Consider the following 144179-nt stretch of genomic DNA (forward strand, 5'->3'; position numbering starts at 1 on the left):
TTAGGAGGAGGGTGTGAGGGAGGGTGTTGATAAGTGAAACATATGTGATTAAGAGTTGAGGCTGGAGGAGGAGAACACGTGCAAGAAAAAGGGGTGAAGAAAGAGGAAAATAGGGTGGTGTAGGAACTGTAAGCAAAGAAGGAGGTGAGGCAGAAGGATGAGAAGTGAGTGAGAGAAAAGAGAAGGGTAAAGTGTGGGAGGAAGTGAAAAAGAGGTGGGCGCCAGGAGTCAGAGTCACTAGGTGTTTCTCAATCGCGAGTACGCTTGCTTGGTAGCACATGTCTGCCGAGCATCTTGCTTCAGAAGCGAGTCAAGAATACTTCCTGACATTTGGAAAACAAAGAGTGGAACAGGGTGTGTGTGTGTGTGTGTGTGTGTGTGTGTGTGTGTGTGTGTGTGTGTGTGTGTGAGATTGAGATTATTTAAAGTGACACGAATATTTTATCTTGATAACATGTTGAATGTCACCTGCAGCCAAACCCTTAAATCATTTAAGTTTAACTTCAGTGAAACTAGGGAAACAAACTTTTTGAGCAAAAATGGCTCATAAACACGGTTTTTAGGAGTGAGTTTAAGGATCTAATCTTCCAATTATCATCCTGTATTTATCATAGCGTGTGATTTCCCCGTTTCAAAGTTATAAGATTGAAGTCCTGCTTGATGTGGCGACAGACATGGTTGCCGTGGTAACAGCAAGTGTGGTTTAGTTCTACAGCAAACACTTTGAGCAGCTGCTTTGTCAGAAATACAACAGAAGAGCAGCTGGTGTATCTGTTTACAGTGCAGCCAAACAAACTCATGTTGTTTTAGTAAAGAAGTCAATAAATATTCCATCGGCCATTTCCATCAAGCAAATGCTATCTTGTTTCATTATGCACAATGTGGGAGGTTTTATCACAACAGCAGGAAAATAGTTGGTAAGCTTGCTAAGGGGTTCAACCTCTATGTGCCATACTTTTCAATCAACCCTTATCACATACAATGTGTTGGAGCGCTAGCCAATAGAAGCTTGTTTGTTACACAGTGATGTCCCTTTGTTCCAAAATAAACAATAGAGTCCAAACAAGGCATTTCAGGCAGGGAGAAGAAACTCACTCTAGTGGGAACTTCGTGATTTTAGCTTTTGCAGACCATTTACATGCACAAAAACCTATATAGAGAGGCGAAGTCCCTCCTCTTTCCGGTGGACCTCCATGGGACCTTATTTCGGAAAAATGATGTATTGAAGTCAGTGGCGAGAGAAAAGTTATCTTTCGATCCCGTTTGAATTGTGCCACGACTTACACATATGATGTTTGTCAATTTAAAAGATAATTTTGCAAGTAAAAAAAAAAATGTTTTGCTGTAAAACTGTGAAGTAAGACTTTTTTGTGTGAAACCGCTCAATGAACTACATCTCTGGTCTCGCACGACAACACACGTCACCAAGATGGCCGTCACTATGTTTTGCCAAAAAAGGGATTGACTACACTCACTATCACCACAATGAAACACGTCCAGAAGAATATCATGCAAAGCTGCCTGCCTTCGATTCTCCCTGAACTGCCTGATATTTTTAATGTTCAATGTTAACTATTTGTGCAGATAGCATGAAGTAGAAAAGATCGCCGATGCTAATGTAGCGTTAGCGTTAGCATTTCTCCCCCGGGGGCATCCAGGCTTAAAGGTGTATTATAGAATGATCACACCGGTGTGACCGTTCTCTTCAAAGGGTTCACGAAATATGACTACTACTCTTACTGTTTACCATTTTGGGTTACTTAATGTTACTTCATGTTAAGGCTAATAAAAATGACAAAGCTAAGGCTGTAATGCTAACTAACGTGCTTGCTACTAGCTAGGTAGCTAACTTGATCCAGCCACTCCTGGTCCTTTCATCAGACGGGAAGCGAAAGAACGAGCAAGACCCATTGCTGGTATGATAACAACCTGGTACTAAGCACACAGGCATCTTGTTAAAGTTATCTTATCTTAGCTATCTCTTATTTAGTGGAGAAAAACAGTTATGACATGACTTACGCGACTCTGGGATTTGTAGTCTTTCTAGTTGCGTATTTTTCATAGTCTTATATTTCAACAGTTTTACGACAAACTGTGATTTTTTGACATGGAAATGATTTTTTTAAGATTGACAAACATCATATGTGTAATTCATGGCACAATTCATTGACTTCAATACATAATTTGTCCGAAATAAGGTCTCATGGGGCGGAAGTAGATGGGCGGGACTTCGCCTCTATATCACACTACAGGAGAGGGAAAACACAAAACCAGCATAATAGGGCCTCCTTAAGAAATCTTTGTCAGCATGTGAAGTAACTCTGATATGGCTGTAGAAAATCAATTGTACCGCTCAAACTTTATGCTATATAATGTCTAATGTATATTTAAAAGACAATATAAAAAGGCTTCAGCTAGTCTTAGCACTGGCAAAGTGATATTTTCCCAAGGCAGACTTTCCTAAACTCGTTTTTAGTGACTCATGTGAGGGTCAGAGGAGAAGCACAGGAGGGGGAATGTCTCTGGCAATACATTGCGGCAAAGCAAATTCATTGTTTTCACCGTATTCTATACCATCTGTTAAACAATAAAAAGTTAAATAAACCAAAAACTCTCTGTTTTTCTCTCTTTAAGCTGATAAAACCATTGGGAATAAGCCAGTATGTGTGACCATATTTCCAAGTGTGTGAGTGTGTGTGTGTGTGTGTGTGTGTGTGTCCGCTGAGGTATTATGAGTGGCTCAGTGGATGCTGCTGTTATATCAGCAGATATGAGCGAGGCAGTCCTGCTTGTTTGTTCAATCTGTGGCTCCTGCGCTTCAAATCAAATCTCATGTAATTAGCTCTGTCATGTGTTCAAGTTCAGGGTGTTGTGTGTGTGTGTGTGTGTGTGTGTGTGTGTGTGTGTGTGTGTGTGTGTGTGTGTGTGTGTGTGTGTGTGTGTGTGTGTGTGTGTGTGTGTGTGTGTGTGTGTGTGTGTGTGTGTGTGTGTGTGTGTGTGTGTGTGTGTGTGTGTGTGTGTGTGTGTGTGTGTGTGTGTGTGTGTGTGTGTGTGTGTGTGTGTGTGTGTGTGTGTGTGTGTGTGTGTGTGTGTGTGTGTGTGTGTGTGTGTGTGTGTGTGTGTGTGTGTGTGTGTGTGTGGTGTACGTACAGTGTGTGTGGTGTACGTACAGTGTGTGTGTGTGTGGTGTACGTACAGAGTGTGTGTGTGGTGTACGTACAGTGTGTGTGGTGTACGTACAGTGTGTGTGTGTGTGGTGTACGTACAGAGTGTGTGTGTGGTGTACGTACAGTGTGTGTGTGTGGTGTACGTACAGAGTGTGTGTGTGTGGTGTACGTACAGTGTGTGTGTGTGTGTGGTGTACGTACAGTGTGTGTGTGTGTGTGTGTGGTGTACGTACAGAGTGTGTGTGGTGTACGTACAGTGTGTGTGTGTGTGTGGTGTACGTACAGTGTGTGTGTGTGTGTGTGTGGTGTACGTACAGAGTGTGTGTGGTGTACGTACAGTGTGTGTGGTGTACGTACAGAGTGTGTGTGTGTGTGGTGTACGTACAGTGTGTGTGGTGCTTATCGCGGTTCAGCTCAGAGTGCAGTGCCTGTCTGAGTGTTATTATGTGGGAATACGGGTGATGCTGATTATGAGTGGCTTCAAGCAGAGATGTACCTGTGCTTATTCTACATCCACGTCACAAAGTACAGAAGTTAACAAGTGCACATTTGCATTAGCTGCACCCACATGCACATTATGCTGATGGAAAGCACCAGGAACCAACAACAATTATGATTACATGGTTAACCTGTCAGGGGAAAGATACGTGTTCAGAGCCATACACTTAAAAATAAGACTCAAATGTTTGCTCCTTTTACTATGTAATAAAATGAACAGGAAAAGTAATCCTGCTGCCACACAGAAGTTTTAACCATGTCTGTTTGTGCTGATAAGACACAAGAGTTTGAAAAGAATCTCAGTTTTTCCTATTTCTTAAAGCAACAGGAGAGTGGATAGTTTTTTTTTTTTACATTTACTTCCACTCAGAGAGTGGAGCATTTTTAGTTCCCATTAGTGAGGATAAAAGGCCACAATGGGGAGAGAAAACTATGCAATTTAAAATTCATCCACATAAGTGCAGACAAGGCTTTAGAGACAGAATGACAAAAAGGAGGAAATCAGACAGTGAAGTACTTAAAACCCTGGAGACTGATAGAGAGAAAAGGAGACCATTTCCACTTGTTCCCTTTAGTCTGACCCTTCCTTCACCCTCTCGTCTCCCTCTCTATCCCCCCCCTCCCCCTCTCTCTCTGTGTCTGTGTTTCTGTACTGCACACACACACACACACACACACACACACACACACACACACACACACACACACACACACACACACACACACACACACACACACACACACACACACACACACACACACACACACACAGTGCTACACACAGCTCTGGCTCGCAGTTCACACATAGCCTACAGCATGCTGGGTAAATACATGATAGACACACAATAGAAACTGAGCATGAAGATGCACACATCCGCTGCCCACACACAGTTTGTGAGAGGAACTGTTTGTGGATGTTTGGATGCAGTTGTTGGGTTGCCAGCTGGTGTTGCTGGTTGCCAGGTTTTTTGCAGCTACCCATGCTTGTTTACAGCTGCGACCCACACCATCGCTACCCCCGTGCCACATTCAGCATCTCCACTGATGGAGCTCCGTCAGAAGGACATGGAGAGCACTTGATACGAAAATGACGAAAATGGTTTGATCAAAAACATCTTGATTTGTATGTATTTTCTATTTATTTGCTTGTGTTTGGTTTAGGCTCAGCCCTCAACCTGAAAATATTGGCCTTAAAGATATACTCAAATATCTCTGCAGAGTCTGGTTTAGGTCGCATAGGCTCCTGCAGAAGTGCAAATAATAAGTATAAAAAAATGTCTAAAATCAGCGTGTCAAACCATGTCTCAGATTTATATTAAGTACATTTAGCCGTGGCAAAATTGCATATAAAATACATTTTCCAAATTTGGACACAAACAAATGCATACTCACATTAGGTATAGCACTAATTCATGCAAAGACACGTCCGTGTACATTTTTTTTAATCTCAAGCGACAGATTATTGCTCATCCTGAAGCTGACACTGTCTGTGCATTTGGCTGCACAAACTGTCAAATAAGGGCGCAATGTTTTTTTAAAATCTTTTATTTTATTCATGTTCCCCAGAGGATAGTTCTGACTGTGTACGGTGACCATCTGACCTCAGGACCAACCCTTTGGTTTGCGGCAAGGCATCCGAAAATGAATGGCTCGATTTCAATAAAACGTACTGGGACTTTTGCACTGACATTTTGATAACTAATCATACCTCCCCTAATTAATTAAAACATGTATTGGTGCCAGCTTTTAATACATGTGCACATTTACTGCTGTTGTTTGTGTTATCATCATTCATTTTTGATTATGTTAAGGTTACGACCGGAAGAACTAGCTATGTAAAAATGTCACTGTTCGTTTTATACAGAAAATGATAAACCGATGAATAAAAACAATATAAAACAGACAATTGAGAGTCAGAATCAAAAAGCTATGTACTGTAACACTGTCAAATTGAAGGAAGTAAACACATTAAAGCGCTAAAGCAGGACTTTAAGTCTTGTTTAATTTGAAATAAAAACATAACCTGATCTCAGTGCTGTTTTCCAGCAGTAATAAACCTGTGCACATTCTCTACAGAGGCTTCTCAGTCAGGGCTGACTCTCTGCTCAAACCACAGTCCTGTAATGTGGTCTGTATGAGCCTCTGAGCCGCTGAGAAGCCGGAGCAGTTTGGGTCCGGTGCTCAGGCTGATCTACTCATTCACTTTCTACTCCCACACTCACCACAACGTTTGGGGGGTTTACACTAGAGCAGTGTATTCTTTCTTCTTTCTTCTTCTTCTTCCTCTCTTCTCTATCCCTCTTTATGCTCCGCCCCCCTCTACCCTCCTTGGTTTGATATCAAATAAAGATGAAGGTGTCGCCCTAATCGACATTGTTGCCAATGAATCATTTAGCAGTGTTAGTCTAACATCCCAGATTCCAGGTCAGTGCGTCTCACTCCTCGTCCCACTGCCAGCAGGGTTGAGCCTGGTTGGGCCTGCCTGCTTCAGACTGGCAGCTCTGTCTCTCTGCTGTTGCCAACCAGCAGACCCTCTTTCTGCCCCGGCCCTCCCTCGGGCACCGAGCCCCGATGTGTGCCGGCACTTCCCTGCTGGAGCAGAGGAATACTGAGGGGGTGGAATATTTAAAGCAAAGCATACATGTACCCTGTAGCTTGGCTTGATGCCCATCTCTGCAAGGACAAAAGATGTCATGTATGTGACATTTTCCTGGCATTTCTCTTGGGCTGATCTTGGTCAATTTAATGGGCAAATCTGAACTGGCAGTAGCATGGTAGGGATAGTGTGACATTTTGCCTGATGCTACTTTTGACATCAAATTAGTAGTGTTTTGTCTTTTTAGCTATCTATCTTCTTCTGTGTGTTGCAATCATTTTATGCTGTACTGTTTTCATTTCATCTTTTTATTTATCTGTATTATTGCATTAAAGAAGTTGTGGATTCATTTGTACATTTCAATGTTGTCTGCCAGAAAGCTTTGGATTAAGAAAGACCCCTAATTTTCAAAGCTTTGAAAGTCTTATACTTGGCTGTTTATTGTACCTGTGTTTCTAACAGGAGTCTAACCTATAGATAGATAGATACCATGCCTTACCACACCTCAGTAGCATTACATTGTCTGTTCTGCAACAGTGGGGGGTAAAAGGTACTGTGCATATATAAACTAAATTATTCATGCATATGCATTTCGTAACTTCATTATCTTGATTTACATGTCTAATTATTGTAAAGTATTTAACACATGCAGGGTTGTTAATAGGCATGCATTCTCAAGATTGCAATTAAAAAAATTGTTCACAACAATTTAAAGCAGCCTGATAATGAAATAATGTTTTTTATTAGAGCTCCCCAGCTGTCACGTATTGCGTCAGTGCGAGTCAAAGTTTTGTGCGTGAGAGAGTAAAGAAAAGTTTGTGTGACTTTAGAATAAAATGAATGCATGAATGAAAAGGCAGAGATGATGATGCTTGTATATGAGGACACTTTAATTGTGAAATATTTTTTACTGTAATGGATATTATTCATTTGTATATTTTAGTCTGTGTGTCCTCGTGCATGGATCTTTTCACTTCCGTGTGTGTGTGTGTGTTGTAAGTGCGCTGCAGTGTAGCAGGGAAAGTAGGTCAGGAGAGAAGGGCTCCCTAGAAGACGTTGTGAACTCGTCACCTTGAATTGCTTTACAGGCTGCTGAAGCAAGAGACGGATAGAGAGGAAGAGGAGGATGGAAGGGGGGGGGGGAGGATAGGGGAGGTCCATAAAGGACATGTAGAGAGAGAGAGGGAGAGACTGAGAGACTGGAGGAGGAGGATAAACAACAAGGAAATTGCATGGGAGGTGGAATAGAAGTAAAAAACCAAAACAAGCACTCCCGAGTCTCCCGTGTGCATGTAGTTTGAACATGGCTTAATGTTTTTCTTGGACATCTGCAGAATGCCCATATTGAACGCTAGAATTTCATATGTTTGTATGTTATTGCTTGATGTTTACCTATACACAACTAATAATAGGGAAACATCATTTGGAGGTGTCGTTTGGAGTTCAAAGCAAACCCCAGCATATTTCAGGCTTATTAAATTCATTTGATGCATCTTATTTCTCATGAAATATTTGCCAACCTGTTTTTATTTAATCCTGCATTGTCTATATCCCTAATAGCTATCCAGCAGACTTTTTCTTCAAATTATTGTAATTATATGCACTTTTTATTGCATTATTTCATGCAAGTGTTAGAGTAGCTATGTGTCTTTTTACATTGCTCTTCTTACCATAACACTGTTAACCTTCTCTCACCCTTTCCTTGAATGTTCACTCACTCCAGAAACATCCCTGGTGAAGGAGTCAAAGTACAACACAAGAGGGAAAAATGATAGCATGTGAGATCATAAGTGACATCTCTAAAACCCTTGATAGACCCTGACAGCACCGGGGACACATGTCTGAGGAGCACGAGGATACAGAGGGAGGGATGAAGAGAGGACGCGTGAGATGACGAAACATCAGCGCACTGAGGGATGTTTGAACTTTTCAGTGAGGGAATGTCTCATGTAAGCGGCGTGTAACAGAAGTCACTCGGTCTCTTGACACAGCCGACTTGTTTTTCTCATTTGGCGATGAACATGGTAAATCAATTAACATTAAGGTCACTGGATAATGGACATGTACAGGAGAGCTCACAAACTGCAGCTGTCCTCAGTGGGCAGAGGGAAGGAGAGAAACACCAACATGTCCAAGACCCTGCAAACAGAGCCATGCTACCATAAGTGTTGTACTGAAGTAAATTATTTCTTTCCAATGCTGGATATGGTATAATGCAGTGAGGCGGTCATTAAGTTTACTTCCTGTCTGTCTTCTTCTGTTGATATCTCTGACATCGAGCAATCTGTCGTTTGACCACATTCCCTCTTTTGTGCTGTTTTTCTTTTCTTCTCTGGGGACAGTTTAGCCATCATGAATCCAAATCTTCGTGCTCTCCACAAACATAACAGTGAATATTCAAACACAACTTCTTCCTACTAATTGATACATTATGACTGCACATAAACCCTTGATCCTCCTTAGCAACGATCATGTTATCCTTAGCAACGATGTGTTATTGAGTCTTAACAACTCCTGAAATGTAAAAAATTAATTGAGTATTCCCCTTAGCAACCTAATATTATGTACTACAGTATATTTAGACAAATTACATATTGAATACCTACAATATTTGACATACCTTATCTAATTGTTTTGCTTGGTGCTGTTCAAAAATGTGGATGACATTATCTTGTAGAAGACATACGGTAAGTAGGAGGCATCTTGAGATTGTGGCCCTTTTAGTAACCAAATAATTACATTTTTGTATTCCTCTATAGGTTTTTCAAATACCTCCAATAATTGGTATTCACTGATAGAGATTTGGGGCAGTGATTGGATGTGTGTGTTTGATTGTGTATGGGAGGCACGTTTGAAAGCACAATGAGTAAAAAGTCAATTTAAAGCTCACACAAATCCATGACACACACAAAAAAGAATCCTCTTTAGTCCAATTAGAGGAAAACAAATGTACTGGGACAGGACACAATTACTGTCTACTGTTTCCATGGTGATAAGTTGGTGTGTAGACTGTGCCGCTCAGATTCACGTAGAGGTCATCACAATGTTTTAAGGCTTCACCGAATTAAACATCTCTACACAGGGAGACTGAGGAGGAGGGGGCTTATAAATCCTGGATTAGTGAGTCTAATGAAGAGAGAGCTGAACCCATTCCACCTGCACAGTGAAAAAATGAAGTGAAATTTAGTGAAGTTACAGCAAAAGAGAGGCAGGAATGTAGAGAAGAACGAGGGGTAGTTATGAAAGAGAGGTGAACAGTGAATTCTTCCTGTGTAGAGAGATGGTTTTATTCAGTGTTTGACTCTGTTCAAACACATCACACACTCCTGTCACAACACATCACAACAACAAGAGTCACAAATCTGACCTGCGTGTCTTTGGATGGTGGGAAAAGATTAGAGCAAGGAAACATGGAGAGATTTCACTTTGAATTTCTGCACGTTGTCGACAACTTGTATCCCAATAAACTAACTAAATAATATAATAATGAGACGTGGTAGAAATGTGTAAAGAGTCCCCATGTTGGGTTCACTTTTCAAATTCCAGGGAATGACAAAAAGAATAGGATTTGTGTCACAAATACATATACAGAGTTGATGGAAACAAATCTAATTTCCATTTGTGACATTTAAAAAATTGGCTTGACATTTATATCATCTGTGGTAATTAAAATCAATTTACTAAATATACCAAAAACAAAAGAGATTTTAGACACTTACGGGCAACAAAGTCCATCTAGCCTCCAACCAATAAAATGCCCTAACATACAATTGTTTCAATGGTCATTTAACCAAAATATTATACCAATGAAAAAGACGTAAACATGTGCAGTATTTAGTTAAAAGGCACATAGAGGTTAGAAGTTAAAGGGGCCCTATTCTGCTTTTTGGGGTTTTCCCTTTCCTGTAGTGTGTCTATATAGGTGTATAAAGTCTGCAAAGGCTAAATCCCCAAGTTCACACCAGAGGAAGTTTGTCTCCCTAACACTCCCCCCCCTTCCTGAAACGCCTCCATCGGACTCCTTTGTTTACTTCCTTAACATAATGACATCACTATGTATCAATCACGCTTCTATTGGCCAACAGACTGGGCTCTGGTTTCAGACAGAGGGTTAAAAGAGGTGCTGCTGCACAGACAGAATGAGAACATTAAAGCATGTAAACATGTCACAGTCAACATAATATGACCCCTTTAAGTTGAGGTAAAAGATGTCACAGCTCCATTGATCTCCAGTTTAGAGCCGTGAGGACTCCTCTGATGTCTACATATTGACACATCTTAACATGTTTCTTTGGATTTCAAGATTAAGGAACACAAATACTGTATATGGATATAATATTACACACATATCCATGCTTGCAGTTTTTAAATCAACATGGATTTCAAATGAAAACAAAGCACAGGCACAACAGTAAAGAAGACTTGCATGTACCCATCAGTGGAAACAAAGAGATGAGCTCTTCGGCTGCTTTGTCTCTCAGCCCTACATGCAATTGTTGTTTTGTGGCGAGCTGGAACAGCAAATAACAGTAATTCAGGCTATGAGAGTGACATGGCAGGATGGGAGACAGAGGCTTAGCTGTTCCTAAAACTCAGGTTGCAAAATCAGGGGGGAAAATTGGAGAGACACAGGAAAGAGAAAAGCAAAGGAAGAAATAATAGATATGTCCAATTCTGCGGATAAGTTGTCAAACAAGATCTGAAATTATTTCTATTTTCCTGACCAGGACGTTTCAGGTCTGGCTGCTCTGAGCAGACATGAAAGATGGTGAAACTGCTGTCAAAGCGCTTTTATCAAATCAGATGACAAGATATTCTCACTGGAAGACAGAGAGACCCAGAAGCAACACGAAGACAACAAGAAGGTAGAAATTCCACCTTAAATCTGGAATAGTTTTAATGAAGCCATATCCTATTAGTTAATATGCAGTCAGGGATGCCACTCACCCATCGCATGTGAAATCAAAACATCAGAAATGTCACATTTAAGGTAGAGAACGTGGAAGAATCTTCTTGTTGATATTCTGCCAGCAAGCATATTTTGTTTTGTTTACTACAACGTTTACATTTAATATATTTTGTATATGAAGCCTATCCTGCTCTGATCTTTAGGGACTAGTTTTGGTTGCCTAAAGGTAACCAGATATTTTTTTTTAAGTCCTCCGATGGAAGGAGGTTTGTCATTTAAACGTAAACAGGTTTTTGGGCGTCTCCATCAATTATAGAGGCGGTGGATCAGAATGTTTATTCTAAGAAGCAACAAGAAATGTAATACTGAAAGTAACAACAAACAACGTTTATTTTATGTTTGGTCATGAAGACGTGCAAAAAGACCTTGAAATAACACATTAATATGCTGTTAACTTGCAGAAAACATCCAGGTTTCAATGTGACTGAGCACAGAATTTCTAGGTGGACACAGTTCAGGCGTTTTGCAGTTATTTTTATCCTCCAGTCCAGGAAGCATTGAGAGTCCTCTGAATCAAGAGGACGGACCTGTTACTCCCCATTAACGGTGCGGTGTATGTGTGAGCACTAATTAGCCTCCATTACCTCGGATAAGAGCTGCAGAGAGAGGAGAGCATCAACATTTAATGAGCCTCTTGTAGCCGCTCTGAATATTTGCTGTGTTTTAAGTGCTGTATCGAACTCTAACGCTCTCAAACAAACAGTATGGTGCATTGAGATAAATAGGCAAGTTAGTTGATACAAGTTATAATACGTAAAGGGAAAACATCATGCCCATTTAGGTAAGAAGGGTTGCCTTTTTTTGGTGAACAGATACCTGCAAGACTAATTTACAACACATGTTGAGCTTGAGGTAACATTCATGCTCTCTGGTTGTCCTTTAAAGAATGTTGTTTGGTTATCTTGGAGGAAGGTAACATATTTTTGTGGTGGTTATCGCTTTCAGACCATAAAGGTATATGATCCAGGATTTTTGATTGGCAACAGCAAAGGATTTTCCTCACTGCTTCATGGGCCTGAACTTATATGGAGGTCTCTGGAGGGAGATGTAGACCATTTACATGCACAAAAACGTATATATCACACTACAGGAAATGGAAAACCCCAAAAAGCATAATAAGAATTAAGAATTTACAGAAAAAAGGGGTATTGGCTTTAAATACAGCTTATTTCCCTTTTAAAATATTTATGATAACCAAACCCTATACATGGTGGCATCAGTTGTCAGGGTTTGAGTAATTTATTTTAACCCAGTTATGACACTTAATGATATTGACCAAAACTCAGGTTACTTCAAGCTGTGTCTTGAAAAAGTTGTGACATTTTCCATATGAGGCCGCTGCTGTGGATGATTCTGCAGTGTTTGATGAGTATCTGATAAACCTTCATATAGACCCGCACACACACTTCAGACAGACAGAGCGTCTGCCTCCTGGGCCACTAATGGACACAGAGAGCAGTAAAGATCAATACAAGCAGACGCACACACACAGCTGCCCGACACACACACAGCTGCCTGACACACACACAGCTGCCTGAGAGAGAGAGAGAGAGAGAGAGAGAGAGGAAGTGATAGTTTTTATTTTAAGTTGTGTCGCTAATTGAAGAGGAAAATTGGTTCTCAATGTGTGTGTCCCTGCATGCTTTTTAACATAGGTTAATTACAACAACCACCATATTTTCAATGTTGTTAGCGCAATGGGCTCCTTTCAACCAATGCAGCTCAACACAGTGTGGAGACAAAGCAGATGGTTTGTGCAAATGCTTTCTGCTGTCCTTGGGAGTTTTGCAGTCATGTAAACTCTACATCACTGCTGAACTTTTAGAGAGCTAAACATTTAATCTCTCAGTGAAAATAAAGAGAGAAACTTCTGGATTAACTTTTTAATAGCTTGCTTACTCGCTAATTTATTTTGTGTGGCGAGGAGACAGGATTTTAAAGGAGGCGATGACACGTACAGTTCAGCAGAAGAGTTTGACCACTACACTATTTTCTGAGGGGGACATTAATTATCTTCTTTTGCCAGCCTCCCCTCTTGCTTGTCTAATCTATTACTATCAGTGAAATGGATTAAAGTCATTATACATTAGTCTGTGTTCGCCTCGTTTACACAGGAGTTCAATTACACGTATAGATCTACTTTCAGCTAATGTTTTCTGAAGACAAACAAACCTCCAACTTAATGAGCAGCTCGCTAGAACAAATTTGGACAAAATTGAATTAGACCTCGTGCTGATGCTGCCTATATGCTGAGTATTCTGCAGACTCGGTCGTTTGTCAGTGCCACAGAAGTGATGATGTTAACGTGACTTAAAAACAAATCTCGCTGTGTAACAAGCTCAGGACCTGGTTATAAAATGCACAATGTAATTACAAGTCATTTTAAGTCTCATAGAAATTATTGTTTGCTATCACCAGCCGCATAAAGCAGCCGTCACTTCACTGATGGACTGGAAACTGCTTCAATTTGTCACTGTCACACACACACAAAGGGAGATACATAGGAATACACACAGATACAAACATGCACAAATACACACACCTAAACTAAAATACTGTGCAAACACACACACACACACACAATATAATTCAGCTGTGTAAGCTTAGTGTTAGATAAGCACAGCTACTAAAACAAGAACAAGAACTCAGTTTGACATTTCTCGCATACTCATGTAACCTAGTTTTACAGCTCTAGCTTTGTTCAGCTTTTCAAATAGGTCGAGCATTGTGGTCAATGTCAATCAACCTCAGTCAGAGCTCTGTAGTTGGGAATATGTGGCACCATCCTTCTTCTAAAAAAGCTAGCTAACTTATTAACTCTGCACATCGAAATTAGCCACATGTAAGATATGGAAACTATTTTAGTTTAAAGCATTAACAAAATACATTATCAACAGAAAATGAAGGCCTCACAATTTGGATTTTATTACTAAGACTTCTGAGTATTGTGTTTCAAAGATATCTTAAGAATTTAGCATGCTAACTGGCTAGCACTGGCTAATCCTGTTACTGAAGCGTCCAGTAATTTTGACCTCAGAGTTTCAGCAGTTTGATCAGACTTTGTGTATACCTGCCCTTACTGTACAGTATGTTGGCAAGTAGTTGTTTATTTTAATTATTATAACTATGATTGTACATTTAGATTGTATGGACCCAGTATTAGATGAGCTGCCTCTTATTTTACCTGACACTTGATTTAAAAAACAGGAACTTCCAGTGTGCGTAGCATTAGTGCAATGGTGTCCACACTTAGATGACCAAATCTATAACAGCCATTCATGTTTGAAAAGGATGCGGTGCCTTGTTGTTTTTTCGTTATGATCTTCATCCACACCGAAACACATGAACGAAACAAAAACTGATAGTTTTCTATTTCTATAACTTATACTGATCACTGAGTTAAGCAGTGGGAAAGTCAAAGAGGTTACTCTCACTTTAACTTCAGCTGGTTTAAGTGTGTCCCTTCCTGCTCTCATACTGTCTTGCTTTCTGTTTGTTTGTCTGTTCGTGAATGCAGCTCATCAATTCTTCTAGTCCAACATTTATCGCTGCAGTACAACATTACCACATCAATCAAATCACAGATATTTATGATTGATTCCTTTGACAGCTTAGACATGCATCACAAGAGTTTGATGTGGTCTTCTCAGGCCTCTGACTGCAGGCTCCATCACTTCACATCTATGCCTCCTGTGTTTCCTCTCAGCTCTGATCTCACTCTCCATAAACAAAATGGTATATTTAGTACAGAACAGGGACATGTAATTTGTTTCCTGGTGATCTCAACATGAGCGTGTCTCTTCTTTTTTATATCATAGAGCAGACAGACAAAGAGAAAGCCTCACAGACATTTTTAACTGCATCCATGGATACTGTCGGCTAGGTAACAGGAAAAAATGCTTTACTGTATTGTACATCACAGACATACAACAGTGAAATCATTAATTGAAGGTTCAGTCTTTTATTTGGTATTCAAGACTATTTTATGTCACATATTTTATTGTTATAATAATTCATAATGGTTGAGGGTTCACTTTCTTATGTTTTAGGTTTTTTTCTTCTGTGCAAGTGCCTTAGAATAAGAAATTAGGTTTTTGTTTTTGTTTTTAAGCAAAAGGAAAGGGTGATGTGGGTGATCTTTCCCTCGCTGTGTAGGCTTTCTCCAGACCTGGTTTGTGTGTGTGTGTGTGTGTGTGTGTGTGTGTGTGTGTGTGTGTGTGTGTGTGTGTGTGTGTGCGTGTGTGTGTCCTTTGACGGGGGGTACATTCACCTTCACCCATTTCCTTGACCCAATTTCAGTGTTGTGTCTCCGCTGTACCTTTTTAAAGCTAAAGGAAAAATAAATCCCATTTAAATCCCCCCCAACATGTCTGACCTTCTCTGCTGCCCCTTCACACACACACACACACACACACACACACACACACACACACACACACACACACACACACACACACACACACACACACACACACGCACGCACACACACACACACACACACACACACACACACACACACACACACACACACACACACACACACACGCACACACTGCATGCTGTCCTCTTTCTGCCTCGCTTCACCACAGAATTTGGGCAGCACAGTTGAATTATTCAGTATTACCCCTTCCGCCAAAAAAATACACTGACACACACACGCACACACACACACACACACACACACACACACACACAGACACACACACACACACACAAACTGTCGCTCCATCTTCAGATCTTGCATAGATTAAAGAAGAGGTGGAAGAAATGACCAATGACATCACCAGTTGACACGTTTACGTTTGTTTGCCTCTTTTGACTGTCCTTTTTCTTATTCATTTATAAATGTTTGACTATAACTATAAAAAAAACACATTTGTTTTAAGCATCTGGACTTTGTTTCAGTTCCATCCTTGTCTGTTAGTACAAAAAGCCACTCAAATGCACTACAAGCTAAAGCTGTGTATTTCATTCAACCATCAGATTTGCCGATGTCCACTTTGCATGTCAGTGGAGAAAATTCATAAATGAGCTCCGATGTTTAATATGCTGAAGAAAACCCCAAAATGTTGGCATAGTAATTACAATCAAAATGGAAATGTGGCTAATGAAGAATAAACTTGAAGATGCTGTATTTCTAGAAGAGATGTTGTGGACATTTTAACCATGATGGAGACGAGACAGAGCCTTGATACAACCAAAACACGACACAGCCTATCCGGTGAGAGTTATCCAGACAGATGGCTTTTAGGTGTGGACGCCCAATATAACAGTTTATAAATAAAACAGTTGGCCTGTTAAATGTTATTTTTCCAAATTATTTTCTCTAGTCAGCCAATGTTGTATCTTTTTCTGCATGACAAAAACGAAATAATCTTAGCACTTCTGGACTGAATACTATTCTTGCACTCTGGTGCTGTCTTGTCATCTTTGTCCCTCGACATGCTTTTTCTTTCTTGACAGTAAAGCTCTCTCCGTCTCTGGGTTGTTATTTTGGTTTGGTTTCTCCCCTAAGGCCAGGCTTATCAGACAGACCCTGAAGTATTGACGCCAAAATCCCAGTCTAGTTTCTATGCTCTTCCCAGCAGGTGGCTGCACACACACACCAACACACTCACACACATACACACTCACACACAGAGATTTCAATGGTGAAGTCCTAAGGGATAACAGTGAAGGAAAAATACAAAAAATAATACCACTCCTGCCTTGGCTCATATGGAATTAAAGAGCTTTCCGTCTTCTGTTTCAGATTCCTCTATCACCTCCAGCCATCCTACCAAGAAAACAGATTTTTAGCCTGTGGTCCATCACAGCAGGCACACAACACACACACACACAGACGCACTGCAGATGTCACCGCTGGGCTGATGAACATTTATGGCTTCTGGGTTTATAGCTCAGATATAATTACATTCACTGTAAACATGCGACAAAATATGTTTTGAATTATTAACACACAGCAGCTTCAATATAGCAAGACAACAGTAAAGTGTAGCAGGATAATGGTGAACATACTTATAAAACATCGGTTAAAGATACCAAGTGCCTCACAACATTAGACACTAAATGTGAATTAAATTCTCAGTCATCAAAGAGTGACAATCTGAAAGTCAAAGGCAGTATTGTATACTGAATACATTTCACAATTAATTCAAGAGGATTAATATTTTCTGACTGGTATAAGTCCTTGTTGTCGTAAATTGTGAAAGAAACATAACAATAAATAAACCATTGCTTTCCCCACTGTACATGCGGTTTACATGTGTTGTAAAATGCATCTGAGGAAGAGCAGCAGATGGTTGTTTCATGTCCTGATAGCATCTTCCTCAGTGTTCAGACCTGAAGACAAAATCCAAGAGACCTATGGGAGATAGTCAGGCAGAGATATAAAAAATACAAACTAACTACCTGTGGCATTTATTCAAATGAATGACAGATGGTGCAGGGCAGATAGAGGGGCAGCTGAGAGTTGAGATAAGGAAAGTCCATGTGGAGTGGGTTTGGTGTCCTGATCCAAACACCTCGGTGTGTTGGTGGACATTCAGAGGACCACTGTCAGCTTAGGGTAAAGTATGACAGACAAAGTTTCAGTGCATAAAATCTAAAATATGTATGGTTTTTCTAACTATATATTTAAGGCATTGGACTTTAATATTTACAGTAAATACAATAACTGATACTGTCTAATTGTATGATCATGGATTGTATTGTCATTTGGTTTACACATGCAGGGCACCGTTAAAAATGAATTATGATAACCCATATGCCTCAAATGTTTGTTTTCCTTTGTACTGAAAAGCACATTTTATCATGTTCATTTATTCAAATAAAAAGTGCACATGGCACATATTATGCCTGCTTTACTGTACATCAGAATGTTTGCATTGTCATTGTTATCATGTTAGCAGGAAGACATATTGTCTGCATGTAAAGCATGAAAACCAATGTATTAATCCGCCATTTTTCTTTACCATCCTCTGGGCCCGGACACACCAAGCCGATGTTGGCCGTCAATGGGCGTCAGGCTGACGATGAGCGTCGACACGCCCTACTCAGATTGGTGTGTCCCGCACCGTCGTGCCTTTTCAGCCGTGCTGACACCTTTTCGGCCGAAAACCCACCGATTCAACATGTCGAATCGGTGGGCAGTCGGCCAAAGGCTGTCGGTCAAATAAATCACTCTGATTGGCTGTTCAGCTAGCGAATCAGTGCATGAGAAGCGAAACGGAAGTGAGGGACCCAAACAAACGATTAAGAAGGCAAATCTGAGATTTCATTTAACTCCAGCTCTCGACACAGGTTCGGGAAAGCCCCATGAGCTTCTCGCTGGAGAGTGAAAATGGAACGCACACGCTATTTGTTGTTTGTTTATATCATGCAGTCTGTTCTTCTTCTCTCGGTTATCACGCAGTCTGTCTTCAGGTTGTTGTCTCTTTTGAATGACGAATACACACTACCGCCGCCTGCTGGTAAGGAGAGTTATTGCCACTCACGCATGCGCAGTTCGTACGTGCAACTTGGCCGTCGGCTGAAGTCTTTGCGGTGTGTTCCAGTGCGACACATGGCCAAGACGCAGAGACGCGAGGCGACACAACAGTCGGGGGTCCGTCTGTGTCAGTTCTTTGGTGTCAGCTTGGTGTGTCCGGGCCTTAACTCTGAACTAAAGCATTTGACTTTATCCCTTCCAATAATCCTTAACAAAATGTAGACACACTAAAAAGGCAACGGGGAGAAAATCAAATGCCAGCTTCAAACAAAGCTATGATAAGAAACTATGAAGAAACAGAACGCATGAGAGATGGGCGGATTGACAGACGGATGGGAAGATGGAGGATAGATGGAGATGGAGATGGAGATGGAGATGGAGTACAGACAGGAGGTGAGGAGGCGGAAAGCAGTTTGAGAACTTCCTTAACGGCGGAGTGTTTCAGAGGGGCAACTGGGCATGTGTGTTCGTGTTGTGTATCTCCATGTGGAAAGCTCATAAATAGTGTAAATGTGTGTATGCGTGTGTGTGTGCGTGTGTGGGTGGTTGGAAACAGTATGAGCGATAAGGTTTCTGGTTCACAGAAATTTGGAGAAAATCACCAGAAGCACAAAGTAAAAAAACTGCAGTCTCTAGGATTTTAAACTAAAATGCTGCTTTTTTTCACAACACACACACTCTGGCTGGTTTCTGCTTCACATGACCTTCATTGTAGAGGGAAGCAAAGTCTTCCAGTAACATGATGTCATCTCTGAATAAAACATGTTGGAGTAGAGCAAGAGTTCTCTGTTGGAGGAATGATCTCATCGTTTTACAGGATGAATCTTCTGAGCTCAAAAAGATTTAAAAGCCATGGTGTCATCGCACCATATCACATCAGATCTGAAAATAAACTGTGCTTTCATTTAAGATGTGCACTTGTATGTGACTCATAACACATCATCAAAGATTATTTAGTGCTGAATAGCTCCAGCAAATACCTAAATGTCCTTTTTCCCCTGTTTGCAATCATTACGGCCACATTAAGCTAATGGACTCCAGCTTCATATTGATCAGAGAAAAATACATACATTTCCTAAATTGTTTCCAAAATATCCCTTTAAAGCACATATTAGCTTGTTTCCCCTCTCCTAAAGCTACATGAACTCTCTTTGAGGTTTGACAATATCAACAGCTGGGAGGAAATAAGGGGATCTTTTTTTTGGTGCGTAATTTCATTAAATTCATTTTGTTCCATGTGAACTGAAATAGCAAGACTTTTCAAAGCATGTTTTTACGTGGTTTTGGCTGTAGGATCTTTGTACCTTGTTTGTTTGTTTGCTTGCCAGTGCCAAACACACACACACACGCACACACGCACACACGCACACACACACACGCACACACACACACACACTCACAGAAATGCAATAATGACCATGGAAGCACAATGTTCAGCCAGCTCACTAATTTCAGGTTGGCACAAGAATAGCAGCATATAATTATCCGTGAGTTACGTAAAATCAAACCCAAGGCTAACGCCACCTCATCAAAACCACCAAAAAAGGTAAAGAAATATAGAAAATATTAAAAGAACCCCGATCAAACCAGGCAATCTAACACTTGAACCTGTTCAATCAATTTCACTGCTGATCATTTTAGTCAAGCAATCAAACTAATGAGAGCAAAGAGGAGAAATTAAACATGCAGTAATTACAGGAGAACATCAGAACCTCCTGCTACGCACCCCGGGCACAGGAAGTGACACGTGAGAGAGCAGCACTCGTTAATTACTATTGACCCTCCACCGCCGTCCCAACAGGCGTCAGCCGCAGTCGCTCACCATGCTAAAATAATTAATGCTGTCGCCGTCATCCCCGGTCCCTGTAGCCATGGCGATGAGAAGATTTCCCCCCCGGGTATCCCCCCCGGTTGTCAAGCAGCAGTTAAACCAATGAGGAGAGTGTGTGTGTGTGTGTGTGTGTGTGTGTGTGTGTGTGTGTGTGTGTGTCTGTGTGTGTGTGTGTGTGTGTGTGTGTGTGTGTGTGTGTGTGTGTGTGTGTGTGTTAGAATATACATTTCAGTAGTGTAGTCTAGTGTAGTCTCATCCTGTGACTTGTATCAAGTCAGATTCAACCTTAATCAACAAAATACAAATAAAGTTTAATAAAGTCAAACCTCGGACAATGGAGAAATCAATGGCTTTGGTTTGTAAGAGCCAAAATCTAAACCAGAGTAAAAAGCTAGTAGACAAAAACAAAATATATTAAATGAAGCGTTAAATGTAGGCAATTTGACAGCTTTCTGTTTTTATATAATCACCATAAAACCTGAAACTGAAGGTGTCTCAACCTTCAGTCATTGAATTTCTTGAACATCAACACATGTGTTTGTGCACAGTAAACACCCTAAGTGCCACTCAGCACCATTAAGCTCAGAGCTGATGTGTTTTTCTTTTATAAGAGGCTGCAGTTACTGTGAAGGTCCTGAAGCAGATATTCAAACCTTTATTTAACCAGATATCACTGTTGAATAACAGGCAGCTGATAAAATCTGAGTTACAGTCGAGATAAAAAATAGATATGACAGATCCCTTTACTTTGCACTGTATGACTACAAGTCATTTTATAATCACGTAAAAAGGAAAAATGTTTCGGAGGATTTAGTATTTAACTATCTTTCATTTTTAATATCCTTCAGTCTTAACCTTAAACAGAGTCAAAACGTAAATTCTGTTTAATCTACAGTATGTGCATTCCTTCAGTATATAAGGGTTCACAATGTGTGTAACCTGGCTAAAAACAAAGATAATACTTCACCAGTTTTCCGGATGTAGTTGGGAGGCTTCTGTGTCAATAATGCACCCTTGTGTTCTTGTAGAATATGCCATTCAGAAACCATAGCTGTAAATTAGCCGTTGTAACATCCTAACATCTTTTGTTTTCAGACTCAGATTTTAAAACTTGCTGCAAAGATTTTCTACCATTTAGTGCTCCAGTTCAACCAAACATGTTGGATGGGTGGAGGTCAGGGCTCTGTGCAGACCAATGTTCTTCCTCAACAAAAATATGTATTTATGGACTTGGCTATGGGCATGCGGACATTGACAATTTGAAAAATGAGAGGGAACTGTGAAGTTGAAAGCACACTGTAATCGAAACTCATTTGTATTGTGTTTAGATACAGTAACTCAACTGGAAGTGCAAACAACAGAAACAGTGTCCTACAAAATGTGCACAGTATGTCCTACAGCCCAACATATTGATTTGGACAGAAAGGTATTGTGACATTTAGAGCTGCTTTACTTTCATGTGCAGCACTTGTTCTGCCTGTGATCATCTTGCTCTGTTTCAGGTCACATTGATTTGTGTTTCTGTTCTCCACAGTAATCTCCTACACTCAGATATCTGTGCCGTCCTTTTCCTCTTCTGTCATATCTGTCAACTGTGTTGGCCTTTCTGGAATCGCAATGAATATAAAAGCAAACAATGTGTGACTTGAAATGCACTTGAAAAGGATTACTGAACACTTGACATTTCTATGTGTGTGTGTGTGGATCAGAGGGTGTCCTGGTGGTCCTCTGTTTCCTGTTGGACCCTCTAATCCTTTTAAATCAGCTTTGTTAATCCCACTTTCTTCTCACAGCTGCTGTGGCTTCATGCAGGCATACAAGAATCCCTGCTACTGTGCACAGAGCTGCATTTTCTGCCCGCTTCAAAGGAACACAGCATTCTTGGTAATTTACTTGTTTGCTAGCTTGCAGGATTAAGAATAGAATATTGATATCTATTTCCTTTGCATCCAGTACAGAGATAGGTTCAGAAATACTAAATCCATTAACATTAGGCGAGAGGTTCACCATGGAGCCAAGAATGGATCATGATCATGTTATTCCGATTTTGGGTGAAATGTGATATGGAAAACACGTTTGTTGCCTAAATGTACCTTGAATGTCTTAGTGTAGAGTAACATTCCTACATGTACCTTGAATGTCTTAGTGTAGAGTAACATTCCTAAATGTACCTTGAATGTCTTAGTGTGTAGAGTAACATTCCTAAATGTACCTTGAATGTCTTAGTGTAGAGTAACATTCCTAAATGTACCTTGAATGTCTTAGTGTGTAGAGTAACATTCCTAAATGTACCTTGAATGTCTTAGTGTGTAGAGTAACATTCCTAAATGTACCTTGAATGTCTTAGTGTAGAGTAACATTCCTAAATGTACCTTGAATGTCTTAGTGTGTAGAGTAACATTCCTAAATGTACCTTGAATGTCTTAGTGTAGAGCAGGGGTCTCCAACCTTTCTTCATCTGAGAGCTACTTTCAAAAAATGAAAGTGGCCAAGAGCTACTTGCATCACATCGCTTACATTTATTCACATAGCCCTCATCAGTTGAATTAAGCTATACTTTTGTACACGTGTGAAATTGCAATACCTAAAGCTTATCAAAAATAAGGTCCAAGAAAACGAAGATTTCTCACATATTATTATGGCCCACATAATAAGTACATCACTGAACATTCACATAAGTGTCCTTAATCACCACCTTACAAGCATTTCACTCTTTTGTTAGTGAGATGAATGGCACTGCATGCAGTCCACCATAGAGGTGTATGCTGGACCCACTTAGGTTCACTTAATAGAGTAATTTAAATGTTCATCAGTCGGTCTTGTTCTGCATTTAGATTTCATTCATGTCAGAAAAAGCTGCTTCACAAAGGTATGTAGAACAGAACCAAATAAAGCAGACATTTTCAGTGCTGCTTGGTGAATGTTCTTATAGTTTTCTGGATCTACAAGGCTCCAGAAATGTTGTGAGTTTTGCTGAGACTTAAGCTGAACATTATTTTGGAGATCTCCACAGGATTGACACTGAACAGTTGTTCAGCCATCTTTTTCTTCTTCTTCTTCGTCTTGACATTAAATTATAAACCATAATAAATCAATTGTATAGGTCTAGCCTCCCTATATCTGTGTGTGAAAATGGTTCCATTCTCAAAAACAAAAAACTAATACTTCTGCAGTCTAGCTGCAGCTTCTAGCTACGGTCTTCTGTTAAAAAAAAGACACTGAATGTCTTGAATGTGGCATCACACGCAGGACTTGAGTCTGAAAACAGCAGGAGTATTTACAATAGCATTATAAAAACAAAAATAGTGCATGTGGGTGCACACTTACATTATCTGTCTTACTGTTACATAAATCCCATGAATGTATGAGATTAAGTTAGCTTCATCATATCTCAATCAGTGATTAAGTGAATAATAAAGTTTCTATCGGGTCATTATCAGCCTGTCACTCATTATTTTCAGGGAGGGGGCGGGGTTTGGAGGAACGGAGAGGAGACGGTGATCGCGGAAGCTTTCCTCCTGCCTTCACAAACTTTACACAAGTATTTATCAACTGAAAATAGCAAGAGGACATTCATACTCTGCAATCCAAGACTTGATTAAATCCAACAAAAACCTGACATGACGATAACGAGTGTTTTTCAAAAAACACAAATCCCTCCCTGTGTGTCTCTGAGGCGCAGCGACAGGGCCTGATTCAGAGCGGGTCATTCTGCTGTTGGTTCTGGACTGGTGTTGGTGGAGAAAGCAGACTGCTCCGTGTGTGATGTCGCTGTGCTGCTGTCACGTCTGTTCCTTGATCTCTGCGTCACCGACCATTTGATATTCATGTGACAGAAAAAATTCTAAAATAAAAAAACGTTATGGTCCAGCCGCGGCCAAAAAATCAATAAGCAACCTTACTACGCTATAATCGATAATCGAGCGGCGAGCTACTGAAAAGCTGCCCGCGAGCTACCGGTAGCTCGCGATCGACGTGTTGGAGAGCCCTGGTGTAGAGTAACATTCCTAAATGTACCTTGAATGTCTTAGTGTAGAGTAACATTCCTAAATGTACCTTGAATGTCTTAGTGTAGAGTAACATTCCTAAATGTACCTTGAATGTCTTAGTGTGTAGAGTAACATTCCTAAATGTACCTTGAATGTCTTAGTGTGTAGAGTAACATTCCTAAATGTACCTTGAATGTCTTAGTGTAGAGTAACATTCCTAAATGTACCTTGAATGTCTTAGTGTGTAGAGTAACATTCCTAAATGTACCTTGAATGTCTTAGTGTAGAGTAACATTCCTAAATGTACCTTGAATGTCTTAGTGTGTAGAGTAACATTCCTAAATGTACCTTGAATGTCTTAGTGTAGAGTAACATTCCTAAATGTACCTTGAATGTCTTAGTGTAGAGTAACATTCCTACATGTACCTTGAATGTCTTAGTGTAGAGTAACATTCCTACATGTACCTTGAATGTCTTAGTGTAGAGTAACATTCCTAAATGTACCTTGAATGTCTTAGTGTAGAGTAACATTCCTACATGTACCTTGAATGTCTTAGTGTGGAGTAACATTCCTACATGTACCTTGAATGTCTTAGTGTAGAGTAACATTCCTACATGTACCTTGAATGTCTTAGTGTAGAGTAACATTCCTAAATCTACCTTGAATGTCTTAGTGTAGAGTAACATTCCTAAATGTACCTTGAATGTCTTAGTGTAGAGTAACATTCCTACATGTACCTTGAATGTCTTAGTGTGTAGAGTAACATTCCTAAATGTACCTTGAATGTCTTAGTGTAGAGTAACATTCCTAAATGTACCTTGAATGTCTTAGTGTAGAGTAACATTCCTACATGTACCTTGAATGTCTTAGTGTGGAGTAACATTCCTACATGTACCTTGAATGTCTTAGTGTAGAGTAACATTCCTACATGTACCTTGAATGTCTTAGTGTAGAGTAACATTCCTAAATGTACCTTGAATGTCTTAGTGTAGAGTAACATTACTAAATGTACCTTGAATGTCTTAGTGTAGAGTAACATTCCTAAATGTACCTTGAATGTCTTAGTGTGTAGAGTAACATTCCTACATGTACCTTGAATGTCTTAGTGTAGAGTAACATTCCTAAATGTACCTTGAATGTCTTAGTGTAGAGTAACATTACTAAATGTACCTTGAATGTCTTAGTGTAGAGTAACATTACTAAATGTACCTTGAATGTCTTAGTGTAGAGTAACATTCCTAAATGTACCTTGAATGTCTTAGTGTAGAGTAACATTCCTAAATGTACCTTGAATGTCTTAGTGTAGAGTAACATTCCTACATGTACCTTGAATGTCTTAGTGTGTAGAGTAACATTCCTAAATGTACCTTGAATGTCTTAGTGTAGAGTAACATTCCTAAATGTACCTTGAATGTCTTAGTGTAGAGTAACATTCCTAAATGTGAAAACAATGATTAGCTAAACCGGGAAAGATGTTACAGAGCTATGATAAGAGGAAGGATAAGAGGATGCGAGATACAAAAGCAGCACCACTACTCCCCTGCATTACCACTGGGATTTCTTTTTTGTTTTGCAACTTTGCCCTTTTTCTCCTTCACCTAATCTCTCTCACATATTCTCTTTAACTCTCCCACAACTCCCCTTCCCAAAGACCCGTTTATAGAGGCAGTCTTTGAACCCCGGCAGTCTTTCTAGTTCAGAGGCTGTGAGGTGGCAGCTGCTAATGTCAATGCTAATGACTCTTCCCAAACCTGGTGAGCGCTCAAAACTCCTCTGCACTGCCAGCTCTCAGAGGCCGAGGTGCCAACAGACCTGGATTTTAGTTTTTAGAGAAGTTACATGGGTTGAAGGTTTTGGGGGGCTCTATAAATGTATTCATAAAAAACAAAGATGACACAATCAGCCCTTAGTCGCTATGCTTTCGAGTTTCTGCAGAAGTGCTGCATTCTTCAGCTAGCATGTCAAAACCAAATTAGCATCTGGAAGCCCCAGGGACACAAACACCGGGAAGCCCCTGTTTCCCCGCTAAAGAAAACCTTAGTAGTGACACAAAGCTGCAGGGAGAAAGAGAGACAGAGCATAATGAGGCCTGCTCATATACAGAGTGTCTGCAGCTGTTTCTTCCTCCAGGCTCCTCCTCTTCCTTCAAAGGATGCCCTCTGTCCTGAAGAGGGCTGAAGGTCAGCTGAACCTGCACGTCCTCCCGAATTCAACAGTACATAAAGAATTCAACAGCATCGTCATTAAGCTTTCTGAAAAGAATCACATGAGGGTGGAGTGATCATGTCAGGGTGGGGCACAAAGGAGAGGTAGGTTTAGAGTAGATGTCACCAATGTGGTCCGAGTAGCAAAGAAAGTAGAAGAAATCAGAGTTGTTCACCGTTCCCCTAATTACATACCATTTATTTGGGTGTTTTTTTCCAATTCTGGGAACTATAAGCATTAGGGCTATCATATGTCACATTGGTTGATATTTGTTTTTGTATTCTGCACAATGAAAGGTCAACTGCATTCAACGTCAAAGTTAAAGATGATTGAACTTTGTATAAAGTTTGAGTGGTGCAAAAGGCCCATGGTATCACTGCCTTAGTGTTCAACGTTGCTACTTTCTGCATTGGAAAGTAAAGACAAAATGCAAGCACATGTCATATCTGATCACGTGTTGAGGGCAGAGACAAAACCCAATACTTGCTGAATGCCTTGATAGCCATCATTGGTTTAAGGATACAGGCCTTACCTGAACTACTGACCTACTGAAGCATCATCTCTGGGGTCATTTCGGGTGGTTGTGCTGGCCCGGCATCCTCCGTTTACTGAGCTCTGCAATGGTTTCAGTTCATGGCTTAACAATCAAATACAAACTTAAAGACTAATCTAAAATGATTCATGGGTGATGGCTCTCATTCACAGACTTCCTTTACCCACCCAGCTCCTATTAGATTAGACCCACCTTCTGGATGTTTGACAAACATCAATGACAAATGAGAACCGTTGAACGATTTCTGATTGCTACTACATAAATATGAAAGTATCCGAAAAGGCGAATTACTTATGTCGGCCTGAGTCCATCTTCCAACTCTCAAATCTACTGCTCTGAACTGAAGGTAATTATTCATGCTAAACAGCTTCAATTTAGCCCAAAGTACTGCTAACATGCTTCTTTGATGGTTAGTGAGGCGTTAGATTGTCTTCCAGTTGAACAAAAACACTGTATTTGTGTAATTGCTTGAGATAATCTTTTTGATATTGCAGCTATACTGTAACCTAATTGCACACTAATGACATTGCGGCATTGTGATTGGATAAAGGAGTCTTATATTAAATGCAGACATTTTTTGTATCACTCTCAACAGTTTCATAATCCATGTGTCTTCACATTAAGCAAACAGGTAAGTGACACATTATCATTTACCATTTACTCATTGTCATTTACTTCTCTGAAGGAAAATAATAATGACTTCTCTGTCCATGGAGTTTTCCATTCAAACTTTTATCATCTGTTTCAAATGCTGTGTTACTGGTGTCTATCGGTTCTTGTTTTGAATTCAACTAAACAACCCTGGCGCATTTCAGACTCAAATGTATCTTCAGTCAATTTATGCCGAGATTTAACCTAGTTTTCTATTCCCCTGTTAACTCTACTGTTCTTCACAATTAGCGTCCAACACTAACTGGCTCTTAGTAAGCAATTAGCGTCCTCTTCCACAATAAAACACTTTTGTAATACCTCCCTCCCATCTGAAAAATACACAACACATCAAAGCGATTCAATTATATGCCCACAAAACACAAAACAGAGATTATAATATTAAAACGAATGAAGATGCAATAAGCAGCTGAGCTCAGATGAGTTCATTACAAACAAGCTGGAGTTACAAGGAATATCTGCAGAATATAAGTGAAAACAGTATCGCTACTTCTCAATGAAACACATTTGATGTATTCTTAAGGTTTAACAAATTAGTTTTAATGCTTATCCTTCCTCATAAAATATTCGTAGAGCTGTATTTTCAATATTTTGAAGTGCTTGCTAGCTACAAGTCATTTTCTTTCTTGCCATTGTGGGTGCATTGCATCACTCCTTTTCACTTGACCATCACCAACTACAAATAATCAGAATTAAGTGAAACTATCAGAAATAATTTGTATTGCATCGCTTTCATGCTTCTGCATGTTAATGGGAGAATGCACGATACAGACGAAACAGATGCCAACGTATATATGCATTGGTCTTAATCTCTATTGGCCAGAAACAAGAATGTACGTGTGTCTCTATTTTGGCTTAATATAGCACAACAGTTGGACCTGAACTCCCGATTATAGTTTCTGAATAAGGATTTTATCATACAGTATATGGCAAGCTTTTATTAGCTCTTATGGAAGGATGGTTCTTTTTTTGCAGTGGTTCTTCCAGGAAAAATAGTCAGAGTGAGACAGCAGCCTCACACAACGTTTTTATATTCAGATGAGAGAGAAAGAAGAGACACTTGTTCACTGCTAATATAGCCCACAGGCCATGTATTTTTCAGACAGCGCGGGCTCGTGCCCCGCTCATTAACAGCTCTCACCCAGCCAGAGAGACATGATATTAACATGGAAAAGAAAAGTTATTGGTTATTACAGTGTTTGAAGGCTGGTTAACTAAGAGTAAAATGTCAACAGATTCTCAGCCTAGGGGCGGACAACCCAGTTCAAAAGCCACCATCTTTTTATCCTCCAGTGCAAAACTCAAACACAGAAACACTTGGCAGTTGCATAGCAATTAGAGCAAGGATGAATCAATACCTCCTAGGATGTGACACAGTGAAAAGGTCTCCTTTCACAAAAGCAATGCAGTATTAAGCTCGGTAAGATGATGGAACTCTGGCTTGGTTATCATGCTTCAGGCAATCTAGACGATCAGTGTCAATGCACTTTTTAGAGGGATGTACTGTATGTTTCATGCAACCGACTGGGGTTTAGGTCCTGCATTAAAACACTGATTTTTTAAAGTATTGAACAATCACAAACTTTAACAATGTCATCTTTGTCTCACCTTAATGAGCTCTTAACTTTAATATTGTTGCAATGTGCATATGATCAATGAAAAGAACCAACATTCAAATCAATAATTGAGCGTTTTTTGGGGCACCCCATACCTTTTCAGTATCGTTCAGTGTTTTGGTTGTGATGTTTACATTTTTGAGGGGTGTTCAAAACATAATCGACTTTTAAATTGGTTTAATGGAGAAAATGAAATGCTTGAAGGTACAATTTCCAAAAAGGCTTTAACTTTGAAAATACTCATACCCTGTTTGTAATTGCCCTTTCTACCTTTTCTTAGTCTGTCCTCCCAACCATTTCCCTAGGTCCTTTCATCTCTATTACACTTTACTGCCATTCTCCACCAGTGCAGTAAATGCACCTGAAGTCACCTCCTCCTGCCCACCTGTGTCTTTCTCTCAGAACCCCAGCTCTTTCTCCCCAGTAAGTTGCTGGATGGTCTCTGTTGCTTTGTGCCTTGCTTTTGAGCCATCTGTACCTGAACCTGTATCTCTTCCTGAACTCTTATCCATGCATGCCTGCCTTTCTGTGAGCATGTGTCTCTTCTTCTTCTTCTTCTTCAATAAATCACCAAAATGTTCATGCACACCTCCAATTTATGCATTTTGGTTTATACCCTATTGCCAATCTTTGACCTGCCTGAGAAACCACATCAAACTGTAAATTGTAACAAAAATGTTGAGTGATTTATTCTTGTTTACCTTTGGTTGATAAGTCTGAGAAACTTTGAAGTTCAAACATCAATGACTAACCAATTGATTTGTATAAAGTTGTCAGTGCAGCTATTCTTTATCTTTCTCTGTATTGTCTACTTTCCTTTTTCCAGCAGTTACTAAAGTGATGCTGAAAGCTCAATGCACCTGAGGTAAACTCTGAGTTTCCATACTGCTTTTATGTCAAAGGTTTGCATAAATGTGTCAATCCGAGTGAAATAGCTGCTTTTATCTTGTTCTCTGTGCCACAGCCTCATTATGTGTTTTCTGCAAAATGTGCGACAGTTTGTCAGTTAATTTGACTGAAAGCATTGACAATAAATTGGGTTTTGCAATGGAATGGCATATATATTTCATATTTTTTCACTGACTTTTTTGAACCACATTTAAAGTCTTATATAAAAACATGTTTCCTTTGTTGATCAAGTGATTCCTCAGCCCTCACAGTACAACATGTGACAGAGGGTGTTTCTCAATCGCGAGTAAAGCTGCTTCAGAGCCACTATTTCAAGCATACTACGTCATCGAGTGCCGCCGAAGTACTGTTCCAATCTCCAGCATACTTGGAAATCTACTGTACCGAGCCCGGCGTACTTCGTAGCGAGAAATTTCGAGGCTGCACATGTGTAGACTCCGCAGTCTTAAAATCCCCACAATGCTTTGCGCACGGACCAATTTCCCCAAATCTGTGGCGGAAAATGTAAGGCGGGGCCTCTCATATGACGCACACCTGCACACTTGCTAGCGTACTCGCGATTGAGAAACACCCAGACACTGTGGTTAATGTGGGAATGGGAAAGCTATACAAGACAACCATTACATTTTTGTTTTCTTTTGTTTTATCTTTTATAAAAACAGGAAATCAAACTTTCCATGACTTTATAACAAAACTGACATAAACAGACAAATGCATACAGACATGGTCACTGAATTGCTCAGTTTGAAGGGTCTACATGTATAGTTAGTGTTGTGATCTGATTGAGAGATTTTACCTACAGTAATGTAAAAGAGTCAAAGTAATGCCTTATTATGGTTAGGGCTTTGCTTGTGGTTGAGTATTTTTGCATTGTGATGTAGCTAATTTTAGTTGGGTGAACACTTGTTTAGCCTCTGCAAACAGCTTTCATACACAGCTGAGAAGAACAGCAAAGGTCTGAAAATAATGATCACCCTCTCAATACAGGCCACATTAGCATCATAATAACCCTTAGGATATGTGTACTGTGTGTGTGTGTGTGTGTGTGTGTGTGTGTGTGTGTGTGTGTGTGTGTGTGTGTGTGTGTGTGTGTGTGAGCCAGGGTTGGAGGTGAAAAGGGTCAAACTCCTTGTCTCCTCCCTTTCTCTCTCTCTCTCTGTCCTTTCCCCATCTACTGTATATCTCTCCGTCTTCTAGACAGATCCAGATCTAGTATCTATCTCCCGGCAAGAATGTAAAATACAAAGACATTTATAAAGCACTCTTTTCCCTTTTGGTTTTTTTCCCCTCTCTTTCTGGTATTTCATAAAGAAATCTCATACATTTAATTCAATCCTGATATACAATATTACTTGATGTGATGGATGCTGATAATTGTAATTGAACAAAAGTTGTTTAAAAGTGTGATTGCATGCTGTCTTATACATACGAGTAGAGGCCCTGGTAAAGATTTTCTCATCCCCTGTGTTGGCATTATTGTGTATATTTTGCAACAATTAAAACATCACAACTGCCCTTTATATCCCCTTCCAGTAACTACCTGGAGTGGACTGAACCACTAGTGTGGGGGTTTACAGTGTATCTACATTTAAGCAGTGACAACGGCTAAACGAATAAGTTCATTTAATCAAATTCTGTTCACAAATAACAAAGCTACTAAACAGCTAAATGTAATCACCAAATTCAGGAAAATACATTTAATCAAAAACAGGCATTAAGTATGATCCCCTCATCCCCTCAAACATGGTGGAACCAGGACGTATAAATACACATGAGAGCCCTGCACAAACATGTGCCTAGTGACCAGAAAACATCTTAATAACAAGGTGAGACAATACACAACCCTGTTAGCAGCCTTGTATTAAATTGAATGTAGCTTGGTTGATACGTTTAGCATGCGATCAAACAGAATATAGTTGAAATGTTTGTGGTGCTTTCCTTATGATTTGTGCTGTGTGTAGAACTGACAATATTCCTGTCTTGCTTTAGGGTAAACATTAAAACAAACATAACATGAAAAACAACAGTTAAGGATAAATAATTGAGTCTGTGGTTTATTTAAAATGTTTTCTTTCCTCCAATTCTCCATCCTCGTATTCCTTCTTGTATTCTAAAACTTATTTACAATTTTAAACCCTAATTCACAATGGGTTACATTTAATTCATTTTAGAACCTGAAATGTTGTGCAAATGTCTTTTGCTGCTTAGATATTTTGTAATTTCCCTCTTTAACATTTCAAAATGTTCTGTTCCAACAGTACAGTTCCTGAGATGTCCTCACACCACGTTGTTGATGATTCAAGTCAAGCAGCATGACAACTTGTATATGCGTTGGATCATTAAAAGTCAGGTAAAGTTTAAGAGACTCCATTTATTTTATTTAATATCACTGATTGATTCCCATCGACTCCAAATAAATGATATTTGCTAAGTTTTAAGTCAGGATACAGCTTGAAAAGGTCCTGCAATGTTTTCTATCTTGCTCTTTTTTGTGGAAAATGGCAGCTATAGAGTTAACAAGAGTTGCAATTTCTATGCATGAATAATAACATCAAAGCTCCCATAAAATGTTTTCCATTGTTTTAGACAACCAATCTTATTTTTAAAAAAACAACTAAAAAAACAATGAGAGTCTGAATATGTCTCTGTTGCTGAACCTTCTCCCCTTTTGGTTGTCCCTGTTGGAAAGAGAGTGATTACACCATCCCTCTCTATCGAATACAGTCTCATACATTCATAGACACAGACACACACTCACTCACACACACACACATAGTCAGCAGGGGATGTCAGTGTCTCTCTAATAGTGTGATGAACTGTCCTTGTGTGTCTGACAGCTTCCTTGCTGTCAGTAAATACAGGATTTATGGAGTACAGTAACTGGCCTGAGGCACTGCAGTATACAGTATATATTTGTGTGTGTGTGTTACTTTCCTCACACTCCGGCTCTCTACATTATGGACAGCTATGGACTGAGTGGATTACATTCAGCTATGGAGGATTGGAAAGGAGAGGCAGAGTCTGACAGTCAGGGAGCTTTTAAAGATGCCCACACATTTGGCAAACATGCTGGTTTTTTCCATACCCAGAGTCAGACGCGAAAACGTATATCAGTTCCATCTGTTTGTTCTGTACTTAGAGCACCAGGATGTGTTAAGCCGCATGTCACAAAAAAAACGTCAGCATATCAGTCCACTATTTATTTGTTTCGCTGCAACTGGAGCTTGTAATTTAATCTGAAATGATTGAATCTAAACTAGTGTTTCTATAAAACATTTTGATCATCCAACAATTTAGTTATTTCAAATATATTCGAGGAAACTCATCCTTGATAGTGTGGATTTGGTCAATCTTTCCAAAATGTTGCATTAATCCTCCTTGAATACTCAACAATTTAATGTTTTTATTAGTTAAATTCTCAATGCGTAAAGATGATTAAACCCGTTTGTAGACATGTAACTTTACCCTTATGTGCATTGTGTTGCCTAGCGATATGTTCTGTAATGTCAATGCAACATGTTCAATATATCCACCTATAACCTTAGTGGTGCATGATGCCTGCACTGACAGGCCTACATACAGCATTTTGTGGTAGCATTTTAAAGGGCTTTTCATGAAAAGTAAGAGGATAAAGAAATGATACCTTTTTATTGTAACTGTGCTGTTACAGTGAAATGTTGTTTGGAGCAAGCCTGCAGATGGCTAATTGAGAATAAACATAGTAAGGAATATAGGATATAAAAATAAAGAGCGTCAAAGTGACCAGAGGCGGAAGAAAGTGGAGCCGGTAGTGCAGCCTGGTGTGAGTTATTGCATACAAAAAGATTAATGCATTTGAGGAGGGAGGGGGTGAGGTAATAAATAAAGAGACAAAGGAAATATGAGAAAAGAAAGGATGCATTGTAGGTGCAGTCATTTCTTGTTCTGTATAAGCTTATGGATTTTACAATGGTAAGTGTATGAGTATCTGAGATCAATCAAGCTCATTCCAATATAAAAACATTTCTACATCTTTACAAAAACAATAACAGCATTCTTTAACACCTAAATCTGACTTCAAGATACATTACATATATCAATGATCTGTATATTTGGTACACAGTCATCTAAAAACGTTGACACATCTGCATTTTCTGAAATATACTGACGATTTATCTTCATGAAATGGTTGATGTCTGTTGTCCATGGTGCATGAGGGATGGGACATTTGATCAGGCCATCGCCTGCAAACTCACATGAAAGCTAACTGCAGTTTACTCCGATTCGCCCAATGTCATTTTTAAGCCTATCCAAGTAGAATTTAAAGTAAGTGTGTTTGTGTGTGTGTGTGTGTGTGTGTCCATCTATCTTCCCTCCTCTCTCCTCCCTCCAGTTTTAAGCCCAGTGCTGAGCCACTAATGGAGGACAAGCCTGTTAGAGCAACACGCCACGCTTTACTAGCAGCACACCAGGGACACACACACAAATATACACACACAGAAAAACTCACACACAAACATACAGACTGAAAGCTCACACATGTATTCTTGCAAAGAGATAACACACAGAAATGCACCAAAATCAGAAGACACGCACACAGATGAAAACAACAAGCATTGAGCTCCATTATAGGCAAATATAACACACACACACACACACACACACACACACACACACACACACACACACACACACACACACACACTCACACACACACCAGACGATAAACACAGCCGCATGCATCCCAGTAGAGTATACCACCATAGCAACAGCCTGCAAACAGCTAATCTATTCAGTGATGCAGCAGTCGTCTCTCAGTGTGAGCACAGCCTCCAATTATACCTTCATTTGTTTGTCAGTGGTTTTGAAGTCAACATGAAAACCAGCAGAACGGCAGCTCCTGTTTTAGAAGTGCATCAGACTTAAGGGCCATTTCTCAGACATCATACAACGTGGCTTGATTTTTTTTTAACAAAAAAGAGGGATTGCATTGTTGAGTCTCAAATGTTGTACCAGGAATACTGAAGGCGGCTGCACTCTGTGTGACAACAGTAATCTTGCAGCAGGTTTATTGCATGTGAGGGTCTGATGAAATCCTGGTCACAGTATGTGTCAGACTGTACCGTTTTTAGGCTGCACATGACACATTGTGCTTTGGATGTATCGTGAGGGGCGCTATGAGAACTGAATTCAAATATCTCCCTTCATACAGCTGCATAGCTTCCATGTTTTGAAATTGCAAAAGAGAAATGACTGCATCAATTTCTCATCATTAGTTTGTATGTTGATTTTAGTAAATGTAAGATGAGAATTTAGTCTGCCAATTTAGACAAAGCTCTGAATTGTCCATCTGAGAACATGTGAAGTGCTTTCGATTGACACACACATTTCACCTCCAGTCATCTGACAATAATAATCTTAAGTGAGGTAGTCCAACATTGCAGATTTCCAAATAAATGCAGTCCAACCATCATTGGATGTAAATTTAAAGCTTGCATGATAACTGCCTTCTGTGGTGTATGATATGGGCTGTTTTTCAGGGGGGAAACAACATAAGTATTTGGTTATATTTATTTTAGATGTTTAAAGAGAACAGAAATAGGACAGAGAACAGAGTAAAGGAGGTAGGAAATGTGAGGAAGGAAGGAAGGAGGGTTTTAGAGACACAGCAGTGTGTTAACGGGAGCCAAGCATGGAGAATTGGACTGGATTTTCCGCCTGTGCGATTTCAATACACAAACGCAGGCGTATATAACCAGGCTTAATAAGTGTCGGGCTAATGCATTGTATAATCTCCTCTAAATTAATATGTTAGACACAATTGCCTGGTAATTAATTCTTGTCACAGCATATCCAAATAAGAAGATTTATTCAGTTCTGTCAATCACAAAAACCCTGGAGCCTGAGGCAGATTATTGCCCAGCACGTCGGCCGGTGTAGGGTTGATGATGTGTGGTATATGTCTGTTTGTATGAAAATCTATTTCCAGGGCTAGTAACGAGGGCTGGTCATCAAAGCGAAGGTCATTTTGAAGACGGGATGAAGGGAGAGGGAGCAGCCTTTTTGTTTTACGATTTCATAAAGAACATATTGCCTCCACGGACTCCTTAACCGTCCACCATCTACCCACCACTCAGTTAAATAGCTTCTCCTTTACCGCAGTTCCCTTTCTCCGTAAATAATTCCTAGGATTCCCTTTAGGTGAAGTTGCAGCTACATTCCTACAATCCACACAAAGATTAAAGCATGAAGATCCACACTAATTTGTTTTATTTCTGAAGTTTGAGTGAATTGTGCCCTCTATTAATGACCAGTGATGGATAGACAGTACAAACAAAGATACTGTGTATGCAGTTTTTGAATATATTTTCCAAAATACCACAGTTAACTTTGCATTTATGGTTTATATATCATCCCGCTACATTCTGCTTACACAGTGGATGCACTATATGATACCTATTGGTTATGCATTCTCATGTATTTAAGGACATGCTGTATGATATGTTTGTATCATATCATACATGTATCATGTGACACAATCTGTGACATACGAGTGAATCTATGTAAACACTTTTCAGATAAAAGAGAGAATCCCCCGCTATAAGCATTGATTCCCATCGCCAAACATGGTTTTGTTTGACAATGGTTTGCAAGACCAAGAGGACATAAGGGATTATTAACAGGAACGAAAGGACCACATAAACATACAGTATATATATATATATATATATATATATATATATATACAGATATATACATACAGATTCACTATTTGCTTATGGTACTGGTTTGAAAATATGCACACTAACACACACAGGCCTGCAGGCTTGTGGTTTTTCTTTATTAAAAACTAGAAAGCGCAATTAGCTGCAGAATATACTTAACCCTATATCGCTCCCTCAGCTCGAGGATATATTGCTTCTTCCTTTCATTATTAAAAACATCACAGGCATGAGAGGAGGAGGAGAGCAGACAGGAGATATCACAGCTACATGTTTAGCAAGTGGAGGTTGGGAACGTGTGTAAGTCAATGGTAGAAAGGCAGATGTTACATTGTGGTTTTTAAAAAATGTGTGAATGGGAGATGAGATGCTTTTTTTCTTTACGCTGTGTGTGAGTATTTTGTGAAGATACGGAGACACATTGTGATAAGTGTTTAGGAGATCGTTTTTCAACCTTATAGGGATTCCATGACAGTGGAAGAAGTATTCAAAACTACACTATAAAAAAATGAACTACAAATAAAAGTCCTTCATTTAAAATGCTACCTATATAGAGTGGCGAAGTCACGCCCATCTACTTCCGCCCCATGGGACCTTATTTCGGAAAAATAATGTATTGAAGTCAATGGAGAGAGAAAACTTATCTTTCGATCCCGTTTGAATTGTGCCATGAATTACACATATGATGTTTGTCAATCTTAAAAAATAATTTCCATGTCAAAAAAGTCACAGTTTGTCGTAAAACTGTTGAAATATAAGACTATGAAAAATACGTAACTAGAAAGACTACAAATCCCAGAGTCGCGTAAGTGATGTCACAATTGTTTTCCTCCACTAAGAGATAGCTAAAATCAGCGCCATATAGATATAATCTATCTATATGGCGCTGGCTAAGATAAGATAACTTTAACAAGATGCCTGTGTGCTTAGTACCAGGTTGTTATTATACCAGCAATGGGTCTTGCTCGTTCTTTCGCTTCCCGTCTGATGAAAGGACCAGCAGTGTCTGGATCAAGCTAGCTAGTAGCTAGCACGTTAGTTAGCATTACAGCCTTGTCATTTGTATTAGCCTTAACATGAAGTAACATTAAGTAACCCAAAATGTTAAACAGTAAGAGTAGTAGTCATATTTCGTGAACCCTTTGAAGAGTACTGTCACCGGTGTGATCATTCTATAATACACAATTTAAGCCCGGGGGAGAAATGCTAACGCTAACGCTAGCATTGACGATCTTCTCTACTTCATGCTATCTGCACAAATGGTTGACATTAAACATTAAAACGACCAGGCAGTTCAGAGAGAATCAAAGGAAGGCAGGCAGCTTTGCATGACATTCTTCAGGACGTGTTTCATTGTGGCGATAGTGAGGGCAGGGTTGCCAACTTTGGGTACCTGGCTGGAGTGAGACTTTGATATCATGGGTTTAATTCGGTTTAATTACACATATGCGCACGAAATGACTGCTATCGTGTCAGCAGCGGGACCTTAGCATATAGGATATATATACAATATATACAAATACACAATAATGGACACAGACTATAAAGGGCACACAGTTTCATTCACTAATGCTAGTGGATCGCCGGAGCTGTATTAGATGCTTATTGTAGTTGTAAGTGCACTGCCTTGCCTTGCGGCCTGTAGCACCATATGTGTGGGCTGGACCTGTATTTTACAGGAAAGGAGTGAGCAGAGGGTAGAATTGTTTATTCTTGTTCTGTTTGCTGTGACTATCTTCCTCACCCTCTCAGACTTTCAGTTGCGCACGCTACGCTACCATGGAAACCAAACAATGGTGTAGCTGTATTAAAGTCCGAGTGGAAACAGTCCTGAGTAAATCTGATTTTGTCAGAAATCGGGAGAAATGCGGGAGAAATATGACCCCGGGAGGAAACCGGGAGAGGGCAATGAAATCGGGAGTCTCCCGCGAAAATCGGGAGGGTTGGCAAGTATGCACGCTCCCCCCGACAGTGAAACGCCACGCGTGAGGTTTAGATGATTTCCCTGTCTCTCTCAATCCAAATTGAACTGTATGAAATAAAAAGGCACATTTGTCTTGTAGTAAATAAAAAGGGCGACCTGGAGCCAATCCTGCAATTTCCCCTTAAGTGAAAGAGTTGACATGCTGAAAACCCAACCCCTGCAGGGGGGTCTGGGGGATTCTCCCCCAGGAGATTTTTTTAAATACTAACATAAAATACACATTCTGGTACTCTCTTGAGAAGAAAAATAAATCAATCTATTACTATACGTCACGACATATTTAAAAAAATGAATGGCATTTTAGTTTTGTGTGACTTTGTTCTGAAAGCTGAACCTGCTGCTCCTCACAGAGAGAAGAGGGAAGAGGCTGTGTGAATTACTTTACATTGTGGATAAGGGTGGATAGCCCCCATTGTTCTGTGTGTCAAAATGAAAGACAGCCCACACACCTATCAATCATCAAACCGTGGGGTCTTATTTCATTACGTGTTGATTTCAATCAACACGTAATGTTGTATCGATGTATAGAGATGTACTACCGCAAAAGTATTCTCCGTCGGGACTTCCTGCAACAACACCACGCCGTTATCGTGATTCTGATTGGTCAGAAGACATTATCAAAGATGTTCTATTGAGAAGAAGATCACTACGTGACAAAAGTTTTCAAAACCGTTTCTAGTCTTCGGTATTCTTGTTTTTGGCGTGAGAATAGTTTGGGCAGCGTGAGAGCGTGAGATTGAGAGTGAAAGCGTGTGTCACACGCCAGATGCGTGAGAGTTGGCAACCCTGAGTGAGGGTAGTCAATCGTTTTGTTGACAAGACAGTAGTGACGGCCATCTTGGTGACGTGTGTTGTTGACCAGAGATGTAGTTCATTGAGCGTTTCACACAAACAAATATGTTACTTCACAGTTTTACGACACATTTTATTTTTTTTGACTTGCAAAATTATCTTTTAAATTGACAAACATCATATGTGTAATTCGTGGCACAATTCAAACGGGATCGAAAGATAATCTTTCTCTCTCCATTGACTTCAATACATAATTTTTCCGAAATAAGGTCCCATGGAGGTCCACCGGAAGGGGAGGGACTTCGCCACTCTATAAAAAGTACAGAAGCATTGGCAATCAAATCTACTTTACTCTAAAAAGTACTCCAAATGCAGTGTGGCCCATTTTAAGTATTTTATTGTATTACTAAATCATAATGAGCTATAAATATGAAAGTGGGGCTTGAAAATCATAACTTATTTGGTCAGTGCTACTTACTTTTAACTACTTTTTATACTGTTGGGTAGTTTAAATACAATAAATAGTAATCAAAAAAGTACAGCATTTATAATTGATTTCCTAAATGTGTAAATATAAAGCAGTGTAATTAGAAACTTTAGTACAAGCACCTCAAAAGTTTACAATGCTTAATGACATTTACTCACCTACTTTGAAACACTAATTTATTTCAACTGTTATAGTATATTTAATATAATATTTTGTAGATTTGTTAATATATAATTATTCCCCATGTTTTACCATTAATTGTGGAGTTTCTCCACGCACCCTGCGAGAGTCAAAGGACAGAGGGTATTGTATGATCGATACACTGTAAAGCCCCCTGAGACTAATATGTTATTTGTGATATTGCAATATAAACATATTTGATTTGATCATCAATCATTTCATGGTTGATTTGCTGTGTTAGTAAGCATTTCAATTAACTGACAAATAGGCCAAAGACAGAGTTGTGTTATTTCATTATTTTATCCAAGTCAGTGGAAACAAGTTTTCATGACCTACGCACTGAACCAGAATGTGAAGGTGAAAACAAACTTGTGACCTTATGAGTGCACATGGAGAAGGCACAGGATGTAACATACTAATAAATGACCCAAATAAACACAATATTTCTGTTGTTTTCCATTGCTACAGCTACTGTGCTGTTAGCCCAGTTTCCGGTGTTATTTTGAGCTCTTTGGTCCACCATGTTGCTCATGGTTCACAGCTTGTGGTTTCACCTCCGGTTCTCTTGAAGCAGACAGAAATGTTCTGCTGCTTCCTGAAGTCCAGCTCAGTGATCCCGCTGTGACTCTCGCAGCAGAACATGGTTTCTGTGTCCTCTCCTCCTGTCGGGCCAGAGAGAGGGAGGAAGTTTGTGTATTGTTTGGTGTGTTGTCCGCCTGGACTCAGGGTTTCGTGCACTCCACGTGTGTGATGTAGTTGTCTGGAGGCAGGAGACAGCTCCAGCCTCGGGGCCCGCTTCAGGGTCCCTCTCAGCTCAGTAGCTCCAGTTTTCTGTCCTAAAAACTTTTTTAGACCAGCTCTGACTTGAACTATGACCTGCATTTTTATTGGTATGCCATGCCAAGCCCCAAGGAACAACGCTGGGTTGTAAAAACATTGACCATAGGATATGTTTAAAAAATGTAAGGAAAGAAAGTAGCTAAACTTGATGTTTTTCTGAATATATCGATTTTTTTTGGAATGTGAGGCAGGGATACACATTTTGAATGTTGTAGGATTTAATAATTAAAACATTCTCACTCATTCTTGCCCAGTTGTTGTTGATAGTCTGCAGATAACATTATACAGTCTGCTTGGGTAAAGGAGTCTGCCTACTAAATAGACGGCCTTCTTATTCAGATGCTGACTGTTAGGGCTGTGCAATTAATCGTATTTTAATCGCAATTACGATTTTGGCCTGCCACAATTACGAAAACAACATAATCGAAAAAAACAATTATTTTGCTTTGCTAGGTTGTGACAGTGCACTGCAACATATTTGATCTAATTTATTTTGGTCTAATTTATTTTTTATTTATCACATTTATATATGTTTAGTAGCTTGTGGAAGTGTGCTCCAAAATATTTGTTGATCTTGTTTATTGGTATTTATTATTTTTACATTATTTATTTAAATGTAAATATTTCATTTATTTTTGTATTGGTTTTTCAGTTGAATTACACATTCAGGGTAATCAACAGTTAAAAAGATACTGTTCAAATTATTATTTTTATTTGTTTTAAAGTTCAATAAATGGAAGTCAATGAATAATCGTATTAATAATCGTGATATCAATTATTGAACAAAATAATCGTGATTATGATTTTTGCCATAATCGCACAGCCCTACTGACTGTCTTTCTAATTAATATATATATATATAATGCATGGAAGATTTATAACTAGAATAGAAATGTGTTTTGTCCTCAGTCATTCAATACGTGCTTCTTTTGGAGTGTAAAGACTGAAAAAGGTGCCAGTGGTTGGGGATAATTGTTGCCTGTTGGGTGATTGAGTTTCAGATAAACTTAAGATCTGTTGGATCTGCAGCAGTATCCTCATAAAACAGCATGAGGAAGTCATGCTTTCACGAATATCTGCCACCATTCTGACTACAAAACCCTCTGAACACCTCAGAAGTCTTCAGTCAGTTTCCCGTATATTGTATCTAAACACTCTTTCCTCCCACTGTTGGTTTACTCAAGATGGAAATAATTGACGAATGTGAAAAACTGAAACTTTCACAAAGCCTGAGGCTCTGCACCAGCCAGTGGAGCTGAAGAAGGCTCCAGGGGGTGCAGTTCTACGTGTGGAAGATTAAAAAACTGATCTAGTTGCATCTGCACAGAAACTGCAGCAGACAGTGACCAGAAACCTAGATAAGATGTTTACAGGCTTTGGTTTGTTTCTGAGGAACAGGGACAGCATTTTTTTTTAAAACAGGATGAGGGCTTGAGTTTCTGGAGATAGGACATAAAAAGTATTATATCAATATATCGTTTCCTCTTTGTCTACAATATTCTTGAACAGTAAAAAACGACATAGTCATCCTTATTTCAAGTTTAACAATCCTAGAGTTTCAGCCCTGATTAGATGGTGAAATGATTTGCGTCTTTGTTACCCTTACTTTCCTTTCTCTCTCCACCCTAACCTTCTCTGTGCCAAAACAACACAACAGAATTATAAGATTACAACACTCAGTGTCTGTGGAGCTGGGCTGAGATGCCCAGATTTTAAAAGGTTGTGTGCTATAGACACGCACGCACACACACACACACACACACACACACACACACACACACACACACACACACACACACACACACACACACACACACACACACACACACACACACACACACACACACACAGCTTTTATATGTTCTGCTCTTATGGTGATCAGTGGTTTGAGCCAGAAACTGAAAACATGACATTCCTCTGGAGATCCATTAAGTGTAAAGTTCTTCCATCCTCCTAATCCTCTGTGTTGTTCACAACCTTTATTTGTTACAACAGAGACAAAGAAAGGTGGAAAAAGGCAGAGTTTAGGTTAAAATTTAAAAAAATTGATGTCGAAGTGGTTATGGCAGTTGTTGTATAAGTGTAATATAAGTTGTTGTTGTAGTGCTGGTAGGGATTTACCCTAAATTATAGGAATAAAGCATAATAATTATTGTTTTGTACTTAAATGTGAATCTCACAAAGATGTTGCATGTGAGTGTGTTAAGAGCCTCTTACAGGCACTCAGTAGTTGTATTGATCCATACTCCTCCAACCATCCACCCCCACAACACACACACACACACACACACACACACACACACACACACACACACACACACACACACACACACACACACACACACACACACACACACGGTCACACACACGGACACATTTTCGCTATCTCCTCCTTCCTCTCTTCCTTCCTCTGTTCCTCCAGTGGCAGACAGAGCTGTAAAAATCAATGCGGAAAATGTCCTGAAACAGCCGATCTAGAAGCCATCTGGCACTTGTTGTCCTCAGAGACCAGCAGTACGTCCCCTGAGGGCACGAGACACACGAAGAAGAAGAAGAAGCTGACAGGGGGAGAGGAAGAAGCCCAGGCATACAACAACACAAAGAAAGTGTTAACTCAATAACAGGCAAATTGTCAGTGTGGGCTACACATCACATGCAGTTACATAAGAGTTAAATTACATGCAGCTTATATATAGTAAGACTAGTTAAACATATTTAGCATGTAGCCAGATTCGGATTCAAATAAGCAATAGGCATGGGCAAGAAAAAAAACCTAACAAACTAAATAATTAACTATCCAAAAACAAGTTATTGTGTTCTTCCCCAGACATATAAGGTGACGCAGCTTTACTTTTGAATAACATCCCCTCCTTCAGTTGAAGCTTTTTGTTCCTTGACAAAACAAAGTGCCATCATGCTTCACTCTCTTGTCAAAATGTGAACAGAAGCCTATTGTTTCTTCCAGTTTCAAGTTTTTGACCTTTAATCATTGCTTCCTCATTAATCCAATTAATGTAATTTGTAAGAGTATAGCTAGATGTGTTCTACGGTTCATGTCAGGCTTATTAATAGTGTCAGAGGTGGAGGTAGGTTTCAAGAGAGAACAGTGGGACTGAAAAGTGGACTCTACGAACAAAAGAAGCAAGCAAGCATGAAACAAATGGAAAGAAAAGATAATACATGAAAGAATGACAGCAAGTGTAAAGAAAGAAGAAGTGAAAGTAGAGTACAGGATGACATAATCAATGAGTAAAAAGAAAGAGGGAAAAATATGGGATGCAAGACAAGGAAAGACCGATGTCAAGATATAAAGAAGACCAGTAATTGGGAGCAGACAATAAGAAAGTGTGAGGGTGAGCAACAAAGAAGCTTCAGGCCCATCTTCTATGAATTTAGGAATGCTGCTTTAATACAACTCAGCAGCACTTCAAAAGTTTAGAGAGCCGGTTGGAAATAATGTCTGCCATCTGATCCTATAAAAGGTTTTATGATCCTCTATAACAAACCAAACAGAGGAAACATCCTGTCTGACTGTCCTCTGAGTTCAGGTTCAGGCACTCATGTTGGTATTGGAGAACAACTCAGTGAACCTAAAAATCCCTGACACCAAACCAAATGTTCCAAAAACAACAAAAAACTGAGTGAGGTTATTTCAAACTGTTTCTTTTACTTCATTTAAGGCAGTGCTGACATTTTTGAAGCTAGGTTTTGTGTGTATCTTCAAAAAACAGCAACAGTCAGTGAGTTGTTCATGTACTTAGGAAACAAATAAGCTGCAGTCTCTCAACTCTGATGGATGAATCTCAGGGCAAAAGAGCTTGACTGAGTAAATATGTAAACGTTATGTTAACTATGTGTGAAAAACTTGGAATAGATTGTTATTATCTTAGCAGGTTAGAAGCGTTTCTTATATTAAAGATGGAACATGACTGACATCAATATTTGTTTTTCTTATTTACCAAAGGTGATATGATTATAGCTGTATTAGCCATTTTTGAATGACCTCATTTCAAACTGGCAGTAGTGTTCACAAGTCACAGTTTCCACAGTTTCACATCTTGTGTCATTTCCTGTAATACGGTCATCATTAGCAGAGCTCGAAAGTAACTTATTACATGTAATAGAGTAAAAAGTGCTTTCATTAACAATATTGTATAATGACTACATTATTTTGACTCTTCTGTCTTCTCACAGATCAGCAGTAGCCTATGGTGCATATTAGTTTATTCAGAGACATTTGGCAACAGTGAATTCAATTGCAGAGAATACATGCACTCATGGAATGTAACTACAGTATAGGTACATTTACGCAAGTACTTAAGTACAAACTTAAAGGTGGGGTAGGTAATTTTGGAGAAACCAGCTCGAGTGCGCTAGAATTTGAAAATACACAGCCGGAAAAAATCTGCCACTTTCTTACAGAGCCCCTCCTCCAACACACACGAACGCGCACATGACCAATGAGGGCACGAGATAAGTTTGTGCACAGATGGAAGGCTGACAGGCAGGTAGGCTATCCAGTTATTTTAGCCGGGCCGGCTAAAATGATTGGTCGTGCTTTTTACAGTATTACGGCTTCCACAGATGAATTTTTTTAGGGATTTTTTTGTCAAAGCACTTAAGATATTCATTGCTATCGGGATGTTAAGAGCATTCCATGGAATATAACAAAAAGTGTATCTCGAGCCGGTTTCTCAAACTTACCTACCCCACCTTTATGTATTTCTTATTCTATGCACTTTTATACTCATACATTTCAGAGGCGAATATAGTATTTTTTACTTTGATAACATTAGTAAGGTGCAAATTCTTAATACAAAATATAAAGTGCCAAATACAGTATGCTGTGTTACAAAGTAGTTTATGATTATATAATAAGCTACAATTATTCCATCCTTACTTTTAGCAACATTAAAGTGGTAATGATTATATTCAAGTCGCTGAAATACGCAATTCTGTATAAGGAGTAGGTTTACTTTTGGTATTTAAAGTATATTTTCAAGTTTGATATATTTATAGTTTTACTTCAGTAATATTTTAATGCATGACTTTTACTTGTGACATTATGTTTACACTGTAGTATTACTACTTTTACTTAAGTAAAATACCTCTTCTACTGCTGAATGAATACATATTTATTATGGGGCTTTCAAAATGCTAATGAAAGCGGATTTACGTGTACTCCCCAAGAGAACAAAAGGAGGATAAACTGTTGTAAAGTGAACAGGTGGGAGGATCGTGTTGAGCTCTTCCCTCCACTGCATCCCTGTTCTCCGCACAGACACCACATGGAAACCACATGGAGGAGTAGCTGTGGTGAAGCTGTCACACCTCAGAAAAACAACACAGCATCTTTTCTCCGACATCAATGCTGCTGCTTCTGACGCTCAGCTGCTAATTTCAACACATTATTAGGCTTTTTAACATATTTTTGTCGCGGTTTCCTCGAAGCAGCCGCGCTCGCGGTTTCCTCTCCGCTCGTGCAGCCTGTAGTGACTGAGAGCGGAATGCTGTCGGTTTTATATAGGCCTCTAAAAATAACTCACCCCTCTTTGCCATGTTCGGCCGGACTGACAGCGTCCTGCAGCCAATAGTGTCCCTGAATCCCTGGAAACCCCGCCCATTCCCTCAGTCTCAGCGCCTCCTTAATTGGACGCTAGTGACATCATCAACCCTATTTACCTTATTAGGTCACGCATGAAATTGACTGACAGGTGGCTCCTCCCCTGCCTCCCTCCCCTCTCGCGCTGTTCGCCTGGATTGCAGCGCGGTCCAGTCTGCTGCTGGAGGAGCAAACCTGGCAACCTGGCAGCTTGTACGGAGACCGATTGGCAATCTGGCAATGCGGAAATAGATCTGGCACCCCCGAGCTCGGACTGAGGAGAGAGGCGTGACAGAGCGAGTAAAGAGGAGCGGGGTTTGCATTTACAAAGATAAAATATCCAACTATTTCTTTCCGGTTAGCTTTTTTTGTTTCTTAATTAAAGTGCTCAGGTGCGCTCTTCTGCACCAGCTGGGATTTTTCCAGCGTTTGTTTTTCAACCTGACAAGTCTGAGAAGAAGGAAAGAAGAAGTGCGCGTTTCATCGTTTGGATTCCGGACTTCTTTACTGACTTTTCCTTTTCTGCGTCAAGCATGGATGTTTTGGCGAATTACAGTATTTTCCAGGAACTCCAACTCGTTCATGACACTGGTTATTTCTCTGCGATGCCTTCCCTGGAGGAGAACTGGCAGCAGGTCAGATATGATGCGTTTTCTCTTTCTTTTCCGGGAAATTGAAGGGGGTTTAACTGGGATGAAATACTATGTGTGAGCTTGTTGGTGTTTTCAGTGTTTCGCATCACTAGAGCGCTCCGGAGCGCCAGCAGCAGCCCCGTGTAGTTGCGTTAGTTTTTTTTTTCGCTCACATGGCGCACGGCAAGGTCCGCTGACAGGAGAAAACACACACACACACACACACACACACACACACACACACACACACACACACACACACACACACACACACACACACACACACACACACACACACACACACACACACACACACACACACACACACACACACACACACACACACACATGGTGAGGAGGAGAGATAGGACACAGACAGAGCTTTATACAATAATGGTACTAAATAATGGACAAACAGTATTTTAAAATGCTTAAAAACGACCCATACGAGCGAATTATCCCTTAGATGTACCTTAAACCTACTTAGGGCTTAATTAAACCTCTTAATCATTCATGTAAAAGCATGAGCATGACGTTGTGAAATCCCCCATGATGATATTCAGATTGAAAAAAAAAAAAGGTTTTAAATGCTGCAGGAAAAACTGAAAAAAGCTAAAAAAAAATTGCTTTTTCTTAAATATTGACATTTTGGAGATAAGAGGTTTAGGGCTTCACTTGGGTATGTTAAGGATCAAATGTGTACCTGTTTCTCCACTTACTTATCCCATACATATTTATGGTATTGGTAATATGAATGGCTTTTTGATTAAACTCAGAACATCCAGGTGGTCCATCTGAAAATGATGCTTCCTTTTACCAGGGGAGACAGACATGTAGGGCTCCACGTTGATCTGATAAGAAGCACATTTCAGCTGTTTTACCCCTTTAAGTGTCTTATTTGTTGTTGGATATTTTACCTTAACATTAATATCAGAACTTTAAGGTGGTTGTGGTTGAAATATTTGGCTCTCTTTTAACTTTCCATCAACGTTTTTGTCCTGTTGTATTGAATGGAGAGAGACTTGATGCTGCATTTAATTGACAGTTGAGACTCTGTGCTGATAGAAGGTGAAAGTGGTGGAGTGAATTTGTATTTCAGTCTGAGCTGATCATGGAGGACGCCGTTTTTAGTGTGACTGATCAGATCGATAGACCAGTCTGTCAGCCTGATATGTTTGGACACACACACACACACACACACACACACACACACACACACACACACACACACACACACACACACACACACACACACACACACACACACACACACACACACACACACACACACAATGGCGATTGAAGATGGACACATGCTTAATAGCTAGTGACGTGTTCTTAAATAATATATCCACATCTGCCACTGTTTGTTTGCAGATAATCCCACTGAATTATGCATTATCAGCCACTATAGAGCACATATATAGACTGAGCATGAGCGCCCACAGTCGTCTAACCTTTATCTGACATATCAAATATTTACTGTACTTGTAAAATAGATTAAAGGGAAAATATGTTGATTTTCTTTGTACCCCAGATGACCACGTGGTCTTTTGGTGGTTTGTGTGAATAAAACATACCCTTTCTCTGAGTAGAGTAAAGGTTTCACAACCTGATTGAGGAGTTAATGCAGGATTTATGCTCAAAATACATAATAATTTAATAACAGAGAATCAGGCGATACAAATATTTGCCCTCAAGTTCCTCCCCTTGAACTTGAGAAATCGAAGCTGTTAATTGGAAGCTATATTCAGCCTTGTGTGTGAGTGTGTGTTGCCACCTTTATATGCCATTTCATGTGTTTATAGACCTGATGAAGCCAAGACTGCATATCTGCTCTCTATCTGTCTTACTGACACAAATTCCTACTGCCTCTTCCTATTTTTCGTGCCAACAGCACATAGTTTCATCCCTTGTAACCCATTTTTTCCATCTGTAATCATATTGTTAAATGATTGAGAGGTTCCATAGAGTTTTAGGTTTTGATGTCACGTCTTATTTTCCACAGAATTGCTGGATAAGCTGTTTGAATGGATGCCTATAAGACAGGAATGTAGAGCTGGAGGGGGGGGGGGGGGGGAGTAATTCCACTCATTTGATCCGCAGTTTTATTTACAGAAAAGAGTTGTACATATTTCAGCCTAATACATAGACTGTTGAACTAAAAAGAGAGTATACTGTAAGGTGTCGTTTGAAAGTTGACAGCTATGTGACACCAGATGTGTGCCACTAATGCCAAAAGTGAATGAAAGCACATGTTTTTTGTGAGTGTTGTTTATTTGGATCCCCATCAGTTGTTTACATGACAAATACTAGTGGCAATAAAAGGTATTGGGGAGAAATTGAAAACGGTCTTCTTGATGGGGAATCCTGGCATTTGTATTCTTGAGCTAAACTACATTCATCATGTGGACAGAAGCACGAAGACTGTTTTGTTCCTTGTTTTTTTGGATAGCATTTTTCCTTTGCTTACTATGCTAAGCTAGGCTCACAACATCATGGACCTGTCTTTAAAAAAAAACGTCATTTATATTCCACCTTTCAAATATTTGAAATACTATGTGGGAGATTGGTTTTGTTTTTGTTTTAAAGATGAGCTCAGTTTTTCTGGATGGAAAATGCTGTTATTGTGGATGGAAGGCCAAAGCTGATGAAACGATGTTCTGTCAATTGTATCCGCACTAGTGGGGACAATCTCTGAGAGAGGAGAGATACACACACAGAAACACATGCACAAACACACTCACACACACACACATACTGAGACTAGACACACACACACTTTTTCCACTTGTGTTCCTTCTGTCTCCCTCTATTCCCTCATTCACTCCAATACACACACATCACACACACACACACACACACACACACACACACACACACACACACACACACACACACACACACACACACACACACACACACACACACACACACACACACACACACACACACACACACACACACACACACACACACACACACACTCGGCTGGCATGCACTAATGGAAAGCTATGGTCTGGCAGGACTCATCCCGCCACTTTCGACAGTAATTGGCCGTTTGCTGTCAGACGGACAAAGAAACACACACACACAAACACACACAAACACACACACAAACACACTAACAAAAAAAAAACTGATATGTGTGTCATTTATCTTTCCTGTCAGTCCCTGCATCATGCTCCTGGTCTGTTTCCTTGTGCTGGCTGCTTTTATCAGCTGCTTTGCATCATGACTAAACATGTGGAAAACACACACACACACACACACACACACACACACACACACACACACACACACACACACACACACACACACACACACACACACACACACACACACACACACCACTCTCTCTTTTTCGCCTGTCTATCAGCCTTGTTGCCTCTGACAGTATGAGCCCATATTCTGCATATAATTGCTGTGTCTATGCAGGTCTGGAATGATGTTATGGGCTTTAGGGATTTGTGTGTGTGTTGTGTGTCTGTCCAAGGAAAAAAATGGCAAACCCAGACTTCCCAATTAGATATAATCAATTTATTTCAAAGCAGAGCCATGCCAAAATCGGATGAGCCAGAGGGAATAAGTGACAACTAAGGGTTTTTGGTAAATGAAAGCTGAAGCAGAGGTTTAGGCTTTGTGTGGTTGTTGTGAATACAAATGAGCATTAGCAGACTCCTACAATACAGTAAATAGAGACAACATGCAGGTAACCATCCTCATTGAGATGCCTAACGGTACTTGGATACTAACTGATTCTCTCACAGTGTCTGTCTCATTCTGCCTCATGGTTTATGTACTCTGTGTCTGTAGTTCTTTTCAAGCTGATTGATTTATAACTGTGGTGTCGTTACAGCACTATGCTAGAGCTCCTGTGTTACTGATATACAGTGTCTCCATTAGTCCTGACAAGCCTGCAACCTATAGCCCTGCATCTTCCTCTCTAGAGCACGCCCTTAGTATTCTGCACATTCAACCATTGCATGTGCTTCAACCCTCACATGTAGACATACTCACACATCTCACCAATAAATACTATTTTCAACATTAAATCATCCAATTCAGAACCAGCTAAAAGCCCAGGACACAATTAAGATATGCCCTCGCGAGGGCAGAGCTTATTCTCAGGTTGTGTATCGCCCCTAAAAGGTGCATTATTTAAAACCTTAACTCTTTCTTACACTGTACTTTACCTACACTGCGAGATAACTCAGGCTGAGCGTTTGACCTATGGACCTGCTGGAGTATGCTACACAGGCTGGGAGGAAATACTGCCATATGGCTTAAACCTAGGTCAACAAATCCCATCAGGCTTTTTAATGCAGCAAATTATTTAAATGTCTTGTACTTGTATAATCCACATTCTCCACTTGCAGACTTATAATGACAGGATACACATTACCACAGTGTATTGCAAAGTTATGTATAAAGTTAGCACTGACTCCTCAATGATTCCTGTGGAGATGGTTTCTTTTATGGATTTAGTTTGTATTAAACGTTGGTTACCCGTTAACCTAGTGCAAAGACTGCTGCATACAGTAAACTGGATTCTTTTCTAATGTCTCCCTATCTCTTTCTCTCTCCCTGTGGCTTGAAGCTGGCCCTGGGAAGTTTGACAAGATAATGAATTGCCATGTATGCGGCAGTTTTTCACATTTCACAGCCCAGTAACTCTGTATGTAGGGAAGAGGGGGATAAGTGGAGGAAAGAATGAGGGAGAAATAAAACACCAGTAGACACAATACATGAGGTAAGAAGCATCAATGCAGGTCAAAGTTCGTCAGCAAAGAACATCCTTTTTTTTAACTCCATCTTCCTCTTGTCTCTCTCGCCATCCGTCCTGTGTTACCACAGACACACACTGTTACGTAATTGTCTGTGGTGCACAGCTGCTTCCTCATAGTCATAGCAGATGAGAAAAAGAGGAAGAGATAGAAAAAAAACAAAGGAATGGAGAGGAAATGAGGACAGAGATGACAGTGACACAAGTGAGGTGAAGATAGCTGCTGATTATGAAATGAAAATGTGCTGAAACATTGCACCAATCAGTAAGAAAGTTTCTTAAAGAAAATGAATGGGAGCAACTTTATTATCCTTTCAAATTGAAGAATACTGTTGCAATGAATTGGCTGCTTTTCTTATACCGTGTAATCTTTTTGCCTTTTTAGACTCTATTGCTCACTTAACCTGAATATTGAAGCGTAGGATATCCAACACTTTGGTCTGTAGTGAAATACCTCAATAATAACATGAATTGCAATTAAATTAGATACAGACCCAGGTCTATGGTCCTTTAACGATCAAATCGAATGACTTTGGGGAAACTCTGACTATTTGTCTCGTCTCACCAGTGGGTCAAAGCTTCCACTCGTCCAACACTAATGACTCATTGCTGCACTTTCTGCAGACTACCAAGAATCAACACACCAGATTAGTGGAAATCCAGCAGATGTTTTGTTAATAAGTGAAAACTGGTGCATTGCTCCTTAGCTGAATCAATTGTATAAGTGTCTACATCAATGTTATTTAGATGTACAGTAATAGCCAGCAATAGATGTCTTGTTTTTAAAAGTGGGATACATTGTAACTGTCATAAATGAACCATAACAACAACTTGGAATTACAGCTACAGTAGGAGGCTGACATGGTTTTAACCTCTCAGCTTGCAGTCTCATTGTGAACTGAACTCGCCCGGCTCGTGTTGATCAGCAGAACTTCTGGTCTGCCTGTACTGTATGTCAGTCCTGTGATTGACTGGCACCTCGTCCAGTGTGACCTGCCTCTTGACCGCTGCATGCTGGGACTGACTGCAGCCCACTGTGATCTGAACAACACGAGCTTAACAGAAAATTGATTGACGGTTGTCTAAAAGTTGAGCCCAAAGCACATCATCGAGAGCTATTTTAGTATTTAGTGCTTTTAAGTTTGGAATTATATAATTTGCTGTTTGAATCTAAATAGAGTTATAAGTAGAGTTAAAAATAATACAAACACTCTCTTGTGCTGTACAGTGGTGATTCACCTTGTTGTTGGGAGTGGCAGATGGTTGACAGGTGGGGGTTCTCAAGTGGGCACCTTGCTTCCTCAGTGTCGTTGATTAGCTCACTACGTCTCTGGGGGGCTCAAAGGTGGATTGAGGCCACACAACCTGTCTGAGGTTTCTTATTTTCTTTCAAGTAGAAGAAGCCACAAAACCAATGTTTTCAACTTAAAGATTCTGTATTCCAGCTACACTTTCTTTCTCTAGATATTACAGTCATGTGACAACCACAATTGAAGCAAGACAGAATAAAGTGTTTGTAGCTGTAAAATAAGTCAGATTTGTAGAAAGATAAGCCTTTAGGCACAAACATGTCTTCACTTTTTACAGTGTGGGAGCTGGTGCCAATATTCTCCTCACCATGAGCTGTTCTAATCACTGCATTCATTCCTTTTCTTTCTTATCGTTCCCTCAAACACACAGTTTATTGTCTTCTCCTCATCATTTGAAATCACTCGAGTAAAACACACACACACTCGCCGGAGAACCCCATAATTCAGTAAGTGAATAAGGCACTCAGTCTACGGTGGCAGAGATTAGATAAGAAAGTGAGCAGTCAGACTGCCGCAGCAGAAAAGCAGAACAAATGAACTGCACTCGTGATGGAGAGAGCTTATACTGTGAAAGCCATAGCCCTGATCTTTCAAGATGAGTGTTTTTTTTTTTTATGGAGGGCAGCTCTCCAGAACTATTCACCATGGAGCCCGATTACTACAGTTTATGAGGAGATTTACCCATTAATCTCTCCATGCTTCAAGCACACTGTGGATATCGGCTATTGTGTAGACTTTCTGTATCAATAAGCAATGTATTAGGGAACGTTTAGGAAATATGCTTGTCTGCTGTATTACTTGCTGTCAAATAGGAAAACTGATATCAGTTTTATCTCTGTGGCCTGAGTAGAGGTAGGTGTTTAGCCGAGCTCAGCAAAGACTGTGAGCAGGAAGGACTGCTGTCACAGCTGCAGTGAGGCTGGCATTAGGACTCAGTCCCCGCAGCATTTCAGACCACAATCTGTTCATTGCAATAGAACTGCTGCAAACACTGGACTTGCTTGCACTTGTAAAGTAAATCCCTTTTTTTTTTAATACATTTTAAATAATTAAAATGTAATACCTTTTTGGCTGTTGGTCGAAAGAGCAAGACATTTTGAAAAGTCAACTTAGGCACTAAGATGTTTCAATTTCACTATCTTTTTGTGCTAACCAGCTGGAAAGTCGGAACAAATGGAAGCAGTGCTTGCACTTCAAATGAAGACAGCAACTGATAGTCCAAATAAGTTCCCTTAAATGAATAGTGCTAACTTTTTAGTGACAGAGAGCATGTGTAGTCACCTCATCCCCTTCGTCCTTTAGCATGCAATACGTGTTTGATGTGCAAAATAAGTGTGCTGTTACAACTGCAGCTGATTGCACCAGTTCTACACTCTCCCATTGATTGCAAGACACCGATTGGAGATGAAAAGCTATTTGATGTTATCCTTTAGTTGCTTAGATTCTATAATGGGAAGCTCTGGACTGACCAATAAAGTGTAACAAAAAAAAGCGATTTTTGACTGAATGGATACAGGCTCTATCTAGGCCTATCTTTTATTTATAACTCTTGTATTTACTATTATGGTACCGGATGTGCTGGTCAAACACACTTGTGTGCAGGAAGTTATTTCAAAACAGAACAGCTGACAGTGTTTGATTGTATTCTTTTTTTATCAAGAGAAATCCTCCTGGTGATCACATGCTGAGCTGTGGTGATACACACACACACACACACACACACACACACACACACACACACACACACACACACACACACACACAGGTGTGTTGTGTTGTCTGCGTGTGTGTCTCTACATCCTGCTGAGCCAGTGTTTGCAGACCGATTGGCTCTGGGATTAAGCCTTGTGACCTGGCATCCATCCAGCCCTCTCTTTCCCTCGTCCCTCTCTCTCTGTGTCTATTTATTTTCTTCTCCCTCTCTCCCCCCTCCCTCTCTGCCCCCTGTTCTCCCCCTCACATCCTTCTGTTTATGCGCATTTTGAATAAAAAAACAAAACAACTGACTGGAAGGAAAGGAATTGAACAAAAGCCCAAATATAGCAAAAAGTTTCTGCTGTGGTCTGAGGTGGAAAAACTGATGCATCAGCAAAGAACGAAGAAGAAAAAACACATTTTGCAAATAAACAATGAATTTGTAAGACCAGCTTCCTTTTCACATTCTTCTTCTTCTCTTTTATTACTGCCAGAGGAAGAAGAATATCAATCACGCCGACAAAGTCATGATCTGTTTGACCAGAGGAGACAAAAGAATATCAGCAGCGTCAAAATGCCATGAAGAGCCAGAAAAGTCACTGTGCCTCTTTTCAAACAGTTATATACTCCAAGAAAGAATCCCAGCAGCTGATGTTAATGAGCACACTGATTCCAATTTAAATTTGCAGACTTCTTTTTATGAAATTGTATAAAAACATTGCCACAACTAGTCGAATATACCCTCTTCCTGTCTCTTTAGTTCTTAGCTCATGTGCTGAACCAACAGCTGTGTGTGTGTGTGTGTGTGTGTGTGTGTGTGTGTGTGTGTGTGTGTGTGTGTGTGTGTGTGTGTGTGTGTGTGTGTGTGTGTGTGTGTGTGTGTGTGTGTGTGTGTGTGTGTGTGTGTGTGTGTGTGTGTGTGTGTGTGTGTGTGTGTTTCATAGCATGCAGAGGATGTTGATAGTGGCAGAGGAAGTGAGCGCGTGTGTGTGTAGTAGCTTGGAAAGGCCGACAGTTGGCAGTACACAATCTAGGTTACACACACAAACATTTGTCGCTGTTTTCACAAAGATCTAGTAGACTGCTGCAAAAAATTAATTACACCTTGCATAGTTTTGCTTTAAGTCTAGTATAAGGTAAGTTAGTCATATTTAAATCTTAAGAAGTCCACCAGAATGTCCCTAGGCTCTCATTAAATGATTGATGTAACCTTCTGAAACCTCTCAGAATGAGAGCATGGCTTCATGTTTGGTTTAACTGTGTGTAGCGGGCGATCACAAGGGTAACAAACAATGCAACTGTTTCCCTGATCCCTAAATGTTCCAAGAACATTTCCTTGTAACTGACATTGTAATTGTGCCAAACTTTTTGCCTTTTGAATTTGTTTCCAAAGGCAGTAAACAAAGGCGAGCAGCTTGAACTGCCTTTAGATGGAGCTTATGTTTTTCAGCAGAGGAAGTCAAGACCACAGGATGCTTGCCATTAACCTTTTTCAACAATGGTGAATTATTCTCTGCCTTTTCAGTGTTGCTGCTCTCCAGTGTTCACTGGGTCTGACATCAGGTACAACTTTCAAAAGTGGAAACAACAACTCATGTTATTGTCATGTTGGGTACAACTTTCATGAAATGGTGTGTGTGTGTGTGTGTGTGTGTGTGTGTGTGTGTGTGTGTGTGTGTGTGTGTGTGTGTGTGTGTGTGTGTGTGTGTGTGTGTGTGTGTGGTGTGTGTGTGTGTGTGTGTGTGTGTGTGTGTGTGTGTGTGTGTGTGTGTGTGTGTGTGTGTGTGTGTGTGTGTGTGTGTGTGTGTGTGTGTGTGTGTGTGTGTGGTAAATGGGTCACATGCAGTGGAGAAGGATGACCTTGGGTCCTGTTTTTCTTTATGAGTCTGCTGCCGCTGTTCTTTGTCTCAGAGACAGAAGGAGGTAGAAAAACAATGTCAGTGAACTAAGAGTCGACATTTAAAGCTAGAATTCTTGAGCATTCTTTTTCAGTAATTAAAATGTGTTTCTTCTCAAAACCAGAAAGGTTATACTGTAACATTAGAATTGTCCTTAAGAGTTCCTTGTGGAGTTTTGGACCGTCTAAGTCACACTCACTGATATGTGTTGAAATTACATGACATGATATGCAGGATACATGAGGACTGATTGGAATTTTGAAAGTTTTGCCCTCAAATGATGGCTCCGCACATACTTAGTTTATAAACCAAATGTGTATTCAAATTCACTGCCGCTGTCACGTTATGCTTTCATGTTATGCTTTCATGTGTTTCATCCAGCTCTCATTGGCTTGATCAACCTAATCTGATGACTAAAGCAGGAAAACTAAAGCAGCTGCATGGCCAGAAATGTTAAATGTCTGAGTCACTAATTGAATCCACATTATTTAATTTCCTGTCATTTCCTGCTTTAGCGTTAAGTGATCTGAGTGGTCTTGGAATAGACTGAAATAGGTACTTACTGCCTAACTTTTCTAATCACTAATGTCATTATACCACCCAATATTCATCATTACATATAAACTACTGTTGTATTTAATCTTTGAGTTGGAGTAATCACTTTCCGGGTCACCATTTTGTCGTAGTTGCAAGTTATACAAGTATTTTTAAATAAGGCCAGCTGTGAGCTGCTGTATGGTTGTGGTGTCTGGCCCAGCAGTGCCATGCCATACTGGGAGAAGTGGGTCGTCAGCTATTTTAATCCACAATGTTGCCAGCAATACCTGAGGGAATAGACCAGTGCTATGTGTTTGTAGATAAATGTGCTCCCGTCTATTTGCACATGTACACAGACGTGAGGCTAAGTAGAGAACGGCAGTGTGTGTCTGAGAGTAAAAGAGCGGACTAGAAAGAGAGTCCACAATAATACATGTTAAATTATGTCAAACAGGGTTTTCATTTTGGTTAAATCTTCTTTTTCAGTTTTAGTTGAAAAAACATCCTTGCGCATTGCAGCCCTTATCTGTTATTCTGACAAAAAACAGGCAGAATATATTTGTTTTTCGCATCTTACAACCATTCCTCTGCTTCTGTGTCTCTGATTTGGTGTGGCCGAGTAGCTGACCAAATAGTACACGTGTTGTTATTAACGTACTGTATCTTTTGGACGTTTTTATTGCCAGATGATTACACAAATAAAACGTAGTGATTCGATTGGGGGTCATAAATGCTACCTGTTAACCAAGGCTAGTTTCTTGGCTGCTGCATTGAGGCCCTGGAGCAACTCTTTTTTTTTTTATACGTTGCAGGTGGAGAAGCATAAAAAAAGAAATGGTATCATTGATTGTATATTAAAGATGGCACCTTGATATGTGACCAGCAATTGCAGAGAAAGTAGAGTTTGATTAGACAACTGTGAAAATCAAATCAAAGGCCTTTACTCTTACATTTATTTGAGTAAATAAATCTCTCTACTACTGTTGTGCTACTACTACTACTACTACTACTAGTGCCTATCCCATGCAACTTTGAAAGGTATCTTGATAGTTTGTATAATGCTACTTTGTGGATGATGGCAGGATTTAGTGTATTTACGTATTTTTGACCCATTCGCTCAGTATGGTTCAAGCATATAGTATATCTTTCAACTTCAACTGAAACGACTACTTGGTTAATTCATTGGTCTATTGACAGACATCTACAACTGTTAGATAACAGATTAATCCTTCCAGTCTCTCTTCGTGCAAAAATAAGTGTGTTTTCAGATTCCTTTGATGGGAAGACTATAGCTGATTTTCTGTGTCTTTTTCATTGACAACTTCACATCTCTGAATTATGACCTTTCATTGAGAAAATGAGCAGTCCAAATGTTTGGTCGATATTTGATAACTAAAATGACAAATAATATGTGTAACTCTATTATGATTCAGTTTGCATGGATAGTTGCCCCCGGTTACAGCATGGAACCAGGGTGCCCCCCCCCCTCTGGAGGAGAGCCTGGAGGGAAGAAAATAAGATGTTTTTTCTGATTTGTGCACATTAGCGTGGACAAAGCAAACTTCACTTTGATGCCAATTGTGTGTGTGTGTGTTCGTGTGTGTGTGTGCGTGTTCGTGTGTGCGTTCGTGTGTGCAGGGGGGGATGAAGCGAGGCATTTGAATTATTTAAGGATGAACTGCAGGACACAGCAAAGTGGAGAAAGAGAGGGTGTTTCTCTCTTACCCCCAAGACAATTTCTAATACACACACACACACACACACACACACACACACACACACACACGGGCATGTATGAGTCATGCGTCCACCCGCCACGCTTTCCAGCAAGGCCAATGAGATCAGTGGCTTCCTCAAAACACAAAGACCTCTGGAGATAAAGAAGAACGAGAGAGAAAGAGAGATAGAGACCCTGGTGTAAAAAAAAAAGGTGTTATGACAGTAGAAACCTCCCTGAAGTCACACACACACACACACACACACACACACACACACACACACACACACACACACACACAACCCCACGTATTGTGCATCTACCCTTTTTAAGGCTCTACATTGACTCCATGTTATGCCGTTTGTCTTCTGATCCTTATAAATGTTTTTTATGACGATATCTCAAATCTTTGAAGTCACAACAGTTGATATCGTTCAATGTGATTAAGATGATTTAAAGCGCAATGATGCATTTGTCTCATAAGTCTGTGATTTACTGTTTCTTGAGAAAAGTTTTATCACATGTGGATCCTGCATTGTATTGATTATTGCGTGTTAGCGTACAGAGTATAATAACTCATTTGATTATCATGATTTACATGAGTCTATTCCAAACAGTAACATGAGTGAATTGAATGAGTGGAATATAAAGGGAGAGGGATCAGCTGCTGGCGTGTCTTAATGGATTGACCCTTTCTATATGTGTGTGTGTGTTTGTGTATTTTGTGGGTGGGTGTGTGATGGTGTGGAGGAGGGAGGATGTGAGGGATGAGGTCATTGTATAGTGTGAGCATGCGTGACTGTGTATGTGAAACAAAGGCCTGGGACTGTGTGTGTATAAGTGATGACTTCACTCTTTATGCATTTATTTATGATCAGTGTTTCATATTAAACTCTGTGTGTGTGTGTGTGTGTGTGTGTGTGTGTGTGTGTGTGTGTGTGTGTGTGTGTGTGTGTGTGTGTGTGTGTGTGTGTGTGTGTGTGTGTGTGTGTGTGTGTGTGTGTGTGTGTGTGTGTGTGTGTGTGTGTGTGTGTGTGTGTGTGTGTGTGTGTGTGTGTGTGTGTGTGTGTGTGTGTTTCTCACATTCTAAGTGAAACACTGAAGAGAGAATAGTCAGTATTTAGGAAACACTCACAACTGCGTTTGCCATCAGATCATCACAACTGGGACAGTCAAACACTATTGAAACAATATTTAAAAAAGTAAGACATATGTTTGATATTGTGTTTCCATTACAGTCAACCTTCAAACATTGTCCAGGGGAAATTTGAAATATATTAGTTTTGTAATAATTGCAAAGCTGCCAGTGAAACAAGCAGTACAGCATTGTTCTTATCAACATGCATCTGTGTTAAAAGTAAGTGGAAAGCCTGTTTTTATTTGTTGTTAAGCATCTAGGGTAAAAAGGGGACAATTCAGCCGCTCATGGTGAGTTGTAGTACTTTGTAAAATATGTTCATTCAGATTTCCAGCTGAGCTTGGCTGAAGTGTTGATTTAAATCTTCTCTATCTCTGCTTTTCTTTGGTCTGTAAACAGCATCATCGGCCGGTCAGCGGTGTTGTTGACTCTCTGCCTCTGATCCACATCAGCAGCTCCTCTGAACACTCTCCTTGTTAGCTCTGCTTTTATTAAGGTACAGACAAAAGCTTCAGGAAGCAATCACATTATAAAATACCAGGGTCCTTTTCTTCTTGGATGGGTTAGAGGTTCTACACAAAGCTATAATGACTCAAAGAAGTCTCGCACAAAGGATCTGTGTAGGATCAACTGAGCACAGTACAGGAAACAGACAATTGAATTATATTTTATCTTAAAAAATCAACTGCTCTTTTTTAGAGTTCTGCCCTTTGTGCCATCTCATGTGCTGTAGTGCATGCAGAGATACCGTGATCATTTCTTGTAGTCTTTTGATAATTGCGTAATGGTGACCAACAGTGCCAATAACAACCTTAAAACACTTTCACATGCTCCTTAATTGGTGAAAGTTTGGAAGTCCGCTATAGGATATATGCTAAAGAAACATACAAATCAATGCTGGATATATTGCATGTCATTGTTCCACCACTGGCACTGCCACACTGTTGACTACATGTTCTACAAGTGACAGTCAGGCATCTTTATTTAAACAGCAAACTAACTTCAGTGTTGGAGTGCAACATCCAAAAGGATAGAGCACAGCTGACGGCACAAATCAATGGTTGTGGACAGGACTGCAGAGGAGATGGTGCACTGCAGGTGCATTAGGCATGGAAAATCCCCAAATGAATGCCACACTGACATCAATGTCAATCCTCTTAATTGTCACACAGACATTTACCTGGCCTCGGATTTGTTTTGTTTTTAAACATTTAACTTTATCTGGACCAAATGCCTGAAGTGTTTCTCTTATTGTGATTTGTAGAGTAACCGTCAGGGCTGAGTCAGTTTGAAAACGGTTAGTGTTGACAATATCAGAGATTTATTCTATAACTTCAAGACGTGATGTTACAGTATAATGTTCTATGTTCTATGTTCTGACAGAGAGAGTACACATAACAATCTGAGCATCCTGACACACACGAACACACACACACACACACACACACACACACACACACACACACACACACACACACACACACACACACACACACACACACTGTCACATAGTTGATGATGTGACCTCACACAGAGGAAAGGTGACGATGCTCTACTTCTGCACTGTTATTGCTGGCTGAGTGCACCAGACTCTGTCATTTGTGTGTGTGTGTGCATCCGTGTGTTTGTATGTGTGTGTGTGTCTTCTCTTTTGTTCTGCCCTTTCTCCTCCCATCTATCGTTACGTCTTTGTTTCAGTGTTGTTCATCGTGCCGACTGCTATTCTTTGGCCCTCATCGCTCTGAGCGATGAAGATTAGCCTGACACATGACACACACACACGCACGCACGCACGCACACACACACACACACACACACACCCACACACACACACACACACACACACACACACACACACACACACACACACACACAATCCAGAGTCTTATAACAAGCTGTTAACCCCCGTTTATAAGTGTGGCCTTTGAATCAGCTTGGTGAAAGGGAGTGTAATCCCTGCCGGACGATTTAATGGTAATCTCCATATCCCGATTAGATTACACACACACACACACACACACACACACACACACACACACACACACACACACACACACACACACACACACACACACACACACACACACACACACACACACACACACACACACACACACACTGTAAAGGACTATAATGAACTGAATCAAACCAAATTCTACAGAAATTAACATATGTCCTTTTTTTCTTTCATCTCTGCATTTGATTTATTTCACCTCTCTCTGTGCTTTTAGTTTTTTTCAGAGTTTTGTATCTTTTTTTCCTTCATGATCACACTGTCAGGATGTTCTATGAAGACTAACATTGATGTCTTTGTTGGACTTTTGCCTTTATGTTTTAGTAACTGACAGCACAGCGAGAACTACATCAATGCTTTTATCTGACACAATCTGCTTTATTTTTAGAAATGTATTTTAACAACGTCCATATTCACCCAATCTTTTTGTTTTTTGGGAAAACTGTTTACACTTTCACAACCTTTTAAGAACTAGCAAGCTCAAGCCATATTTTACACATTAACTAGGGTGCCTGCAAAGAGGGTCTGTATGCAGCCCAAAGTTTATGATTATGGTGCTTAACAGGCAGACTGTACGTGCCAGTAAACGTGCAAACACATCAGTATATACAGAGGCCCAGCAAGTATAAACAGAACCGTATCTGTGTCCATCTTTGGACAATATTTGCAGCTTTACCCAGAAGACCTAACAACTCTTCTTATTTAGGCTGCAGACTGACAATAGCTCTGCCCCAAAACATAAAAAATAAAATGCTGTTTCTCACTGTTTAAGCACAGAGGTGGTCTCAACAGAGAGACTGTACCGGTGCTTTAATTTGCATAGATATTTCTTGTTAATTTTTGCAAAGTGTAAAGCTGCCAAATGCAGTATAGTTACTGTATATGGTCAAGCATGAATTGTTCAAATCAGTTGGGTCAACACTGTGGTTAAAGGTTAACAGACGTTTTATTATAACTCTAATGCATTTATTTGCTGTGGTTGTTAAATGTAATCTACTCCCATCTGTTCTCGATATAATATATAATCACCAGAGTCTGTCCATTTTTTGAGCTGTGACCTCCACGCATGGAACTACTGACTCCAGTGAGCAGTGGGGAGGCTGTTGTTTGCACACTAGCCAACTGCTGACACACACACACACACACACACACACACACACACACACACACACACACACACACACACACACACACACACACACACACACACACACACACACACACACACACATATACACATACACATACACATACACATACACATACACACACACAGACCCAGCAATCATTACATGAATGTATTCTTCAGACTGCAGGCTGTCAGCAATATACCAGGAATACATCAGGGGGTAAAAGTCAGCATGTGTGCTGTAGTATGCAGTCTGTTCACACACACACACACACACACACACACACACACACACACACACACACACACACACACATACATGTACACATACACACAGAGCACCATGGTGCTGACATCATATATAAACACCATCATCATGCAGAACATCATTTAACAGCTTGTGGTGTCTGTTTGTGTTTGGGGTGATGTGTGGGTGATAAAATCAAGCTTGTTGTTCAGAGTAGCAGCCATTTAAACTCAACAATCGTCACCAACAATAACCTCATTTAAGTTCATGAGAAATGGGCGATGAGTGACAGTTCACCTAATAACTGCTGTGTGTGATAACGAGCTCTCTGCCAGTGTGGAAGTGAAAACAGGAAGTTGGAGCTGAAATGGAAAAAAAAGATTAATAACATGTTGCATTTACTTATTGGGGGTTTCATATGCATGCTAAAAAATACTTTTAAGTAATTATTCTCTGATGCGTTGGTTGAGTAAAGTAATCTTAATTTACTGATTAAAATGTTACATTTCTCTGAATAGGAACATCATTATTGAACTATGACAGGTGCTGTGAATACTCATGCTCCTCAGAGGATAAACCCCAATGATCTGATAACCTCATAACCTTTCATGTAGTGCCATCGTCATGTCAAATTCTTCTTCTTTAATCAATGATATGAACGGATTGATTTCCAAGCTAAATCATAAAAAAAAGATTTGTGACATTATTTGAAAAAGAGATTGCATGAGAGAGTTTACAGCAGTTCTGTTATAGTAGATATTATGTAAATTGTATACCTCCATAAGAACTGAAATTACACCATTTGTTCTTTTGGTTCTTCCCCTTATTACAGTAAACACGTACTGCAGTATGATTGTTGTCTGTTCACATTGAGAATTCTTTGAATGTACTGCTCAGTGTTTCCCATTTGTCTTAACTCCCTAGTACTTTCCAAGTAACAACTCACCTTGTTTTCAAAGCATTTCCTCCTGTTTGTGGACAGAGCATAAGTGGAGCACCAGTAGCATAAATAGCTTATCTACCTGAACCTAGTATCCACAAACTCTGCCTCTCTGGGAGCAGCGGCACGGTACGGACACAGAATTAGGGTAACAATGTTAAGCTTTGGTATATGTAGCACTGGTTCTGCCCTCTGACAGTATCTGCAGGCTTCAGATGGCAGAGAGTGATGCTTCTACTTCTTTTCCGTGACACCAACACAACATAAAAAATGTCCGTGAACTCGGTCACGCAATGCGGGCCGCCCTGCAGGACCCTCCACAGGGGGGCGGGACGGTAAAGGCCATGCTCAACACAGCTTGACTGACCTTAAACAGGCTTCTACCTCATCTGTCTCTCTCTCTCTCTCTCTCACACACACACACTTACACACACACACAGAGTTATGGATGGCTTGTCATATTGTCACACGCTGTAGAAAATGCAGCAGTAATATCAGCATTTTCCAGATTGAAAGGATCCTAAGCAGTGCTACCTGCTGACAGCAGCTGATACTGAAGTAAAACTCACCTCAGTCCACAAAGCACAAGTATAAAAGTAATCAAATGTAAATTTGCATACTTATCATGATTGGACCAGCTGCCATGCACACGCTGCGGTATGTCTTTCATACACCTAAATAAAGCCAGAAGCCCCCTGTGGATCTGCAGGAAAGATATCACGTGTGAGTGTGAAGAGTGTGCGTTTGTGTGCACGCACATTCACATGCACGCTATCTCCTCTCTGGCTAGTTGGCAGAAATGCAGTCTCATATCTCAGCATTAACATAATGTTCTACTCCACTGGGTTCATTGGGTTTAGTGCAGTGTTGTGCAGCAAGGCTGGTGGAAACAGAAATCACACTATCATTTCTGCATCTTAATGTTTTAAAATGTGTTTATTTGATGTACACAAAGTATGTGCTGTGATAATGATAATTTCCTTTGGACATATTACCATATAAGCATTTGCATTAAAGAAAACACTCAGGCAGCAGCTTGGTTCTCTGAGCTTTCACTTTCTCTAAAGAGAATCAATTTCGCATATTTGTGAGACATTATCTAATGCAGCACTTATGAAGCTAAAATGCTATCGTTGCTTTTTTCCTCCAATTCCCCACTATTTACATATATCTTCTGTAGTTTTAACCGCTCAGACTCAGATGTTTCCCTTAGATCTCCACTGTAGTTCTGCCCTATATTTATATATAAACAGTGTTGCATGTATTTATTAATATGCTGGGTATACAATAAAATATGACCCTTTTAATAGTTTTCTCCAAAGATCATCCAGGATTTCTTGTAGAACAGAGTGGATTTAAAAAACGATTGTTAAATAATGCATCAAGATTATTTGTATGTGTCAGTTGTGACCAGGTCATTTAAATTATTTATATTTAAGATGACATCAACATTGAACAATTTTTTTGTTTGTGTTTTTTTCCAGATTATAACTCGAATCCACTAAATGGTCAAGTAGTATTTTTTAAATACATTTTGGAAGTAACCAAGATTCACTTTTATGATAATGATGATGTAAATTTGCATGCACTGTCTGTCCCGTGCTAATACACCCATCAAATCTTTTTTGAAATGTGCTCCTTTTAGTGGTTAAGAAAATATAGTGTGTATATATTAATCTTTTATTCATTTATTTAGTGTTCATTTAACCCTTTTTGGGTGCTTTGAGAGTCACACGATTTCTTTTTGACAAAGGATTAGCATCCGCAAAAGCGGCGCACTTCTGTAATTGTACCTGAGTCCCTAAGAGGAGCCACATGTATCCATCCATTCTGTCTGTGGATAAATGGAAGGATTGAATCTGACATTTTGTCAACATTAGATATTTAAAACCAGCAGGTGATTATGATTAAAAAAAACAATTGAGTTTTTAAAATGAAACTATGAAGCCATGTGGAACTGTGCAAATATGCCATACTACTGGGAATAAAAGATGATATTGATAAATGAATTTCCGGCTCCAAGACGTTCCCCAAAGCAATATTGCTGAACTTGTAAACGGTGGGGCAGCACGGATTGATTGGTACCAAATTCAGAGCCACAGGGCAGATTTCAGACCTGGTCCCAGAGTGTCTCGGCCCTGACAGACAGGGGAGGGGACAAATGAGACTGTGTCAATATTGAAACAGGCTAATGGGCTAATGAATGTGGAGAGTTCTGCCTAATGTTCCCAACAGAGCTCCTAGCAAAACCATTAAAGCACTTTTATATGACTAGACAGGCACAATGCAGTAACTCGATTTATGGGGTACTTTCATGGTCAATTAGGAAGGGAGAGAGAGGAGAGAGGCCTGATAGGGGAGGTTAGAGTGTGTGTGTGGGTGGGTGTGTGTGTCAGAGCTTTAGACAGAATTATGCCTGTTGTTGTCGATATTGTCCTGACATCTTGCAATTGTTTCATTCTCCTCAGCATGTGGAGTGAACAACTGCTCAATAAACATGCAGACATTTAAACATCCTGTTTAGACAATCTGTCATGTGGAAGGTGGACATATGTGACTGATTGTGACTAAAAGAATAATATCATTTTAAATAGTCACCTGGGGATCCTCCAGACCTCCGTATGTCAGACTGAATAATAAAGTTGGACATTATTTTTATGAAAGCAGAAGCTCCCTATGGAACCGTTTCATCACCTTCTTGATTAACTTTTACACGGCTCACTGCGCCTGTGGCCGAATGTCCTTTTATCAAAAAAGAAATTCCAGATAACTCCACCCTTGAGGGTCTTAATTCAAATGACAAAGATCAGACGTGCAGAGGAGAAGTCGGCCGCTTCCATCGCAACGCAAGCGACACAGAGTGTTTCTGTTTAACTGTTCTGAAGATGTTTATTCTGCATCTGCGGAAGTGATTCATATTTTATACGTGATTTGCTTTTAATGAGAACGTGATTAAACCTTAATTTGACTAACTATAAATTATAAAAGTTTAAACTGAAGCTACCAGAGCCAGGTTGTAAAGATTAGCAAAACCCAGCAGCTAGCCGTAAAATGAATCCAGGAATGTTTGGCAGGTGGATGTTTACGTTGTCACCCTCCAGGCTTTTCCACTTATTCAAACCATAACAAACAAACCATATTTACCCTAAACTTTGTTAACCTATTCTCTATGTGCTTGGTCGCTCTATGTTGAGATAATGCAGTTAGCTGTATGTTGTATGATGCTCGACTGCAGACCATGTCTCGTCTCAACAGTTGAGCAGGGTTATCTACGATTGGAAGCTGAGCTAATAAACAATATTTCATCATTTCTGACTCTATTTTTTCCATCCCCTCAAAGGTCAGTGCAGTTGAACTCTCGAAATAAGGTCAAATTGACTTTATCTACACCGGCAAATCCACCAATCACAGTTGAAATGAAGATTACGGTCTGCAATTTAGCCTTTATGTGGTAATGCTGGAGGTTATGCCTTCTCCTGGTGTGACAGCATTTCAGACAGATTGGTTCAATAATTAGAGTGAACTGAACTAATACAAACATGTTTAGGAATCAGCATCAATGGGCAATTAAGGAAATCAAATATGTTAATTGACTCGCTAGATGACCTGATGCTCCACAGAGAGCTTCAGTGAGTCCTCAGTTGTGACACCTGTGAATTAATTGTGATGTTACATGTGTTTTGACATTTGATCTGAGGTGTTTTGTGGAGATCATGTGATTATGCATCCATCCAAGAACTTGTACACGGCGAGAAAAAACCATCACACAAACATTGTGTCATGTATGTATTTTATTTGTAGGGAGCTGATATTAGCCAGGAACACTTTCTACACACAGCTCCAGTCCCAAAATGTCGATATCAGACCCCTCAAATCCTGAACCTGAAATTCATTCTTCAGTAGAGGTGCACTCAGACATATTCTCCAGCTCAAACATACTGCTCTCTGTTTCTCACACGCAGAAACACTACACCTCTCCAACTCTCTCTGTGTTGCGTTACTGTAGTTTCCCTCAGAGAGTAGCTGCGGCAGAGTCAGTGGAGGATATTTTTAGTTTGCAAAAAGAAGCGAGTCAGGTACTACAGTTGCCCTCCTCTGTTTCTTGTGATACATTCAGAGGAAAACCAGGTTTGAATGAAATGGTTGGAGCATCAGTTCAATGTGCTGCCCTAAAGACTCAATGAACCTTAGGGTGGGAATTATTTTATAGATATGCCATACTGAAGTTTTTGTAAGTCTGAAAGCTGCACAGAAACGCTTGATGTGTTGACTCTCGGTGGTTAAAATACCAAACATATTGTGGTAGATTTTTATTTAATGTTGATAAAAGAAAATGTTTCATGCATCTTATATATTAAAAAATAATGGAGTAGCATTTGTTTCAAAAATCAACAAACAAGTCTCCTCTCAAAGCACATTTATCTGTTTTACTGTTACATAAATTATGAAAACATTAAGTATTTACAATATCAAACTCCAAGTTGTTATGGCTGAAGATTTGAACAGACTTCCCCAAGAGAAAAGCACTAACAAGAATATTTCTGCTGCCAGTGTGTTAATGATGTTCACCATGTGAAGGAAACGTTTCATTTATTTATAACACAACATTTTTTGTCTAGTGTTTGATTTTGATGTTAAAATGCTGATATTTCACTGGGGAGGCGTTGTGGTTTTGTTTTGAAATTGTTGTTATTTAAGGAGATTTTATAAACACACATTTTTGACAACTCAATCACAACAGTAATGACATTTGGAAGACACAATGCTGTGGTTCGAGCATTAAGAACCATTTTCTCATACTCATATGTTTAAGTTCTGGAACAACCTGGCATGAGCTATTGCATTTACGATGAACAACCTAAAGGAAAGGGATTGCTTTTTAACGGTATTTGTTATGTCTGACTGACATGGGGGGGGGGGAAGGGACCCTGCCTCATGACCATATCACTGCTCTATAGTCTGTTGACAAAATAACAAACAAATTGAAATCCAAAAACAGAACCCTTATCACTTTTCTTCCGGTATACAAAACTACAGTATATTGTTTGGCTTATATATATATGAATCGTTTTTCTGAACAGTAAGGGCCCTTTAAAAACAATTGCAGCTATAACACTCATTGCCTGCAGGTTCTACATGAACGTCTCCATCCTTATTGTTGTTTTTACTATTCATTTACTCTCTGGTAGCCGGTGCAGGTTGGCATACGGTATAGTATGTTGAGAAAATCCAAAGCCTGTGAAATGTGAATGAGTGACTTTGTGAATTACTGCTGGTTCACTGAGGTGATTCATCCTAGCTTAACGTCATGATGTTATTTTAAGTTCTTGCCATTCCTTGTCCTCTATCAGTGACCTCATGGGGTTTTATCAAACCACTTTGCACAAGTGTCTCTTTCCCGCTCCTGTTTACTTTAATGTGAGTTTCAGAGTCAATGGTTTTCCTAAAGTCAAGTGTTTAACATTCACTTTCAGACTGTGGCTCTCAGGCTGTTGTGTGAATGAAAGTGAACAAAAGCACTTGAAGTGAAACCACTCGGTGTTTCAAGTATCTCAAACACACTCCGACTGATAGAGACTGTATTTACATGAGTAGAAAAACAATGACGAGATTTATTGTAACGCTTTACTCTCACATTAGATAAGACCTTGTTTAATGATCCCTGTGGGGCAATAGAGTCGCTGCAGCAGAATACTGACAACAATAGATCATGAATAAGAATGTAGTTAATGGGGGGAGTAATTATATCACAATAAACTACACCAACAAGCACCAAGTCTCAGATGGTTATGACAAAGTGTTTTGGAACAGATTATTTGAAATATTACACAAATAAATTGTGAAATAGGAGTCCTGTGTGATACACTGGACTCACTGCTCTTAGGATAAAAACCAATAACATTTCAAGTGGCACTTATGAGGCACTACACATTTATAGAAAATACCTATTCATGTACAGGCTGATTTAAAGGTTAGATGTGTGTGTGTGTGTGTGCATTTGTTTGTGTGTTTGCCCTTATGTGTATGCACTGTCTAGATGTGATGTGTGGACAGCAAGCCCATCATTTTTCCAGGCTAGACAAATGCCTCATGGTGGAGGACATGCCGTCCGAAATGACAAATGACCGGCAGACACAGACGGAGAGAGGAGCTTCATTAACAGACAGCACAACACACAGAGGAACAGATTATTCTGCCACAGATTTCAATCCCTCCATCTTGGCCAATTAATGAAAAAAAGCTAGGACCCACACACACACACACACACACACACACACACACACACACACACACACACACACACACACACACAAACACACACACACACACACACACACACACACACACACACACACACACACACACACACACACACACACACACACACAAAGAGAGGACAAAGAGAGCGAGAATGGCCATAAGCCTGGTTAAGCATTATTAAATTATTCCTCAAATTAAAAGGTTGTACCTGCCTTGTCCTTTTAGAGCGGTGTGTGTGTGTTTGGGTACATGTGAGTGATTAAGCTGTTAATTAATTTTATGTCCTCGTATTTAATAAGCGTGGACAGTGAAGATGGAGTGTCTGGTGATGTGCAAGTCGTGTGTGAGTGTGTCTGCGTGTGTGTGTGTGTCTGCGTGTGTGTTCTGGATAATGTCTGTTTTGTCTGAGGGGGAGAGAGAGAGGAAAAGCAAATCACTGAATGATTAATTGGTTTAACAGAAAATATTAATTCACAAATGTATTATAATGTAAAGACTGTTAAGCGCGATGGAGTCATATATGGTGATATTTTATTTTGTACAAAACTCTGTCCTCCAGTGTATTGTTCTGATCATTCGGTCATTGAGCTAAAGTAACAGCTGTTGACAGTCTGACTGAAACGGTAACAGGACAAGTACAGGACATAGTTTTAATTCAAGTAAGGCAATCGGATGCATTTTATCTTCAATGTACTTAAGTGTGGAACCTGTTTGCAGGAGTGTGAAAAGGAAACCAGTGACAGTGACTGTTAACTTTTCTAGAAATCATTATCTGGATTTACCTGAGAAGAAGACAATTATATTTGTGGGTTATACGTAGCACAAGGGTTTGTTAATTAACCATACTAAAGTGATTACTTGATGCCTTAGCTGATACGTGACTGATATATATATATATGACTGAGACGTGATAACAAGAGATGAATATAAACAAAGGGAAGGAGGGAAAGAGAAAGGTGAAAAAAGTGAATGAGAAGGTAAGAGGAGCAGCTGACCTTTGCTTTGTAAATTAGGAAGGAGGAAGTTAAATGTGTGCCACTAAGAGAAAAGAGAGGGAGGAGGGTGTATAGAGGTGAGAGGGAGGAGGGTGCTCACAGGCATGAAGAGAAAGAAGATGGAGAGAGAGCAGCTACACAGCAGGAGAGTCTGAGTGCTCTCCTCCATCAGAGACTGTTGATTAAAATTTCATTGGCTGAGGCTGGAGGTCGGAGGTGATGCTGTGTGTGTGTGTGTGTGTGTGTGTGTGTGTGTGTGTGTGTGTGTGTGTGTGTGTGCGTGTGTGTATGCACGTGAGCAATAAAAGCTCAGAGCCTCTCCTCTTCATGCACTCACTCACTCCTGTACGCTCGCTCTCATTGGCTAATTATCTTCCTTTGTCTCCTGAGCGCACTGCTTTCTAATGAGCTACTTGCTTTTAGTTACTATTACTATAGTCACCAGTTTAATTAGCTGTACATAATGACTACCCCATTTATTCTGCTTTACTTCTGAACTCGGGCTGTGCAAATGCTCAGAAATGTACGCTTTTAAGTTCAATCGTATAGCTTTTACCATTGTTAGACAATTCATTATTCTCATTTACAGAAATCTTTCTATTGTGAAAACAGGAAATATTTGATCCTATGTACAAAATATATTAAAAGTATAGCCTTTATTAGTATAGCACTTTTTATGTTTTCAAGGCATGTATAAAAAGTCAACCCAAAAGCAGCAACAATTTCCACAAATACAAAAATAATAATAATAATATATGGGGTAAACCGATACAACTTAAACCAGCAACATACAATCAGGCACATTTATAAAAATTAAAAAAAGACAAATCTTATTACACATTATATGCCAATTTCTTCTAAACCTAGTGTCAGACTTTTGACCATTGATCAGACTCAGAAAGCCATGCTAGACTTGTGTTTACGCTCTGGTCATTTATTGTTAATATTTGTTAGCATGATGCACATGTTTGACATTTGAGAAACGAAATGATTATTAGTTAATTGAACACAGATAGCTAAATTACTGATTGTTGCGACCCAGACAGAGGCATGTTCCTTTTTTCCAGACTAATAGAGATGTCTCCTCGTTCCTCCATCAGGTCTCATCTCCATTAACCTCTTTTATTGAAGCCTCCACCTGCTTTTCAAATCAAACCCCACAGGACTCTCCTCTGTTTGTGGCGCTGCTTTTTCAATTAACTCTGAGTGAGAGGATACCTGAACACACTGTCGGCACACACAGGTGTCGGCTCTGTCACTGTGACAATGTTGTGTTGTGTGTCTGTGTCACTGCAGAGGATGTCGTACAAAACTGATTGATTGTTTGTTAATGTGTGTGTGTGTGTGTGTGTGTAAGGAAACACAGACCGTAATTTTGAGCAACAGTATTAAGTGGTTTCTGTTTAATTGATCGTTGGAGAGCTTTATGGGTTTCCATTTTTCACTCTTCACTGATTTTGAAAACGTCAGAAAACTGGTTTGTTTAACATCGATAGGGTTGGATGTGTCACTTCCCGTGACAAAAATGCAACCTGAAGTTCGATTTGAAAAGATAAAACAAGATTTTGATTAAGCTTATCCAGATTTCTGTCATTTACATGTTTCTTACCAAACCCAGTACAGCTAAAGGGATTTTCTTCATGCAGTCAGACTTCGCTGTGTAAACCTAGTGAGGATAAAAACACTGATGCGTTAAAGCTGAACGGTTAACAGACTGCGCTGTTAGCCTGCAGTTTGGTTGAGTTGAGCTCAGAGTTATCTTGACTCTGCGTCATTCTGTTTCTCTTTCATTGTTTATTTTATGGTTTTATTGATTCACAAACATTCAAGCGGAAAAGGATAGCTGATCATTGATCAAATCAAATCAAATCAGGTTTTATTTATATAGCACATTTAAAAGCGATTTTTGGTCGAGCCAAAGTGCTGTACATGTAATAAAAACACATTACTACAATCACAATAATCGACAATAAATTACAACAGATATATCTTAAAAACAAAATAAAAATAAAACACACGGAAAAGTCAGGAGTCGTGAGATGGGTTTGTCTGTGAAGTGGGTTTTTCTCTCCATTCAAGCATCAAACATTATCTTTTTGCAAAATATTGTTGATTTGTACCTTTTCAACCAGGGTGAAGGATAAATATTGTCCCAGTATGTTCAGGTTCAGTCAATGGTGCCTGCTATTGAACTGTAGAAATGTGTAAACATAACAAAAGACAGAACCAATGAATAGAATTGAGCAAAAATAGCGATCCCCACTACAAACTTGTTATACAATTTTGTCTTAAGGATATTTCAATTGTCAACTGTTGTCAAGATGTTTTTGGCTGCCATACTACTAATTGGCTGATGTATGACCTTTCAGATTCAATCAGTTAAACAACTTTCTTAACCACAGAAGAGCATGTTGAAAGGCTTGTATTGAAAGCAGAGGAAGGTCCAGATGCTCTCCGTCCAGCAGAGAGATGTTGGCGTCTTACTGCAGCTGGCTTTGTCGTGCAGGCATGAGGAAGTGCATGTCTCCAAAATGGCAGCTGTCCATAAGCAAGCTGGGGTTCAGACTCCATGAAAGGATATTGATGCCGCTGTGCAACACATCCCTGTCCATATATGTTTGTATACAATGATATTCTAGACCATGCTGTGCTTCCAAGATAACATAAAGAAATGTTTGCTGTGGAAAAACTTGGAATGTTTACACAGAGCAACAATCTCAACCCCATCCAACGACACTGGGATGAACGGGAACACCGACTGTGAGTCAGAGCTTATCACCCAACATCAGAGTTTGCCACACTAATGCTCTTGTGGCTGAATGGGAGCAAATCCCTGCTGAAACCAGAAGGGTGGAGGCTGATAAGGCAGCACATACGTGTCCAAGGTTTTGAAACGACATAACAGTAACAGAGGTGGCCGTTTGGGTTTCACCATGCATCTGTCTCTAAAGCTGAAGAACTACTGTAACTGCACTATGAACATAATAAAAGCAAACAGATGCTTCAGCACTCGCCTCAAGTACAGAAACATGTTGGGCCGTTATACTGTTTTCCCAAGGGTGTTGGATTTATCGCCATACGTGCTTCATAGATTTAAGCATTCACTTCTTTCCCTAATAAAACAAGAAGCCAAGAGTCAGATACAAGTATTCTTAATTATAATTCATCTTGAGATTATCTGGTGGTGAAAACATTTTGATTTAAAACATTGGAGGCAGCATCAATCCTCGGATCCTTCAGAGATTCAGACTTTAAATATCAGCTAAATATATTTGAAGAGGGATTGTACACCATGTGGATAAGGAGGATATTAGATTGATGTGCTTTGGTTTCAGGTTAATGCATCCTGTTTTGTGTCATTTTAATCAGATTGCAAGATGTGCAATTGTAGATCATTGTGACTTCGCTCAGATGCTGCTTCAGTACCTCAAACAGCATCTTCACAGGAAGCTTCACACAAACTGCACTTCAGTTTCGAACAAAGCACCAAACACACATCCGCTCTGCAGCACTGCTGTTTGCTCAGACATAAAGAGGCAGCTCTCTGCCAATGCCACCAGTTAGATATCGTACGCATGAGGCATCGCATATTCACACGCATCAGTTAAAAGTCATTAAGCCCTTCTCACTCTTACAAACACACACAACCGCCGTGTACACAGCCGCATCAGCAAATTAGCTGAATAAAGAGCCTCTTTTTGCCTTTTCCTTTGAGTGGCTAATTAGCCATCAGAGCCCGCTGTGTGGAGAGAACGAGATCCATCAAGAGGTAGAGCTTCAAAGAGCAGTTTATGGAAGCCAAAGCACTTTAATTAGGACCTGTTTGTACGGGAAAGCGAGGAAAAAAACATAATTTAAAGCCAAAAGCTGTATCATGTAGAGGGAAAATAAACAGTCTCTAATGCACACGCAGATACAGAGACACACTAAAAGGATAAGAGTCGAGGAGATGAGATCCTCACACAGAGGATTTCTACAGCAGAGAGGGGAAACTGAGTCTTCATTTACTCAAACATCAGTTTTGTCTTGTAGTCATTGAGGACGTTTATAATCAGCTATATTTATGATGAATGATAATAATGAGAGGAACATATACTGGAGTGTTGTGTCCTATATTTGTCGGATTTAATTGCAGTAACATTCACTTGCATGAATGTGATTAATGAAGACCTGTCACAACACGTCCACACAAGGAAAACACTGTTTTGCCTCTTTAAACCAATTATCAACATATAACATATACAGTACATTAAACAACTGATGGCAATTTTATTTGAACTATACAGTAACAAGAAAAGGCAAAACATAACCATAATATGACTCCAATCGATTATTCTTTGAGTGTAAAAGATGTAGTTTGTATTCAGTACAAATCCCTATTTGACTTTTTTAATACTTCCAATTACGTCTCACACAGTGAGTTGAAGTGAAAACATAGGTGAACAATCAAATCTTCACCTCAAAGCCCAAACTGTATGTTTAAAACGGCCATTGTCATTGTCCACATGGGCCTCTGTATTTAAAGGGGACCTACTGTATCATGCAAAATGCACTTTTTGATGTCTTTTATACATAAATATGTGTCCCCGGTGTGTCAGGGAACTCACGCAGCGTCAGAAAATAAAACCCTCTCTCTTTTCCTCCGTACCCAAATCTCTAAAACGGGGCTACAACGGAGCTGATCCATATTTGCGTGCGATATGACGCAATATCGGAAATGTGGACCCACGGCACTATCAGAAAGTTGCTATCAGAAACAATGCCCGACTGTTTTGGGCGTAATATGGTTACATTGGCATCGCTAACACTCAGAGCTAACCTGTACTGGAGAGCATGTGTGTGAAGAAGCAGGAAATAAAAAGGAACTCACCTTGTGGTATAACCGGCAAGAGAGAAAGCCTTTGAGCTCCATACTGTTTCAGAAATAATCCTTGATAATCCATGATATGGTGTTTCATCACGGCAGTATTTTTTAAGCTATATACCCCAAATCAGCACTTTTGAAACAGGAAGTGAAATAGAGGGATATGAGGCATGGCTAGAATGGGTGGTCTGTTTGGTATTTTGAGCAAAACACTTCATAGACATGGTTTTTATATATTTTTATATATCTGAGACCTATGCTATTGCCTAAAAATAGCATGACAGGTGACCTTTACATTTTGTGAGCAAGCTGATCCATCAGGCTTGGACAGTTTTCAGTTCATTCTTACTGTTTAACAACATAAACTGATGGTGATGCAAGTAACTTTTGACAAGCTTCTTCTGCTTGCTTCGGGTTGGAGTTTTATTGATATATGTGCTGAACCCTTCTATGTAATGTGGGTGTGTAGATGATCGTTTTAGGTCGACACATTTTGTTTTCAGAATTGTGATTTTACTATTACTACTCATTTCTGTGATGGTCTCTACTCAACACCATAAACATAATTATGTGACTCCCTGTTGTCTTTGTCTGGTGAAGCTGTTCATTGTGTATGTCCTGGCCATGGATTCTGTTTTTCATTGGAAAGACATAGCAACAATTCTGGAAATATCAGACTTGTTCTAAGCTGTAAACCTGAATTGAAGCAGATCATTAAAGGAAGTGTCACTTTACACAATCACGCGAATGGCTTAATTTCAGCATTGTCCTAATGGGAATGTTGGTAATAGTCAAATAACTGTGTGCTGCATGCAAACACAGGCGGAGTATCTCCTGCTGAACCCACTTCAGTCTGTTTGCTGAGCGCCGTCCTCGATGATCTTTTGTCTGTCAAAAGCTCTTAGCGCTTCCATCAAGAGCCCTCTGCTCTCTGCATTCATTATTAATGGACCTCAGCAGGCACAGAACACACACACACACACACACACACACACACACACACACACACACACACGCACACGCACACGCACACACACGGAGGCAGGACCTGCACATCACCAGAAGCTATTTTAGTCGCAATACTAAATCAAACGTTAAAAATATAAAGTGAAAGAAGCATTCATTCAGGGAATAGAGAATGCAGAACAACAAAATGGATCCATTGTTTTTCTATCTTCAGTTATGTGTAGAATAGATGATCACATCAAATACAGAAACAAAAATAACCAAAAATAGTTGTTATTGACATTTAGAGCTTTCAATGTTTTTCAAAGTGCGACATGCAATGGTCAACCACAGCTAACTTTCACCTTAGTAGACACACAGCATTTGCTTTTGACCTTGTTTGACATTGACCTACAACAATGTTACATAATTAAATCAAGCAAGATTGAAAACCATGAAATGAACACTGTCGAGATAATTGTGTGAAATGAGTACTCTAACTGCAACTACAGAAACCAATTTTCTCTGTACATGTGAGCTGTCATATATGAACACAGAGTAATAGCCTTTATTGATGATGAATTTCTCACACAGATTAGACAATAGACACTAGTACCCTATAAATTAGTACATTTAGGAAGAGAAAACTGGTTTTACACTGCAAATGCATACATTTTAAAATACATTTTGCACACTTTTAAAGCTTTAGATTTACAGTATTGCCATTCTAATCGTTTTTGCCCCTATTTTTCACCCCAATTAGTGTTTTATTAAATACTAAAGGTACTAAACAGTACCCATCATCTTCAGTGGCTGTGGAGGATTTGCCAGCCAGTGAAATTATAGCTTTGACATATTCTGAACACCTCTTCGATGCAATCAGGAACACAACACTGCACCTCGTGTGACATTCACATCAACTAATACAGAGTGTAATTAAGAAAAGCCAAATGGGAGAACATTTTCACTTCAGACTCTCAGAGATAAATGTGAGTAGGTGAAATTGGGAATTTCTAGCAGCTACAGAAATGTCAACATACTGCGACAGTTAAACCCAGATGAAATCTATTGTTAACAGGAATAAAGTTAATTCCGCTAATTAAAAGTGAATGCAGTATATATTTGTGGGTTTGCTTGTTAGTGAACAAATCTTTTGATAAAAGTAGCTAATTAAGTCTCAATGTACAAGCCTGGCAACAACTACAAATCTTCAAATAAAGTCTAATTGTATTTAAAAGTTTGAATACCAGGAGGTTTTCCCGTCCCATTTTTCCAAAGATTGAATATAGTATTAGTTATTTATTCATAATTTCTTAGTTTTATCGAGCTCTTACCCCTAACTTCAGCATCTAGTTGACTTCTTTCATAACAGTGTTGTATTTACTAACTTATACCTCTTGTTTTTTGTTGGTGGTCAAGATTATTTATTTGTCTTTAATGATGTTTTAAGTAGAGTTTGCGTTGAGGAGTTGTAGAAGAAAGTCAAGAAACAGAGTAAATTAATACTATGGTTATTTATGGGATTGAGTGTAACTGGCCCTCTGTGTGTGTGTATTTGTATGTGTGTGTGTTTGTGTTTTTCGCTGTGACCTTTCTACATATGGTGTGGGACTGAACAGGGGGACAGGAGGTGAGCCCTGCACATGCTATCAGTCTGAGCTGTTAGCCAACTGACACACACACACACACACACACACACACACACACACACACACACACACACACACACACACACACACACACACACACACAAACACACACACACACACACACACACACACACACACACACACACACACACACACACACACACACACACACACACACACATACACACACACACACACACACACTCTCACTCACGCTGCAGGCCATACATGTCATTGTTACCTGATACTCATGGTGTGTAGGAGAAGCAGACGCAGGAGAAGGTCATACATGCGATGTCAGAGGCGATGCGTTCACTGCCAGTCGTGGGTTTGATTGCCGCTCGTTCCTCTTCCACAGCCTCAGGCTCTCTCTACCCTCTGTCCCCCCCGCCCACCTCCAACAATCCTCAGCATCAGTCCAGCCCCCGCCAGGAGACACACAGACCTTTCTATTTTTGATTTCTAGTCCAAGTGAAAACAATGGTTCATTGTGCCGTCAGAAACACCAACAGAGGCTGAGTTTACTGTATCAAAGAGAGCAGATATCCATGATGATGAATAATCTATATAACACATACAGTACAGAGGCAATGTATTACTCCATTGAGCCGGGAAAGTATAAGGACTGGAATAGTTTAGATAGAAGAAATAAAGATTTATAACTCCACATTCATCTCCATAAATATGTTTCTTGTGTTGTGCGCCCAGCAACAGAACAAATCATTCAAGATAAAAATGTAATCTCGCGAAACCCTAAATTCAGGGCAAGAACTGCTTCAACTATATATCATAGTACTCCTCGGGATGACCTTTACATCCTCAGAGTATCTTGTAGCTGTGTCAGCCAGATGGCCAAGTTACCCAGATGTACATATATGGCCCACTTTTAAAGGAAAAATAGTTGACATTTGTGAGATATTAGTTATATCTCACAAATGTCAACAATTAACCAGTTATATCATATAACTGGTGTCTGTGTTTGTATGGAATAAGACAAAGCAAGTGAGCCTTATAAGTGTAGTTTATTTTAAGGGCAAGAATGAGTATGCATGCTCTAACTATCGTTTTTTTTGTAAGTTAGTGTTTTAGTTAAATGTATATTCTGAACCACTGATTGGGAACATCGTTTTAATAACGATTAGCTGGAGATTTACATCTGTATCCACATTATACAACAACATTAAATGAGAACTTTAATTTGATTTCCTTTAGGATTTGTAGCTGATTAAACCATGTGTGTTTGTTCTGTTGGGTTTGCAATAGCCCTGGGACTGTTCTTTAGTCGATTCTGCAGATAAATGTACTTTAAAATATCGCAATGAATGATCAAAGACTTGCAGCTCTGGTAAAATAAAGCTGTTTAAGTTATTCTGCAGATATCCTGATGTCTGATTATCTCCATTATTGGTTTATAGATGCATTAGCAGTGACTGATCTAATTTAAACAGAGATATAATAACCTCCTTTAGCACGCTTGACTAGATATTGTATTACACACAACAATTACTCAAAGGAATATGAATGCTAACACATCAAAGCAGCAATCTGGACAAAAAGCACACCCGAAGGTTTTCCTCACAGCACTATCCGCTCTGTAAAGACATTGTTACTTGGCGTCATCTCTGCTTCTGTACATGTTTGCTTCTCATTTTCAAGTTTCCTTATGAAGCAGTGTAACCCCCCCAAAGAGATATCTTAGATTCGTATTCATATGCAAACTAGCATCCTTAGGAAAAAAGACATTCTTTTAAAGGGAAGACGAAAGGGACTAAAGGAGGGAGAGGGTAGTTCATCTTATCACCACTCAACAGATGTTCAGACCAAATGTGTTGGTTTGTCTGTCTCGTCACTGAGGCTGAGCAGAAGCAAAGCTCCAGCGCTGGCTGCTCTGAATGAACCAAGTCATCCAGCTGCTGCTAAGGAAAAATACAACATTTCTATACTGGCTCTAATTTGCTCTGATGTGGAAGGAGCCAAAGGATCAGGATGAGAACCCTCAGCTGCCAAAAGCCTTTGGCCACACAGAAGAAAATTAATTCAATTTCAAGTAGATACAGTGAAGGCAGTATGCTGCAGGATAGTGCTCGAGCCAGGTAGCTTGAAAAAATAGCTGAGTGGACATTTACAGAGCTGTGGACTGGGCCTGCTGTCTTTTTCCCTCTCTGTCCTGAGAAAAACAAAGCATCACAAAAACTCAGACGGGATTGCTATGAACTCTTCAGTGTTTTTACTCTGTTATAGGGTTTTCCCTTGACTCTCTTCCTGGTATTCATTTTAAACTGAAATGTAATTTAAAACCGAGAAAATCATGATCATTTAAGTTTTGGATGCTCTTTCATTTTGATTATTCGGTAGTATAATGACAGTTATCTTGAAGAGTATACTACTGTGTCTCAGAGCTGGAACAACTACACTTTTAATTTGACTGATTCACTATGCTTCAGAGTGCTACCTTGTGTAGCCGCAGAGCAGTGACGCTCATATTTTGAGGTCATTTAGTTGTTTCTATCTCCAAAGTAGCACTGCTGTCGGAAATGTGGTTGTAAAATCACGTCAATTATCTTCCCAAAGTGTTCAATGGTGCTCTGTACTGTGAATTATCCTGTTGGCCACTTGTTGAGCCAGCTGCATATTTTTGTTGACAGCTTTTGCTAGACAACTGTAATCTAAGCTTTGATCAGGAAAAGTTACAGGAAGAATCATGCAGCTGCACTCTGTATCCGGATAGTTAGTTTAGTAATGGCATTTCAAGGTCAGGCTTTACGTATGACAGTTGGTCGTGTTAATGAGGTTTGGAGAAGATGTCTTTTCAGTTCATAAACTAGTGTTCATTATGGGAACACTCAAGTGTATCCACACATTAAAAAAATCCAACAGGTATTTCTTCAGGGAATAGGAAGCAGATGATGGTTTAGAAATGTTTTATGCAATTTAATTCAACCCTCTTTATGGGAACATCGGTCAGCATCTTCATTGAAGGATGCAATTATATCAAGGAAAATATGTTGGAAATTGGATTTAACCATGTATGTAACTACAGCTTATAGATATATAGTTGTGCATGTGTTTAATGATTAATTCTGTGAATATAACTAACACTGCTGCTCTGATATCTGATTTTCCACCATCTGGTTTGCATCTGTTTTCTTTGTAAAACCTTCTAAACTATCACATGGTAGCTCACATTGTAGCATTTAATAAGGCTGATTCGCAGTTAACATTTTATATCAAACAGCTGTTGTTGTGTCTCTTTTTATTATGATCAGCTATAACAGATACATGTCTTACTTTCCCTGTGTGAGAGGGAGGACTGGTATCCGAAAAAGACAAGTGTTGCAGATGTGAGAGATCGAAGCTGGAGCTGGATCTAACAAACAGTTCTGTGTACCTCAAAGGTCTGTTGGTAGTTCAAGAGGAGGGCAGGAATTACGGAAGACATAAAAAGTTTTGAGAGGAAAGGTGTAGCCTTTAGGTCGGAAAAGTAGGTTAGTGAACTTAAGGTTTCTGGCTCAAATCCTTTGAGATAGTGTGGCGGTGCCCTTGACCAAGACACTGAAGCCCCTCACTGTGTACAGTAGATGCTGCTCTGCTGCCAAAATCTGGAATTGTAGCTGCACAGATGTCTCTGTTTTCTCTGGATAAAGGTTGAATAAACAATTATGGAAATACCTGCTTATTTCCCCTTGTTTCTCTTTCCTCTTCTTCCCCTTGGTTACCTTGTTTGACTTTTCCTTCGTCTCCTTCCTTGCCCTATCTTGTGATATAACTTCTATGGCTGGTTGATTTGGGTGAGCAGCGGGAAACAGGCAAGGCCTCCACAGTTCAGGGCTCCGGAGAGCTTGTTCCGGCAGCAGCAATCAATCACGGACCAAATCCCTCCTCTCATAGGACTGCCATGTTCCAGGTGACATGGTCAACAGCTGCAGAGAAATATAAAGCCTGCAGCGGGTATTTAAATTTAAATAGAGTAGTAAACAGCTCTGAAGAGGCTGCAGTCTGGAGAAAACACCTGAATACACTGATACCAGAACTCACTTTATTGTTGATTTGTTTAAGCATACAACCAATTTAGATTTGCCTATTTCACTCATATGGACGTTTGAACAAACAAGACGTGAGACTTTGACATGGGGATTGCTCTTTTTGTGCCAGTTCTCTCAAACATTTGACATTTTTTAATCATGACCGTTGTCTTTTTTCTGGTCTATGGGTGACTATGACTTGTTTGAGAGGCAAACAGCTACAATCAGAAACCCTGGAAAGTCATTCAAAGTCATACAAAGAGGAATGATAGAAGAGTGATGTACAGTGTTAAACTTACAGTGTGAAGTTTAATAACATGACCTTCTTTGCAAATGAAAATCTGAGCAGTAATAACAAATCAATATTAGTCACATATTAGTTTGTACATACAGAATAAAGGTGTACTGATATCGGAGAACTATAGAAAATAGCAGAAAACAAGGCCAAAACAAAATGGGGTTGAAGTTGCGGTGAGGCTTTAGAAGTTAACAGTTGACATGATTGTATTAGAAGACTTAAGTCCTGTTTAACCAAATGATTGTATATCAGTTGTCAACCAGTCGTCAGATAGCTAATATTGAGCTATTTACCTCACTTGTGACCAAAGGCCATTTAAATAGTCGTAATACAGCCTCCTGTGAATAGAGTTTGTGTGACTAGTGTTGTAAAACGTAAACACTGAACCACCAGGTGTGAAGTGTATTTATGTCTGACTCTTGTTTCTATGTGCTTCCTTATCTTGCAGACATGTCTAGAGTTGGAGCGATATCTACAGACGGAGCCCAAGCGGCTCTCGGAGATCTTCGACGAGGAGCTGGACTGTCTCTTAATGCCGAACTTCATGCAGGGTGGGGACAGCGATGAGGAGCTGATGGACCCGCTCCTCCCCAGCCTCCCAGACCAGCCCAGCCCGCCCCCTCTCCTGTTAACCCTTCCCAAGGTCCAGGCCAAAATCCTCCACGTGGCCAGCAAGACCCAAGGCGAGGCAGGAACTGAAACCCTCTCACCGAAGGACCAAGTCCTGGCAGGAGTCAGTGCCGCACAGCTCAGCGCCGCGGTGACCTCCCTAACACCGCCTTCGTCACCAGAGCTCGGTCGCCACCTCGTCAAACCCACACAAACACTGACTGCGACGGCAGACGGCACACTAACGCTCAAATTTGTGGCAAAGAAGGTAGGGTTAGGAGCAGCTAAACTGGTGGCAGCACGAGCGTTACCATCGCCGCCGAGCCGAGGAGGAGCCCTCAGCGACGGAGAGCAGGGAGGTGGAGGAAGTCTGGGAGGAGACATACCAGAGAACAAGAAGAGAGTCCACCGGTGCCAGTTTAATGGCTGCAGGAAGGTTTACACCAAGAGCTCCCATCTGAAGGCACATCAGAGGACTCACACAGGTAAGACCTCCATTACAATTACCTTCAGTGTACTCTATAATCATCATTTCAGCTGTGGAGTCCATCACGTTGGATTTGAAATGAAAAGATGATTATGAGGTTCCAGTGCTGACATTAAGCTCAAATTTGACAAATTCACATTGATATCGAGGGAGGATTGCAGGATTTGTAGCGCTTTGTATTCAGCAGACCCTTTTGATCGAATTTGTCAGTCAGCAACCAATTCAAGAAACCGGTATGGCTTTCAAAAGTATTTTTCCAATTGCTAGCATTAATCATTTTTGAAACATTACGCTGCCACCATGTGTAATCTGTGTTAAGGATGGTGTGAAATTGGCCCCATGTCCCCCAGATGTAAGGACAAAGCAGCAGGGCAACATATAACATACTTGGTTGTCCAAGTGAGCCACATGACCTCAATCAAACTGATTCTGTGTGTCACCGCTGAAGACCAGACTGCCGGCAGCAGAGCCCTGAAACATGAAGCAAAGCTGTCTGTACTGCAGGCCTGACAGAGTGTCAGCTGGGAAAATACCAAGTGTCTGATATCTGTGAGACTTGAAAACTAATATTGAAGATAATGACCTTATTCTACTTACCCTAAAACCCTAAAACTTGCTTACCCTCAGCATTTTAACCTCATGTTCAATTTCAAACCCAATGTGCTGAACCAGAACCAACACAAAGAAAATCATCATTATAGCATTGTTGAATGATGATGTGCCCAAGCTTCGATTAAGCACATGTACATCACACAAAAGGTACATTGTGCTTGTTGAAATTATCAAGAAAACACATTATGACCTCTCTTCCATTTATTTTGCTTCTGATATGATCCTCTGGATTTAATCATTTCCTCATGAGTCTTGGTAGTTCAGGGCCAAAAGGCATTGTCTCAGTAATTGCCTGATGATTGATAGACTTGTAGTAAATGACATTGGCAATTCAGCTGTGTCCAACTGGGTCAGACATGCAGCTTTAGCTTCTAACTACTGCTGCCCTGTCGGTGACCCTCAGACAGAACACACACCAGGCTAATGTGTCCGGGGGCTGTTTGCTGTGAGTGCTAAAAGAATGTGGGCATGTCGAGAAGGGCTCTGGGTGGATGTGGAAACATGAGTGAAGAGTGATTTGACTGTTGCAAATTTTGATGAAGTGGTGATTTGCTTGAGTTTAAACAGCATCAAGTAACCTGAACTCAGCCTGAGGTTTACTTGACAAGGATCAGCCTTATGTGTTTTTCTGATCGTATTGCTCACAACACATGGAAATTGAACATATTACATTGGTATACCAAGCAGAAGAAGATTTTTTTTGACAAACAGTTAATAGACTGAAAACCTTTTCAGCTGATTTCCCCAGTTGACTTACCACAGTGGAGTTGAGTTCAGGAAAGCCCTGCATTTCGACTAAAATAATGCAGACGGATTTGTTAGTAAGCGTGGTATTATTTCTCAATATCGTTGATGAACAGATCCATACGTTTGAAGCTAATCAGATGTCAAAACACAAAAAAGTGTTTTACAATACTAAGAAGGATCTCTGGAGAGATGTTACAAAGATAATCACTATCATTATTGATGACGGTAGAAATATTGCATTCATTTATAGGCAGCGCCAGAGCCTGCTGTGTCAGCTGTTAAAACAGTGGTCTGATTAAAATCAATGAAGAGGCTGCTTCCTATGTCAGTGCACAGTCTGCACCTGACTTTAAAAGTAAGTTTGTGTTTTTAGGAGAACTGAACATGACTTTTTAATGTTGTGCGAAATCAATCAAGACACCATAGAATCAAAACTCTCTGGATTCAGTTTTTAGCGGTTATCATATTGGAGTTCGTTTTCCATTTGGGATTGTCATTAAGAGCTTCAAGTGACAGGTGCTAGTGTATCACATATTTTCCTTACTTTCCAATACATTATTTGTATCTGTTTTCCAATCAAAATGCTCTCTGGATTGAACATGCTTTAGCCTGTGTAACTGAGGCTCAATCCATCAGTTATCTACAGCAGGAGGTAGACCTGTACCACCTGAAGCTAGCATTATTCAACTTTAGCTTCAACAGCAGGGTCATTTACTGTATCTTGAGTGGTTCATGGCCTCCAGTTGTCATCATCCAGTGTTAGCAGTTTCCTTGCTGTTCATCAGGATTACAGTACATAGCCTGCAGACCCTCTACTGTATTAATACGGGCAACCTTGGCATCATTAATCCAGCGTGTTACAGGCTTTTATGATCCCAGCGACCGTTGCATGGCTTTAAGTATAGCATTACATTTCCGGGCAGCACCTAGCATGGCCGGGGGAACCCACAGCTGGAGCTTTATTATAGCTAATCCAGAATTGAGCAGCTGGATTTGTGGTAGCGTCGCCGCTAGCTGCAATATCTTTAATCTTCTGGTTATTTTACAGTCGAGTCATGCTAAGGAACGATGAGCATTTAAAGGCAGAATCCTTCACTGACAAAAAAAAGACACCCTGGAGACACTACAGCTTGTGTGTGTGTGTGGGTGTTGCGTGTGCTTTTGTGTGTGTGCTCGTGGTATAAATGTGGGGGCGGTGTATTCCCTCCCGATGTGTTCACTACAAGCGCAGCACTGTGGTTTAATTAGCTTAATCCTCTTTTTGGGTTATTATGACCATAAATCATTGAACATACATGTAGGGAGGGATTAACGTAGCATAGACTACAGGGAGGAGCAACTGCAGAAAGCCTGCACAGCATCAATGCACTTAGTGCCACATAGTTCACACCAGAGGCCATTAGAAACATCATTACACCGAGCACTGTCAGGAGTTTACTGTACAAGTGCAGCAATTGCACATAATGCGGGTAATAATAATCCTCTGTTCATATCCAAAACAATCTTTCTGAGCTGTAGCTATGATTGGAAGTTTATTTTCTCGCTCTTGTTTATTTTCCTGTTTAGGAAGATGGGATTGTTATAACATTAATAGATGTACATATTAATTCAGTAAATCTCCAAGAACCAAGTCTGTTCTGAGCCAGACTTTTCTTTTCTCTATTTGTTTGAAAGTCTGTATCAGTCTGTGATATCTTATAAAGGCCTGGAGGGCACAATGTGGCACAAATGTCCACTTGTACTCAATAATGAACTTATTCTATTTTTCTGTTAAAAGGTCACAGGTAAAGGTCAATGTGACTTCACGACTGTCCCATTCTTGTTAACAATATATCTCAGGAAAGTCTTGAAGGAATACTTCAAATGTGGCACAAACATCCACTTAGACTCAAGGATGAACTGTTTAGATCAAGTTAATCAAAGGTCAAGGTCACTGACAAATCCCACAAAATGATTTAGCCATAACGATCCATATGCTGCTTATGACAACCGTCACACAAAAAGATCAAATGTACATGTTTAGACTGACATGGACTTAAATGGCAACTTGACTGGAGGATTCATACAACCACGAGGCAGTAGGTTTTTTTCTCTTTAAACACGAGATGGATAGTAATTTAATCTTCCTGATAATCAATAAGCAGGCTAAAACAATATTATATAGCAACTAGAAAAATACAAAGCAACTGAGATAGCAGAACAATGAACCGTTTTGAAAGGAGTGTAACAGTAGTGTCTTGTACTTAAACAAATGTTATTTTTCCTGATACCTGATACAATATTTTGACAACACATTGCAGATCACAGCTCAAATGCGTGGAGCTGCTGTCAGATGATGATGTGCAAATAATCAGAGACAAAACAGATGAATAAGACCGAGACATGCTTAGAAGAGGAAAATACTGAGACTGGAGACAGGTTGGAATCTGCTACCCTAGCTCCTTTTGTGAAAAAAATACACCTTCCAACAACTCCATAAACAGGCTGTCTGCTAGTGTAATAGTTGAGTGGCATTTCAGACAAAACAGAGGAAAACCCAAAACAACAAAACTGACATTCACCATCCATCAAGTGTGTTACAATGTTGACGTAAATACCCAGTATAGGGTTAATGGTGCAATACAATCTAAATGTTTTTACTGTAAGATTCCTCATGAAAAGCAATTGTTGTAATAGGTTTAAGTACAAAATTACAGAAAGATCAATCTCTTCTATTTGACAATAAAGCAGCTTTGTTACAACCACATATTTTCTACATTAAACTGTATCGAACACAAAAAACATGTCTAGAAAGTTTTTCCTAATAAAAAAAAAACAGCAGACGTCTCAGCTAGAACTTAATTGAAGAAACATTCTCCTTACAATTAAATTGGCCACGTTCAAATTAAAACCAGCAAAGGATTTTAGTTGATGTATAGTTGTTGGACATTTTTTAAGACCAGAAGCACTTTCCAGCAGCTGTTAAAACCTCTGATAGGTCACAGTGTTGGATGACATTTAAAAGCATTCTTTGACATTTAGGGTTTGCAAAGAAAAATGAAAACCTTTTTGAGAAACATGACTGATTTATATAGCACTCAGTTTTATTGTATTCCTCCAGTAAACGTGTGCACGCTTTTTGGTTCATTGGCAGTTCTTGACCTACAAATCATGGATAATTTACTGTGTATGTCTTTATATTAAACCAGGCAGCCACCAGTTTCCTTTTATTTCTATATGGTTTGAAAATCAATTAACACTGCGATAACATTGAAGCTGAAATTGCTTGAGTTGTATATTTTATCATGAGAGAACAATGGTTTTGATTTTTGTAATAATTAGATTAGGTGCATATTTAAATGACTGCACTGAATTACCTCACAGTAATAATGACATTTTGACAATAATTAATGCAGGTTTCTTGGTCACGTTAAAGGTTTATTTAGCTGATGAAAGTTTCAGGTTTGGGATGTAGAACAAAACAAAAACATTGAAATTAGACACATCGTTTGCAAAATGGCTTTATGTGTACAAATTACAATAAAGAGTGTACAATTATTTCATATATAGTTCATAGGTTAAAATATAAAAACAAAACCTCCAGCTAGAGGTTGACTTCCTGAAACCTGAACCCCCCCCCCCCAGCAGGTGCCACAGCCTCATGAGGATTTAGGAAAAACCCTGCTAACCCAAGACCTCCACTCACATATAAACCTCCACACACCCCTCTACTAAACCAACCTCCAACCTGCTCTCTCTCACTCTCTCCCACTTGCTCATTCACTTTGGGTTGCCAAGCAACTGCATCACACTCCTCCATAATTGGTTGGTGCCTGGTTGATTGTCCATGCCTGTTAATCTCTCTCTCTCTCTCTCTCTCTCTCTCTCTCTCTCTCTCTCCTCTCTCTCTCTCTCTCGCTCTCTCTCTCTCTCTCTCTCTCTCTCTCTCTCTCTCTCTCTCTCTCTCTCTCTCTCTCACACACACACACACACACATTCTCGCCCACCCCCACCACCCTTCTCTCTTTCTCTCAGTTGCTAGGTGACTTTATCACGCATCCTTGCCTTGCCGTGCTATAATTGGCTGGCGTCATGGTTGCTGTGGCGTCAGGTCTGAGCTGGCCTTGCTTCATTCCTCCAACTGTGTGTGTGTATGCATGTGTGTCTGTGTGTGTTATAGCATGTATGTGTGAATGTTTGAGGGGGGTCCTATTGAAGGAAGATGGGGTTCTGTGGCCAATTACTGAAGACGAGTGTGAAACGGCCGCCTGTCTGGCACCTGCGCCCCCACTCATACCCCATATCACACACACTGACACACACAGGCAGGTTGAGAGTGTAGCTTTTCTCAAACAGGATAAGCTGCCAAGTGGTTTGCTATTGTATGTTGAAAATATTGGTCCTGTATTCAGTCCTGAGCCTCTGAGGAGTGAGTAGGAGGATTCACACATTCAGATACTGCTGCTGAAGACTCAACATGGAGGATTTTTAGTTCGTTACAGAACTAGAAGAAAATCTGTTCAGAATCCAAAAAAAGAGTAAAGCTCTACTAGAGAATTGGGGGCCTTACTGTTGTACCTTCTCAGTTGGGTAGCTTGCCAATTTTTTACTTTAAATGTACCGGGAAAAAAGTGTGGCAGTCGAAGTGGCTCTTGTCTTAATTCATGTCTTTTAAAGGCCGTTATTGAGGTGAATTAGAAATAACAGAAGTAGAGAAATACCAATTAAATCCATTAGACCATTCGAGCCCAACCGAAAACATCAGCAGGCCAATCAGTCTGGTAGAAATACATGTTTGAATAACAGCAAAGTAGGAATGTGTGACTCTCAAATGATATTTACTAGACTTAAGTTACTCACAGTATCAACAGTATGGTTCATTTTTCAAGTGTACATTTCTAGCTCAGACATACCCGATCTGGTTCAGCCAAAAAAGAGAGAATAGGAACCACTCTTTATGATTCTCAAGTATTGATGTTGGACTTAAAGATCCAGTGTTAGTTGGACTCTATTGATAGTCCATCCTAACAGGTTCAATGTACTTGTACTGGTCATGCTTATAGTGCCAATACAGCATGTACTGTTTGGCTGCATACACACTTTCTCCAGTAAGATCCCAAAGCTCTTTCCTCTAAGTCCATCCTTATCCTCCAAAGTGAGTCTTATTTGGTGTTTAGACCACTGCAACTGGTTCCTCTTATTATTATTTTTTACATGTGCAGTTTTACTACCAAAACAGACTTGTGTAGAAGATATCTCAGCTATTAAAACACCAATAAAGGAAAAACTCGATGACAAAACCCATGGAAAAGCTAGTGACAGAGGCTAGCTTGGAGAGGTCTTGCACCCCAAAACATTGGAGACTGTGGGTGAGGTGGCAGAGGAAAGTGTGTCTCCAAAAAATCACAATGACGGGACATCGACAAAACCCAGATCCCTGTTGGGGAAAGCAGCAACCGACAGCGCAAGATTTGACTGGAGAATTTGAATATGCAAATCCAGGAGAGCATAACTCAGGATCCTAAATTAATTCAATCCGAGAACGAGTGCGTCACCTTGCGGTCACGTTATCTGTGTGGTTAAAGAACTGCTCAGATCAAAGAGACATAGGAAGTGATGGGAAATAAAGGGAGAGAGGGCATCACTCACAGTTGGATGTTCCTGTAGCACATCATCTTTTACCTGTCGTTGCATCACCTTGCTGTGAGAGCTGCTCTCAGCTCAGATTTAAGTCCATGTGAAGGTGTTCTTCTACAGCTTTGGTTATTCTGGCACGATTATTCAAGAGGGAAAAGCAATCTCACACTTGTTGGTATGGGATGGAGAAGTTATTCCCGTGCTATGGTTGAGGGAATTATAGGTAAACAGCACAAAAAGATAAATTGGAAGCTCAATCTGAATTGAAAGTTGTATTTAAATAAATAAATAAGTATATTCTATCAGGTGTCAAGAAGATGCCTTTTTGGTGTTACCAAAACAGTTCAGATTGGCTAAAAAAAAATCTTCCAACCACAGACACACATTTCAGTCAAGCTACAAGGAACAGCACTCGGCTTCAAAGCCAGATTTTGAAATGGCCCAAATGTGTAATTCCAACATTCGGGTAAGCACATGATGCCATAGGTGTGTAAAATACTTTCCCCTATGGGCTTACATTGGGTCCAAGTAAATCCATTTTCGAGTATTAACATTTTAAAAGTGATTCTTTCAAACATTTGGTGAATACAGATCATTAGAGTGCTTGCTCTTCAGGCCCCATGGATGTGGAAGATCCCGGTAATATATCACTTGGTAGTCGAGACATTTTAGCACCACTGAGCTACTTCCATAGGAATGAGCAGGAGCCCAGCTCTCTATCTAATTCTCTTTATAAATACATAAATACATGATATAAGTTGTACAGCCATACTCAGTGAGTTCAACAGTAGACCTGGTTGAATCTCTGAAAATCTTTTTGGGTTGCAATGCAGAGAACTGGACCCAGGTTGTACTTAAATAAAATGAGTTTTGTGCCAGGGTTGAGTTCGATTTTCATTTTCAATCCTGATTAAAAATGGAGGTACTTGTGACACATCTTTTTTTATTGTATCCAATTATGTTTCCATCACAATGTGGAATACTTCACAATTTCCACATTTCCACATTAGTTCCACTTTGTTTTCGACTGTTCTGTGTTTGTGTTTGTCTCCTTAAGAAGATTTGTGTGTGCTGTGATGGCAGTGGAGGGGCTGCTGGGACATCTGGCTAACTGACTGTTAACTGCTGTATCACTCCCCATTAAGAATCATTTAGACCCCAATTATGGTTACCACCCCCCAGTTCACACACTCACACACAAGGGGTCTGCAGTGATGTTTGGCCAGATTTAAAATGTGCTGTGGTTCAACTTTGCAGCAAAAGCTTTGCAAAATCAGCCAGCTACACTTGGCTTCGGCCAGTCCAATATGTGCACACTACTGGTAGATTACTTTGTAATGTAGGCAAACAAGTTCATCCTACTGTTTTGTTGTCAAGATAGAGGATAAGATTAGGTTGTTGCTGCTGCTCTACCAATTTAAGACTAGAAATGTTTTGGCTTAAGTGAATATTAACACATTTTCAAACCCAACGCATTCAAATTAGTACAAATGAACTCGTCCAAATTCAAATTAAACACACCAGCTATATGCACAAACGAGGTTGTGGCAGAAAATACATGTATTTGTTTATTGTAGCACTAACCCACAGTACAGTGTTGCAGTATAATAAATAATATAATATGAGTTGTGTTTTCATAGATCTGTTAACTTATATATTCTTAAATTCAGTTCTACAATATAGTCTTACTTTTTAGGTTAGTATATGATTTTCCTGATTTATTTGCTCATCTCACATACAGACCTCAGAGAGAAATTCACTCTTGAACAGGCAGTCAGACATCATCACGTCCCATCTGAAGACACACACACACACACACACACACACACCCCACACACACACGCACACACACACACACACACACACACACACACACACACACACACACACACACACACACACACCACACACACACACACACACACCTCTAGCCAGAAGACACACACGCACACACAGCTGGAAGGCTTTCTATCACGGAGAGATAACTACAGGCTGAGAACAATACACCATCTCTACTCCCATCTGGTGAAGTGGGGGATGAAACTTCATTTACATTTCAGATCCTACCACCTCAGGGTGTGTGTGTGGCTGTGTGTGTGTGTGTGTGAGGGGGGGCGTTCTGATAGCGTGAACAAAACGAGATTCATTTCAGGGTGAATTTAGGATTGTGAATTAACACGCCGCAGTGCTGAAAGACTTCATTTACAACTAATTGAGTATATTGGCTCATTGAAATGGCTGTTGCGTTAAAGATGGTCTGCCTGCCCGGCCCCTGGGCTGTGTGTGTGTCTGGAAAAAGCCAGGGGTGGTTATATTTATATTAGTGAACAGCTGTAGTTGAGACGTGTGAAATTAGATGTAGAAATTATAATAAAATGTGACACCTTCTCCTCTCTTTCTTTCTCTCTCTCAGGTGAGAAGCCCTATAAGTGCTCATGGGAGGGCTGTGAATGGCGCTTTGCCCGCAGTGACGAGTTGACACGACACTACCGCAAACACACCGGAGCGAAGCCATTCAAGTGCAACCACTGCGACAGGTAAACACACAGGCATCAACAAAAAATGTGACAAACATGTAGTGAACTTTACATTTGTGGGACCTTGGTGCCCTTTATCTGTCATTTTTAAACCTGCATTTGTTCTCAAGTAGAAGAAGAAAACATTTGTCGATAGGTCTTTTTCACAGAAAACGGACTTGTCACAGCAGGAAAAGCTCAGGTGTGAATAATACAATTAACGAGGGTGCTTCAGTTCAGGGTCCTGGTTTTGTCCGTGATGGCTAATTGGACACTAATGATTATTAATGTTATTTGTAACACCTGTGCACTTTAGTCCAAAGGTCTACTGTGAAGAAGGCCTTTATTTTCAATTACGTCGTTAAAATATTGTATATATCGTTTTATTCTCTAAATAAACGTTTAAAACCTTTATAAGATAAGATAGAACACATGAAAAGAAAAGAGAAGTGTACAAAATTGGATTCTACAGGATTCAGGACTAAATACTGCATGTGAGTCCCTTGTGAAATTTAGAAGAGATGTGATCATTTTTTCTTAAACACATTTCCTCCTGCAGCAGCTGTGCAGGAGGATCTAAGGTGATTTCTTATCTGGACTCCTGAGTAATAAAGGTTCAAGACTGTAGCTTGTAGTGCAGTCAATTTAATGATAAGAAAAGTTATTATCTAAATGAAGTTCCTAATGGATTCCCGTTTTCCTGCAGCCATAGGAATGCATGTAAATGTTACTTAGATATGGGCTTATTATTGGCTTGCTAGTCATGTTGTCCTGCCAGTGGAGGAACATTTTACTTATTGATCTTCTGTCAATCTGTTTTTTCACTGTAACACAACGCAGTTTGACCTCTGTGTAAAACAAAGGTAGAAAAAAGGATGATGGGTTGTGTGTTTCAAAATGAAAGCAAACTAATCTCCTTATGGACAAAAGCCAGGGAAGTCACATCGTCTCTGATTAGTGTTTGGTCCTCAAGGTAGAGTGTGTGTATGCGCGTGTGTATTGTGTGCGTGTATGCGTGTGTGCGCGCTTACTCATGCCCCTTTGCTGGCAGTTAAATGGATTCTGGCTATTGGCAGACTGGTCGCAGCTAATTGAGTGGCACCAGATGCCAGCTCCACTTTAACATAAACACTCTGTGAGAGTGTGTGTGTGCCTGCACTACGTTTCTGATGAACAACACACACACACGAACACACAGACACACGTTTGCCCTAGAGGCAGTGTAATTGGCTGTTGTGGATTCCCTCTAGTTTGGGTTTTAGACATAAAACCCTCCAGAAACCTGCTGGAAGCTTCTAATCCTGGCTGAGAGCTGGGACTGTATTAGCTCCTTCTTGGCACACACACACACACAGATGCACAGTGTGTCGAGACCCACACACACTTATGCATGCAGAACGCAGAGACGTTTGCAAAGTCATACATGAACATCTAAAGGTCCAGACAAAACAATGACACACTTAAATACACCATGACACAGATATAGGCTGTGTTATATTTGAGGCTCTGCGTACATCAAAGTCTGTATTGTAATCTGAAAGAGTATCAAAGTGGAAGAAGTTATTTTAGGCTTCAGCGTTTTATTTTTATGTTTTCGATTGACAGTGTTGGTGACAATGTTTTATCTCTATGTCACATCTTCCCTTCATCAGAAGACTGTAGACTCTTAAGATGTATTCCTACTAGAGCTGCAAGATTAGTGCACATTTTTTATAATCTATTATTTGTTTCAATCAGTTGAATTTTCATTCAGAAATGGCAATAATGTACATTTCAGTCTCTCAAATATGAAACTTCCAACGTTTTGTTGTTTAAATTATGTTTAACTTAATATCTTTGTGTTTTCGATTCTCAAACGATTAAAGACCTCATCTTGGATTTTGAGGAGCTCGATGGATCATTTTCATAATTGTCAGACATGTTATAGACATAAACTAGCATAGAAGAGATAAAACCAGAGAAACTTTTTCAGAGCAACATCAAACTTAAAGTTTTACGCAATCTCTGACAATATTAATGCTACTAGCTGCAATTCAAAATACTTGCTGTCGAAAACCATTAGTCTCATTTCACACATTTCCAATATTTCCCTCTAGGTTTGTTAATTCTTGAATTACAAAGTGGATGGAAACACGATTAACACAGCCAGGATGTACCCCACTTTTTACAGTAGAACACACACACACATACACACATCTGTGGTGGGTGGAGCCCAACAAATATTACCATGAGAATAGCAAAAAGTGGCCGCCATGGAGAGGTTAACATTAGATAGACTGTTCAATATGACACAATTTCTCCTGGGGAAACACACACATACACACACACACACACACACACACACACACACACACACACACACACACACACACACACACACACACACACACACACACACACACACACACACACACACACACACTGCAGTCTGTCATTAATCCTGCCTAATCAAGCGGGGACCCCCTGATGTTTCCATGGAGCCGGGAGGAGGAGGAGTGATGAGGAGGAGGACAAAAAGAAGTGAGGAGGTGGAGAAGGGAGAGTTTTGGGAAGGAAGAGTGGAGGATGGGAAGGAAGGAGGAGTGGGATTGGGGGGGGGGGTCAGGGTGGTACCAGCTGGTCCCAACGGTGACACAGTAACTAGCATGGCCATCTGTCCAGCCAGACACACACACACACACACACACACACACACACACACACACACACACACACACACACACACACACACACACACACACACACACACACACACACACACACACAAAGGTGTACAGTAGGTACCACATGGTCAGCATAGGGTTGAGGTAAAACCAAAATATTTCACAGAGAACAGAAATGAGAGCAAAGGTCAACTGAACTGCACACACCATTCTCATTGTAATGCTTTGAAATCTGAATCTTTCGTTAAACCCTTAGGCACCAAGGATAATGAGTAACATATTATGAAGAATAAAGTACTTCCAAAAGATGGTGCTGTTATGAGCTTTCAGTTTTATTTGAAACCACCAGAGGAGAAGGTGGAGGTTTTTAACCACCACTAAAATACATTTGGTGTGTCAGATGATTTCTCTGTAGCTTCAATTAGGCGGATAATGTCACATGTGTAATGAAGGTGTACAACTGAATATGCAGATAATAGCAGCTTTCTTCAGAGTATTTCAAGGTTTTAACAATAATTTCATCCTGCTTGTCAGAGATCTCCTTTCAGTTGAATTCGTGAGGAAACTTATCATTATCATTTTGCAGTGAAAGCTCCAAAAAGGGTTGTAAATGTTAATTTTGTCTTTAAGTTTCAGCTTTTTGACTTGTTACCTTGTTTTCCTGGCTTGTTGCAGTCTAAACAATGGGGTTTCCTGAGGAAATGTATGAATCACAGTAGAAGCATCTGTGAGACAGCAAATTGTACTGCATCGTGAACATTTTTTCTGGTTTTCAGCTCTGTCTCTGGATAAAGAAGGAGCCTGACTAATACACACACACACACATGGAATAGCCTTGATTGATTAATAATGAATAAAGGCCCCTGGCAAATTGAATTTTTTATTTCTCATTTTATTCTTGCCCACATTTTGTTTGGCCTCTCCTTTAGTCATATAATTTGTGATTCATTTTATTGGTCCTGTTCAGTTTAATGTTCTCACAATGGGGTCATAAAATTAAAATACTTGTGAAACTGCGACTCTTATATTACACATCCCCAGCACCTGATTTTATTTCTCCCACACCAGGTGCAGTCACTGCTGAGTTAAATGGCCCGGCATTAGAGAGTACTGCCAGACTGTCTGCATTAGTGTCCATGTTCACGATGCACATCTAATTAGTTTCTACAATAGTATTCTTCTCGGAGCTTGAGGACTGACTACCGAGCTGTGGAGGTCTGGCTGTGATTTATGGTGTTTGAGTCAAAATCACTGAGCCTGAGTTAGCCCATATTCGTCTCTATGTCTGAGTTTCACTTTGTGACATAATAAAGTAAGACTATTACTCAACTATCTTCAATCACTTTATTTAAGATCAAGTGGTTAAAAAAGCGTTCCTGTTCTCTGCCATAACACTGTGTGTGATAATCCATGAACACTATTATTCGTGTGGAAATCATACTTTACGCTTTCCAATAGGCTCGGTTAAATATGACTTTATAGAAATGTTTAGCAGCCATTGCAGACTACTTTTCAGGAAGTGTCTCACTTGATATCTCACAGGAAATACTTAAGGGAATGTCGATATTTTTGTCACCCGAGGACAAACTGACACGGCTAGCTAGTTTGTTGTGTTAGCATTTAATGCTCAAGTTAGCAAGCCATATCAATAAACTTCATCAATAGCGGTTCATTGCGCTAGAAAAACATTGCAAGGACAGTTGTGATTTTCCTGATAAATATTTGTGTTACAAGGTCTGTTTTGGTATCTTAGGCAAACCTTGGCTAGTTAGCTTATGTAGCTAACACATGCATCACTGGACATTTAGCTTTCCAGCCACCAGAATGCCAACTCTCTTTGAAGTTGACACCACATGGAAATACTGAATTAATGTTCACTACTGTTTAAGGTTAGCGGGCCCTGGGATTAAGAATATTACCCAAAAAATAAACAAAGCCAGTGGGTATGACAAAGGGGGAAATTCACACTATATAGCCAGTGGCATTGATCAACAAGAATTGCCCTATTTATCACTTTGTGCAAATCTCCAACAAACTGTAATGCCTTTGTAAATGTATTCATACTGTGAATTATATACTATTATGTAACTAAGCTGTTTCTATTTATCAACAGTGTCCTATTGCACTTCTCCAGCATTTATTCAGATTCCTCTTAAGATTCCCTATCTCTTATTTACTCTATTTTTCATACATAGTTTGGATGTTAGATTTCTGACATGATCTCTCTGGTCTCTCTGCAGGTGTTTCTCTCGGTCGGACCACCTGGCTCTGCACATGAAGAGGCACATCTGAGGGCAGAAGAAAAAGGAGTGGGAGAGGGGAAGAAGCACGAGGAGGAAGAGATAGGAGGAGAGAGGGATGGGCAGTGGAGCTACCAACCGCCCGCCTCATTCACCCCCTCCATAAACCAGTCCGAAACAACGACGCCTGCAGGGCATCCATCTGAGGGGGCCGTAAAGATCAAACGGACTGAAGGCCCTCTCATTGGAGACGGGGATAGGAGGAATACGAGGAGTAGCTAGATTGTTGTTTTTCTTTAAAATTACACACTCGCACACTTGCAATAGTGAACACGCAACACACTCGTCTTTGAATGCATCATCCCGGTAAATCCCAGTTGCTCTCATGTGGCTCTGGGGGCTTGGACAATGCCAAACCAACATAAACTTAACTTGCTTATTTAAACATTACTCCGCATTTTTTCTTTTTCTGTAGTCAGCGTGTTCAAACCATAAAGTCACTTTAGGTGAGGAGATAGTTCAGTGGGGAAACTTAAAATATCCATGTAGTCAGTTCTTCGTGTTTTACCGGCTTTTAAAATCATATACTCAACTTTCTTGTTTGTTTTGTGTTTCTCATACACGAAACATAAGAAACCATCATCTGCCGCAGTCAGCTTCAGTAATCTATGTGAAGAAAACAACAACAAACAACAAATCTGCAGGAGAGAGACTGTACTTCCAGCATAGCTGACAATCGAACCCAGGGCTTGTCTGGGTGTTTTGGTGCACCCTTGGGACCTGGGTCAGCGGGTGCTGCCACAGCTCTCAGGCTCTCCTCCAGTGGGTGTTTGCTTCTCTCACCTTCACTGAGACGCCTGCCGCCTCCGCAGGCCATCTGACAGAAATGCGCAGCGACACTTTCTTCCCTTTTTTTCTACTTAGAGGATGATAATTCTTCTTATTGTTGTTATTACAAACAATGACACTTTGTTCTTTTCTCTCTTGGAGAAAATGTCTTAAAACTCACTGAATTGCTTTTGAGAAAAAAACTGAAAAACTAAGAAGACTTCAACAGAATGTGTGGGATGAGAAGGGGAGGGTTGTTGGTCTTTTAATCCCCGTGTGCACCGGCTCTGCTTCTGCCAACTGTGAGCAACCAGTGGATGAACAAAAAAAATACAATCACACCTACTCTCGGAAAAGGGATTTGTATTTTTTGGACTAAAATAAATGCAGAGAGCAGAGAGGTCTTCATTTTGTATGCCTCTCTTTCTGCCTGCGATTCACTCCAGCTGAAATACAAAACCCTTGCATTACGCTTTGTGGTCTTGCACTCTACCGGAGTGAGGCGGAGAACTAGCTAAAAACTTGGAACCCGTTTTTCTTATTTCTTCGCTTTTTGTTCATTCTGAAAATCATCCTGGAGCGCTTTCACAGACTCTGAGATTTCATCTCTCCGGCGGCACTGCAGGGCATGAACGAAGGATGAGGAGCTGCATTTCAGTAACTCACGTGGGACTTAAGATACAAACCACCCTTTGTGTGGTGGTGCCGAATAGAGACGGTCACCTCAGCCCGGTCAAATTTGCCTGTTTTCGTATCCATTGACTGCACTGAATTTTTTTCTATGTTATCTGTGCTTTTTTTCTACAGCTAAAAAAGGAACACAAAGAAAAAAAACTCATAAAAAGACTTGAAAAAATACGACACAAAAAACTATTCTGTCTCGCACTACACATTGTATACAGAACAACCACACATACTCCTTCAACACACACACACTCACAAACACACACACACACACGCACTGCAGACGTACACTGCAATTTCTTTGCTCACGGCTCCTCTTGAGATAAGACTAATAAGATTTAGGAAAATAATTATTTAACTGATGAACAGAGTTGGAAAACAAAACACTGCATGGCAGGCTTTATTGCTTAGACACATACATACACACACACACACACACACACACACACACACACACACACACACACACACACACACACACACACACACACACACACACACTTCCTGGAATTATATGTTCTGCTACCAGATCTTTTTTCACAGTAGGAATTTAGCAACTGTTGTTTAGTAGAAGAGTATCTTAGCTCTCGGCTGGAGGTAACAAACGACTTCAATCGTTTGAAGTGAGAAATCAGCTTGTTCTCAGTTCCAACAATCACCCACATATCCCTTGCTACAGTTTGTGCCTCTCATTTAATCAGCGATTTTACTTCAGAAACTCTGGTTTAAGTGTTGGTTGCAATGAAGAGTGTAAACCAAATGTTTCAAAAATCTACAGCAGGTCTTTAAGCAAAACAGGTCAATAATCCTCACCAACCTCTCTGTCCTTCATCTATGTACAGTGAATTAGAATGTATTTGCCCAAACAAAAATAATTACTAGAATTATTACATGTGGCTCCTGGTTAATAAAGATTTTCAATTATTGAAAAAGCTGACTGGGTTGTTGGTTTGAGACATATGGTCCGGTTACACCATCAATTATGTTGATAAAATTGTGCACAAAATCCAACTCAATGAACAAAATCATGACAGTTAAATATTTAAACATCACCTACTGGTTCTTCAGAGCTAAATGCATTTATTTGATCTATGACCTGAACTCAATCAGTAATGCTTAAATCTCTGATGGAAAAAAACTGAAAATGAGAGGCAACAACTTTGAGGAGCTCACATCCACAACGCCTGCTTCCTTTGCTTAATGGTTGCAGAAAAATAAACTCGCCTTGCAATCTGGGCATTACTGATACCGCCAACATCAACACCAACACTGACGCTGCTGCTCCATCCACCCACCACCAACATCATGCCCTGTAGCGCATGCAAACATCCTCGCTGCTGCCGACTGCTGCAGCTGGGTGAGGGTGCAGGGATCCTGAAGCTGGCGGGGGGTTTCACATCCCAGCGTGCCCAGTCAGTGTGCCAGTTGGCCTTGCCCGACTTCATTAGGTGAAGCAGTGAAAACACTCCCCTTAGAGGGTTTATGGTGCAGCTTTGAACAATCGATACCAAAAACCTCCAGCGTGGAACTGCCCTTTAGCCACGGGCAGAGTCTCCCTGCTCAGGAGAGATCAGCGGGAGACCGCCTCCATATGAGGCCTCTGTGTCCAGCGGCAGCTTTCTCTACTAACTCTCTGTTTCTGCTAAATACAGCGCAAAGCAACCCACTAGGAGATGAATCCAGTGTTTCAATTTTTATTTCATTTCTTTGTTCTGTTACAAAAGCTATATCGATGGTTGTTTTCTTCAGCTTGGATGATGCAAAGTCATGCCAATATGTTGAGACATGCAATGGGATGTAGAAAGAGCCCTCCAATACAGGACGTACAATCAGAGGGATGGGGATCGTAGCACTTTTGTGGGGCTTTTGATGGCATGAATGTGTATATGTGTGTATGTGTGTGTCCCAATTAGGCATACTGTGAGGGGAGCAGGGATTCAGCAGAGGGGTTGATAACAGATTTTTAACTGCTGAACATGTGTGGGAGAAATGTTGCTTGATATTTTCGCTGTTTGTAAATGCTTTTAAACTAAGCAATGGCTGACAATTTGTTAATTAGGTTTTGTTCAGACCCTTCATTCGTTCATTAATTCATCCATTCATTTATTCATAAGATTCATTCATAGTCAGAGAGATGTAAGCTTGCACTTCATTTAACAACGCTCTCAAATGAAACTCCTCTCCATCAGAATAGTTTAAATTACACTTGTGACTTGTGATGCGTTTCTCAGAATAAAATCAATAATACACATTTTTCATAAAAGATATCAAAACCATTTCATACTTATGCTATTTGCTGAGCTGCTAAAACCACAAGAGAATATACTTTATAAGGAACTGAGGGGATTAGTCAGTGTCATATTGACCTAAAACTCAAATTAAATAACGATTCAAATGTACCTGCTTCTTTAAAAAGAAAACAATTAATAAACAACAAAAGCATTTGCTTCAAGTACACACAGTACAGTGATATATTTATTTTAGGGATAACACATTGAACAAGTTTGCCCCAAACTAAATATATTGTTCATATAAAGAATATATATACCATTTCAGAGCGTACATTAAAATTGTAGCACTGGCCAGCAACTAAAATGTCCTTCTCCCCTTTAATTAAAATGTTTTGACATCTAACAGATCTCAAAGTCAGTTCGGATACAATTTCCCATATTGTTTTCTTTGTGTAGAAGCAGGTTCTTGTCACAGTGTTGCTCTGGGTCTCTCAGGGTCCTCCAGGCAAACTAGCAGCCATCCCACAGCTCTGATTAGCATTAGCACTCCAGGGTCTGCCGCTCTGGTTGCAATTCAGCTAATGAGATAGCTCTGGGTCACAGGGAAACTGAGTGGTCCGGAGAAAAATAACAACAGGGACTTTGAGCCAGACCAATTCCAGCGCTCCTTACCCAGTGGACACATTTGATGTGGAATAAACAAAAGATCCCGTTAGTATCGAGAAATTACAGGTGAAATTTGTTGAAGGGGCTAAACTGTGTTACAAAAAAACAATTAAATCAGCCCCTTCATTTGATCTCATGGATTATAGATCAAATAAATGACAATTTATCTGCAAAGGCCCTAAGGATATTGTATCCACTCTGTCACAAACCCCTCCTCCTTCACAGTTAAAGTGCCATTCATCTTCTCCTCCATCTTCACCCCATCTCCTCCTCTCTGTCCACAGCAGTTGTCCATGCACTATCAGCTGCAGGATTGCTGAATGCACACTTTACACACATTTTGCCCAAAGATTTGCATATTTGCAAGTTAACTGCTGTGAATGTAGTAGACGTAGAGGAAATAGCCGAGAGGCAGAGAAGCAGAAAAGTAGTGTAGAAAAGAAGGTGGAGGAGAGGGATTGTTTTTCTAACATGATGGTCCCATTAAATCTTAATTACCAGTACGCTCGAAGTCTTCATGCTTCATAACATTCTCAGTCTCTTATCTACTGTCAGCTGTTCACAAATGTAAAATAATGTTCTCATGGTCTTATAGGCAGGAGTGCGGAAGCTTCAGTTTAAGTTAGCTTGTTAGCACACTGCAAATAGTAAAGTCATTAAAAAGACACAGGAGGGCTGGAGTCTTGGGAAATGTTAAACTGTTGAGTACATAAGCCGATGTTACATCAACAATGTAGACCATTTCCATACATCCAATGGTTACATGGTTGAAGTGTAAACCAAGAGGTACAGTAGAGTTCTTCTGAAGCTGTTTTCACACTGACAGGGAAGTCCAAATTTGAGAATGGTTTGCCTAAAACTATGAAGGTTTTTTAAATTCTTGCTAAATCTGCACCCTAACCAATAGTGTGAAAACAGCCTTTTGATGTCCTCTTTGACCAGTCAGTTGTTGTGTGACATAGTCCTTTAGAGGAATCAGGCTTCAGTTTCCACAGTTTTCTACCATATCACTCTAGAAAAGGATTGTCACTTCTGGCAGCTTTTGTAAATAGCGTGAGATCTTACACACAGACCGCTCTGTGTGAAACTATGTGGCAACGGCGCCGTCTCAGACACTTCAGCGTTTCTATAGATCTGCTTTAGTTCACAGGAACATTGCACTACATCTTCATACTTAGCTATCGCACTCTCCATGTGCACGCACTGCTAGCTTAGTCTGTTGGAGCACTCTGTCAAATATCCACTTAACATTTGTTACACGTCCAGGATGCACCTTACAACCAAGAACCAATTTATGACAGGTCCACTCCTCCATAGATCAGAGTGACATATTGACTTAAACCTCCACTGAAAAGCCTTTTTCATCACCGTACCTCTGGAGAAGTTTGTTGTACGTTACAAACAGTCATGCTGGGACTTGGTTGAACTTTCTTGGTATCTGGGACATCCCGGAGTGACTCTGTTCGTCTGTAACTTCTGTGTTTGTCTATGCTTAATGTGTCAGTATATAAGAGATTCACACATCTTTACCCCTTCCCTTTGTCTGTATATTTCACCTCATCCATACCAAACCCTGTCCACCATAACCACAAGCAGTCAGAGCCCTGTGTGGCCGAACACACTCAAAGTCTTCAGATATCCAGCTGTTCGGGAAGTTCTCAAGAGCAGCTTGGGAGCTTTAAGCAGTTCTTTGGTGAGACTGCTAAAACTTCTCCACATTCCCAACTACATGTCCAGTCGATAGGTACAGTTTAGGTTTGGTCGACCGATCCTTGTAGGGGCTTTTCCATCTGTCAGATTCATTTATCTGTTAGATCTTAAAGGTGGGGTAGGTAAGTTTGAGAAACCGGCTCGAGAGACACTTTTTGTTATATTCCATGGAATGCTCTTAACATCCCGATAGCAATGAATATCTTAAGTGCTTTGACAAAAAATCCATAAAAAAATGTCATCTGTGGAAGCCGTAGTACTGTAAAAAGCACGACCAATCATTTTAGCCGGCCCGGCTAAAATAACTGGATGGCCTACCTGCCTGTCAGCCTTCCATCTGTGCACAAACTTATCTCGTGCCCTCATTGGTCATGTGCGCGTTCGTGTGTGTTGGAGGAGGGGCTCTGTAAGGAAGTGGCAGATTTGTTCCGGCTGTGTATTTTCAAATTCTAGCGCACTCGAGCTGGTTTCTCCAAAATTACCTACCCCACCTTTAATGCCCGATTCATTCTTTTAGGGTACTTATAGCTCGAGAACTACTTTCTGTTGTACTACCAGTTGTTTGACCCCTCTAAGTCTGTGCAAAAGGATTGGTATCAAAAAAAATTGTTGAAGTAATCGACTGTCCACAGGATTCTTCGGTGTCGAACTACATTTCCTGGATTGTTTTCCAATATTGGTCTTATATTCACAATTTTGCCCATTGTTTCTGTCAGTTATGACAACATGTTGCTGCTCACCAGCTGCTTTTCAGAGATCTAGGATACTAAACTTGAGGTTTTAGAAATGTGCATGAGGATCTTGCTTGCCCAAGTGGATATTGTAGTGAAACTATATTAAATACAATCTCCAACATCTCTGCAATGCTTCTAGTGAGTAACATATAATTTAAAACAATACAATTTATTAAATTAAGACGCACACTCAAATGCGTGTGCTAATGGTATACAAATATTTTCCTGAGACACAGAATGATTTTGGTGCCAATTATTTTGCCACACATTGGGGGAAAAGTGACCAATCCAGACTTGTAATTTAGTGAAAGCTGTGTTTTATCACCTTCATATCACCACAGTGAACTCAAACCATATCTGTAAGAGGATCACAACTATATATTTCCTGGGATGAGTCGACATGTAGAGGAAAGAGAAGACAGCAGGTGTGTTTCACCATCACAACATCCCGTCCGGGGGCTCTGCTACTCCGATAGCTTTCATATCAACCTTTGATCCATAAACCTTCACTCCACACCGCCTTCCTCTCCTCTGTTACCGTCACCTCTGTTGACATTTTTTTATTTTTTATATTGAGTTCTCTTGTTTTATTTACAATTTTTTGCTGTACAAAGTGTTTAAAATATTATTTGTATTATATGATGTTAGTATGGTAATGTTCTTTATTAAGGAAGAAGAAAATTTATTTTTGTTACTGGTCTGTTTCATAATTCTTTTCTAAATTGGTATTGTAAGATATCTATGCAAGAACTGTTAAGTGGAGCATTTTTATTTAAGAATGTAATATGTGTAATAAATGGTAGAATCTGGACGTGGCTCTCTTGTGGTTTTTTGGGCGACAATTGTCTTTATTGTACAGACAGAATTGAAACGGGAATACAGAAGGGATGACATGCTGCAAAGTGTCCTGGGCCAGATTTAAACCATGGACCTCCACTTAGGGACCAAGCCCCTGCACATGGGTCGTCAACTCTACCATTCGCTTTATACAGCGGCCTTTGTGTTTTGTTTTAGAGGTGAGTATGAAATCTCCTCTGTGTGTTTCCTCTTGATTCTATGTGGACGTATTGCTGGTATGAAACAGCAGTAATACATCTACACCAGACTGTTTAAGATACTTCTTAATTTGCTTCATATGAGCTTCAACTTAACTTTAAAGGTGGGGTAGGTAAGTTTGAGAAACCGGCTCGAGATACACTTTTTGTTATATTCCATGGAATGCTCTTAACATCCCGATAGCAATGAATATCTTAAGTGCTTTGACAAAAAATCCATAAAAAAATGTCATCTGTGGAAGCCGTAGTACTGTAAAAAGCACGACCAATCATTTTAGCCGGCCCGGCTAAAATAACTGGATGGCCTACCTGCCTGTCAGCCTTCCATCTGTGCACAAACTTATCTCGTGCCCTCATTGGTCATGTGCGCGTTCGTGTGTGTTGGAGGAGGGGCTCTGTAAGGAAGTGGCAGATTTGTTCCGGCTGTGTATTTTCAAATCCTAGCGCACTCGAGCTGGTTTCTCCAAAATTACCTACCCCACCTTTAAGTTAAATTACTTCTTCTATCAATTGACTAATCATTTCAACTCTGGAAAAAATGCACGGAAACCAATCCATTTGGCTCAACAGGAGTGGACCGGATGAAAGGGATCCACAGCATTGACTTAATTGTCCCTTTATGTGATTTCACTATTAATTATAAATGTGTAAACATTTCCTTCTGGAATGTGGTGCATCTGGACACCTAAATATAAACTTCGATAAACTATCAACAATTAAATCCTTTTTGTTATCCAAGTACACCTGAGTTATGAACAACTACTCAAAGAAAAATTCATCTTCTCTTTACAACTTGGTTCTATTCCTTCAATTCCATCTCAAGCTCACCAAGGCATGCCGAGTTCTTCTAATATAACCTTCTAGAAAACGACTGAAATTGCCCCTGCATGGTCACCCAGATGACTTTAATTATAGTACCGTTGAAGCACATTATTCCTTCGTAATGGCCATTTAAGGCAGATGGACACATTCTGTCCAGCCGCTGGCAAGAGCGCAGACGTACGGAGAACCAGCGCCGCATTGCTACAACAAAAAGGGCCATATTCTCAACACTGTGGGTAATTTAGGTCTTTATTACAAATTAAAACAATCTCATGAATATCTATAGCTCTCCCCTGCCTGTAAATGGCTTCTTCTAGGCTGCTTATAGTGTCCTGGTCTTTAATTAGAGCTAACTTGTCACTGACTGAGCTGACACATGAACCAATGACACGCACACTAAATGAGGTGATCAAATAATTAATGGCTAATTGGGGATCAATTAAGCAGAAGCAAGGGAGCTCATGTGCAGCATATCTGCTCTCTGGGTTTGTCCTCCTACATATAAATTGCTCATTAACTAATTAAAAGGGTCGAAATTGTGATTGTATTTCTCTGGAAGGACAGGCTTCATTTTCATTCCCCTGATTTAAATCATCTTAACTGGTTTCTTGGCTTTAAATATAGGCTTTGCATTTCCACACATGTTAATTTTCTTTGCTTGCAGAGTGCTTAAGAGACTGGATGGAGACATTTCAGTTAAGCCAACGCAGAGCATTATTATCATTTCGTAGCAGTTGGCTGTGTTGGCTAGAAAATAGGAATTCACAATGGCGATTAGTGTGGGCATTTTGAAGTTCTGCAAGCTTATTCACTTCTTGTCAGAGGTAAAGAAGGGAGGCGAGTGAGCTGTTTATAATCTTATTCAGCAGCATTAGTCTGTGTATCTTGCTAAGTGTTTACAGAAACAGCAACCGTCAGCTCTCTTTAACGCAGAAATAAACAGAAATGTGGTGAGTTGCCCCGTGGCATATTCTATACTTATCTCAGTAAGACCATGTCAGCTCTTTGTAGTGACTCTTAGACCGCACTGTCCAGCAACACCATATAATGCTGCTTTGTACTTAAAAAGCAAATGTATCACGGCAGCTGTGCACAGAACAAAAGCAGCTCTGAATTTATCCATGATTACTATCTGTCTCTTTAGCGGCTAAATGTTCCACAGTGCTCACCAGATAGCCGCTACCTGTGTCTGTCTGCTGTTTGGTGCTCAGCAGGTAGTGTACGTTGGGTCTTTAGAGCTTTTTTGTTGCAAAAAGCTGCCTGCTGTGGCCAAAAACAACCCAATGAAAGTGGTGAGATTAAAGCAAATGGTGATGTTGCAGGCCAGACAGCTAAACGATGAGATGAAATGAGCTAAAAAGCTCCATAAGGCTGGCCGCTGTTTTCACATCATCATTTCATACACTGGCATTATAACAAATATCAATTAGAGTTATCTGCTTTATGCTTCAGGAAAGAGTGCGCTATTGGAAAATGTGTTGGGCAACTAATTTGATTCAGGTTAAAGAAAGTTCATTCATTGTTTAAACACAAATGCTAATTGTAGCTCCTGATCTAGAAGTAAAACATGCAGCAGCATCCACCATAGAGACATACTTAACGCTTTACTTCCTAAAAGGCACGTTCTTCCACACTAGCATGACCTTCAATAATGAGGCACAAAATCATTCAATATGGAAAAAACAAAAACAATCATTTTAAGCCTAATTTCTAGGTTATCGTGTAACTGCCACAAGCAATTATGAGCGGGAAGAGTTTCCTTGAATTCATGAGTTTGACCGCTTCTTAAATACTGAAAGTCTCCACATGCTTCATGACCTGTAATTCATAACTCTGGATTTTAGTATGGCAATCCGATTTTAACGGTGAGAGAACAAAAAAAAAACCTTTTAAAGTGCTCCACAAAATGTGAATTACTGTTGATTGATTTACAAGTTAAAAAAATATGTCTACTAATTTGACCTTATCTCCCACAGAAACACAGCCATCTGCCTCCAGGAAGTGAAAGAAGTACGTCTGCTCCAAAGGTGAAAGAAATCCTCTCTGAAGGAATCATGAGGTAAATGAGGTCTACAATTAAACCTTATTTGACAGTGAGACATCGTCCATCTGCATTTAAAAAAGTGAAATGACTTACTGTCATAAAACAGTATTACATTTATTTTAAGCAGATGCTTTGCAGCCAGGAGCTAATCACTGCTTAAAGGAGAGGTGTCATGGCCATTTCCACTGATCATAATTCCATTGTTGAGGTCTACTAAAATAGATTTATACTGTGCAATTTTCCAAACTCACATTGGTTTCTCATACAGCATCTCTGTAAACTACTTGTATTCACTGAATTTCACTCTCTGCCTTTAACGGCTCGTTGTAGCTCCAATAGCTCCAGCCCCCACCCTCCCTGTGAGCACAGTGTGCTCTGATTGGTCGGGACGTTGTGAATCGCGCTGAGCTCCGTGGAGGTGTTGTTTCCTTGTTTAGGATACACAGCGAAACACAGCCAAACTCATCCTGAGCACACACAAACTCACATCCGAAGTAAAAACAATAAGTGTGGCTTGATATTGAGTAAGAAAAAGGTTGATAAACGCTGTGAGAATGGGTCTGCAGAGAGAATTTCGCCGCGATCCCAACTGTCAGTTATCAGCCTGCAGCCAGGGAGGAGAAATCAACTGAGCTGCCTGCTCCGTGCACACAGATGTGTGTGTGAGGAAGTCCGTGGATTGGTCAATTTGGACCAATCAGCGGGGGCTTAACGTAACGGCTCCGCGGACGTAACGTAACGGCTCCACGGATTGGTCAATTTCGTTCCGGGTACGGGATTACATCATGCCGTCCCGGAAGAATCAAATGGACAATGACGTATCTCCAACGAGGCGTTTTGGGGAGGTATTTTCTGTGTTAGAGTTTTAGTCGCTACAGGGTGTACTTTGAGGGTTTTGACTCTGCACACCGTTTACATGCATAAAAACCTTCATAGCACACAAGGGGACGGGTAATAACCGGAAAAGCATGACACTTCTCCTTTAATGTATATATTTGCTTTTAGTAGCCCGCAAAGGATTCTCATGCGCTGTTTGAGATGATATAAAGAAACGCTAAGCTCTCTCTTTGTTGCTCTTGGACAGGTGTGTTTCTCTGCCGCTGGTTTCCTGGTGTTCTGGGTTGTTCCAGGCTGCCAACCTCAATACAGCTCCTGCCAGCTTCTGGAGGTGGAAACCCTGATTAGTTGTGACTTTGTCTTCCTGCACTTCAAACACTATAACTTCATGATCGAGCCCCGGAAATAACGTTTCCCTGAATGTTTACTGAGCTAAGTAATTTCCATTCTTACTAAAAAAGCACGATTCTTTACTAAAAATGTTCTTAAGATGTATTTTCTCATTATATATTCTGCAGCTTGCATGCATTGAGATGTTAATTGAGTGGGGAAAGGCACAATAACTTATCTGAGCCTCAGCAGCTTAGTCTGCAGAGGTCAAAGCTCAAGAGTCTGGACTCCTGGGGTCAGCGGAGCAAAGAGAAGTGGACTGTGTAACTTCTGTCTTTGCATGTTCAGATAGATGAACTAATTACAGCGAGTGTCTGCGGAGGTCCACACACAATCAAGTCTTTAGCTTATCTGCCGCTTACAGCCACTCAGGAGGTCAAACACACATTAGCCTGCTATCACCGCTAATCTCTGTCTCCCTGTCAGTCTCTGCTTCCTCCTCACTCCACTTCAGTAGCTCACTCACGCACGCATGCACACACGCACACACACATACACACACACACACACACACACACGTACATAGTGCTGCATTAAATTACCAGGTTGTGGACGGTTTCCTGCAATAAACTGAGTTCTTAAATGTCATGTAACAAGACAAGGTTTCCTAAATTCATGGTCAGTTGTGCATGACAAAAACTTCCCATACAGTTAAGTGTCCTTTTTACTTGAGCTGAAATCAAGAAAGTCAAGTCAATTTCAAGTCAATTTCAAGTCAATGTATACAACTTAAAATATAACACTAAATATTATTTCCTCTGCTAGATATAGAACTATTTAGTACAATTCAGATACATTCGCAAAATACATAGCCTATAGACATTACACTGCAGCAGCATGCTCTAATGTAGTCACACTTTCTTAGACTTGTGTCCCTTAGTCCCTGTTTTGTGCTGCAACTGACACTGTGTATGTTTTTTCTTGAGTTTAAAATACACAAATCCACGTTGATGACTTTCTTTTTCAAGTTAATACTAACTCAAAGACAATGATCCCTACCCTTTCAAATGCATGAAGTTTTGATCACTTCCAACTATATGCCTGACATATTAAACCACATTAAGCCCTCGTTTTGACTTAATTAAATCTTGCCGGATTTAGTCTTTAGAAACAAACTTTCAGATAGTAAAGTAAAACCAATTCTAACATCCCATCACAATTTCAAAAAGTTATTATGTCACATTGAGAAAAAGATGGAATGGCAAGGATACATTTGACCCTTTAGTTGAGATGTTTTAAAATAGTTTTCCCCACATTTTTCTCATTTATTGCTTTTTCTTAACGTAATATAAAGAGCACAACAGCCAGTAAAGGTGTTGTTTGTTTTGCGTTATCTTACTGTCCTCATAAGGAAATATCTATGCAGGGTTTCACAGCAGGAACACACACACACATGCACACACACACACAGCGTCAGCCTCCCTGAATTACATCGTAGAATTGAGATGTAATCAGGTTACATTGCATCTTTATCTGGAACAGTAATCTAGGAAATGGTCCTCTCTGTGCAGACAATGAGTGCTGTATGTTCTGCTTATCACAGAGAGTCAAATATCGAGCCGTGATGTTTCTACCTTCGTCTCCCTCTGTCTCAGTCGGAGCTGCTGCCGTTCGGTTGACTTTATCACCGGCTGTACTGTAAAGCTTTAAATTATTCAGTGCCTGCACAGATCGAGAGAAAGAGAGTGGGGAAGGGGGGAGAGACATTATCTTTGACAGCAGCCTCTATTTTTCTCCTCTTCCGTCTCACTGCACATCAGTTCAGACAGTGTTTACCAGAATAAGCTGCGTCCTCTTTCGTCTTCTTTGCCTTTCCTGTGGATACTCTCTCATTTTTATTCAACAGCTATAGATTATCAGCTGCCTTGCTCACATAAAACAGGTTTACTGCAATAGAGTACTTGATATCCTTTCAACGTCTGATTCACTAAACAATTTTAAGCTCACAATTTTGAGATTTCATGTCTCCAAAGTGCACTCTGCCGCAGAAATTGGAAAACTTTGACAAGCTTGAAAATACTCTATTTGGCCTTAGCTCCACTCCAGGAAACCATTTTCCTGATAGTTTTGTAATAGAGTGTTCAATAGGTGTTTTTATATAGCTCTTTGGTGTTATTTTACTGGAGTGTCCGATATAGTGTCCTATAGTTTCTGAGCCGTTTCCTATTTCCTCTTCTTTCTTTCTTTTTCTTTAGCAAAGATATTGTGCGTCCATTATGTGCCATTTATTCTTTAAGAATAATAGAGACACAGTTTAATTGGTACAGTTCATTCCAGTTGATTATTTCAAAGTAGCCTAATGGTTTGGATATCCGGCTGTGCAAATACTTTCTATAGAAAGCATTTAGTCAGAGTATAGCAAGTCAGCTAGCAAAAATGAAAATGTGTCTTCAGGCAAGCATAACAAATTGAGATTTAATATTAAGCTTTTCTAGCAAAGAAATTTCCCTTAGCAGCAAATTATATCCAGGAAACTTGCTGAGGAATTATTAAGAGCGTTTTGGGCAATAAAGCATTCCCAAAAGTTCTGTCATTAGTGTATCATATAACCTTTTAAGTGTGATCTATTCTGCTGTATACAAATGAACACAAGAAGGTTTGTTAGCCAAAGCAAGTCACAGAAACACTGGCTTTTTCTCCGAGGCATCTAGTTTCACAACCATGGTACATCAGTGTGAACTGGTTTTAGATCTGTAAAGTTTCTGGCTAAATCCGGTATACTTTATTTACTGTGTAGAATTTAAACTCCATTATAATAAAGATGAGTTTGTGAGCAATTTACTTTTATGACTGCACAAATGGGAACATTTAACGATCCCTTTAATGGAAATCCAAACATAGAGACTTAGATAAATATATCAAATCTATCACATCCGAGCTTGTGGAGCTCTGTTAGCAACATGTGATGATGTGCAAACAGGCTAGAAATATGGCTTTTGTTAGGACATGTAATTATGCTGCACTTTATTTGCCTCTAAGCCGAGCCTTACCAACATCAAAATGTTATCGTAACTAGACGGAATAATGCCAGAAACAACAAATCAGACTGGTTGCATAGAAATAATTTTCCTTTAATCAAACAAGCTATCGACTCTCCCCAGATATAAGTTAGTAATGATAGTCCTGCCTTTGATAAGAGACCTGAAAGAGCATCTTGGATTCGGCCTGTCCGTGATGCTAAAAGCCTGGAGCTCTTTGTGTCCTTTCTGTCAGTCTGTAATCATCAAACATGAAACGGTATAAAAAGAGTGAACTGCGAGCTGCTGAAGGGCCTGGTTCTCCTCACAGGAAGACGGTCACACAGAGAGGGTGTTTAGAGGAGAACAATAAGACCCTGTCCTCGTTCACACACACATACTGTAGATAGATATCCACAAAAACAAACAGAAAAGTTATTGTTTGAAACAATCAAGTAATTATTTTTTCTGGCTGCATTTGAGACTTGTCATTTCACGGTGTTAATAACTAGTCATTTAATTGTCCCCTCAGGCATTTAATATTCAGGATAGACAACACATTTCCTTCGGGGGGCATGATTTATAAGATTTTGTTAATATTTTTAGTAATTCTTCAGCTCAATGGTTAATGATGCAGATCAGTTCATATTTCATACTCATCTGATATTGTAATGAATCCTCACACTTCCTGCATGCATCATGCATAAACAAAGGAAGAGCTTCCTTAATGTGTTGTAATTTTTTTTAAGACAATTTATAAAACTAAAAAAAGGATATGAAGTGAACTCCAATAAAATAATCAATCAGGAGGAACTGAAGATGGAGTAGCTGGGATGAAAGTCAGATTGGTAATTTATTATTTTTTCTCTTGTGTATACCCTTCAGTTCTCTGTGTGTGTTTTTGCACCTGGTGCATCCTTTTGTGGAAAGGGAAAAGGAAGAGGAAGCCTGAACTCACACACACACACACACACACACACACACACACACACACACACACACACACACACACACACACACACACACACACACACACACACACACACACTCGTATACAATCTGTTTCTTCTGAGTCAAGGTCTCAGGTCATTGTTGGAGGATCTGCTGTGATAGAACTGGAACAAAGAGCACAACAACAACAACACAAGACTCACAAACACGACACAGTGCCACATTCAGCACAGTGTGATAACTGTATTTTTCCCAGTATATCTACATATATCTTAAACTGTAAGGAATATTGTGCATGCTTCAAGCTCTTGTACTGTGGTGATAATAATCATATATTAGCTGTAAAATGTACCCAAATATCAAATCTTTTTTTAACAATCTCTGAGATCGGGAACAAGAGAAACCTTTCTTCAAAAAATAAACATACATTGTTTAAGAGAAGACAAGTGGAACGATAAGTCACAGACATCAATTATATGTTATTAATTGACAAAAACATGCTTTTAAGCGCCATAAAACAAAGCTGGACTCTCAAGAAACATAAACAATACAAGTCATTTAAATAATGTAAAATAACACAGCTCTAATGTCAATCTTGGTAGAAAAAAAGATATTGACAGTTTTACACTTGTATGGTAATTATTTGGCAAAACAATGTTTCTTCCTGTGGTAAAAAAAATGTTAGTTCTTAACTCAAAGTTTACATTCAGTACTAATATACTTGTATAGTAATAGTTTAACAAAATTCAACAATATTTATTATGATGAAATTCTGGCAATCACAGCTGCTGTAAAAAACACAATAGATCTCACAGTGAGTCATTTAATTCAGTGTGTCCCAAAAAATCACTTAATGGAGCTTCAGCAGTCAGACATATATTATATTAAGTTAAGTGTGTGTGTGTGTGTGTGTGTGTGTGTGTGTGTGTGTGTGTGTGTGTGTGTGTGTGTGTGTGTGTGTGTGTGTGTGTGTGTGTGTGGGTGTGTGTGTGTGTGTGTGTGTGGGTGTGTGTGTGTGTGTGTGTGTGTGTGTGTGTGTGTGTGTGTGTGTGTGTGTGTGTGTGTGTGTGTGTGTGTGTGTGTGTGTGTGTGTGTGTGTGTGTGTGTGTGTGTGTGTGTGTGTGTCAGCCCGTCGTCCTTGCTGTGTCCAGCGGTGACAGCAGAAGCTTTGGTCCTGTCGCTGCTCATCGCTGCTTCACTTCCGCAGCGCTCACAACGTGTCAGTGTTTCCGTTCCACATGGGGGCCAGTGGGGCATCATTACCATCTGGCTATAAGGCTATACTGATGTCAAATATAGGCCAGTGAACACACACTCACACGCTCACACACACTTACACACTGATCATCCACACAGTGTGCTGTTAGCACTACGAGAGCAACAGGGGGAAGGAGGCGACGTGGACATGAGGCGAGCCGCTCTGACAGTCCGTCCAAATTGACCGCCAGCACTCTGGTGGCAGTTGGCCTGGTTCCTTCTCATTGCTCTGCGACATTCCCTCAATCAGCACTGTAACATACACACACACACACACACACACACACACACACACACACACACACACACACACACACACACACACACACACACACACACACACACACACACACATACATGATCACACATGCAGAGTGATATCTTCCAGCAGCCCTCATTGTCTCACTAGACTATCTATATGAGTCATTCTTCCCCTAGCCACAGCTTCCAGTAAAAATACACCCACAAACACACAAAGAAACACACACACACACATACATACACCAATTTGTCCCTCTTTATTCAGCAACAATAAAGATCAACACACGTGTCCTGTTGTGACAAAAAAAAACAGGTCAGCCATTCAGGAAAAGGTTTTTTTTTAAGTCTGTTTATAGAATAAACTACTATCCATTTATAGAAAGAGGATGAGTTTAATGTGCTGACAGAAAACCTCATTTGCAGTCTTGTTTAAAGTCAGATTAAACATGTGCTTACTGATTCTTTTGGCCATGTGGGTGTAGCTTTATCCAGTTGATATACTGTATCATTAAGTTTTAAAGTTAACATGGCAAACTTGTTACCAAACAGCTACATTTTTACACATCCAGTATTGTGTTTCCGACCACGTGACTAATATGTTTTTGTCTCTTGTAGAGTAGCTCCGTTTTTTGGTCTCTTCAAACTCCTGGGAAAAATATCTGTCTCTTTAGCTGCTAAATGTTCCATTATGTTCCCCTGCTTGTCTCTTACGGGTCTGATGTTTATGTGCAGTGGCTTTATCAAAGATTGGTTGCTGCTGCTGCATAAAGGTTAATGAGACTAGACCGAACTGTAAATGTGCTCCAAAAATAAAACTATAAGTTATTAGAGGCTTAAAAGCTCCAAAGAGCTGCAAGTAGTATCTGCTAAATCTCTGTGGGTCCTGGGCACACATGTGGGACCTCATGGGTGAGTCTATGTATTCACTGCAGGATATTGATTGATGGAGCTTTCAAGTAATTGGGAAACTTTCCATGACATTTTAATATTTATTTTTATGAGGCCAAACCAGGTCGAATGATGAAAGATTGCATACTATAATCATCAGAATATTATTCAAAAAAATAAACATAAATTGTTTTGGTTTCGCTGGAAACAGATGAATCTACAGCGCTTATTATCCCTGGTGGGTTTCACCTTGCCCAGCAGTCTTCTGAGAGCTGTTGGTCTCATTAATCTGTTTTCTCTCCACTGCCTGCTTCCCCTCTTTTTTCATCCTCTCATCCCTCGCTCCTCCTCTCCCCTTTCCAGACAATGATCCAATTAGCTGCTAGCTGCGGTGGCACCAGTTGCCTACAGATGTCAGATGCCTGAGTGTGTACGGTGTGTGTGTGTGTGTGTGTGTGTGTGTGTGTGTGTGTGTGTGTGTGTGTGTCTGTGTGTGTGTGTGTGTGTGTGTGTGTGTGTGTGTGTGTGTGTGTGTGTGTGTGTGTGTGTGTGCGCGTGTGCGTGTGCGTGTGCGTGTGTGTGTATAACTGCCTCAGTAATTACCAGTATGATACTCCTGCAGCTCAGTAACCTTGCTCTGAGTTCTGACTCCATGCCTCACGCTGCTGGAGTGCAGCGGTCTTTAAAGGTTCATGTGTGTGAACAAGTTCCTTTTCTTTAATCAGCTACACTGCTGTACAAGTCATGGATGAACCCACGCTGCAGTCACGGTAATATACCATGTCGACACTAATGTGGCTACATATGGAAGCACAGTTTATGTGTGAAACAGTGTTCATGCATTTAAAGCAAAATGATGTAACTACTTTACTCAAAATAACAGCTTCAAAATCATTTTGACGCTCCGAATCGCAGGAATGCCATAAAATGTTGCTTTAAATGATATACACAGAACCTAGATAATGGGATGTGTCTAAAAGAGCTCAACATGTTTATCTCTCTCTCCCTTTAGTAGATATTTTATTCATGGCTCTTCCGTGCAGTCAACTTACAGTCAAATTACATTTACAGTGTATAACATTAGCTTGCAACAGGAAACAGGAAGAAATGTGTTGCAGCTTGTTTTTTATCAACATAATGAGGAAATGCCATATATTCGTCCCGTACAAATCAGTCAATTAAAACTTATTTAATTTATTTTCCCGAGAATATCTGTTTGCGGCAACTAAAGCATGAGTAATGTTTTTACCATTAGGTTTGAACACAAGTAACAAGAATTAGGAACAACAGATTCCACACAACATTTACGTATTTCTGAGATATCTTGGTGCAGTAGAGCCCGACGCGTCTGGGTCTACTGGGTCTGACTCCAGCATCTTTCCACACATTCTCATCCCCCCCACCTGTCCTCCAGATGCCCTTAGCGTGTCCCCACCTTCCCCAGTCACCTCATCTCCACCCACCTGCACACCTGCTCCTCATTACCTCATTACCTCCTCCAGTATAAATACCTGCTCTTTGCCCCCCACGCCTTGTTGCTAGGTAGTTTATTTTTGCTTTGTTGCTGTAGCTTTCCAGCTATTGTTGCATGACAGTATCTGAGTCCCTATAGTGTAACCTTCCTGTATTGTGTTTGTTGTTTGGACTGCCTGCGGGTTGACAAACGTAAGGAGGACGGTTCGTTAATCATGGCCTCTTGGAAAGTCCCGTTAACTTGCAGTCGCTGTTTTGTTTTGTCACAATGATATTTGAAATTGATATGGCAAACAGGTAAAAAGAAAATAGCTATTTCTAAGGATTTTAGCAAGCATTTGGAGGCATGTTTCTGACCACCATGAATCTACGTCTTGTTTCTATTTCTTTTTGCTGTAGTTTTGTTCACCCCGAGACAAATATCTTTCTCTAGCTAAACAGTCCACTTTGTTTACTGGACAGTCGCTAAATTTGCCATTTGGTCCAGGTATGTTCACAGTCAGATGTTTAAACCTTTTCACTGGAAAAAGGTGTCTGCTGTTCCAGAAACTAAACTATAAAGGTGAGAGTGACCCAGAATAGTAAAGGTTACAGGCTACACAAACCAAAACAATAACCACTAGAAGAAATATAGAAATATATATTTTAGCTGAATAAAAAAAACTTTGATCTGCTGTAGTTTAAGAAGTCCAAACATATATATATAGATTGTATGCTGTATATTATCAAAAAGTACTCATTAGTGATTTACTTCAAGTTTCAACAATCAGTATAAGAGGTGTGATGTTTATTGAGCAGACAGTATAGCAGAGTCCCTGACTTGTCTTATACATCCAAAGTAAATGCTTTAACCATGAGTGCAGTGATCTGAAGGTTAACATCCTTTCAACTGTGTTGTGAAAAAGCTCAGTTCTGCACGTTGGAAAAGCGAGGCCATCCATTCACCGGGAAGAATATTCTTTGAAAAGCTTGGGGGTGTAATCTGCTCGCTGAGTGTTGATTGAAGGCCAACTCCTCATTTGAAAACGTACCAGTGTCATTATGCATGAAAGGGATGTACTGTATTCCATGTTTGTTTGAAGGTGCATTACTGATGTATTGTCCGTCAGTCTCTTCTCTCTTCCATCTCCTGCCTTTGTCCTCCTCATTTTTACTCCGTCCTCCAGGCCTCTTTCATCAAGGTCCCCAGGTCAAAGGGAGCAGCAGCTGCTTGAGGCTGTTTAGGATCCTGAGGGTTTGACCTCCGACCTTTTATGTTACAGCTCCGTGCCATCCATTTACACTCAATTTAACACAGCAATATGAGTGAAGACGGATCAATGAGGGAGCATGCCTAGAATTCAGCAACATGGCTTTATCCCTGTACAAAGAAGAAGGAGGAGGAGGAGGGGGGGTCGGTTGATGTTTATAGTCTCATAATAATGTCATGTTTGAGGATGGAGGCTTTCAATATCAATAGGTATTGTTTAATGTTTTATTCAGAGTTTTTTTATACGCACGTGTCTCACAGAGAGATCATCTGTGATCAAAACACAAGATGCTCAAACTGAAGGAATAACGCTTGTCTTCAGGAGTAGTGCGGAGTGGATTTACATTATGATCTAAGAGATACATTGATTATAAAAACAAACACAAGAGGCCACAGCCATGCTAGCAGCTCCGCCCGGGTGTACAAAGGCATTGTGGTGTTTTAAGCTACGTACTAAAACGAATACTCTGCCTCATTCCGACCCCCACGTTGAGAACCACTGCCTTTATTATAAATGCCTCAGGCTGTAGTTTATGTTTGGTTAAATTACACACCTTATCAGGGCCAAAACTGCCATCATGTAATGATTTATTTCTAAATTAATCTTGCTGCATTAACTTGAGTTGTTGATATCAAGGCAGATACTTTAGAAAGGAGCTTCAATTACATCGTTTCATTAGACCTGGAAAGAAAGAAAAAAACATATATTAATACCTGCCAAATTCAATATTGAAACAAGGCCAGGTTAGGGTGATGTGTCTTTCAGTTTCCCATTGGTTTTTGGTAATTTGGGAATTTGGGTGTGTGTGTTGAATGAAGTTTATTGTTGTAGTCAAATAGCAATTTGACCTTTTTCATGTGGACTTGATCCCGCTCACACCACAGGATAATTGGACCTTTTCTTTTCATTACTTATCATTTTGGGCTAGGAAACATAGATTTAGAGCACAGGCAGTTAAATAAAAACATGGTTTTTTTGTTGCTTTTTCTGCATTGTTTTCACACAGTGAGTCAGTGTGTTTACCATTTATGTATTGTCTATAGATTAGATTTTGCAACAAAACAGTCTTTAATTAGACCTCTGCGTCAACATTATCTTTGTCGGGCTTGGAATAATTATAACCGCAACAAGTGGAATCTGTCTGTTGCCTAGTAACAGCTGTGAAAAGTAATTTAGAGCAATGGCACAGAAGCATAGAGAATTATTTTTTTGTTATTATCATTATTTGATTCTGAATGGTTTGCAGGTGTCTGATAAGTACACAACATATTTTGTATGCAAATGATTTATATCTGCGAGTTACCCGTGAACCACATCTAAAACTTGTGCTGATTATTTATTTTAATGAATACAAATTGGCATTTTAACAGCTTTGTGTTATCATACCAAAAAGCAGGAGGGTTTTCCTATGTGGAGTGTGCATTAATTATATTCCAATGTAACTATATAAAAACAGGGTGTAAATAGCCAATGTGGCTATACATTAAAAAAAACCTGGTGCAAATAGCATTGTTGACTATATTCACCCGGGTGCAAATAGCATCCGCCTATATTTTATATCAGCTCATAATGGCGCTTTGACATCAATTAATATGACATTGTTTGTTTTGTATAGCTTTACGATGATGCATTTTTTAATTAGAATGTTGCTTTAGCATAAGCAAAGTGTAGCCGAAACTAACTCGTCTGTTTTTGATGGGAAACTGAGAGCATCGGAGAGGGGTACCTTAAGGGAGACAATTAATGAGAGAGAGAGAGAGAGAGAGAGAGAGAGAGAGAGAGAGAGAGAGGAGAGGAGAGAGAGAGAGAGAGAGAGAGACGAGAGAGGAGAGGAGAGATGTAGTGTCATTGTTTACGTTTGGATACCCTGCCAGTGACTCAGAATACTCAAAATGTGATATGAAACTTCAACAATATCAATGGGGAGATGAGGAGTCTTTAACATTAACATTAACTGTTAACTTTAACAGTTAATCATAAACAAGCTTGTAACCCTCAACCAAAAACTCTGATTGGTTCTCATTTCTGTTGTCTTAAGTCATTAATTAACATGTCTCAGCGTGTGTGTGGTGTTGTGTGTGTGTGTGTGTGTGTGTGTGTGTGTGTGTGTGTGTGTGTGTGTGTGTGTGTGTGTGTGTGTGTGTGTGTGTGTATGTGTGTGTGTGTGTGTGTGTGTGTGTGTGTGTGTGTGTGTGTGTGTGTATGTGTGTATGTATATATATATATGCTGGCAGACGAGTGTGAAATGTGCTAATTAACGTGACCTCCCACTGATCCGGGGAGAATACACTCATGACATCTGAATCCTGGTGAGCCTGAGGGACAGGAGGGTTCCTGGAAGTGTGTGTTTGTGTTCGTGTGTGATTTAACCCTGTGTTAACCCTCTAGATCAGAAGAACAAAGTGCATATGAGTTCGAGGTTAAATCTGCTCTTAAAAACATGACATTTCGTACTCTTTTATGTGTATTATATCCTTAATATTTGATTGTATTTATGCAAAAACTCAACCATTTATTTATTGACATATTTACATATGTTACAAATGATATAAATTGTTTAAAAGAATCCTGTTTATTAATATTTATTGTATCAGCATTCAATCTTTAACAAGGACAACTTAAAATAATTAGGATTGTATTTCACCCACAGCAAAAAAAACGGTGTTAATTACTGTGGTCACAAAGTCAGAAACAGAAACATTTGTGGTATCGTATCACTGTTTTATGGATCTACAAGTGAAGTAAGATTGAATACAAGGAAACAATGAATTATCTCTTCTGTGAGTGCATTGCTCCTCCATATGGAGGGAGTTTAAAACAAGCAGATGGACAATGAACTGCTTCATCACACGAATATGCAAGAACCATATTCACCATGCAATGTTTGCCCTCGTCCACAGAAACAGCCCGGCAGCAGTGATATCCAGAGAAACAGTATCATTATGCATTAATTTATACAATAAGAGATACTGCATTCATTGTAATCCTAATATAGTCAGTTAAGCAGACATTGAGGTAAACTATTAGGCTATCCTTGTCAAGTCAGAGAGAAATATAGTAGCAGCAACCTATTGTTTGTATTGTATGTTCACAATAAATCAGATACTGAAAATGGCTGTATCTGCAAAAGTATTAAACTCTGTAATGTTATATTATTAAAAAAGACATAAACCTATTTTTGTTTTGACCCTGTGTTAAGGGAATCACAAAAAATAGCCCCAAAAAGCATCAACAATAACTTTGAACTGCTGAAAAATATTGAGGGACATTTCAAGAACTTCTGTAGCGTGATATAATTACGGCTTTGAGTGCAGGCATTACTGCGCATGCCATTTCATTGAAAATAAAATGTTAAGGCTCAAAGTGTGGCATAAGTCTGTATAGCAGTAGAATCAGCCTATAGCAAGGACAGTATTCACAACCAATCCAGCAGATAATGTCATCCGAAAGAGCGTTCGGGGGGAAATAAAATGGGTCCGAGAATTGAGCCTTGAGGAACTCCACATTTAAGTGAAGATAAATGAAGCCGCTTTTCATCAATTGATACAAAAACAAGAATGTCAGTGTTACACTTAATTCACGGCCTGTTGTTTCTAAATATTTGTATTATTGCTGATACCATTTCTTACATAGCTACAGTTAATCAGGGTTAACAGTTCTCAGTTATTATGTATTTTTCTTTTTGTCATATTTCAACAGCTTAACTTTTGTCTCATTCACAGCGTTCTGTCATCAGGCTGTCTGAACATCGGACTTGCTCTGCTCTTCCAGTTTTTATTTTCCGCTTTAACAGACTGTTGGGCCTGTTCATCTTTTTTAGAGCTGCTAGCTTTCTTTTCTTCTCACTACTTTCACCATCCCCTTATCGTTTCTCTGTGATCCTTCCTTTCCCTCACATCCACATCACAGTCTGTCGGTTCGCATCCTGTCTCTTTGTCTCTGTCACATCAGGTCTTTTCTGCAGTCTCTCAATGTCTCTTTCTGGTTTCTTCACCTGCGACTATGTCACACTGAGGTCTCTGCTCTTTCTGTCTCTTTTCTTTTTCTGTTTATCTTCACTGTTCTCCCCTTTTCACCTACTCCTCCTTCTCCTCCTCCTCCTCCCTCTACTCTGTCTCTGTTCCCCTCCATCACCTCCTGGGTAATGACAGGGGGGACAGGTGGAGACCAGACCATCACTACCACCAGTCGAACACACACGCGCACACACACACACACACACACAGATGGTGGACAGGGGTCCCTGCCGGCCAGCCTGTCTGTCTGGTGATGGGGTGTTGTTGTTGAGTGCACTCAGCCACACATGATTAGCTAGACAAACACACACACACACACACACACACACACACACACACACACATACTCACACATACACACACATATGTATTCCATTCTACGTAGCACTGAGGCTCAGCGCTAAAACAAGTCACCTGCTATTCCAGTCGCACACACACACACACACACACACACACACACACACACATACACACACACACACTCACACACACACACACACACACACACACACACACACACACACGAAGAAACATACCACACAGTATCAAAGTATCAAAGGGCTTTGAGACTGTCAGTACTGATTATCATTTTGTTATTTTTTTCTCTGCTTTATGTTACATTATCAGTTTACTTTTACAAGATTAAAGGGAAAGTGTCTTACAGAAAAACATCAGTAAACACAGTTCTCTAATCCCTGTTTATTCTATAGACTAATTAGCCCTTTATGTGTTCTGCTGTCTAATCAAGCTGGCATTACTGGTGGATTCATAATAACTGAACACAGTTTCATTGACTCTGAGAGTGCGAATGTTGATGGATGTTAATCAGATGGATGAATGTGTAAATGATGTTTGTTTACATGTATTTAAGTTATCAGGTTACATCCAGCTCTCTCTAGTAAGCCGATTATCATATGAACAAGGAATCAGGTTTTATATGAGGCATAAAATGGAGATGATGATCATTATTTGTCACCTTCATATGACAGTGACAACACAGGAGAAAATGTCTGACAGAAAGATGAGACAAACTGATGAAGATGTACATCTATACGTCTGCTCTCCGCTCTGATGATCAGCTCCAATGTATTTTCTCTGGCATCAGTTGGCAACACGCTCATCAGTGACCAGCTGCCGAGCAGGCGCACGACACCGAAACGACGTGTCACCTTCAAACGTCAAAACTTGTCACATATCAGGCGACATGTTTAACACTACATAAGAGGCAGTAGAGTTTTAAAGGTTGGAGCAATGCACTTCATTCCAAAACTGGTGTGTGTGAGTTGGCATTGGAGCTTTTCAGTGTGAAAGCCAATTATTTGTGTTTGTTTTATTGTAAACGACTTCAAAAATTAGGTCCTCTTTGTAAAGTTATAGCAAAAAATAACTATTTTATTTTAATCTACTTCAGTAATTGTGGTTTAGGGCTTGTACTGTAATAGTTTGACTTGTGCCCACAGTTTGCAAACAGACAGATGATGTCGATCAGATGATGTTGTTGGATTAGATCTTTGTGATTTGGGGGTGCTGCAACAAGAACATTATTAATGTGTTTGCGTGTGTGTGTGTGTGTGTGTGTGTGTGTGTGTGTGTGTGTGTGTGTGTGTGTGTGTGTGTGTGTGTGTGTGTGTGTGTGTGTGTGTGTGTGTGTGTGTGTGTGTGTGTGTGTGTGTGTGTGTTTTTTCCCTTCTCTCCACAGTTCATCAGCAGGAGCTGTCAGATCAGCATCAAGCCTTGCCAGTCAGATTACGGATGTTACAGCAGCAGCATCCTGGCCAACAGCCGAGCGGCTGCAGATATATTTCACAAACTGTGTATCTCTCCTCTGTCTCTGTGTCTTTCTCATTCTCTGTCTTTTGCATCTCTGCAGGACATTGCTGCTGCCTGCTCAGGTCCCAGGGTGGAATGGAGGTGAGCCAAGGTGAGTGAGGCAACGCCACAGTTTTAACACAACCAACTATAAATCATAGATCGTGAAACGTCCCACAACAGGGTTAAATAATACAAGACTGCAGTTCAGGCGGTGCAAGACTCTTCCTGTCTATGCCTGCTGAAATCTTTGTTTGATATCACTACTTAGAAGAAAGCCCTCATGAAAAGATTATGTACTACCTTAAACGAACAGTCCGACATTTTGAGTGTTGTGCTTTTTTTCACTTTTTTGCCAGGAGTAAGATGAGATAATCGATAGTTTTAAATATAATGCAGGTGATAAAACCAGCACATATGATAATGACTGATTTGTACATAAGCAAATCTAAAATATCTGTTCTTGAAAGAAATATCATCAGTCCTAATTCTGTAGTCTGGATAATGTATCCCAGTTCTGTACTGTCCTTTTGTTTATTTCCATGACACCCCGGAATATATGTAATACATTACATTAGCAGGCAGAGCCTATTTATATAACAAACCCACTGCTAAACCTCACTGTCATGTGAGTTTGTGTAACATAAACGTGTTGTGATTCTTGAAGATCAATCGTGAGGAAACATGATCTTTCTGCCAGTCTGGAAGAGGGAGCAGAGAGCTGAAAAACTGCACAGTTACAGCACAGAGGGTTTTACTGAGCGTGACACAACCCTGAGAAGGACACTCATCCATGTAAATAATATGGCATCCATCAACAAACACAAACAGGTTAGGAGAGATGTACAAAGACACACAAGGATATCATAGCATCAAATATTGATATAAAAAAAATCCTTAAACTTGCTGTGGAATATGAGATGCATATGACCAAGGTGAAAGGGTTCAAGGACAAAAACACCTGAACAAGGTACACACACAAATAAATATCAATTGAAAAACACAAACAAAAAAGCAACAAAATGCAGGGTTATTTTGACTTTACTTTATCATTTTTACTAATATAAAAGCAAACAAATGCTCTTATAATAAGACACACTGACATACAGGAAATCTTAGCTAACTCCTTACACTTTAAATGTTATTGTATTATTCAACTGAAGGATGTTCTTTTTAATTGTTTTTAATTTAAATAAACTATACTCATGCTGCTTAAATCTCACAGCTGTTTATTTATCTTGCAGACATTACAACCAGTGCCAGCTTTCCTTCTCAACACAGTTTTTCACTCAATACGAAAGATGGAATGCATATATGTTCTGTATACCCCTTACACGTTTGATTTATTACAAAGGTATGATAAGTAGATCTTTAATATGTAAAATCCGTGGGTTTACTCTTTAAGGTGCTGGCAGGAGAATGTTTTATGTCATTGAGCGTCCTCATGAGTATTTAAGTACAAACGCGTGTGTGCAGGCTGTCCCAGCTGCCGTCCATGCTCCTCTACCGGGTCCATGAATAATGCAGAAATCCCATTTTCATACCACTTCCTCTTCCCTCCCTCCATCCCATTTTCTCCTCCCCTCCTCCCCCCCGCTGTGCTGTAGTAAAAATAGAAGCGCAGACCTGCAAGCTTTCGCTCCTGTGTTTACACCATCATGACCCTCCCCACTGCTCGCTCTCTCTCCTGACAGTAGGGTTATTACTCTCATTCATCTCAGCATGGTCTCTCTATCCTCAACGGGAGCCGGAGAGCAGAAACAAGAGGAGAGGTTGTCGGGCCAGACTGGGAGCAGTGAGAGGGTCCTCAGGTAGCACATAGATGCATGCTTCATCTCCATATCTTTATTATGTGCCTCATAAAAATAGCCCTGCTTAGGCCTCTCCGCCGCTCGCCTCCTCTCTCCTCCTCTCGCCTCCCACTCCTCCTCTGCATGCACTCAGTCTCCGCTCAGGGGAAATGAGGAGCTGCTCTGCTCAGACATTAAATGTAGAATCGAGGATGCACAAACAGAAAAATTAGATGGCTGTTCTTTCTCTCTGGATGCAAAGCAGTAAAAAAGTTCCTTGTCAGTGCACAAATATTCTCATAGGGGCTGTAAGATGTAGGAATACAATGTAATGTTACTTAATCTAGTTTGTTGTTTAGTTTAATGTACCTGGGTGTTGAAGGCATAAAGGAGATATTTGTCAGGAGCCATGCATATGGTAATATTTAACCGATAAAAGTTGACTTAGTTTATTTTTATTGAAAGCTAATGTGGGTTTCTAACTATGGTATTTCAAACTACACATGTGTTATACCACAAAGCATGAAATACATAGCAACAGTACCTAAGGGGGGGGGGGGGGGGTTAGTGAAGTGTAGAATGGGATTACTTGAAAACTTCCTTCACAATTTAAAGTTTATATTTCATGCTTCTATCTATTGCCTCTAAGGATTACTTACTACACATCACTGCCTAACTTCAGATGTGGTATCATAATTGAAGAGCTAATTATATTATAAAAGGGATATAACAGCTTTGACGCAGCAGGGGACACCAGTCTAGTTAGTGAACACTCACAGCACGTTTTTAAGGGAGACAACGAGGAACATTATGAGATACACTCCATTGATAAAGTTCTCCTCTCGCTTTTTCTCGTGTCTCCTCTTCCACTCTTTTAAAGGTCAGTGGAAACAAGAAGAAGATGGATGGAGCCGACAAAACGAGAGTATTTTAACACCGTTCTGCTTCTTAAGACTTGATCGGACCCTCCCATCTCACACAGGATGCCCTCAACAAGCACATCATGCAGATCTGTGGCTGACAAACAGTGAATTACAAGGCTTCAGTTAAGTGGGTACGAGTTGAGTAGTGTGTGTGTGTGTGTGTGTGTGTGGTGTGTGTGTGTGTGTGTGTGTGTGTGTGTGTGTGTGTGTGTGTGTGTGTGTGTGTGTGTGTGTGTGTGTGTGTGTGTGTGTGTGTGTGTGTGTGTGTGTGTAGATAGGCGAGTGTAAACAGTCAAATCTCTAGCACACACACACACACAGAGAGAGAGAGAGAGGGTGATTTATGGGCGAAAAATCCAAATTTCACGGTGTAGTACCCTTCAAGGTAACAACATTTTAAAAATATGTACAGTATGTCATACATGAGTAGTGTGTTATGTACTGCTGAGTAGTAGTTGTGTCACTGTTCATGAAGGGACGAACCCCTCTACTTGTTTAAGCTCGCTTCTATGATTTTTTGTGTTTTAATTGTTTTTGATCGAATTTCCGAGGAAACGTTCTTGGCTTTCATTGTTTCCCATTTTTTAGTCTCTCGGACATAAAGGGACCCTTGAGCTCTTTAATCGGTCAACAAAGTGTTTTTCCACAATTATGTGTTATAGTGTTCAGCAATGAATATCACAGACACAGCACCAGAAGGGCAAATTAGATTTAATATCCGCAGAGGCGTAAGGGTCTATGTGATATACATGTTTATCAGCTGCTCATATCCACAAGAGTCTGCAGTCTGCATACAAACATGATTTAGGGCTGTTACTTCAAAATATCAAGAGCTAACATCTAATGTATTCAACGTGCTGTTATTTGAATGCTACCCACGAACAACACAGTCTGTTCATCCACTGTGCCTCTGCTGGATCTCTGTTTGTCAAGCTAACCAGTTCAAATGTGTTGTCATAAAGTGAATGTAAGGCAGGGCACAGTGCTTAATGAGATGGTGCTGAATGCTAAATGCTAACACATGTTGCTCCTCAGACTGCTTTGTGTCGTAATTATCTGCTCAGCACAGCTTCGTAGTTTAACCCTTTTTCCATAGCTTATATTATTGTTGGCTACTGGGCATGCATTAGATCTGAGTGACATTGTATGAAACTGGATGTTCTTGTAGACGACAAGATTTCTTTGAACAAGTAGGCTACCGTATCATGAACACGTGCAGAACGTACACATGTCAGCAAAGGTTTATTTCTTATTGCAAGGGCAGAGGTTTAAAGTCACTTGATCCTTTTTTGGGGTAATTTATTTGTAATGGTGTACTTATTTAAAAACTGTGTGCTGTACTGCAGTTATAATGTGCTATTAGGGAAATGTATCCCATCTGTTTTGTCTTCTTGGTTTTGCTCTTGGCTGTAAAGCAGAATAGAAAATGTGTCACTTTCTTCTTTCAGAATACCCAAATGTTAACTTGGATCCCTGTTACTCTGTACCAAATGATTTTTGAAGGGAGTATGACAGTGCCAGAGTGCAAGAGAAAGACGGTAGATATTCAAACAAAGGTGAGTTGAATGACTAAACAGAAAATGTGAAGCAAACACGCTATAAAAATCCAAGTCCATGGCATTATTTGAAAGGACAACAGAACAAAACCAAATCCTATAAAAGAAAACCCAATCTGGAACACATTGAAACATGCTGATAGAAGTGTTGTGAAGGAATCAAAGCGCTGTTTTCGGACCCTTTGTGAATATGAAGCATATCGCAGACAGACTGTGACACCTCCTTCTTTGACCGTTTCCCGTGGCAGGTTTTTTTTTTTTTAAATTACCCCCCGGGCATCCTGCAGTCTCCAAAGCTTTCAAAGAGCTTTTAGTTTGGCATTTGATTCCCTGCTCTCCTTTTCTTTAGACATGGCTGTGTTTCTTTTCTTTTCTTCTCTGAGCACCTTGGCTGCTGAAAGGGATTGTTGGAGGAGTCCACAGTCATTCAATGGTGAGAGGAGAGGAGAGGAGAGGAGAGGAGAGGAGAGGAGAGGAGAGGAGAGGAAAGGAGAGGAGAGGAGAGGAGAGGAGAGGAGAGGAGAGGAGAGGAGAGGAGAGGAGAGGAGAGGAGAGGAGAGGAGAGGAGAGGGGAAAGAACATACATAAACAATGAGAGGAAAAGTAACAAGCTGAGGAAACGAAAGGGAAAAGGAAACAAGGAGAATAGAGAAGAATAGAGGAGAAAACGGAAGGACCAAGCATGAAAGAGAGAGTCGATAAAAGCAGAAAAGAGGAAATAAAATAAATGGATAGGAAACTAAAGAAGTAGCAAAGAGAGGGCAGGAGGAGGATGAGAAGGCAGTCGTTCTTTACCCAGAGGGGGGAGGCACAGCGGGGGTAGGGGAGGTGAAGGGGTGGGGGAGTTGTGCTCCTCATCCCTCTCTCCTCCAACTGAGCCTCCTTCCTCAAGGTCAATCACACACACACACACACACACATGTACACGGTCACAGGCAGGCAGGTTGGCAGACTTGGCACACACACACACACACACACACACACACACACACACACACACACACACACACACACACACACACACACACACACAGACACACACACACACATTTTGTTGAGCTCAAGTAGAAAAGACGCCTTCTGCCTGCTTTTCTCTCTCTAACTCTGTACCAACCAGCCAAGTCTCAGTCAACCATCTGGAGATAAAAACACCATTCTTCCCACACACACACACACACACACACACACACACACACACACACACACACACACACACACACACACACACACCAACTTGCAAACACACTGTGTGTTTATGATAATAGACCAAATGCTTCTATTGATTCGTTCTCTTTTGGTGTCTGTGTGTGTGCATGTAAAATTAGTTTTATTTCATAGAGAGCCCACTTCACTTCTCTCATGTTCTCCCACAAGAGAATCATGAGTTCTCCATCTGTTCACATTCACTGTATATGATGAAGCATAAGAAATATACATGTCATGTTTGTTTTTTTACTCTGTCTTCAATTATGACCACCTAAAATGATGAGTACACATCAACAAGATATTGGCATATGGTTCGAATAATGTTATACGGGAGCCTCTGTTTTTACGTTTGCCATCTTTCAGTTATTTAGGGTTTTTCATGTATTTACCGTTCCATATAATTCTGATATGTACGTTTCTTCAGCGCTGTTCTACTGCAGTATTTCAGATGATAATTCAAAAATATGACAAAAACGGCACGAGAGGTGTTAAACATGTTGCACTTGTTAAAACGTTTACTAATGGATGTCACTGCTGCAAAATCAGAAGAGCTATATCAGCCTTTTTGAAAACCTCTAATGGAGCACGCTTCCTCCCCCTTCTTGTAAAATATTCCTCCTCTTGACTTTGGGTCAAAATTGTCACCCCCCTTCAGCCCCTCCACACTCCTCCCCTCCTGATTTTTTATAACTGGCTGCAAATTCACTGCTGTTCATTACCCAGGCAGGGTCAATTCCCCAAACAATGTGTTTGGTGTCACAATAAAAAGGGTGTTTTTTACGGCTTGTCGCAGTAAAATGCTATTAAACAGATAAAACACCGGCAACGAGCATCAGGAGGATTATAAAAGGAATTGCCTTGATAAACTCCACATATCTGCGTGATGACACACCAGCAGCTCTTCTCTCTGTCGCTGGGGAGGAGGAGGAGGAGGAGGAGGAGAGGGAGGGAGGAGGAGGGGGAGGAGGAGAGGGTGGAGGAGGAGGGGAGGCAGACTGAGAAGCACATGGTGGGAGAGTTTTTTCAGCTCTACAGCGCCACCATCTGGGGAGATAAACCCAATGGCTGCCTCTCTGTCCTGTATCCTGATAGATTTCATGTGATGCTTTGCAGTCTGAGGCTTGAAAGAAAAATAAGACTTGTTATTTCTTAATTATTTTAGGCTAAATATGGTATTGATTAATTTCTTCTAACGGCAAGCGTGTAGAAAAAAATCAATATCAGTCAGTTGGTGATTTTGTTGGTGTCTTTTTCTCTACTGCTTTCCACATCACAGTAATTGGTCACATCTGAATGAGTATACTTGTAACTCTGTTTTTAAAAGCGAATAAATGCTGTGACTATTATAAATGTAATATCTGCATATTTATCTTTCTCATGTGTGTGGTTAAAACAGAGTAAGGTTTAATAAATATGTTGATCACAATGATAAACGAGGATTACAAAGCAAAGAAAAAATTGTAAGTGAAGTACTGAAATGTTCATGTTTTTTGTAGTGCTTCATATCTATCTTGCATTTCAGCTGCAGAGTGATCATTACAATGGTCTCATGCTTCCCTCTGGTGGTTTTAGTAAGAATGCCTACAACTTTCACTAATAACCAATAGCCATGTCCATTTCCTGCTGTGGGGCAAATGACGGATATCTTATTCTACTCGTGTTTCAAATAATTGCAGCCTCCAGTAAAAGTACAATATTTGCCTCCCAAAAAGTACTAATACCAGATTGTAAAAAATATGTTAAAGGTAAAAGTCCTATGTTGAAAATACTACTTAAGTAAATGTATGTAAGAGCAATCAGGAAAATAAACATATAAAGTAAATAAATACGTTAAAAGTGAAAGTAGACTTAGAATATATGTTAACTCTTCAATCCAAATGATTGCAATGATTGACATTAAAACGTTGTTTGTTTTGCAGGATACAATTAAATCAAACAATTCAGGATTAATTATAAAAACGCATTATAAGGTCTTATAGGTCTTTGTGATAACTATTTTCATATTCAACTGCGATACAAATGGGGAACAGTTTTCTTGATAAATTGAACCGAACGACCCTTAAATTCTAAGAACAGGTTTCACTTCCTAATACCATCTTGTTTATCCACCAGATTATCGTTGTTCTTGTTACATCATTATTAAAGTGCTTTTTGTAAAACCTTTGTCAAACTCTTAACAAGGCAGGAGGGTTTCGTTAGAATCCGCCAGTCGTCGGTATTTTCCGCCCTTTTCCGTTCCCACATCGGACACTTCCGGTTAGTGTCGCCATCTGCTTTCTCGTCCTTCTCTTCTCCAATCTCCGTGTTGTTGTTCCCGGTGACGCGGAGGTGTAGCCTGACGCGGGCTCTTACGTGTCGGCCAGAATAAAAGTGGAGCTCCGGAGGCCCGGGAGTGACGAAGGGAGTCTGTATCGGTAAGGACGGAGCGGTGTCCGGGGCTCAGAGACACGGGACTCAGCCCTAGAAAGTGTCGGTGTTGTCGGGTTCGGCCCGAAGGAAACAAAGAGATCATGGCGCCGCGGTGTGTTTGTAGGGAGGGAGGGGAGGCTGCGGCTGTTGGGGAGAAACAGAGCAAATGTGCGGCTTTGATAGTGAACCCGGAGTGACAGTGTGTGTTTGTGTGTCTGTGTGTGTGTGTGCGTGTTAAGTCATTTTACATGATCGGGACTTTAGCGTTGTTATTACCTACATGCAACTGCCAGACTGTGCAGTAACATGATACAGCCATTATGCGCACAGATTTGCGCTGCTTTCATTGGAAACGGCGCATTGAACCCATCATGTCCATTAATGTAGGCTACTTGCTCGAATCAAATTGATGTTTATAATCTCAAATATTTTATTTCTGATTATACACATTCTGATAATCATCTTACTATTGTCCATTATTGTGTATTCATATTAATCGGCCTTACATGTAAGACGATGCGTTTGGTTGCAAATTAAAAACATGATCTCAGGCCTGGAGAGTAAACTCCCATCTGGTATTTTAAGTTGTAACCGTGTCTTATCTCCGGGGACATGGCCGCTGTGTGGAAGGGGCGTCGCCCGGCCATGTGGCTCTGCTGTCACACAAGTGATTTTTGAAAAGCAGAGGGAGAAATGTGTAAAGCCAATCATGCAGCGGAGAGGAGCTACGCACAGTGTGAGATCACAACATCCCAGATCAACACACACTTTACCTCCTCAAGTCAGATCACTGAGGCTCAGAAGCTGCTTATTCAAATGAAATATATGCAGGTTAATGTGTTAAAATCCATAACTTATTATCAGTGGTCGAAAGTTACCAAATACATTTATATGTGGTACTTGATTTATTCTTGAGTAGTTTTATTTCTTTCTTCTTCACACAAGGAAACGAGCTTCAGGGTTGTACTATTTAAATCTAAGTGTTAGCCCAGACACAACACACAACATAAATAAACATTTAAATCACAATTGATGGCTATCAACCATAAAGTATTTCAAATAAGCAATTAATGCATCAACAGTTATTATCCAATACTATCTTGTGTATAATCCTGAAATGGGCTTTTCTGCATAATGATTACTTTGACTTCTAGTACTTTTTAAGTATATTTTGATCCCAATACTTTGAACACATGACTTGTGTCATTTTTGTAAAAGAGTATTTCTCTAGTATTCCTACTTGTACATACAGTATACGGGTACCACTGGTCATCATTATTACAGTTAATTGTATAATGAACTAAACGCATATATATCGTAACAGTACAGTCACTCCAGGGTGTTTGATATGTGCAATGAAAATGTGAATGATAACAGCTGGCCATTAAAATGATCATTAAAACATTTACTTTACAGGGGGAAGGAGATTATAGGTGTAGTGATGGACTCAGACCTGCATTTTAACGGTCACATTACAACAATGATTAAGTCTGCATACTATCACCTTAAGAACATATCTAGGATTAAAAGACTAATGCCAAAGCAGGATTTGGAAAAACGTGTCCATGCTTTTATTTTCAGCAGACTCGACTACTGTAATGGTGTCTTCACAGGTCTCACAAAAAATGTGATCAGAAAGTTGCAGCTAATTCAGAACGCCGCTGCTCGAGTCCTCACACACCCTAAAAGAGTGGATCACATCAGTCCCATTCTGAAGTCTTTACACTGGCTTCCAGTCTGTCAAAGAATTGATTATAAAGTACTGCTGCTGGTTTTTAAAGCACTGAATGGTTTAGGACCAAATTATTTTAACGATCTCCTGCATAACTATGAACCATCCAGGAGTCTCAGGTCTTCTGGGACGGGTCTGCTCTCTGTTCCAAGAGTAAGAACTAAACATGGCGAAGCAGCGTTTAGCTATTATGCCCCGACTATCTGGAACAAACTCCCGGAATCGTGCAGGGCCGCTGCAACTCTTAATACTTTAAAATCCAGACTAAAAACGTATCTTTTTGCCGCCGCTTTTGATTGAGCTGTTCATATTCACACTGCAGTATAGCTTTTATTCATTTATTCTATACCTGTAGTGTTAATTTTATTATCTTTGCTTTTTAAAATGCCTGTTTTTAAATGCCATTTTATACTGTGTTTCTGCTGTATTTATTCTTAAATGTCTTTTATTTTATTTTGTAAAGCACTTTGAATTGCCGTGTGCTGAAAGGTGCAATATAAATAAACTTGCCTTGCCTTATACTGAGTATTAGTGTAACAGATCAGCCAATTTCCCTGTTCCTGAATGGTGGCAGAAATGTGTAACAAAAATAGAAACTCAAGCTGTCCTCATTAAAGCCTTTGTTATTGACAGATTTATAAATATCAGATTCTCATTGAAGCAGCAAATATTTCACCAAATACAGATCAAAGAACAACACTGCATGTCATATTCGATCACAAGCAATTCAATTATATAAAAAAGAACACAAATAGTAGAAAAAAGTTTCTGGCACAGATTTAAGTTGTTTGAGTTATTATGAACCTTTTTCAAGGGAACAGATTTAACTCAGAAATGGTGTTCCCTTGACAGCTGTTGGGTATGATTTATTTTCGTTTGCCTGTATTTTGAGTTTGTTTGGTTTTCTGAGTTGCTGCAAACAAACATTGAGTTTTAACGGCTTCTCTTGTCCAAATCTGTCTCCGCAGCTCAACCGATGAGGATGGAGTCAGTGGAGGTTCAGCAGGGGGGGGAGGCTGCTGTGACTGAGACGGAGACCCAGCACATCACCCAGGCTCAGATCGCTACTCTGGCCCAGGTAACGCGGATGTAAACGTATTAGGTGTTAAAGAAGGAGCCCCTTTCTGCTCAGGAAGTGCAGTTGGTTTCCAAAAATGTTGAACAATATCAATTTTAAATGCAACAAATAAGTGCACATGGCAGTATGCATGGTGACATCACTTCTGAATTTCAGATGACCATGACGTCGGGCCTCACCTCAGCAACAGGTCCCACGGTAACGCTGGTCCAGCTTCCCAACGGACAGACGGTCCAGGTGCACGGTGTGATCCAGGTCGCTCAGCCGTCTGTCATCCAGTCCCCACAGATCCAGACTGTACAGGTATAACACTCAGACACCCCGACAACACTGGTTTCATGTGCTGTTGAAAGTAAGCCACAATATAAAGAACATTAAGTGAGAAGGTTTGTTTGTGTGTTTCAGATCTCCACCATAGCAGAGAGTGAAGATTCACAGGAGTCAGTGGACAGTGTGACCGACTCTCAGAAACGCAGAGAGATTCTGTCCCGACGCCCCTCATACAGGTCAGTTCTGAGGTTTTTAAAGCTCATTTGGCCATACAACATGGGCCTTATATTTACTATATTTAAACTTTATTAATAATAAAAAAACTCTGGTTGCTTCTTTTTAATTTCTTACAGGTTACATACCAAAGCTGTTTTTCATTTCTCCCTGTTCTATTTCTAACTCTATCTAGAAAATGTTTAGAGCTGTCTTCATTGCAAGAGAACATTTTTACAGTTAACTTATGATTCCTGCTGCAACAAACATAGCTAAGTTTTAACAATCTGGGGCTTAAATCAATGTGCTCTTTTAATAATCTCCCTCTTTTTCATTAAAAACCCAAAACAATGAAGATTACTTGTTTGTGGGACAGAAATTACCATCAATACTAAAATTGTGAGTTTAAAATGTCTATAAAAAGTCTGTCATAACCACCTCAAATCATAGCATCACACTAACACTGGCCCATGGTGGTTTGTCCAAACAGGAAAATCCTGAACGACCTTTCGTCCGACGCTCCGGCTGTCCCTCGTATCGAGGAGGAGAAGGCAGAGGAGGATTCATGTGTTGCTGCTTCACCTTCAATCACCACCGTCACCATGCCCACACCCATCTACCAGACCAGCAGCGGCCAATACAGTAAGTGATGGATCAATGGAGCCCCCTACTTCTTTCTGTTAAGGAAACATTATTTAGGATGTATTTTTAATGCTTGTAAACTATTTAAAAATTATCTTTGAAAATACTGGTTCACCCACGTTTATAATAATATGTTTTGTGATTTACCTCTGTTGCAGTGATACCCAACGTTTTTGGCTTGTGATTCTTTTGAAATTAATAAAGTTCAAATATATCACAATATATGGTTTGGAGAGGAGTAAAAGCAAATGCTCTATATAAACTGAATTATATCTCTTATAACAAAATCTAATTATTCCTGATGTTTAAAACACTGACAAACAAGCACACAATGTCTTAAAAAGTGTATTCACTTATGTGATATTAGCACTTTAGCCAGAAAAATGTAGGGGACAGACTGTGCATATACGTATACATACGCACCTGCGTAAATGTGTAACTTATCAATTGTTTGCTAAGTTGTTGCCACAACAACTTTATAAGTTGAAAATATGTCAAGTTGTGTGTCCGTCAACGTGCTTCTGCCTTCTATAAAAACACAGATATATCTTTAAACACCTAATTAAAGCATCTAGTGGTGATGTATCTGGGCCAAGAGGTTGATTATTTTCTTCAATTAAGTAGCTTGTTGTTCACTCACCCATTGTCTCAATGTGCATTTCTTCCAACATCTTTGATGAATGTTAAACACCTCTTCGACAAAAGTTTCATCCAAATAATTTTTTTTAGGAATTTACAATGAGCATATCATAGGGACCGATTTTCATTTAATTAATTCTCTAATTTGTCCCCTCTCAACACACAGTTGCAATCACACAGGGTGGAGCCATTCAGCTGGCTAACAACGGTACAGATGGAGTCCAGGGCATCCAGACTCTGACCATGAGCAACGCATCAGCCGCGCAGCAGGGGGCAACCATCCTGCAGTACGCTCAGACCAGCGACGGCCAGCAGATTCTGGTTCCCAGTAACCAGGTGGTGGTCCAAGGTGAGAGTAGGCAGTATTAACTGAGTGGTGTGTAAAAGGGCTGCAACTAGCACATCGACTCATTACTCTCTAATGTACCTATTTTATGTTATTATGGTCTAAAAAGTCTAATTTCACTTCTATTCTCTTTCATTTTCTGTGGTTGGTAGCAAATATATATATTTCTTTACTTTTGTTACTCATCCAAACAAGCTTATAAAATATTGATTCTCCAAGAAAAAGTGATTTTTACCAAGATAACCAATTTAATAATTGTTGATTGTGGATAGGATATACATATTTTATACATATTTGTATATATATTTGTATTATTGTATTTTTGTATTCGGGATTGTCTGTACACACAAATTGAAAGATTGACATTAAAGTTGATTTTGACTTTTGACTTAACATCTACTCTCTGACAACCACACATTTCAGCCGCCTCTGGTGACATGCAGGCCTATCAATTCCGAGCAGCCCCCACCAGCACCATCGCCCCAGGGGTGGTCATGGCTTCGTCCCCCTCCCTGCCCATCCAGGGCGCTACAGTGGAGGTCACCCGCAAACGAGTAGTCCGCCTCATGAAGAACAGGTATGAAAAATGGGGGAATCTTTGTATTTGTGTGTTTGGTCTCAATTTATGGCTTTGTCCTTGTGACAGAAATGCCCCAATATCACATTTCATAACCAGCTGGCCTAGAAGTCAGTCTGGAGTAGATGCATTTAATCAAATATTCCACTAAATCCCCCCTAATTTAATCAGAGGGACAAACTATGTCTTATCCTTCCAACAGAGAGGCAGCCCGGGAATGTCGCAGGAAGAAGAAGGAGTATGTTAAATGTGTGGAAAACCGAGTGGCCATCCTGGAGAACCAAAACAAGACACTAATCGAAGAACTGAAAGCCCTTAAAGACCTTTACTGCCATAAATCTGAGTAGTTCCTGTGCTTTACACCGAGCTGGGCTAAGTAGCATTTCAGTTCTTTTTAAATACTTTGACTGTTTGATACTGTGTGCCTGGCCCTCCAGTTAGCACACAGCGGGCCAGTCCAGTTTTCCTTTAACCAGTTAAGCCCCATGCCCCCGCAAAACGCAACATCTTGCAAGAAACAGCGTCTGAGGGCTTCTTAACGGGAAGAAACTCAGCTATCAGACAATATTAACAATTTTTAGCTAAACGAAACACAAGGGTAATACAAAGCCTCTGAATTAGCACTAAGCGAAAAAATGCTAACGCACTTAGCACAGAACTCACGGTAGAAATATTTTATACTTCATCGGTTCTGCACAAACAAGATATCAAATGAAAGCTGAGATTCCACAGATTCCAATGGTATAAGTATCATCACTCCACGACCAAAACTCAGGGCAGCGAAGGCGACACCAGACAACACACAACTTAGCTTTACGGGGCCAAAACGGCAAATATGTCTTACCTTTGCTGTTTTCTGATCAAAAGTTTGTTCAATGGCATTAAAACGCATATAAACGCTGCTGAAGGTTAATCCAATGTCTCTGTGTCACTTTGCAATGATCACTGATAATCCATCATCATATTTATGGCAAAAACAGAGTTTTCATATATAGTTGCTATGAGAACTACGAGAGTGTATGAGAGCTTCCGGTTTTGGGCTTGCTGGCTGCGCATCACTCATTCACCAATGGGTAATGTTTAGATGGATTTAGGAACTTCCCTCTCGATTCTATTGGCTCTATCGGTTAAAAAGAGGTGTCAATCATCAAAATCGACCAATGGGTTCCAGAGATATGGAAAATCCACCCAAATGACCCCAGAAGTGGGTTTCTTTTTCTAAATCTCTCTAAAAAGGTCAAATTTAACTTGTTTTGCATCAATCTTGATACAGGGTACTTATTATATGTTATAGTTTGGATTCCTACAGCTTTTAGTCTCCGATCCCATCATTCAAGGGTGGTTTTCACTATAAGTAATGGGTTCTTTTTGGACGGACACTATAATTTACATTTTTTTACTCTGTTCAATCTGAATTTACTTTAAAATAAAAAACATCTATATTGATTCTGACTTTTCTACATCCAACTCACAGGTTTATCATTGCTTTGAGAAAAAAGATTATTAATTTACCCCTTTTAGAAGTGAAGATATAGTCATTTGTTCTGGGAATGTCATTTTCGAGCCTGAGACCTGAAAAACAGGCTTGGGGCTTAACTGGTTAACTACATCCACTTCAGCAGGTTGTCGATGATAATTCATTTAAAATATACACAATCTTTCCAGTAACAGAGCACATCAATCAAATCAGCTGTGGACAAAGGTTCCCATTAGGGCTGCACAATATAGCTTTTTTTGTCGCCATTGCCCTGGGCAAAACACACAGTGCAAAAGACTGCAATATTGCACTTTCAAAATTGTTACTTATTTTAAATTACGCTCTGTCTTTAGGTGTTTATTTTGTCTGATTTGGGCCTGTTGTTAACTCTATGGCCAATCAGACAGCCATCGCTGTTCAACAATAAGGATTGTCTTATGGCCCGGGGCCAGTAAGAAGTCATTTTGGTCAGTAAACACAATCAGTAGCCTGATCTGGGCAGTAATCGAAATGTGATCAAACAAGCAACGACACTACCCCCGCTCTACTCTCTGAGACTTCCCTCTGCTCAGCCTGGGTTTGTCTTCCCGCAAGTAGAGTGGCAAACACAGGTAGGCTTGTTCGGCCCATAGATATTATTGTCATTTATCATAAAACAATATATACGTTGTTAGCATACAACGCGTTTGTTGTTTTAGGTATGTTTTTAAAGAAAAATAGCGGTAAAGAAGTCACATGGCAGTAAATGTACAGTGTAGATTTCAGTTTTATCTATGAATAAACTCTGCAGCTCTTTAAGATCCAAGTCTAGTCAATTTAAATATACACATATAACAGTACCCTTTAATCTGTTTATTAATCGCTAGTTATATCGTTATCAGGATATTCAACTCTGACATATAATTTCCTTATATCGTGCAGCCCTGGTTAAAATGTTTCTTCATGTAACTGTTATAAGCCTGCGTCCTAATGTTGGAAGATTACACAAATACTCATACAGGTTAGAACAACACTGTACTCATCATAGTCATTGTAGAGAAACGTTATCATAAAAGATTTTGGCAAAATTAAGAGTCGGACATTTCTTTATCAGGCGAGCTCAGTCAGTTGCACATAACATTTAATAAATTGTGCTAATAACTGCCAAACTTTTTAGGAAGTAGAGCTGTGTGTGTCAGCAGATGGCACATTGTTAAAAAAAAAGGACAAATAATAGAGTAAAGTCTTGCTTTTTAATTTTCTCATCTTGTTTCTCTCTTCCTCCATAACATACATGTGAGATGCTATTAAAATTAGGGTCACAAGCCTAACAGCAACACAAGGTGCAATTTTTATCTAAATGAAATCAAGTCTGAATCTAAAGTTATAACCCAACTTGGATGCTTTGACTGACTGTACTTACTGCAGTTCTGCACACAAGTAGTTTTCAAGGCAAAGCACACGTTTAATGGACATTCAAGTGTGTTCGTGGTTTAGATAACTAAAGGTTATTTTATAAATCCCAGCTCGCTGTCTCCCAAGATATGACTGGTTGAGTAAAATGTTGTTATGAGAGTGATGTCTAAAAACAAATATTATCCCGGTTGTTCAAAAAGACCTTAATGTTTTCCAAGCCCACCTTTATCTTATTGTGCCACAGTTGATGTCAGTGTGTCCTCAAAATATGTTTCCTTGACATTTAATTTTTCAGTCTTTTACAGTATTGTGTCTTTTGCAACATCTGTTAAGGTCCTTACACACCAAGCCGATTTCGGCCGTCGATAGATGTCGATAGATGTCTGGCCGTCGATGAGCATCCTGTCGCCCTACTCAGATTCGTGTGTCCCGCCTGTCACTACCCGATCCACATCCCTACCCGATCTGCATTGCGCATGTGCGAGATGGTCCGCCATATTTGACAACTACATCCGGCAACTCTAATAGGACACTTGACACAGTGGCGTTTGGCAAAGCAGAAAAAGAACACTCAAAAAACCCGACAATATTAATCTGAACGAGAGAGATGAGTTATTGTTATTAAAACGTGACTTCACTATTATTTAACAACTCCTTTTATTGGGTCATTTTATTGGGTTAAGTACATTGTCAGAATAAGTGAGAAATTGATTTAACTTCTGTTAGACAGCTACCATACATACTGAAGAAATATTGACTGTGAATGTATGCAATATGTATGGCATTCATCATTTATATCTAATTACATTAACTGTGAATGTCCTTCATTTTATTTCAAATAAAATAACAAAAGATTTTTGTATAGATATTTGAGACGTTTATGACTCGCGCATGCACGATGCAAATCAGGCAGCCGTCTAGACGTCAAATGTCCTATTTGAGTTGCAGTATGGAGTTGTCCAATATGGCGGACCATCTCGCACATGCGCAGTGCGGATCGGGTAGGGACACCGCCCCGTTGTGTCTTTTCGGCCGTGCCGACACCTTCCGCCGCGGCTGTCAGTAAAAGGCTGTCGGTTAAAGAAATCACTCTGATTGGCTGTTCAGCTTAGCGAATCAGTGCATGAGAAGCGAAACGGAAGTGAGGGACCCAAACAAACGTTCGGGAAAGCCCCATGAGCTTCTCGCTGTAGAGTGAAAATGGAACGCACACGCTATTTGTTGTATGTTTATATCACGCAGTCTGTTCTTTTTCTCTCTGTGTATCACGCAGTCTGTCTTCCGGTTGTTGCCTCTTTTGAATGACGAATACACACCACTGCTGGTAAGGAGAGTTATTGCCACTCACGCATGCTCAGTTCGTACGTGCTACTTGGCCGTCGGCTGAAGTCTTTGCGGTGTGTTCCAGTCATGGATGT

At 40.0% G+C, this 144179-nt stretch overlaps 2 protein-coding genes across 2 annotated transcripts; both read left to right on the forward strand.

Moving 5' to 3' along the window:
- Nucleotides 1-47266: 47266 nt before the first annotated feature.
- On the forward strand, nucleotides 47267-104937 carry klf7b (Kruppel-like factor 7b). Its single transcript, XM_034128751.1, has 4 exons — nucleotides 47267-47713; nucleotides 84604-85249; nucleotides 94640-94763; nucleotides 99646-104937. The coding sequence occupies exons 1-4, from the start codon at nucleotides 47612-47614 to the stop codon at nucleotides 99695-99697; spliced, it is 924 nt and encodes a 307-aa protein (XP_033984642.1). The 5' UTR covers nucleotides 47267-47611; the 3' UTR covers nucleotides 99698-104937.
- A 29290-nt stretch (nucleotides 104938-134227) lies between these two features.
- On the forward strand, nucleotides 134228-140802 carry creb1b (cAMP responsive element binding protein 1b). Its single transcript, XM_034128803.1, has 8 exons — nucleotides 134228-134397; nucleotides 137093-137202; nucleotides 137359-137505; nucleotides 137608-137708; nucleotides 138176-138327; nucleotides 139133-139315; nucleotides 139736-139889; nucleotides 140092-140802. The coding sequence occupies exons 2-8, from the start codon at nucleotides 137101-137103 to the stop codon at nucleotides 140234-140236; spliced, it is 984 nt and encodes a 327-aa protein (XP_033984694.1). The 5' UTR covers nucleotides 134228-134397; nucleotides 137093-137100; the 3' UTR covers nucleotides 140237-140802.
- The last annotated feature ends 3377 nt before the right edge of the window (nucleotides 140803-144179 follow it).

The sequence above is a fragment of the Trematomus bernacchii genome, unplaced genomic scaffold, assembly GCF_902827165.1.
Source record: "Trematomus bernacchii unplaced genomic scaffold, fTreBer1.1, whole genome shotgun sequence".
Classification (NCBI taxonomy): domain Eukaryota; kingdom Metazoa; phylum Chordata; class Actinopteri; order Perciformes; family Nototheniidae; genus Trematomus; species Trematomus bernacchii.

Bases quoted from the DNA above. Each gene is read 5' to 3' on its own strand.
- klf7b (XM_034128751.1), top strand. From the start codon at position 47,612: ATGGATGTTTTGGCGAATTACAGTATTTTCCAGGAACTCCAACTCGTT. The intron at 47,714-84,603 runs GTCAGATATGAT...CTTATCTTGCAG, and splicing joins TGGAGGAGAACTGGCAGCAG to ACATGTCTAGAGTTGGAGCG. The intron at 85,250-94,639 runs GTAAGACCTCCA...TCTCTCTCTCAG, and splicing joins ACATCAGAGGACTCACACAG to GTGAGAAGCCCTATAAGTGC.
- creb1b (XM_034128803.1), top strand. From the start codon at position 137,101: ATGAGGATGGAGTCAGTGGAGGTTCAGCAGGGGGGGGAGGCTGCTGTG. The intron at 139,316-139,735 runs GTGAGAGTAGGC...CACACATTTCAG, and splicing joins TAACCAGGTGGTGGTCCAAG to CCGCCTCTGGTGACATGCAG. The intron at 139,890-140,091 runs GTATGAAAAATG...TCCTTCCAACAG, and splicing joins GTCCGCCTCATGAAGAACAG to AGAGGCAGCCCGGGAATGTC.